This window comes from Callospermophilus lateralis, chromosome 6 (assembly GCF_048772815.1).
Source record: "Callospermophilus lateralis isolate mCalLat2 chromosome 6, mCalLat2.hap1, whole genome shotgun sequence".
In the NCBI taxonomy this organism is placed as follows: Eukaryota; Metazoa; Chordata; class Mammalia; order Rodentia; family Sciuridae; genus Callospermophilus; species Callospermophilus lateralis.
Window position 1 is genome coordinate 38556543 of NC_135310.1, and position 144179 is coordinate 38700721.

General features: G+C 34.6%; 3 protein-coding genes and 1 pseudogene across 9 annotated transcripts in view; 2 read left to right on the top strand and 2 right to left on the bottom strand.

The window, feature by feature from the left end:
* Positions 1 to 6139, top strand: part of Kiaa0408 (KIAA0408 ortholog) — a 21120-nt gene extending 14981 nt beyond the window's left edge. Inside the window, exons 5-6 of the mRNA XM_076858273.2 lie at positions 1 to 256; positions 1048 to 6139. The exon at positions 1 to 256 is cut by the window's left edge and continues 1074 nt beyond it. Coding sequence (XP_076714388.2) covers positions 1 to 256; positions 1048 to 1221 — 430 coding nt within the window. The 3' untranslated portion in view covers positions 1222 to 6139. The remainder of the gene's footprint in view (positions 257 to 1047) is intronic.
* A 56481-nt stretch (positions 6140 to 62620) lies between these two features.
* Echdc1 (ethylmalonyl-CoA decarboxylase 1) lies at positions 62621 to 95897 on the top strand. Of its 4 annotated transcripts, none has more exons than XM_076858275.2 (6): positions 62621 to 62834; positions 69599 to 69820; positions 76133 to 76275; positions 80723 to 80775; positions 82234 to 82314; positions 94810 to 95897. In XM_076858275.2, the coding sequence occupies exons 2-6, from the start codon at positions 69601 to 69603 to the stop codon at positions 95216 to 95218; spliced, it is 906 nt and encodes a 301-aa protein (XP_076714390.1). In that variant the 5' UTR covers positions 62621 to 62834; positions 69599 to 69600; the 3' UTR covers positions 95219 to 95897. The 4 variants fall into 4 exon arrangements, with proteins under 4 accessions (XP_076714390.1, XP_076714391.1, XP_076714392.1 ...); XM_076858276.2 differs by having other exon boundaries at positions 62621 to 62732; XM_076858277.2 differs by lacking the exon at positions 62621 to 62834 and adding an exon at positions 62932 to 63242.
* On the bottom strand, positions 75519 to 76039 carry LOC143401673 (diphthamide biosynthesis protein 3-like; annotated as a pseudogene).
* A 668-nt stretch (positions 95898 to 96565) lies between the features above and the next one.
* Rnf146 (ring finger protein 146) lies at positions 96566 to 120043 on the bottom strand. Of its 4 annotated transcripts, XM_076859755.1 has the most exons (4): positions 119929 to 120031; positions 109444 to 109571; positions 107685 to 107794; positions 96566 to 98308 (listed from the first exon to the last, which is right to left on the bottom strand). In XM_076859755.1, coding segments are annotated over exons 3-4 (1065 nt in total). In that variant the 5' UTR covers positions 107687 to 107794; positions 109444 to 109571; positions 119929 to 120031; the 3' UTR covers positions 96566 to 97245. The 4 variants fall into 4 exon arrangements, with proteins under 4 accessions (XP_076715870.1, XP_076715868.1, XP_076715867.1 ...); XM_076859753.1 differs by lacking the exon at positions 109444 to 109571 and having other exon boundaries at positions 119959 to 120043; XM_076859752.1 differs by lacking the exon at positions 109444 to 109571 and having other exon boundaries at positions 119929 to 120036.
* Positions 120044 to 144179: the final 24136 nt, after the last annotated feature.

Sequence of the window (144179 nt, forward strand, 5' to 3'; positions counted from 1 at the left end):
GTCAGCTGACCCCAGGTCAAATTATGGTGTTGTGGAAAAGCTGCTGAAAAACTATGAGACATTAACAGGATCTTCACTGCAAAATTCTAAGTGTTTCCAGGATAATGGGACCAAATGTAATTCTGATGTCAGTGGTGGTGCTACATCAAGCCAGCATTTAGAAATGCTTCAAATGGAACAAGAGTTGCAGAGAAAGACATCTTTGTGTGGGGGACAGCAAGTGAAGCAAGGAATAGATTGGAAAAAGTTAACAGAGGTAAGAAAGCAAATTACACATTTTGGTAGAACAGCATCCACATTTAGCAGTTATAGTCTTCTAGCAGACTAGAAGTTCAGTTCATTTGCCCATTCATATAAATAGAATGTAGACACATGTTTGGCATCTTCTTGACTTCTTGACTCTTTGTGAATAAATGTAACTCAGCATAAATTTAAGATGTGGTCTTTAAGACCAGGGAATAGCACATTATCTTTTTTAAAAAAAAATACCAATATAATGAGTGAATTTAAGAACATCAGGAATATCAAATATTTGTTGTTTGTCTCTTGAAAATTTTTGCAGAATGTACATTTTTGATTTATAGAATTTTGAGGTTTACTTTAAGTATGTGGAAAATATCTTTGAATAATTTTAACTTTTCAGTTATTAACTATGATTGATTCAGTCATTCTCAGCATTTGATTTGTGTTCTTATAGGATTTATCATATGAATGTGAGTCTGCACAAAACATCACTTAAAACAGTGCCTTGAAAAGTTCTTTTATGTGTGGAACTAAAAGTCAGTGTATGGAACTAGTTGTAAAAAGACATCAACTGCCTCATGATTCATCAGTGTGAGGAGACCTAAAAGATTATCAAGTACCATAGTTCATATTAAAATTGGAATTTTGATTAAAATACTCCATGCCACAAATATTAGACAAATGCCTTCTTCAGTTTTCAGTAACTTTCTTTGTTTGTAAGTTTGCTATTACATTAATCCCATAGTAGAAATCCATAATGTTGTTGGTTGTGTAATGAGATAAATGCCTTCATTTGTGTCACAGGAATCCATGGCAGTGAAAGTCTTAAATGGAAAAGGATTTTCCCGACCTGCCAGACCAGCAAATCGCCGTCTCCCATCCCGATGGGCATCCAGATCTCCATCAGCACCACCTGCCTTGCGAAGAACTGCTCAGAGCTATACCATTTCTCTGAGATCTGAGGCACCGATGGTCTAAGTCTCTAGTCTGGATTGCTAGATTACAAAACTTCTAGTCCCAGTTGCCAAACTGAACATTCTGAGTGTTTACAGCCAATCCTGTTCTCTTCTGTATCGTTCAAGATCACTGGGACAAGCAATTTCAATCTTAACTTTCCATCAGTCTTCAGTGTTTTTAATCTATGGAATAATTATCTCCTCATATTTTGATTTCTTAGGTCAGAATTTTTTAATGCCATCTTCATTAATTTTCCAATATGGTTAAGTTGAAACAATGTACAATATTGTATATTCTAACTTTCTTGCAAGTGCAGAAAGCAAGGTTTTGTGCATGGCCCTGTGTTTGTAGGTGCATGTGTCGTAATAGGAAGCATTCTAGTATGTATTTAGATAAGAAAAACGTATGTGCTCGTGTTGACTTTGAAATTATAACATGTATACCTATGTATTCTTCGTGTTTATTTAAAAGTTTTGAAAATATACAGTACTATTTTGTATACCTTTTAATAGGTATCGCCTAAGGATTTGAGGTTCATACATTAATCAACCACTCCTTTGGCCCACAACTACATTGAAAAATAAGAATTATACACATATCTAGCATTGGTAGTTTTCTAAATACAGCTCATAAATGGCTTCTTAACCCATATTAGGATAAATTAATAGTATTAACTTTCTTGATTATTATTTTAAATAAAAATGTCACACATTTAACAGATAAACCTTCTAAAGCAAACATAAAATGCTCATAAATGCTTTTATACATTGCTTGGTAGTCTTGTATGGCTTTAACTGTATACTTGATTCTCAGAGCCAGTGTAATAAGACTGCCTCATGAATGACAGGACTAAATAATGAATTTATTTTGTCAACCTCAGTAATATTCCTTAAATGGGATGCAAAAAGAAATTAAATCATGTTGAATTTTACCTTTTCTTGAAATTGAAGTAAGCTTTTAGTTCAGCTGCTTTATCTGGATTCATACACATTTAGAGGTAAGTTTTTTTTTCCCTAATCTTTTCCCTAAAACTAATAGATAAAAGACTAATTCACTTTTTTTAAAAAAAAAAAAAAGTAAGACCAGGAATAATTTCATTGAGAGCTGAATTGTAATATATTTCTTAGAATGTACTACCAAAAAAAAAAAAAAAGCCTTAAACTAAACTTTGGCCTCCATAGGAGTAAAAGGAACAGAAATGTGTATTTTGGCTACAATTTCCATACAGTGAACACATAAAATCTGTGTTGAGAACTCACAGAAATAGGTATATTGAAGTGCTTGGAATTCTACATGGAAGATTTTAGAAGCGGTTTTTGTTATTAGTTAGATATTAATTTTATTTAAGCTTTTTGTTGCCAAAAAATGTTAAGATAGTCTTATGACCAATGTATTCAGAGTCTTATTCTTATGATATTCTAACCATTTAGAGGAATTTACTTTATTATACCATGCCCTGAGGTAAAGTAAATAATTTGTAAGTCACAATTGCCTTAAAAGGCTCAAGACTGTACCATGGTGATGGCTAGATTCATGTGTTATGAGTAAATAGCTGAATTAAACTTCTAGAATGTGAGCTGGATCCTATGGTAAGTAAGGGCTACAGATTCATTCTCCTAATTCTTGTTTCCTTCAGAAAATATCTTTCCCCACAGGAAATATATAAAAGAAAATGAACCTATATACCAAGTGATATCACTTTAATTATATGCTTTTCCACAAGAGGGGAGGAAAACACTGGAAAATTGCTACCCTGGGCCATGAAATGTTGCTGTTGACAATGGTGCCCAAGTACTGTGTACATATCTGTTCCTCTCCATCCCTATACCCCAGACAGTCTGGCATGATCTGTGGTCCTACCTTTACCTGCAAATCAGAATAGTGAAGATCTCTTTTAAAAATGAAATCCCTGATCTCTGCCCCCACCCCCATTATTAAAGTGAAATTTCTAGGAGTGGAGAGTGGGAGTCTTTAATAAAACAAAGCAATGCAAAATATTTGATAACCAGGCAGATTTGGAAGCAGTGACTTTTGATGATAACTGAATAGATGTCATCATTGGGTAGTCACCTTGGGTAGTCACTTTTCTTCTCTGGAACTTAACTTTGCTGTCTGTAAGTTAAAAGTTATATTGCCAGTCTTCACAATTTTAAGCCTCTTTTTCTATTATCATTTGAATGAACCAGTGGGACCATTTTAATGTCTTTTTAGGTTGACTAAAATCATAGAATATTAGAGCTAAAAAAATAGCTAGTGTCTAGTCCAATGCCAGAAATTGTAAAACTGAAGAAACTAAAACATTGAGTACTCTTTTGTTTTCTTTTAAAATATTTTATAGTTTTTTATGGAAAAGTCTGTCAGGAAATGAAAATCATCCTTGAAAAATATTTTTTGATGTATTGTGATTTTTAACTGGTGATTTTTCTACTTTGGGTGGGCATTTTCTTCCCCAATACATATCATTCATTATGTCATCATTGCTGGATTTAAAGAAATTATAAACATTCACAAAAATATTTGATTAGGAACATATTTATAGATGTTTTCCTAATAGACTTTTGAGAGGAAAAATTTTATGTCACAGGCGATTACTGATGTTACTAGCTGATCTCAGAAAGGAATTAGAATAATGCAGAAAAGGGTGCTTGAGTGTGTGTGTGTGTGTGTGTGTGTGCGCGCGCGCGCGTGCGTGTGTGTGTTTTATGTGTGTTGAGTAAAGCTTTTGTGTTTATGTGGTGTGTGTGTTTGTGTGAATTTCTGTGTATGTGTATGGTATGTTCATATTCCAGCCACTCATCTAACTTTTTTGTGTTACTTTAGGTCCCAAAGCCAAAAATAAGAATATAATAATGCTTTGTGTAATTCACTATTTCAAAATTTATCCATAACTTTATTTGTTTTTATATGAAAACAGTGAACATGATATTTCATTTTGCTAATATTGCCCTAAAAGAGGATATACTTTTACCTAGGTGATTTAACTAGGCTGCAAATCATCCTGAGAAAATATCTGTATCTAAAAAAGAGTACCTACCTTCCCAAAAATGATTCTTAAAATTATTTTTAAGCACATTTGCTGATAAACAATCACTTGCTGTTGAAATTTCCTCCAGCCACTGGAAGCTATGAAACAAGTTTGGAAACAGCCACTGTGGCATTTATATATACTGAGAATATTTGTATGTTCTTTCTTTTCTATAATGAACTAGTAAATCTAAAAGTCTTATAAAATCTAAACTCACACGTATACACAGTTCAATCTAGCTTCTCCTAGAATATTGCTAGATAGTAGAATTTAAGCCAATCTGCCTGACTTCCTGCTGCCAGCCCCATACAATGCCATACAGTTCCTCCTACACTGACATTACCCTGTGCCCTCTTAGCTGCTAATTAAGTTCGGTAAACATTTTCTTTGAAATGAATATTCATTTACATGATGAAATAAGGTAAATTATTTTTCAGCAGATTCAAATTTCTAGCATAGCACCATTTTGCTTCAAAAAATATACTCCTTCTAAAAAACGAACATTACATTGTCAAAAAAATTAAAAAGAAAATGGGTGGTCCTTCAGGCAAGTGCCAATGATGACTGCACTCTATTGTTTTTACTCCACAAATTTTTCTTATCACAGGAAACAATCTTTGTCTCAGTGGAAATAAAATCACAAGACTTAATATCAGATTCATATGCCAATGGTCCTTATGAATCTTAGAGGTCAGATTGACAAATATTGAGGGGAAAAAATTCCTATGTAGCCATGGAGAAGTCTAGCAATTAGGGAAGAGTCCAGATTTAGAAGTCACTCAGAACAATCTCTTGAGAGGTGAGAAACCTGAGACTTGAGAATTCTGTGTGACTGCCAGGCTTACAGGGATGAAATCTGAATCTTTGCTTGAATGTTTGTGTCCTCTTTCTGTGTACAAATGTTCTATATGCAGCTCTGACTTAAAGTTTGCAAAGCACATCTGTATTCATGATTTGCTTGCTACTTAGAACAAACTTACAGGAAGGCTTTATGATTTCTAATTACAAAAGAAAAAATTAAATCATTAAGATAATAATTAGAATAAATAATGTGTCACGATGATGGTTTCAAAAACAGGTGGCTCTTCAGACTCCTGGCTTAAGCTCTTCTCCAAAAAAGGACAAGAAAAAGAAAAGAGGGAACAGTATTTTGTTTTGTTATGGTTTATGCATGATTATTTTCCTCTCATTGAGCATTTCTCTTGATTCTGCCTTTCAATGTTGTTATTCAAAAATCGTTACTCTTAATTTATATGGTTTTAACAAATTCAAGAAGTTGTGAAAAAGGCTCACTTTGGAAAAACATTTTCTACTTTTGATGGCTGCTGTTTTTGTATCAATTTTGTATGTAGGACATGATGTTTAAGGTAAAACCAATAATTAGCTAAGCAATCTTTAACTAGCATCAACTGAATCCTGACCTTCTCAGTCTTCAAAAGAATCACAGAAAAGTTTCAACGCTGTATAACGTATATGTACTCAAGAATAAATGAGAGCATTTCACTTGAAGCATTGTCTTAGTCCATTTGTGCTAATTAACAAATTGCCTGAAAACTGGACAATTTATAGAGAACAGAAATATACTTTTTTCAGTTCTGGAGGCTGGGAAGTTCAAGATCAAGGTGCTAGCAGGTTTGGTATCTAGTGAGAATTGTTCTTTATATCCAAGATGGTGCCTTATTGCTGTGCCCTTACATGATGGAAGGGGCAAGTGCTATGTTTTTACATGGCAAAGAAGACTAGCAATTCATGAGGGAGGAGCTTTCATGATCTTATCACTTCCTAAAGGCCCCACCTCTTCCTACTATTGAATTGGACATTAAATTCCAACATGACTTTTGGAGAGATACATTCAAACCATAGCAATTATTTCCAATTTAAATGACATATTTAATTGTGCTCCACCACCAGTTTCTTTTTAAATTTATTTTCTAATTAAACTATTTTCTCATGCCAATGTTATAAGAATTATTAAACAAATTTAATCCAGCCAGTTGGAATCTGCAGATTTATTTTTCCTACCTAGTTCTGATCAATTTCAAAATAGTACCAAATTATCTAGCCTGAATCATAATATTTTTGTTTTAATCATTGCTCAAAATTTTGTTTAAGATTGAAGGGTTGTCTAATTTGGCATCTGGAGTGAAATAGCATATTTGTAATGAAAGCCAAAGAAGCATCCACAGTATTTTTAGAAGGAAGTTATGGGTAGGTGTGCAATAATCTGTTAGTCTCTACCTGTTAACATTTAGGAGACAAATCATTAGAAATGAAGATTTCCTTAGGAGATCACTGGCCAATGGAAGAGCTGAGACCTGGTATATTATCTTATCTAAAAGAAGTTGGCAAAGTAGCCCAGGAAGCTGGAGCAAAAGGAATTTATGAGGTATCATTCTCAGTAAAAGTAAGCACTAAGCTTCCCTGACATAAACAGGGCCTGGGAAAGGCACCACATCAAGGACTCCCAAGTGGACAGTGTTCAGGAGTCAAGCGGTCATCCTTAAGGAGATTTCTTCTTAAAGCAACTCTGGACACTGACTCTAGGGACTTGAGTAGAAATGAAGTGTCCTGGAAAGGAAATCGGCAAAAGGAAAAGCTGAGATCATAAACTTGCCTCTAGACAGTGAGGACCCATTTGTAGGCAACCCATTTGAAGTCACCACTAAGCTGAAGCATTAGGTGGTCAGTGCAGCTTAAGCTCTCCTCTGGGACATTTTCAGGAGCTAGAACTAACAGAAGGCCATCAGAGGACCAACCTCACTATGAGGGGCTTAAAAAGATGAGAAGGTGATGAGGTGGGGACTGCTCCCCTCCTTTCTCTCTGTGCTTCTTATTTTTTTTTTGACACTGTCCCCAAAACCTAAAATTTGGCCTGATAGTATGATAAATATAATAAATTACCCATTACTTCATGTGCCAGATAAGGGCAAAATTAGATACCTTGGAAATCAAATTGTCTCCAATTAAAATTAAAAAATAGGCACATAATTAAAAAGCAATACTATCTCTAGAACTTAAAAAGTTACACAAAATTATGCATACACACACATATATATGCAAAGAGAGAGTAAGTGATCATAAAGAATACCCTATTGCTTCTGTGCAAATATATTTTCCTGAAAAAGAAATGAAATGATTATAAGAAGGTGACTGGAGATGTGGCTTACTGATAGAGCACTTGCCCAGCATGTGTGAGGTCCTGGATTCAGTCTGCATCACCAGAAAAAAAATAATAATAATAAGGTGAAACTTAATTACTCTGAGCCCTCCTCTTTTTTTTTTTTTTTAAGAGAGAGAATTTTTTTAATATTTATTTTTCAGTTTTCGGTGGACACAACATCTTTATTTTATTTTATTTGGGGCTGAGGATTGAACCCAGTGCCCCACTCATGCCAGGGGAGCGCACTACCACTTGAGCCACATCCCCAGCCCTGAGCCCTCCTCTTCTGAATGGAAAAGAGATGAGCTGCATGGAGCCCAGGGAAAGAGATCTTAAGAACAAGAATATCCTGTGTTAGCCCACTGCTGTCTAATGGAAAGGACCCAAACCAAAACAGAAACTTCCTGGCAACAGTCTCCCCCAGACAGATGTGCTCCACCCGGGTATCTCTGAAGGTCACCCAATTGTATCAGCTCATTTATTCCACTTACCCAAACAGTCTTCTGATCTCCTTAACTAACTTGCTATTAGAAAAGTTAGCATCTTTAGCAGTGTTTCTTGACCGTTTCCACCAAGTCTTTTCTAATGTGTAGAAAAGAAATAACCATCTAATTGTCTCCAACAATCTCTTAAGATACGGACATTGCAAAATGCTTAGTATTTGAGGGGTTTTAACTTGAACATAAACACACAGGGATTTTTGTCTCTTTTGTTCACTAATGCAAAACACTTAAGAAAGTGCCAGCCAATAGATTAAATAAATTAATGAGATTTTGAAGGGTTTTAATCACTTGCTACTAGGAAAAAAATAAAATAAAAAGGTTTTCCTCCCTGCGTCCTTATTTAATCACAGCTGGGCTGAATTTACTTATTTCATAAAATTGGACTGACCTGAGTTTACACTGTATGGCAATTTATTATGTCACCGTATTTTGAGAACCTAAACCCAGGGAAATGTGCATGCAAATTGAAATGCTTTTATCTTTGGTTTGCAAAATTTATAAGCATAATCACTAAGTCTTGATGAACAGAACATTACCAAAGAGATGGTACAAGTGTTTTAGATGACTGCTGGGAGAAATTTTGTTAAACATCTTTTAACTGAAAGATCAAAGGACTTGTGTCATATAAACTATTGTAAGGCTGTCTCTTTCATTGTCTTACAGTAAAAAATAGTTGACAGGCCTTTTGAAGGAAGAAAAATAATTAATAGATTATAATGGCTTTTATCACTCTTAGAAAGTTCCTTGTCAATAAAGTGAACGCGTCTCAACTCACACTTTTAATTCTGCTCCAATTTTAGGACACCCATTGAAAGTTTTTATATTTACACTTTCATACAAAGAGGTTTCCCTTCAAATGTCTTTGTTAAGTAAACCAACTTTAAGAACCACTGTTTATCATCAGGCAAAGCAATAATTCTTTTAGCCCATGGTTTAGCCATTGTCCTACATTTTTACTTCTCCATTGAAAAAATAATAATAATTTCAAACCAGGCATGGTGGTGCACACCTATGATTCCAGCTAACCAAGAAGCTGAGGCAGGAGGATCACAAGTTCCAGATGGGCCTAGGCACCTTGGTGAGACCCTGTCTTGGAGTACAAAATAGAAAAGACCTGGGAATGTAGTGCAATGGTAGAGGACCCCTGAATTTAATCCCTAGTACCCTTATCCCCCAAAAGAGTAATTTCAATAATTGAAAATTAATCAATATTAATTTTATTATTTAATATTAATTTTATTAATATAATACATTTTTCTCTGTCTAAATCAGTATCCATTTATGTCAAACAACAAATTTCCAAGCTTATTTCTCATTCCTTTAAATATTAATTTAAAAAGATAAGTGTCATGTTTTAGATAATAGGTGTCCCCTAAAAGCTCATGTGTGAGACAATGCAAATAAGTTTAAGATGAAATAATTGGGTTATAAGAGGTTTAGCCTGATCAGTGCATTAATCCCCTGGTTGGGATTAACTTGGCGGGTAACTGTAGACAGGTAGGGTGTTGTTGGAGAAGGTGGGTCTATGAGTGCATGACTTTGGGGTTTCTATTTTTTTCCTTGTTGAGCAGAGTTCTGTGCTTTTTGGTGCAGTGTGCTGAGCTGCCTTCCTCCACCACACTCTTCCACCATGATATCCTTTTGCCTCACTTAGATCCCCAATGAATGGAGTTGGCCTTCAATGGACTGACACATCTAAAACTGTGAGTCCCCATATAAACTTTTCCTCCTCTAAAATTGTTTTTGTCAAATCTCTTGGTCACAGCAGTGAAAACACTTACTAAAACACTAAGAATTAAATATTTTTAATCAAATTTAAAATAAAAAACAACATTTTTTTGCAGCCAATTAATACACAAATTGAAATCAAGAGACACATTCTTTTAGGGGGTCACACTATTGATGGTGACTCCAGGTCTGCTGATACATTCAGGACACAATGTTTACATCATAGATTTGCTTCTATGTATGCATTAAGACAAATCTTATATCTTATTGAAATTATTTTCACTTAGTTCTTTTTCTATAAATTATCAAATAAAATTAATAAACAAATATCAATATCTAATTGAATTGCTAACTTACTTATGTCCATGATTTCTAATTTAAAATAAGATTAACATTCATCTCTTGGGCGATCATAGGATAACCTTCTTGCACGTTAGAACTATTTGAGCATTATTCAGCAAGTAGAAATTTTTTAGCTTGCCACTTTTTTTAAGTTCCCCACAGATTTTGCTGTAATCTACTGCAGGTTTTTTCTAAAAAGGCTTTAAGTTAATCATTAAGCAATGCTGCCTTTTGAATTATGCTTTTTACTCCTAGCCAATATTTTTTTTCCTTTAGTCATGTAACTTTTCCTGGCTATTCAAACAATTGTTTCTAATGTCACTAACAAAAACAATAATGGTTTATGCAGTTATTCTCAGGTTTTATCTACTGAAAGATACAAAAGACTAGACCTTTGGTGATTAACACAATCTTAAAACTATTTTAAATATACCTCTAAGTTTATCTACTATTTTTAGATGGCATCCACCTAAAAAGTAGTAAAGAGAATGTTCTATGATATTTCTTACCATTAATTTTCCAGGAAAAGCCTCATCTCTCCAGACTTTACATAATTCTGGTTCTACTAACAATTTTTAATCATCTTTCCTATTTTACCCATATCTAGGTTATGATCCAGACTTCCTATTATGTGTGAAGTCCCATTATGTGTTTCTGGTTGGAAATACAATTTTAGGATTATTATACTTTAAATGTAGAAATAAAAACAAATAATCACACACACAATGTATATTTTTGAGAATTTCTTATTGACCATTAAAAGAAATCACATGCTTGTAAAAAAAATTATATAATGGCAAGAGTAAATGTTAAATTAATTTCATTTTGGAATAAATGACTTTCAGTAGCAGCAAAATAATTTCTCAAAAGGTTACCGCAGTCTGGCTGGGCACAAAATAACTGAGCCACCACAAAGCCTTGTAGATTCAAACAGCAACTCTTTATTCCTGAACTCTCACCGACACTCTACAGATTCAAACAGCAACTTTTTATTCCTGAACTCTCACTGATACTTTACTCACACTTCCCGTGAACACCCTGCCTCCACTCGGCTCTGCGCACCAATTCTCTCAGAACCCCTCAAGAACTCAAGGGGAACTCCAAAGGAGCGGGCCCCTGAGGCAGCAGGATCCACCCTAATCCTGGAGCCGCCCTATTCCCAGCAGGATCCACCCTAAACCCAGAGCCACCCTAATCCCTCAGCAGGGTCACCTTTCAATCCAAAATGCCATGCATCATTCCTACTTAGCTATGGCTCTCAGCATCTCCCCGCCTTCTGTTTAATTAAACAACAAGCAATGTGGCTTAGGGACCGTGCCTGTTAGTTTGTCCAATTCAACATATGGTTCTTACCCGTCATCAGATGAGCTGACCTCTAGGCATCAGCCTCCTGTCTTAGGTTGGTACCACTGCAATTGGATCATACCCATCACTGACTACCGGTCCAGCATGCAGCCATACTTGTGGATAGGCCTATGTACCAGTGTGTGGGGGGGTGAGGTTCTTTGCCTCACCTCTGTTGGCCCCAAATTTGGCCTTGGTGCCAGTGGGGGGGTGAGGTTCTTTGCCTCACCTCTGTTGGCCCCCAAATTTTAGACCATCACTAGCATAAAGGAGGAGGATACAGAAATGCCACGACACCAAGCCAATTGACAGCTCCTTTGGAAAAATTGTACCACTGGTGACACCAACAGCAAAGATACCCCAGCATTACCACAACTCGCTGCACCAACAGATAGTTCACAATGCATACAAGTGATACATAGCCCAGGCAAGTTCTGCAAGCAGTTCAAAGCAGAGGAATCTATCAATATGTCCATTTCCTCACAAAGTAAATCGACTCCTTGATTGAGCATTACTTGTTGAGTTATTATTCATTGATGCATCAGTTTATACAGTTTACTGTGATAGCTATCAAAGAAGCTGTAGTTTGGTTTTATCTTTATCTTCACCGGCACTGGGATGAAGATAGGAATTCTGACAATGATGCTAAAAAGAAATTATGTAACATTCCAACAGGTACTAAGAAAACAATTTTCTGAACAATTGACATTATCCTGAACAGAATTATTAAATATAATGAAAAGGAAAGGTGAAAGTAGACAAACAGATCTGTTAACCTCATTATTTGTTCACATATTAAAACAATTCTCAACAGCTGTTTATCCAATTTAAATTAAACCATTAAAATCACGTGAATAAAAAAAAATTCGGATCCATTTTTTCATGAGCGCCTCTCATATATGATATATGGACATACGCACACACAGACATACAACACAAAACACAAGAGTGCACACAAACATACAACACATAAGACAATAGTAAAGGCCTTGTAGCTTTACACAGGTGAAATCTCCATTGCAATGTTTAAAAACTCCACAGTCAAAAAATAAAACTGATCAGAAAAACATTAACCTAGGTTTATATGAGCTCAAAAAATAAAATAGAACTTTATGATGTGGGAAAAGGCAATAATAAAATAGATATTGAAAAAATCATCCTGGTTAATCAGTCACAGATGTAAGAATAGCCAAGCTGGAGCTCTGAATATAAGCTGTTATGGATTTGAGTCAAATCATCTTCTTTTTGGTCTGTAGAAATTGCTTTGGTTAGTCTCTCTGGAATCCAAATCGGCTGCTGTTCTCCCAGTGGAAACACACAAACAGAACCCTGACTTCAGACAATCACTGGGTCAGGACCTTTCCATTGTCCTGTTAAAATATCCTTCCAAAGTACCTTAGGTTTATGTACATTTTTTGGATACATATGTCTTTCCGCAGCACTAAGTCCTGATGAATCCAAATTTTAAAAGTTTAGAGTAAAAAGCGTTATTTTAAGTTTATCTTTGGGGGATATATACCCCTTTCCAATTCCCTCTTTTTGTTTTAATAAATACATTTTAATAGTTTAATGAGCTCTTTCAACTATGCCTTGTCCCTGTGGATTGTATGGGATTCCTGTTAAGTAAAACATTAACTGATTTTTTCTTCAGGGATGATGTTCCAAAATATCCTATATATATCATTTGGAAACTTAAAGATCCTTTTAAATTCAAGTCTTCCAAAAGCATTTTGCCTTAGTTTTTAGAATTACTTTAGTCCTTTTAATTTTTTGATGTGGTTTTAAACCAATTTCCTTCTAGTTTAACATTTTCTAAATTGGCTCTTGTCTATAAATTTAAACACCCTCATCTGAGACTTCTAATTTCTGCACCACCAGAAATTAAAGTTGATGGGCTTTTTGAAAAAATTACTAATAATCTCCTTTTATTTTATCCAATATTTGACTGTAAACTTCTCTCTTGTACCTTTTTCTATCTTGAATGTCTGTATCTAATAGTTGTCTTAGCTTTTGTATTTTTTATCTAAAATACCTTTATTTGACATTTTTAACCATTTTTTATCTTGTTTCTATCTTCTAGTTTTCTTCTAAGGTTTGTACATTCACCCTTAGTTGCTTTTTTTTTCTCCTAGTTTTTTTTTTTTTTTTGCTTCCTATTTTGTGGGTTTAAAATTTTTGTCTTTCTACATCTTTTATATCTTCCTACATCTTCTTTATCTTTTTTTTACCTTTCTGTACTTCTGTCTTTAAAGTTTTCCACTTCAAATTTTTAATCTTCTTTATCCAAATTGCTTTTATCCTATTATCTTTCCATTTTCATGGGCTTTTTTTAAGTAATGTTTTTAAGATTAACTAGGCTTCGAATGACGCAATCTTTCCTCTGCCACAAAGGCATCTTAACCACCTTTAATTTAACCTTTTAAAGCCTTTTGCAACTTACTTAATGTTTTTAAGATTAACTAGGCTTCGAATGATGCAATCTTTCCTCCGCCATGAAGGCATCTTAACCACCTTTAATTTAACCTTTTAAAGCCTTTTGCAACTTACTTAATGTTTTTAAGATTAACTAGGCTTCGAATGACCCAATCTTTCCTCCACCATGAAGGCATCTTAACCACCTTTAATTTAACCTTTTAAAGCCTTTCGCAACTTAATGTTTTTAAGATTAACTAGGCTTCAAATGACCCAATCTTTCCTCCACCATGAAGGCATCTTAACCACCTTTAATTTAACCTTTTAAAGCCTTTCGCAACTTACTTATGCATTTTACAACTTTTTACTTTATCACACAAAGATTATCTCATCTAAAAACACTTCTTTTTTCTTCAGCTTTCATACTAAAACATATTTCCACATCTTTAATCTTTTTATATTTCTTTTTTAGCTGTTAACCCTTTTTATAAATTCACATTCTGAAACAACTCTTATAAAATTTCTGAATTTAGACAAATTACTCCACTTTAATAAGATGAAATACTTTCATGTTTTTTATGGTACTATAATACTATAATTGAAACCCAACTGAAACTTCTTATACTCTTTGTATAAAAATTACACCTGATAGAATCTTAACTCTTAGTAACCTTGTTTTAGCAAAGACACAGACACAAAGCAATATTAAACTTTTGTTTCCATTTACCAATTTATGAAAACACACATAATGTTTAAATATATTACCTTATGGAACTTAATAAGTAAAGAGTACTTGATTTTATATTTGGTTGATGTTCAACATCATTTTTTATATTTGGTTGATGTTTTAACACTTTAGCTTTGTAAATTAATCAGATATCTGTAAAAACCAAGATCTTAGACAAGTGTAGTAAACAGAACTAGCCATCTCTTTTGTGTTGAAGAAAAATCCTTCTACAGGATACCCTGGTCCCATTGTGATATATTTAACAACTCCTCTTTAAAAAGCCATGGGCTACATTTTTCTACTGTATCAACATATGCCCTAACTGTTCTTGGTATTACTGGGGTGCCTCCTTCCTCTAACAATTTCTCTTTCTCGGGGGCGAACAACTTCAAACCCCTTGAGCCAACCATTTTCCCCAGTTTGCCTGAGAAAGTTCTAGGGACAGGCAACTTGAAATAAAAACAAAACAAATCAAAACAAGAACATATTGTTTTTTGAAATGGTCACCCATTTTTTGTTGTTGTTGTTGTTCCTTCAGGGGCAAGCAATTTCACTTACCCCCAAGCTTCAGGCGTTCCCCGTATGCGCCACCAAATGCCACAGTCTGGCTGGGCACAAAATAACCGAGCCGCCACAAAGCCTTGTAGATTCAAACAGCAACTCTTTATTCCTGAATTCTCACCGACACTCTACAGATTCAAACAGCAACTCTTTATTCCTGAACTCTCACCGATACTCTACTCACACTTCCCGTGAACACCCTGCCTCCACTCAGCTCCATGCACCAATTCTCTCAGAACCCCTCAAGAACTCAAGGGGAACTCCAAAGGAGCGGGTGCCTGAGGCAGCAGGATACACCCTAATCCCAGCAGGATCCGCCCTAATCCTGGAGCCGCCCTATTCCCAGCAGGATCCGCCCTAAACCTGGAGCCGCCCTATTCCCAGCAGGATCCACCCTAAACCCAGAGCCACCCTAATCCCTCAGCAGGGTCACCTTTCAACCCAAAATGCCATGCATCATTCCTATTTGGCTATGGCTCTCAGCAAAAGGTTGCCTATGTAAGTCTCTTAAAACCCATGAAGATGTCACAATTTTGAGCTCTTCTATTTTGGCATCCAGTACCATGACAAGCTCCAGCACATGTTTTTCTTTCCCCAGAGACAAGCCCAGATCAACTGGGTTGCTCTGAAATGTTAGCACCCTTTAAGAAGTATCAAATTTTCCAAGCAGTAATTACGTGTAAAAATGTCATGCTTTCTGGGCTTACATAACAGCAACAGAATATTCACAAACACAGAAAATTGAATTTTTAAATTTTCAATTGAGTTAGCATAAACCAAACAAGTTTAAAACTTTTTAAAATTATTAAATAGAAAAATAGATTCATAGGAGATTGGAAAAATAGAAGAGGACTACAATCTTTCATACTTCTTCTTCTGATGTCTTCTTACATTGCAAACTCCTTCTTACATTACAAACTCCAAACCAGGAAATTAAATTGGTATATTACTGTTTTCCATGTACAAATCAGCAATCAAAATAGAGATTCGATGTTCTGCATCTATGTAGTTTTGTCATTTTAAAAGTGTTGTATGAATGGAACAAAACATTATGCAGTATTTTGAAATTAATCATTTTCAGTAAGCACAATACCCTTAGGTTCATCCAGTTAGTTGCATACATAAATAGTTCATTACTTTTATTGTATTGGATTTAATCTAGGGGCACTTAACAAATGAGATATATTCCCATCTGGGTCTCACTGAGTTGCTGAGGATGGCCTTGAATTTGTGACCTCTGAGATTACAATCTACTTTTATAGATTTTGTTCACCTATATACCCATTTAAAGACATCTGAGTCATTTTCTGTTTGCACTACATCAACTGTTCTGCACATCCTTAAATATGTTTTAATTTAATTTAATGTTTTAATTTCTCTGGAATAAATGTCCAAAAGTATAATTGCTAGGTCATATGATAAGAGTATGTTTAGTTTTGTAAATTCTGATAGACTATTTTCCAGAGTGTCTGTACCATTTTTCATTCCCAACAGCAATGTATTACAAATTGGCTTCTTTGGGGGCTGCGGTGTGGCTCATCAGCAGAGTGCTCACCTAGCACATGCGAGGCCTGAGTTTGATCCTCAGCACAAATAAATAAATAAAGGTATTGTGTCCAACTACAACTAAAAAATAAATATTTTTTTTAAAAATTAGCTTCTCTACGTTCCCACCATTTTTTTATTTTCATATTTTTAATTTTAGATCTTCTATTAGGTGCATCATAATATCTCACTTTAGTTTTAATTTGAATTTTTTGCTTCATAACTAATGATGTTAAATATCTTGGATTCTGTTTTTTTTTTAATTTAAGTCTCATGTTTGATAAAGTGTTTTTTACACTTTTGCTCATTTTCTAATTGGATTTTTTAATGTTGAATTTTGAGAGTTCCTTATATATTCTTGAAATGTGGCTTGCAATCATTTTTATCCCACTTGTTAGCTTATCTTTCAAACATCTTACAATGTTCTTTTGCAAAATAAAATTTTTAATTTTGATAAAGACCAATTTCTTAGTTGTTTTATTTGTTTTGTTTTGTTTTATTTTGGTTTTTGTGGTTCATGTTTCTAGTCCAAGGACCTTTTGCCTTGCCCTAGGTCCCCAAAACTTTCTTCTATATTAGTTGATAAATGCTTTATAGTTTTATATTGTACACTTAAGTCTATGGTCCATTTTGGATTAATTGAGGAGGGTTAATGAGGATTTAATCTAGGAGCACTTTACAACTGAGATATATCCCCAGCCCTTTTCATTTCTTATTTTAAGACAGGGTCTATCTAAGTTGCTCAGGAACTCACTGATTTGCTGAGGATGGCCTTGAATTTGTCATCCTCTGAGACTACAACAATGTGCCACTGCTCTGCTCCCAGCCTAATCGTTCTTTTGTTTGTTTGCTTGTTTGTTTTTTGAAGCTGTGAGATCTAGAGTAAGGTTTGTTTATTTGTTTATTTTTTGCCTATTTTCATTTCTATTTTTCCCATTTCTTATCCTCTAGTGGGTTGCCTAGATATATTTTAGAATTCTACTGAGTTTTTCTAGGGTGCTTTTAAGCATATCTTTTTATATTTTTTAATGCTTTCTCTAATTATTACAATGTCCATATGATGCATATCACAGTGTATCAATATCAGCATTAACATCTCACCATATTAAGTATTTATAAAACTTAGATTTCTTTTGATCATTTTACTCATCTCACTTTTAAATATAAATGTTAAATATTTCTGGGTGTTTTAGGCACCATATCAGATAATATTTTAGTTTCAAATTCAAATAGTTTTAAAACTAAGCAAAAGAATTAGTCTGCTACTCCATTTTTAACTCTGTTTTTGTGTACTCCCCCTTTTAATTCTTTCTCAAGATCATAGCTTCCTATTAGTATTTCCTTTCTTTAGAGATGTAGTGCTGGGGATTAAACCCAGGGCCTTGTGCATTCAAGACAAGTGCTCTACACACTGAGCTACATCCCCAGACCCTCTTTGGCCATTCTTAAAAGTAGTTCTGGAAAAAATTCTCTTATTTTGCCTTCCTCTGAAAGCCTTTGTTTCTCCTTCCTCCCCAAGCACATTTTCACTAATCTGGACATTTAAATAGTGTCACTTCCTTGTGGTGTCCATGGTCTCAAGTTAAAAAAAAAAAAAAAAGAAAGAAAAGAAAAGAAGGAAAGAAAAAGAAAAAAAGGAAAATTCACTTTAATCATTTCCTTTTATAGGTAATGGAGCGTGTCACTACAGCATCTTCCAAGACTTTTTGCTTTCTCTTTAACTCTCTCTGTTTCAATTATGATGTATATTGGCACTGAATTCTTTGTGTTTATCTTGTTTTGAGTTTCCCTCAGCTTTTTGAATCAGTTATCTATGCCTTACACCATTTAATTTTTATATTGCTAATTTGTGTCTTCTCTCCTTTTTATATTTGTCAATCTTGCTAGGTGTTTATCATACTTACTGGTCATTTTAATAAAGATCAAACTTGCTTCTACCAGGTTTCTGCTTTCAATGCTATTGGTATCTGCTCTGATCTTTCTTATATTCTTTCTTCTGTTTGTTTTGGCTCCATTTTTCTAATTTATTTTTTCCTGTTTCTTTAGGCAGGAATTTAAATTATTGATATGAGAATTGCCTCCTTTTCTAAGGTGAAGTATTTCATGTTTAAAACTTCTTCTTAGCACTGCATTATCTGCATTTCACAAAATTTGGTATCTTGAATTTTCATTTTGGTTTAGCTCTCTTTAAAAGATTTTCTCTGAGACATCCATTACTCAGAAGTGAGATATTTGATTTCCAAAGGTTTGAAGATTTTCCTGTTATATTGTTTTCTAGTTTGATTCCATTATATTCAGAGAGCATAATCATCCTATAGGGTTTCAATTGCTTTAAATTTGTTGGAGTTTGTCTTTTGACTCAGGATATTGACTTTTTCTGGATTAACTGACCTCGTTAAAATACCCAGTACAGTGTTGAACAGGCATGACAAGAGTCATCCCCTAAATTTAGGGGGAAGAATTCAGTCTTTCCCCATTAAGTGTGATGTTATCTCCAAGTTTTTCATGAACCTCCTTTATCAGTTTGAAAATAGTTTTCATTTATTCCTAGTTAGTTGAGTATTTTTATCATGAAACAGGATTGGGTTTTGCCAAATGCTTTTTCTGCATCCATTCAGATACTCATCCAGACTTCCTATGATAAATCCCACTTAAGCATGTTTTACTCATGTGTTTTACTCAGCTTTTTAGTTGCTGTTACTAGGAGACCTGACAAGAGCAATTTGGAGGAGGTAAAATTTATTTGGGGGCTCATGGTTTCAGAGATGTCTCAGTCCATAGACAGCCAGCTCTATTCCTTGGGGCTCTAGATGAGGCTGACCTCATGGCGGAGGGAAGCAGCACACATGATTATAGGTAGCAGAAAGAGACTCCATTCACCAGATATAAAATACATATGCCAAAGGCATGCCCCAGTGCCCACCTCCTCCAGCCAAATCCTCCTGGCCTTCAGTTTCCACTGAATTAATCTCATCAGGGGATAATTTCATCATTCAGGTTAACACTCTCATAACTCAATCATGTTTCCTCTAAACCTTCTTGCATTGTACTACACATGAGCTTTTAATACCATGCTATTATCCAAACCATAATAGCATGGTACGTAATCTTTTTTATATGTTTCTAGCTTCCATCTGACAGCATTTTGTTGAGAATTTCGGGACTTGTATTTCTTTCTTGTGCTGTCTTTGTTCAGTATGAAGGTAATATTGGTCTTATAGAGTGAGATGTGAAGCACTCCACCCTCTTAATTTTTGAAGAGCTTGTGAAGATTGGTATTAACTTTTCTTCAAATCTTTGGTAGAAATCCCTAATAAAATCATCACCCAAAGATGTTTTAAGTTAAAAAAAATTATCTTTGAAAACAAATCTTTAGTAAAATTTATATTCCAAAAGCTGTGTTGAATTAATAATTTGGCACACCACTTTGGTTTCCATTTCAGAAGCATGAATACAATTTATCATTCTTTTGTGAAAACATAGGCCTTGTTTTCTAGGGGCATAATTTGGAGGTTCCTCTTTTTTGTGGTGTCAAGGACATACATTCTATTTGTAGTGCAGGATTTCTAGTAAAATCTTATGGGTACTTTTTCGAGAGAACAGTCCAGTCAGAACAACAGAAACAACACTAGAAATTTAAGTAGGAAATAACAGGAAATAACAGGTGACAAAGGTGCTGGAATATCTACAACAAAATGGTGATGGGGTTTGGGGAGCAAGAAGGAATCATAGAGCTTAGAAAATGAGAGCTTCGAAACTGCTAGGATTCCTGACTTGGAGAACACACCTGACGCTTCACCTGATGCTTCACCGTTTGCTGATTCTGGAACACTGAATAAGGATCATTCTGCATAGAAGAGTTCTGCTGCATCTGGACTGTAGAGTCCAGACTTACCTTTTCTTCAGCAACACAACTACCACTGGGTATGAGTGAGGAGCCAGAAGCTTCTCTTTATCTTTCTGATCTTTGGCTAGAAAAAACAGCATAGGAAATATAATTTGTAGTCTTCCAGCCCTGGCCACACACAGCAAATATACAGAAGCAAATGAGGAGAAACCCAAAATGTTTCTGTGAAACTTATTCTAAAATTAAACATTTGATTAAAAATACCTTAAACAATAGGACAAGTGACAATGATGTTCTCTGCTGGGTGATTTGTTATTTATTCCAGTGTTTTAGATAAAAATAAAATTATCTCCTATATATAGCAGAATCATTTACTTATAGTTTTTAGTTAAGTCAACAAAGATGATTTATAGCTTAACTTGGCAGAGGGCACTATACAGAAATGCGAAACTGCCAGAGAAGACAATAAAGAGCCTTTTCACGTACTCAGAATATGAATCTGTCTCTGCGTTAGAGAAGAGCAAAGAATAAGATTTTTATTATAAAAGTCCTCAATTTATTCCAAAGGTGAGTGTGGGGATACTTTTATTAACCACTGAGGATTACTCTTTAAACTATATTTCACATCTGTGCCTTAAGCAAACTCACCTAACTCAGATCATCCTAAAATAATTTACAAAAATCTGTAAATGTATTTATTCACCTAATATTTCTTTTTTAACTCTATAATTTACACTATAAAATACCCATGGCTTATTAAACAAAGTTTCCATAATTATTTCAAACTCTAGTCCATTTTAAAAAGAAGAAATATATTAGGAGCAAAACCTAATGGAAATCTTTTAAAATATTTCTTTTCCTTCAAACTTCTCTGTCTGGAGCCAGGTGCAGTGGCACACACCTGTAATCCCAGTGATTCAGGAGGATGAGGCAGGAGGATTGAAAATTTGAGGCCAGTCTTGGCAACTTAGCCAGGACCTCAACAACTTAGTGGGACCCTGTCTCAAAATAAAAAAAATAAATAAAAAGGGCTGGGATGTAGCTCAGTGTTTCAGCTTCTGTGTTCAATCCCCAGTACAAAAAAAAAAAAAAAAAAGTTCTACTGTCTGAAACCTTATAAAGAGCAAAGGGAGATTTTCAGAATGACTTACAAGTGATTGCAATGCAATGAGGTGATTTGATTCTCTGGATTCAATCTGGAATCTGGGTACAAGGTCCCTTTTGGTGTCATAAATACACAATGAAAAGACATATCTGATCCAATGACACCATCAACTTCCCCAAATTCAGAGAGTATGTCTCATACATAGACACACATATGCCAAAAATAACCGGTGGCACTGTAGTGGGTATCCTGGAGAACATTGGCAGTGAAAACAGCAAGGCACACACCATTGACCAGTGTTCTCTCACAGAGATGTGCCAGGGCAAGGAGGAGACGACTTATCATGTAAAAAGAGGACCTCACCTCATACTGCCACTCTACATATGTATCAATACTGAAAGATAGAGAAAGAGAGTGGAGAATGGCTACTTGATTTTGACAATGCAACAAGGAAAACTTCCTTTGATGGTGCCAGAGGACTTGAAAAACCTAGCCTTCCCATCAATGGATGAATGGGTAAAGAAAATGTGGTATATATACACAACACAATATTACTCAGCTATAAAGAAGAATGAAATTATGGTATTTGCTGGTAAATGGATGGAACTGGAGACTATTGTGCTAAGTGAAAAAAGCCAATCCCCCCAAAACAATGGCCAAATGCTGTCTGTGATATGCAGATGCTAACACACAGTAAGGGAGGTAATAGGGAAAAATAGAAGTTCATTGGATTAGACAAAGGGTAATGAAGGGAAGGGAGAGGCGATGGGAATAGGAAAGACAGTAGAATGAACTGGATATAATTTTCCTCTCTTGTGTATGAATACAGGGCCAGTGTAACTCCACATCACGATCAAGGAGATACTAATTAGAATAAGTTATACTCCATGTATGTATAACATGTCAAAATACATTCTACTGTCATGTATATCTAAAAAGAACAAATAAAACAAACAAACAAACCCTAGCTTTGTTTGTGGACAAGGGGGACCCCCAGAGCTGTATCAGCTTGTTCTTTTGTTAAACTGACTAAAGATCAGTGTAGAACTAAGCTACCAAAAGGGGGAGGAAATGAGCTACCAATACCAGCCAGCTCAGGCACAGTCTTTCTTTACATTTCTCAACTGTAACTGCCAAGGGAGGATTATAAAGGAATTATAAAGGAAGAAGAGAATTATAAAGGAATTACTAGCAATAGACACTTATTCTTTTGACAGTAGGAGAAAATGTTGTATATTTCGGAATGCCAAAAAGTGATGGGATCACTTTAATATAGCAAAATATTTTTGTATTTTTCCTCAAAATATTTTTAGAAACTTAAATGGGAAAAGAGAAAATACATTTCAAAATATATTTAAAAACATGATTTATTTTCTTTACCCTTTTAAATGATGTTTATCCATCAGTGTCCTAATTGAAAAATGAACTTAATTTTCTCCAAAAGAATAAAGAAGTATTTTTTGTCTTATAAATGAATTTATTTCTATTCACTTAAACTATACACACATTATTTGCTAGTTTTATTACATTTAACCTATTGACTTATTTTTCATAACATACTGTAGATGTTGAGTTATCCATCCTACTCAGGATTAACAAATTACCGTACTTGAGGAAAACTGTTCTGATAAACATGTTTACAATGACCACACATCTAATATTATACTAGATTTAATAAATATAAATACAAGATGCTCAGTAAAAGCTGAATTTCATCTCTCTACCTACTTACCTACTTACCTATCTGCTTATCTTTTTGTTAATAATTAATTAATAACTACTTTATTGATTTATTATCAATAAACCATTACTCTAAGCCATAGACAATTTCTATCCCAGATTCTTTTGACTTGGGCACAGTCTGTTCAGTTTTCTCCTCAGAGCTGATTCAGAGTAGGATTGTCATGGGGAAAACATATACTAAAAATAAATGAGGAAGAGGAGGAAAAAAAATCATTTTTTATCTGAAACCAAGTTCTAATTTGGCATCTAGGGTACATGGTTTGGATATGAGGTGTCTCCCAAAAGCTCACATGTGCGACAGTCCAAGAAGGTTCAGAGGAGAAATGATTATGTTGTAAGAGTCTTTTTTTTTTTTTTTTTTTGAGAGAGAGAGAGAGGAGAGAGAGAGAATTTTTTAATATTTATTTTTCAGTTTTTTGGTGGACACAAGATCTTTATTTTACTTTTATATGGTGCTGAGGATCGAACCCAGCGCCCCGCACATACCAGGCGAGCGCATTACCACTTGAGCCACATCCCCATCCCTGTTGTAAGAGTCTTAACCCAATCAGTGATTTACTCTGGATAGGGATTAACTGAGTGACAACTGAAGTGGTAGGGGTACCTGGAGGAGGTAGGAATTGGAGCATGGCTTTGGGTGTATATTTGTATCTAGAGAGTGGAGTCTCTCTCTCTGTTTTCTGATCACCATGACATGAGTTGCTCCCTCTGCCATCCTTTCCTGCCATGATATTCAGCCTCACTCCAAACCCTGAGGAATGGAGCCAGCCCTTCTATAGATTAAGACCTCTGAAATCTGAGACCTCAAATAAACCCTTCCTCCCTCCTCTACAGTTATTCTGATCAGATTCTTTTAGTCACAGCAGTGAAAAAACTGACTAAAACATCACTACATCCCCAGCCCTTTTTAATTTTTAATTTTGGAACAGGATCTTGCTAACTCATCTAGGGCCTCACTAAATTGCTGAGGCTGGCCTTAAACTTGAGAACCTCCATCCTCAGCCTTCCAAGTCTCTGGGATTAGAGGTATGAGGCTTTCTTATTTTATCCGGCAATCCTGCATACATCCAGTTGTGCTTATGATAGACAGTCCTGGCTAGTGCATGACTTCTCAGCATTTGTTAATCTAACCTTTCACTCTCAGAATGTCCTAGATTGAATGTTAGATTATATGGTCTATTTGTGCATGCCCAATATAGAACACAGCTGAAGGCGATCAAAGGAACGATGGAGGATAAAGGAAATAAATAACTACAGGAATATTTTTAAATCAGAAAACAAAGCAGAGGAAAGGCTAACCAAAACAAATTAGAAAATAGTTGCTTTGAAAATCAGAGAAAATGTTAAGTTGACTTCTACAGGAGACTAGTGGAGGTTCTCATTGCAGCAAGATGGTGCTGATACACTTCTCATGCTTAAAATTCTTTATTGTGTGCCATGCAGAAAAAAATGGAACAGACAGCATCCAATAAAAAGAATTTGGAGTAGAAGGGAGAATATTGCTTTGAATAAGCTAAACCAATCAAATGATTATTAACTGATTATAAACAAAAAAATAAAGAAATCATCAATTAGGAAAACAGACACTAATGTAAAAAATAAAGTGTATTTTCTATTTAAACATAATAAAGCCCCTTATATAATTTTGAAAATATTGAATTATAATTAAAAACAAACTCTCCTTCCAACTGAAATATTCTGTCCAAAAAAGTAGTAGAGAGATAGTGATTTTTATTATTGAATAAACATTGAATCAGAATGTGATGCATATCACAGATCATTCACTTAATGATTGCCATTGAATCAGAATGTGATGAATATCACAGATCATTCATTTAATATTGCAGACAAAGTTCTCTCACCCGCCCTCAGGAGAGCCAAGCAGATACAATGCATTATTTATATTTTCAAAATAAACAATCCTTTTTCAGGAAAACCGGTAGGAAACTACTATTGGATACATAGTTCATCCTAACTTTAAGCAGGTATTTTTTTTTATTAGTTGCTCAAGACAATACAATGATCTTGACATATCATACATTTGATTTAAATAGGGTATGAATTCTCATTTTTCCACGTGTACAGATTGCAGGATCACATTGGTTATACATCCATGTGTATACTGTGTATGCTGTATGTGTATACATACAGCAATCCTAGTGTCAATTGTATTCTGCTGCCCTCCCTATCCTCCACTCCCCTCCCCCTCCCCTCCCATCACTATTCTCTACCCATTCTACTGTGACACTTATCTTTCTCTCTCTCTTTTTTTCTTCCCTTCACACCATCTTATATGTATTTTGTGAACCCATGAGGGTCTCCTTCTGTCTTCCGTGCAATTCCCCTTCTCCCTCCCTCCTCTTTTCCTTGTTTCCTGGTAATCTTCTTCTCATGCTCTTTCTTCCTACTCTGTTTTGAGTCACCTCCTTTATATCAGAGAAGACATTCGGCATTTGTTTTTTTAGGGATTGGCTAGCTTCGCTTAGCATAATTTGCTCTAGTGCCATCCATTTCCCTGAAAATGCCATGATTTTGTTATTTTTTAATGCTGAGTAATAACCATTGTGTATAAATGCCACATTTTTTTAATCCATTCATCTGTTGAAAGGCATCTGGGTTGGTTCCACAGTCTAGCTATTGTGAATTGTGCTGCTATGAACATTGATGTAGCTGTGTCCCTGTAGTATGCTCTTTTTAGGTCTTTTGGGTATAGTCAGAGAAGGGGAATAGCTGGGTCAAATGGTGGTTCCATTCCCAGCTTTCCAAGGAATCTCCATATTGCCCTCCAAATTGGCTGCACCAGTTTGCAGTCCCACCAGCAATGTACAAGTGTACCTTTTTCCCCACATCCTCACCAGCACTTGGTATTGTATGACTTCATAATGGCTGCCTTTCTTACTGGAGTGAGATGATATTTTAGAGTGGTTTTAATTTGCATTTCTCTGATAGCTAGAGATGGTGAGCATTTTTTTGTGTGTGTACTTGTTGATTGATTGTATATCCTCCTCTGTGAAGTGTCTGTTTAGATCTTTGGTCCATTTGTTGTTTGGGTTATTTGTTTTTTTGTTGTTTAACTTTTTGAGTTCTTTGTATACTCTGGAGATTAGTGCTCTATCTGAAGTGTGAGGGGTAAAAATTTGTTCCCAGGATGTAGGCTCCCTATTTACCTCACTTATTATTTCTCTTGCTGAGAAAAAAAAACATTTTAGTTTGAATATGTCCCATTTGTTGATTCTTGATTTGAACTCTTGTGCTATAGGTGTCCTATTAAAGAATTTGGAGCCCGACCCCATGAGATGGAGATCAGGGCCAACTTTTTCTTCTATTAGATGCAGAGTCTCTGATTTGATTCCTAGCTCCTTGATCCATTTTGAGTTAACTTTTGTGCATGGTGAGAGAAAGGGATTCAATTTCATTTTGTTGCATATAGATTTCCAATTTTCCCAGCACCATTTGTTGAAGATGCTATCCTTTCTCCATTGCATGCTTTTAGCACCTTTGTCTAATATAAGGTAGTTGTAATTCTGTGGACTGGTCTCTGTGTCCTCTATTCTGTACCATTGGTCTACCTGCCTGTTTTGGTACCAGTACCATGCTGTTTTTGTTACTATTGCTCTACAGTATAGTTTGAAATCTGGTATCACTATACCACCTGTTTCACTCTTCCTGCTTAGAATTGCTTTAGCTATTCTGGGTCTTTTATTTCTCCAGATGAATTTCATGATTGTTAAGCAGGTAATTGAGTAACCATCTGTGTTGGCAAATTATCCTTGCCCAGAGTGAAAACACACTCCTCCTATTGTTATGACAGAAGGTAGTTTTGTAACTTTGAGCCAAGTGTCTATTGAAGGTGAGCTCCTAACCTCACACAGAGCTGAAGATCTCTACTAAACTTCCTTGATATTCACATTTGACAGCCATGCATCGCAGGTTCCTGAGAGACCCTCAGGGTTGAGAAAAGGCCTATTTAGATTTATACATGTTTCAAAGAGAGGAGAATATATTTAGAATTATAAACTTTCTAAAGGAAGCATCCTGAGACAAAAGAGAAGAGGAAATTCTTCCCTTACTTTCAATAGGAATAATTTTCTTATTTTAAAATTTTATTTGTGCTTACAAAAATCTACAGAAAAGTTGAGAGAACTTGATGCAACTGACACTTAAATATAGTCCCATTAGTATTTTGGTATATTACATATTGGGGAATTTTTGTTTCTTTCTTTTTTTAATAGATTTTACAACATAACATGACTTTATATATTTGATATTTTTCTCTTAACATTATAAACATCATTTTTAGTGGCATTATTTTAATCGTGGCCTTCTATTTTGCTTTATAAAATAGATACCTTAGTAAATAACGTATTTACTATTTTCTCTTTGGCAAGTTTATGAGGACTAGTATTTCTGAATGAGTAATGTAAAGCTTTTGATAAATGTTGTTGGATTACTAAAACCTTATTTTTGTAAATAACACAAAATGTTTTATCCAATAACTCCTTTTTCATTAAGGAATTTTATAGTTCCTATGATTTTTAAAGTGACTTTAAAAATTCCTTATTTTTATTCCAATGACAAACATTAAAACATTGGAAACCATTGAGAAGCATAAAAAAGAATATTCCCATTGTTTTCCCCCTTTATAAGAAGAGTCCATCCTTATTTGCCCTCACTGAAAGAACAAATGAACTATCATTAATAACACCATATCCCCTATCAAAGAAGAGAAGAAATACTGGGTAAATCTCAAGTTACCTTCAACTATTCTTTATAGCCTTAACAAACACCTGTAAAATTTTCTACTCATTAGAGAAACAGAATGTTCAACTTCGTGTGAATATCTGAAAAAATGGATTTTTAAATAATCCAGCTGGTTGTATTACATGTTTTCCTTCCCTTCTCCAAGCTGTTAGGTTTGTCCTTGATATTTACTAAACTCTAGACTTCATTGACTCAAGTATTCTCTGATGTCCTGTGACTGATGGATTAAAAAAAAAAAAGTCCCTAAAACAAAGCACCTTTTCTCTTTTCCCACACCATCCCCAGCTTTTCAGTTTTTATACCTATTTAAAGTTCCATTTAAAGCCATTCTGGCTTGATATGGTCATTCTGTGGTCAGAGACTCAAAGCTGGATCCTAACTTTTAAAGCTAATAGTGCATAACAGTCAGCATTTGATCTAGTGCAGTACTGGCTTTCCAGAATAAAGATAAAAAGGAAAATTATCTAATTTTTTTCTAAATATCAGAACATCACTCCTCTTAGTTAAAATGATTCTGTTTTAAAGAATCTCAATTGTTATTTGCAATTGACAACAATAACAAAAAAATATCAGGCACCCTCTTCTCGAATTACTAATGAATGAATTCAGTCTCAAATATGAGATAATCTGGAAACATTTCATCACTGCATAGAATCTAATTCATCAAATGAAAAATACTTTTGTTCATATTGAATAGAAAGGACACTTGGCCAGGAGATAAATATTTTGAGGAGACAAAATATAAGAATGATACACCATTTTCAAATATTTCAGGATATAGATGGAGAAATAAGTACTTACACATAAAGTGGTAATTAATCTGTATAATAAATGGTTGTATGGTTTGTATCTGGAATATCCTCCAAAAGCTTATGTGTGGAAGACCTGGCCCCCAATGCAGGAATATCCATAGGTGAGGCTTTTGGGAAGTGATTATGTCACCACAGTTCTATCCTCATAAGTGGATTAATCCATTCAATATATTAATCATTTGAGTTGACTCCTGGAAGAAAGTGGACGTTTGTGATAGGTAAGGCATGATTGAGAGAAGTCAGTTACTCACTGTGCAACCTTGAGGACTATAACTTGTTCCTGGTCCCTTCCTTCCCTCCAACCCTCTCTGCTTCTGGCTGCCATGAGCTTTCCTCTGCCATGCTCTTCAGTCCTGATTTTTCTGCCTCAGAGTCCAGCTGACCATGAAGAAAAACCTCTGTAACCAGCAGTTAAAATAAATCCTTCCTTCTCTAAGTTGTTCTTGTCAGATATTTTGATGACAGCGATGAAAAGCTGATCAATATTCATGTTATTGGACAGATATTATAATCATACACCTAGCATTCCTGCAACCTTTTTTTTTTTTTTACAAAGTGTAACATCCCAATTCAGTAAATGTGGCATTATTACCACCAGTCAATGGATGAAGAAATTGATTAGGTTAATGCTATAACCCAATCGTTTTTCCTCCAAACCTTTTTGCATGGTTTCACATGTGAGATTTTGGGGGACACTACATCTAAACCATAACATTCTGCTCCCTGCTCCCAAAAGCTCACACTCAACTGACAATGCAAAATATATTTATTTCATTCCCAAGAGTCCCCATAGTCTCAACAGTTATGAGATTGAGCAAAGTTCAAGTTCAAAGTCTTCTCTGAAGCTCAATGTGATCTCACATTGTGAGCTCCTGTAAATTTAAAAGCAATTTACCAGTACCCGGTACATAATGATAAAAAGTAAACATTTCCATTTGCAAAATTAGGAGCATAGAAAGAAGGGATAGGACCTAAGCAAGACCAAAATCCAGCTGGGCAAACAAGTCCTATAGCTCTACATCCAGCATCTGAGGCACAAGGCATTGTGATGTTCTCTTCAAAGGGCTTGTCTAGCTCTGCTCCCTGTGGCCTTTTTGGTTGCAGCCCAAATGGCCTTTCTGTTGACTTGTCTCTGCTATTTCCTAGAAGTATGTCCCATGTTACTGGCATTTCTTAATTGTGGGGATCTCCTTTGCAGCTTTGGCTTCTTCCTCACTTCTCCACACTTTGCCTTCTCAGGGGGTGCCCACAGGGACTCCAACGTTGCTGCACTTTGCCTGGCCTCCCAGGCCTTCCTTTGAAATCTTGGTGGAAGCCTCCATGACCCCCTAATTCCAGCATCCTGCATTTCTGCAGAACCAGCAGCACATGGTTGACACCAAGGTCTGCTGCCATCTCAAGCAGCTACCAGGCCTCCAAGCCTCCAGGGACCCTAGCTTCAGCGGGCTTCTGAATGTATGAGTAGTTGAGCATGTTGAAAAAAACTTCCTAGACCCCCTTGTGCAAGAATGCCCCACTGGTTTCTTCTCAAAAGAATTTTCACTTTTGCTCCCTTGAGCTTGAGATGGGTGTGTTCTTGCCAGCTTCAGAGCTGCCCTCAAGCCATCTTTCTTACTGTCTCTAGGCAAAGCATTTCTTTAGAGGGGGTAATGTCTTTTTATTATTAGTAGTAGTAGTTGTTCAAAACATTACAAAGCTCTTGACATATCATATTTCATACATTTGATTCAAGTGGGTTATGAACTCCCATTTTTACCCCGTATACAGATTGCAGAAATCACATCGGTTACACTTCCACTTTTTACATACTGCCATACTAGTGTCTATTGTATTCTGCTGCCCTTCCTATCCTCTACTATTTCCCCTCCCCTCCCATCTTCTCTCTCTACCCCATCTACTGTAATTCATTTCTCTCTCTTGTTTTTTTTTCTTTTCCCCTTTCCCCTCACTTCCTCTTATATATAATTTTGTATAACAATAAGGGTCTCCTTCCTTTACCATTCAATTTCCCTTCTCTCTCCCTTTCCCTGCCCCCTCTCGTCCCTGTTTAATGGTGATCTTCTTCTCATGGGGTTAATGTCTCTAAAAACTGCAGCTTCCTTAGCTCTAGTTTACTCCTGCCTTTCAAGTCGACGTTTTCCAAATCTTTCTGCTCTGCTTTCTGCTCCTGATTATCATGATAAATTTGGCTAAAAGCTGCCAGCAATATCCCTGCCACCGCTTGAATGCTCTGTTGTCTAGAAATTTTCTCCGATAAATTAAGAAGTCCATTGCTTTTAAAATCAACCTTACAGAGAGTCTCAGGATATGGGCAAAATGCAGGCAACTTCTCAGCCAGAACACAACATGAATGGCCCCTAGTCCCACTACTGATAGTGTCCTCCTTCTCCTCTAAACCCTTTTGAGGCCTGTCTTCACTATCCATGGTCTTTTTGGCATTCTGGTCTTCTGAGCTCTTACCAGAATCAGCCATTAAGCTCCACTTACAACCATCCAAAGAATTCCAGCTTCCATTACTAAGAATCTCAAAATTCCTCCAACAAATTTCAGAAAGCTCCAAAAGCTTCTGAACCACATTTTTAGGTTAGTCACAACAAAACTCCCACTTCTGGTACCAATTTCTGTTTTAGTCAGCTTTTTTGCTGCTGTGACTAAAGGACCCAACCAGATCAATTGTAGAAGAGGAAAAGCTTATTTGGGAGCTCTCAGTTTCAGAGGTCTCAATCCATAAAAACAGACTCCATTCCTCCGGGATCAGGTGAGGCTGAACATCATGGTGGGAGAGTGTGGCACAGGAAAGCTGTGCACATGATGATCAGAAAGCAGAGAGAGACTCCACTCTCCAGATAAAAATATATACCCCATAGCCATGCCCCCAATGAACCACTTTCTCCAGCCACATCCCACCTGATTCCAGTTACCATTCAACTAATCACATTTTGGATTAACCCACTAATCAGGTGAAAGCTTTCACCTGAGTTCAAACTCTACTACTAAGAAAGAAAGAAAAAAGAACTTGTACCCTTTTCTGAATACTCTATCCATTACTTTCATTACAATATAAAGAAAAAAAGAATGAATAAGGTTAACTAACACTCTGAAAACATTTTATGATCATTTGTTCTCTAAACCTTCTTGCTTTGTCTCAGTGTGAGATTTTGTGGGGCATCACATATAAACAATAATATTTTAAGCGATATTAACTTTCAACTACCTTTTATTTAGCAATACTCAGAAATTCAAAGAACCATTTTTTGGATAAGAAGCTTAAGTCATTATCAGTTCTGATAAAATGTCTCTGTAATTAAGGGCTTTTAACATTTTCTAAGGAATAGTCTTGCCTCTCAGAAACTTTGAGATGTCTAAGAAATTGAGGAGAAGCATGGCCCAGAAGAAGGAAATGGCACAACAGTAACACCTGGCTTGTTGGGGTTGGGCTCTAAGACCCACATCTTCCAGATAAGAGTTGAAATCATGATCTTTCTTCTTACTAAGGCAATATGATAAAGGCCTACTCCATTTGTATTCTTTTTTCAAAAGAATTGAACCAGATGCAATGGCAAATACCTATACTCCAAGTGACTTGGGAGACTGAAGTAGGAAGATTTCAAGTTCAAGGCCAGCCTAATAACTTAGTAAGACCCTGTCTCAAAATAAAAAATAAAAAGGGCTGGGGATGTATCTCAGTGGTAAAGTTCCTCTGAGTTCAAACTCTACTACTAAGAAAAAAAGAAAGAAAGAAAAAAGAACTTGTACCATTTTCCGAATACTCTATCCATTACTTTTATTACAATATAAAGAAAAGAAAGAATGAATAAGGTTAATTAATACTCTGAAAACATTTTCAATGCTTAAATAATTGGAGGGAAATACTGAAGCAACATAATAGAAAGATGCCCTTAAAACCGGTTATAGAGGAAAAACTATATATGCTTTAAATCATTTCTGAAGTTAAAATGTGAGTGACCATAAAACAATTTGAAACATCACAAATTAACTACATATAGATAGTCTACAATTTGTGATGGTTTTATTTATGATTTTTGATGTTCTGATGATGCAAAACCATACTCATTCATGAATGTACTTTTCATTTCTAGTACAAAATTCAATAAATTATATGAAGTATTTTTGCTTCATTGTAAAACATTTCAGTTTAGATTAATTCACCTAACTGTAGGCTAATGTGAGTGTTCTGAGTATGTTTAAGGAGGCTAAACTAAACTAAGCATTTTGGGTTCATGATAGTTTTAATTTACAATGGGTTTATTGGCATATAACCTCATTATAAGTCAAAGGGCACCTGTACATATGAGATATCAACAGAGTAGAAATTACATACTAGACAAAATGAATAATAATATTTATGATCACAGATTATGTCATAGCCAGCAGATGGAGATTTAGCAAGATCCTAGGCTTTGCTATATTCCATTCTATAGCCTAGAAGAAACAGATCATCTCTCCTCAGTCTGAATAAAATTCTGGTGATACTGCAAGCCCTTGGGAAAAGAAAATGTAGCATTTAACAGAGAAACCAAAAATAGTCAGGAGTATGAATTTCCTCTAGATTCAATGAAAATAATAAGTTTAATGTTTTTTTTAACAAACCAAAATATTCAAAAAGAGTGATGTGCCCAATCCTCAGGGGGAAAAATACTTCATTTTATTTTAAAAATATTTATTGAGATCTTTCATTGTGCCAGGCACTGTTCTATATCTTACTAGATACAACGTTGAGCATAACAGATCAAATTTCTTCTTTCAGATGCTATATTCTAGTGGAAGAAGAGATATTGAAAACAAATACATAGAACACGGCATGGTGACTCATACCAGTAATCCCAGCAACTCAAAGGCTGAGGTTAGAGGATCTCAAGTTCAAGGTAGCCTGTGCTACATAGAAAGACTCTGTTTCAAATAAATCAATGAAGATAGATAGATAGATAGATAGATAGATAGATAGATAGATAGATAGATAGATATAGAGAGGACTGGTTAAAGTTGGGCTGGGGTATAGCTTAGTGGCAGAGTGCAAGCTTAGTTATGCACAAGGAAAAAAGTACATACATAAAAGGTTAAGGATGTCAGAAAATGAATGGAAACAGGATAGGGTATGCTGGCATGGGATTTAATTTAAATAGAGTAACCTATGAGGCCTCATTGAAAACAGTATTTAAACAAAGATCAGAAGAGGGTGAGGGAGTGGCCTTTATAGAAATCTACATAAAAGTGTTATAGGCAGAAGGAATAATAAGTGCAAATGTCTGGAGGCAGCAGCAAGTGTAGTGTGTTTGAGGCACTGTGCAGATACCAGTGTGGCTAGAGGAGTTGAGTAAAAGAGAGACTCTGCAGATACTAGAGGGCTTTCACTCTGAACAAAATAGAAGGTTATTGCAGGGTTTAAAGCAAAGGAATGGCATGATATTACACATTTTAAAGGGATCTTATATATTTTAAAGGGATCTTTCTGACTGCTGTGTTGAGCATTAAAAACAAAAATCTAAATTTATAAATCTTCATCCTCACACGAACGTGTGACTGAAAAGTGGTGGTAAAATTTGGAAATGACCTATCCATCCTTTGTCACCTTGGCAACTTCTGACCAGTGGTACATAGAGAGGCCAGCTGGTTGGGATTTGGTGCTTCCGTTCCATACTGGAGAAGGATAGGAAGGGGTGGGCAGCAAAAGCTTATCATTGACAGGTGCAGGTTGAACTATTTATCTCTCCACCTACTGCTACTAAGGTAAAAATAAGCTTCCTCTGAAAAGCAAATAAATAGCATTTTCAGTAATAAAAAATAAGGAAGTTTCTCCCTTTCAATTACTTTCTCTAACTACTGTAGCACATAATCATCAAAATAAAATGCAAAATTCCAAACCTGACATCTGAGGCTGCCTCAGCACAGCCTTGTTCTTTCCCAAATTCTTTATGTTTGCTGTAAACAGATCAAGGATTTCAGCCAAACTGAACTGTTATTTTCTATTGTATGCTTATGCTATTTGCTCCATCTAAAAGGCTTCCCTAACTCCCATTTCTCTATGTCCAAATTATACAAAACTAGCACTAACATGAAGGTGAAAGAACATGAATTTAGAAACAGAGGCCCTGAGCTACTCTTTGTTAAACTTTGATCATGTCATTAAAACTTTCTCATTCTGTTTCCTTGTGTACTATTAACTATTTTGTGGAGTTTGTGGTACATTCAAATTGATAATATATGAGAAAGTGCTTATAGAGACCAATCATACAAATTTATTTAGTCAATAAGTATCTATTTCACTGAAAGGAAAAAGGTTGAGGTGAACTGTGGAGGAAATATTCAGGAAAAATATGTGGGGCTTGGGTCAAGTGCACCAAAAGAGACTCATAGTCCTGTATGTCAAATACCTTCATAGCAACAAAATTATAAATAGATGTAATACTATAGTTTGTATATAAATGAAAGTCTGCAAATTTGACTGAATTCAATGACTATTACATATATTTGGGTGTTCAATTAATAACTGATATTATGAATAATAAAATAAAGGTAAAAACAATGAGTTATCATTACGTAAAATTTATTTTCCATTCCTTCATTTTTCATGTCTTTTATGATATGCCAGGGTGAGTATAAAAGTATACACAGATTTTTGAAGATTCACTACCAAAAATGTCAAAGGAATATTAAGATTAACAACTTTTATATTGATTACTTACTGATATGGTAATATTTGGGTTATACTAGATTAATTTAAAATATACTATTAAAGTTTTAAATGTATATAGTACATATTGACTTTCACATATTTTAGATGAAGCTAGGCAGTGAGACATATAAAGCAAATTTGAAAAGTCACCTCTCCTCATTCTACTTTTGAGGCAGAGAATGTGATCGAACAACAAAAGGAACAATTGTGTCAGAACAGTTGAAGATCATTATTGGCTATGGTGTGCCTTGATTTTTCCCTAGCTATGGAGAGTCACTGTGAGATTTATTGTTAGTTTGTGCAGGGTAAAAAATGGGGAGTATTACAAATTCAAATTGGTTCTATGAACAAGAAGAGTATGTAAATCCTGGAACATGACATGATCTCTAGGACCCAGAAAAATCCCATCAGAAAAGTCTCACTTTCCTCACAGAACTTTGAAATATTGAAATGAATTTCTAAACTAGTCAAAGGAGGTAAAAGTCAACATTCAAGCCACCTTCCATAAAATTGTATTTCATGTTTTATATACGTCAATGAGTATATTTGTAAAATCAGGGGCATCAGAGTTTCCAGAAACAATTGAAAACAAGTTGTAAATGACCATAGTCTATCAGGTAGACTTTATATCTTTAAGTATGACATAAGCATGAATTATCATCTGGCTAGTTCAAATGAAGTAGCAAAATCAGAAAAGATTAGTTTAGAACTTCTTAAGTCCACCTCTTTTTAATCTGTATTATTAATGTGCAGAAGAAACCTGGGGCTGTGTGGGCACAGGGTCAGTGGTGGGGTTGGTCCCCTGTACAGGTGAAATGTGGGGTCTATATGGGTCTTTACCTCCCTGGAGCAGCTGGGGACCTGGGTGAGTCAGGGTCAGAGCCTGGTGCTCTGCTCAGCCTTGGAGCACAGCAAGGAATCCCCCGAGTGCAGAGAAGGAAAAACAGGAACATAAGGGGGAATGAAGAAAACTATTTTTCAGTATACTTCCTCTCCCCTTTCTCCCCTTCCACAGTCTGCCTGTCTGTCTGTCTCTCTGAGACACACACACACACACACACACACACACACACACAGAGTACTATTTCATCCACAAGGATAAGCAGATGAAGACCCCCATTGTCCATAAAAAAGTGGTAACGCAACAGTTGAAAGGAAATCACAAACCCTCAGACTGGCTGACTAGGAAGACTGAAAGCAGAGGCAGAGATAGTCAAGGACAGTTCACAGGCCAACTCAGAGGCCATGAAGCCAAGTAGCCAAAGATTAAGGGACACACACACTCACAAAGGAATTTTTTAAGAACTTGTTTGAGCTGGTGGGGGCGGGCAATGAATAATATAATTGTTCTTCTAACAGGGAGGATACAGGATCCTTTTCCTGAGCTATTAACTTTCATGTGTAGCTGCAGGGAGAGAAAACATTGAGAGAAAAATGATCCCTCAGGAGTTTTAAGAATCTCATCCCGACTGAGTTTAAATGTAACAAAGCTTTAATATTGGTCTCAGGGTTCAAATAGATGCTATTTAGAAAAAGCAGGGCAACCCACCTTCCCAAAATAGTTTACCTCCTCAAATTCGTGTTATATTGTCTGTAACAGAGTAACCTGTTTATTACTCCTCTTTCTTTGGGGCAAATATGCAGAAATATGTTGGTATTTGCCTCTTCTTATAAAAATAATTAATAGGATTAAACATTTCTAAAAGGCAATAGTTGCATGAACTAATAACCTTTCAATATGGAAAATGTTTATTTTGGTTTTGTTTTTTAACTCTAGTCCAAAAGAGCAATTTGGAAATTTGTGCTAAAAGAATTTACAAGATCATGTTTGGCAAGAATTACTTGATCATCTGGCTCTGAGAGAAGAGCGGTATGAGATTCAGAGTACAGATCATTCTGTACATCACCAGAAGGAAGCCAGGTTCAGAGGCACTGCCAAATGTTTTCCTGTCATTTCAATTACACTGAATCATACAAATTGCAACTGAGTCCTTGTTAACAGGTCCTAATTCATAATAATCTCTTATTTGAAAGTTCTATTGCAGATCACCTAATTCTGATTTTTTCAATCCACAAAGTGATTAAACATACACACAAGTATGTGCTTTTTATGAAGAAAATATTCTAGTTGTTTTTTTTTTTTTCCAGCGGCACATCAAGTGATAAGGAACATATTAGAATGCCAGAATGTTCTTTGAAGGGAAAAAACAACTAAATATTTTAAATGGTTTAAAAAAAACTGATAGAATGAGATGGTTAATTCCAAGGTTGGGGAAAGAAGGTAACAAGGTGAGTCTGGAATCATTTGTTGTACAAGAAATTAAGTTAGTACTCACAGAAAGAAAGGGAAAAAAAGTGGGAGTATGAATAGTTGACACAGGAAGTAGCCTGAAGTGTCTCCAGTTTTAGCAATCTGAGAAAACCTAATTATTCCAATTATAAAGGTACAATTATTTGGATGTTGAATGGCCCCCAAAGGTCAATGCTTTTAATACAAAGTGGCAATACTGTGAGATGGTTGAACCTTTAGGAGGTAGGGCCTTGTGGGAGGTCATTAGGTGGTTGAGAGCATGTTTTCAAAGCTGATTGAGGGCCCCTGGTCTTTTCTTCTTCCTCACTCTTTGCTTTCTGGTTCATGATGTAAGCAGTTTATTCTATCACATGCTCCCTGAAATTGTCCTTTGGCACCATTACCACAGGCTCAAAGCAATTTTTAATTATCTAGTATTTCCTTATAGGTAGATTCAGATAATGCCATTCTGACCAGATTGCTACAAAAGTGAATCTGTCTTTTTCAGGGTATGATATCTTTAGGCACATGGTATATACCTGAACCTCCTTGGTGATGTCAATTTTGATCACCAATAATGTCTAGTTTCTCTACTATGTACATACTAATTTCTCCCTAATAACTAATCAGAAAGTTATGAAGAGGCACTTTGAATCCATGTGAACATGAATTCTCTATCAGTTTTATTTATAAACCTGTCTTCATATTTAGCATCTATTGATTATCCTTGCTCAAATCAATGTGGTATTGGTTATAGAGGCAAAATTACTGTTTTACAACTCCATCATCTTTGCACTTTTATCAGTTATCATTCTGTTCTAAGGAAGCGCCTATTCCTCTTTATCTATCTCTATTCGGACTTATGGATTCCAGTTTTATTCAATAGTATTCCTGTCCTCATGTATTGGTTAGTTTCGAGTTACTGTAATGAAATATGTGAGGCAGTTATCTTACAATGAGAAAAGGTTTATTTTGGATCACAGATCAGGATGTTCCAATTGCTTTGTGGTAACTTCTATTGGAGTTGAGGTAGTAATCTGAAGAGATAAGTGTGAAGAATTTTGAGCCACTTGAAATCTACAGACTATTCACACATATGAACATACTGCTATTTTTTGGATAAAAATGATCTCGGCCCAAAGAGGAGTTCTTAGGTCAAACTTCGGGGCATCTCAAATCAATGGCAGAAAGAAGGCTGTAGACACTTGCTTTACTGGGTGAAACTTCCCAACAAAGTCCTCCAGAAATATCTTCTCAAAGACAACTGCCTCTTGTGTACCAATTCACCATGAGCTGGCTTTAGATATAATGATAATCCTTTACTTTCATAGTGCAGACCACCTTTCTGTGTCTTATTGTTCTTTGCCACTACCCTAAGTTATGAACCTAGGAACTGTCTGGCCTTGTTCTATATAGAACCCTAAAACTCACCTTTATGCAGGTGTTAGACTATCCTAGGTTGACACTGTCTGATCTGAAAAATGTATTTCAGTTTGATCAATGGGAAAATCCATATCTTTACCAAAACCTGTCCTTTGTCTTCTTTTATAAAATAAAATAAGGAGGAAGAACTTTGATGACCTAGAAGTTTCCTTGTTACACTGATAACCCATGTTTTCTGGTAAGTTGCCAGCTAAAATTACTAAGCTGTACCATGAATACAGGCTTCTGAGGTGATGATGGTGACTTAATAACTCAAGGTGACTTTGGTAGAGGGTAAACTGAGAGAAGTCACACGGTTCTAGTGAGCCACCTAGCTTTAGTGGCAAGCATATCCATGTGGCATGCTTTACTAAGATGTCCTTGAGTCAAAGTGATAGGTAGAACAGAAGTATCCTAAATAGCTATGTTGTCTCCTAGTCTCAGTTTCTTGCAGATATAAAAATAGAAGAATAGTGTGTAGTAGGTCCTTTATAAGCCATAAACTAGAAATACCAAAACATGAGCTTCCTCTGGGGAGAAGGGGTAGGAGTTTGTCATCTGAAGGAGGCAGCAAGATAATTGATATGCCCACTATTTATAGCCAGGCAGTGATATCATGCAGGTAATTTGAGCTATGAAGGAGTGTTTTCATTTATGGATAAGTCCTGGATTATATCTAAATGATATCAAGCATCCAAATAAGAAAATAAACTTTGTGTGATAAGTGAATTGAAAATGCCTATATGATTTCTGTTCATCAGCAATATAGCTTCATATCCAACTGGGTGTTACACATCCATGCAGATCACTATTGATAGTGCACAGATGTGGCCTCAGGATTTGTCAGAGGTAAAGCACAATTATGAGCTTTGGGAGGCAGGGAGGTAAATGGGTTTTCTGTGAGCTGGGCTACATTGTCCTTATCCTAACTGCTGAAAAGTTTCCACCTCATTTACTAGCACGAAGTAACTGCAATATAGTGCACACTTGTCCTGCCGATTAGTCTGTATATGAGGGGTTCTGAGACTTCATATTATTAGATATGGAAATAACTATAGCATTGCAAAAATTTGTGATGCTCTCTATCTCACTGTATAGTTAGTCCTCTGTTCCTTTACTTAGTCACGTTACAAGTTTCCAGAGATTTTGTAGCCTGATAAAGTATATGTTCTAATTCAAAGACAATTTCTGGCTTATCTCTGTCCTCATTTCATAAAATCTGTCTGTGATATTGAAAGTCTAAAAGAAGAATTGTTATATATATATATATATATATATATATATATATATATATATATATATATATATATATATATTCCTTCACTCTTTCTTAAGTATTTTCTATTTTTGGTACCAGAGATTGAACTCAGGGGAACTTAACCACTGAGCCACATCCCCAGTGCTTTTGGTATTTTACTTAGAGACAGGGTCTCACTGAGTTGCTTAGGGCATCACTAAGTTGTTGAGGCTGGCTTTAAACTCATGATCCTCCTGTCTCAGCCTCCAGAGCCACTGGAATTACAGTTGTGTACCACTGTGCCTGGCCTTTACTATTTTCTTAAAAGTTACATACTCAAGCATCCCTCTCCATTTTGAATCATTTATACTATGGATGACTTTAGAATATAAATACTAGTTTATTAATTTTCATCTTCTAGTTAATTGGTGACCCGGATGATTAATTTTAAATTAGTTATTTTAGGAAAGAAAATAAAACCAAAATTAGACTGGAATCTTTTAAGAAATGCATATGGTAGGAAAAGCATGATTTTCAAAGCCAGGGATCTCTGTGTTGATCATTTTGCTGCTTATTAGTTCTGTGCAAAGGAAATAAAGACTCTCCTTCTGTGAATTTATTTCCTCATCTTTTAAATAGTAAAATACTTTAAATTTGAAAATATAGTTTTTAATATTTAACGTGATTTCATGTGAAGTCCCTAACTCAGTACAGAATTGGCATCATTAAATATTAGCCCCCCATCTACTTCTTATCTTCCTTCTTAGTAGTCTTTTTCTTGTCTTTAGTCTTTTTTTCCTTTCTTTTTAAACTTTGTCCTAATTAGTTATACATAACAGTAGAATGCATTTTGACACATTGTACACAAATGGAGCACAACTTCTCATTCCTCTGGCTGTACATGGTGCAGGTTCACACCAGTCATGTAATCATACATGTATTTAGGGTAATAATGTCCATCTCATTCCAACATCTTTTCCATCCTCACATTCCCTCCCCTTCCCTCAATCCCCTCTGCTAATCCAAAGTTCTTCCATTCTTCCCTACTCCACACCCCCGCCCCCATTATCAGAGAAAACATTTGGCCTTTGGTTTTTCACGTTTGACTTTTTTCACTTAGCATGATGTTCTCCAGCTCCATCCATTTACCTGCAAATGCCATCATTTCATTCTTCTTTAAGGCTAATATTCCACTGTGTATATATACCACATTTTCTTTATCCATTCATCTGTTGAACGGCATCTAGGTTGGTTCCATAGTTTGGCTAATGTGAATTGAGCTGCTATAAACATTGATGCCACTGCCTCAGTGTAGTATGCTGATTTTAAGTCCTTTGAGTATAATTTGTTAAATCTTTCTTCTGTTTTTTCTGATATCCACATCAAATAGAATAATAATTCCTTATAGCTTTTACCCATTATTTTTTCTGTTCTAAAGAATCATAAAGAAGCTTGTTTGGAGCGAGGTGCCAAGCAGTTAAGCCCAGGGAACAGTGGGTCACTATTCTATCAAGAACCTGATCTGTATTCATTCAAAAATGAAACTGGCACAGGCTTCTCATGCTTGTACAATCCTGAGTGTATCTGTACAAGAAGAAGAAAGTCACTTAGAATCTCTCTTCTGGGAAAATTCTCAGAGGCTTTCCCTGAAAACTTGTGCATAGTTTTGCATTCTTATTTTGGTTTCTGGCCAGAGTTCAGTAAAGCCAGTTTCTTATTACTTAATTGCCTTATTAAGTGAGAATCTCTTTAAAAAGACATTCATTTGGTTTTCCTTACAATGAGTTCTTTAACAAGTTTACTCTGAATCCAGCTTTGACTTGGAGAAGACAGAATACAAAGGATTTGTTATTTTTCTCCAAAATGCTATACTCAGCTCTATGGTCAGTATTGAACATTTGAACAGTATATGGTGTTAACAATAGGAAAAGAGATGATTACTTCTCCTGCTGTTACCACAATTCTTCATGCAAGTTAGAGTGGAAGACAGGCAGAGGCCAGGTTGATGTGGGAATTCATCAAATTCAGAAAGCAAGATCTCCCTCTCTAATTTCACAATTATTAAATTCCAAAACTTTCTGGCTGCCTCCTTAGAAGAGGAAGAATGCTGATTGAACCTCTAACTAAACTCTCTTTAAAATAAAGTTACATACAGTTTTACAGTTAAATACAGTTTTCATGAACATAAAAAATAAGATTATTATGAATGCAAAACTATGCACATGTGAGTTAAAAATTTATATGATCATTTCATAGTTTTTGTTAAATAAATAACATGTATCCAAAGGGACAAGGCATGCTACTCAGAGTAATTATATGTGTTTAATATAATAAAGATGAAAATGTTGCCTGCCTTCAAGAGATGTATCTTGAGATGTTTTTGAAAATGTGAGCATTATATGCAAGATAATATAAGTAAAAAAATAGAGGACCAATACAATACTAATGTTTCAGTCAGCTTTTTTTTTCTTCTGCTGTGTCCAAAAGACCTGACAAGAACAATTTCAGAGGAGGAAAATTTTATTTTGGCTCATAGTTTTGGAGGTTTCAGTTTGTAGACAGTTGACTCCATAGCTCTGGGCCCAAGATGAGGCTGAACATCATGGCAGAAGAGTGTGGTTGAGGAAAGTAGCCCAGGAAATTGCCACCAAGACGTGGAGAGAACACTCCACACATCAGGGACAAAATGTAAACCCTAAAGTCAGGCCCACAGTGACCCACCTCCTTCAGCCACACCATACCTGCCTACAGTTACCAGCCAGCACTGATTATGTTAAGGCTCTCAAAATCCAATCATTTCACCTCTGAACTTTGTTGCATTGTCTCACACATGAGATTTTGGGGGACGCCTCGTGTATAAACCATAACTAAGTTATATAAACCAGTTATATATAGAGAGACTAGATTAGAGAGGACCATGTTAATGATACTATACATAACTAGCAGGAAATGGGAAGTCCTTGGAACCTAATAAAATGTCACAGTGTAACTTCAACACCATAGCCTAGACTATTTCAATGAGAAATAATCAGTTCTATATAAAATCCTCAAGGTTTCTATTATTATTATATATAATGTATATAATCTAATTTGAAAAATGGAGTTTATATATGCCTGTACTATATATACAAAAGATTTTATGAGTATGGGTTTTCTGACTTCTGTCTTAAAAAGGTATGGCTCATAATATAGGGTTTTAAAAAATTAAAGGGAAATATTCAATCATGTTGATTTACTTCAGATGGGAAATGTCCATATAATATCAAAACTAGGAGAAGTAGATTTTTAAGGCAAGGTAAAATTTTGTTTGAAAACACGGAATTTAAGTTTTAGGGGCATTAATAAACATATTAGTAAACTCTTGGAGCTAAGTCAAGAAGTCCAACCTACAAATAAAAAATGAAGGAGATTAATGTGTCAATAAATAATCCATAAATGTTAAAGATAAGGTAATAGAAACTATCTAAGAAAGTAATGATGTTTTTCCTCAAAAAATTATAAGTAGGAAGCAAGGCCCTGAAAAATTTAAGGAGACCTATCTTAAAATTTAAAGATTTTTAAAAAAGATTGGGGATGTGGCTTATTGAGTTTAATCCTGGTACCAAAAAGTAACAGTAGAAGTATCATTTTATATAGTAACCTCACTGATAGGGGATATCTCTGATATCCATGGGTTGAAGAAACATCTACACTCCCACATCTGCTGCAGCACTGTTCACAGTAGACAAGATCTGGAATCAAGTGTCTATCAATAGATGAGTGGATGAAGGAAACATGGTATACATACACAAGAGGATACTATTCTGCTTTTGACAATAAAAAAAATTCGGTCATTTTTAAAAACATGGATGAAACAGGAGGATATTATGCTAAGTGAAAATAAATCAGGACAGAAAGACAAAATACTGCATGACCTTATTTATAGGAAGAATCTAAAAAAGTTGATCTCACAAAAACAAAGCATGGAATGGTGGTTATCAGGGTTTTTCTACAAAATAATTCTAGGAAGCAATGCATATGTTAATTAGCTCAATTTAGACATTGTAGTGTGTACATATTTCAGAACATTGTGTTGTATATGATAAATACATACAACTTTTATTTGACAATTTAAAAATATTTTTTAAAAACTTCCCTGCTGGGCTGGGATCGTGGCCCAGTGGTAGAGGGCTTGCCTAGCATGTGTGAGGAACTGGGTTTGATTCTCAGCACCACATATAAATAAATAAAATAAAGAGGGCCAGTGACAACTAAAAAAATAGTTAAGAAAAAAAAATGATGCTGGTGTTTTTAAAAAGACCAATGGAGCATTTGAAACACTAACTTTTAAGTACAAAGAAGAGACAAAAATGGAACCTAGTTTCTATTAAAAAAAAAATTGGCACCAGGGATTGAACCAGAGATACTATACCACTGAGCCACATCCCTAGTCCTTATTTATTTATTTTTGAGACAGGGTCTCACTAAATTGCTGAGGGCTTTGCTTACTTGCTGAGGCTGGCCTTGAACATGTAATCTTCCTACCTCAGCGTCCAGAATTGCTGGGGATTACAGGCATTAACTTCTGGCTAGGGAGCAAGGAGTTTCAAGGAAGTAGTCATAAAGATCTATGCCGATTGTCTTGTGGGGAAACAGGTTAGCCTGGGAGTTGAATGAACCGAGTTCTTTAAATTACAGAGGCAATTTAGACTAACATATTCACAGTATCCAGCTACTGATTCCTGGAACTGTCTCGCTCCTTATTTTCTTGCATCCTGACTTTTCTTTTGACTTTGTGAGGTATGTCTACATTCTTCCAAAAATTCTCTGATTTTACTTAGACTTGTCAGAATTTGTTCTCATTGCTCTCAACCAAAAGAACTTAATATATATTCCTACAATTGATATAACTTGACATTAAAGAAGATACATTCCTAGGACATCACATAGCAGAAATAGCATTCTCAGTTTTTCAGTCATATGTGAAGCTGTGATTATGTACTGCTCCTCCAGAGCATCTGTTTCACTGTTAGATTTCTCACTCCACTATAAACTTCATGAGTAAACTTCCAGAAGAAAGAGAACATTACTATCTGCACACAAATAAATTCTATGCAAGGAACAAGGAACATAGTGATAAGAGTTTAGTCATTGAATGAACATATGCTTATTAACTACTATGTATCTGAAACTGCTAAGTATTTAAGAATACAAAGACAAATTAGAGATTTCTACTTAGCACAGAGCCTGGAAATGAGTAGGTGTGCCAATATTGTTAAATGAATTTAATGACCTAGACACCTTACCATACTTATCATGGTACATTTTGCAAAATAGTATAAGCTCATTTGGTATTGCCACAATATAACTACTAATATTATTTTCTTCTTATTTTAGGGTTTTCATTTATATTGCCTTATAAGTTTCTTTTTAATTTTGAATCTAATTTAACTTCTTTGTTTCAAAGGATTAAGTTCATTCTGGAGATTCAAACATGAAAAATGAAGAAAATAAAGTGCAGAATATCCAAAACAATAACAACAACAAAAGAACAACCAAAAAACAAGCAAACAAACAAATGAAAAACAAAACAACAAAAAAATGTAACTTGGAAGGAACAACAGGAGCTGGTCCACTAAGTTGTTTCTGATCCTTTACTCTGTGAAAAGAAGGAAGAACATGCTCCACTAAGTCAATGGAAAATCAGTCCTCTGTTGGGAGGCATCCATTGTGGCTAATGCAGTTGCAAAGCATTAGAATCTGCAATTTTACAGCCCTAGGAAAGAGTGAGGAACAATGTGGGTCTGTATTAAAACAGCTATGGAACAGCTGGATACTACCTCAAATTATTGTCTTTCAAGATATAATGTGGGAACATTTGATCTAAAGAAAAGGGTTCTTACCACGGGGTACTGGTAAGTGTTTTACAACTGGTTTTCTGGGAAGGAAAAAGAAAAAAGAAAAAAAAAAAAAGCCAACACCCCCACCCCTAGCAAAAAAATATCTGGTTGTAGCATTTGCTAGTTTTCATGGTGCACATTAATTTCTACTGTAGCTTATTTCCAGCAAGTAATGTTATGTCAGCCAGATCATAGGATGCCTGAAAATTTATCAGTTGACTCTCAGAAGCTGGCATAAGTGAACTCTTGCACTACACTGATACTTCTCCATGGAGACTACTTGTCACATTTCTCAGTCCATTATAGATGCACACTATATTAATGAGTTGTCTTGTGACAGGAATGGAGGAAAAAAAGATCAACTTTGCCCTGTGTTAAGAATGTAAAAGACATAACATTTTTAAAAAGTAAATTTAATGTTAGAGTTATGTGGGTTACAGGAAAGAACAAACATTTTCATGTAAATCTATCTAAGAAGAGCAAGGAACATGGTGATAAGAGTTTAGTCATTGAATGAACATATGCTTATTAACTGCTATGTACCAGAAAACTGCTAAGTATTTAAGAATAAAAGACAAATTAGAGATTTCTACTAAGGGCTTCACATTCTAGTAGAAAAGATAAGGACATTAAAGATCACAATCTATTTTACGCACAACTGTGGAGTAGATATTGGAAACAGTGATGGTACATAAAAAGCATAAAATCTACAATGCTCAGCATTTCTCCCAATACTGCCAGTCATAGAACCTCTTAATATTTCTCTAGTCTCATTTCTACTGTACAATGTGATCCGTGTTTCAATCCAACTGAGCATCTTGAAGCTCCTCTAAAATATTTGGGCTTTGTACAAAAGCTCATTACTTATCTCTGTTGCTGATCTAATAATGAAGATAAGGTTTTGAGAAAAAGGAAAAGTTTTATTGATTTGCTAGCAAAGAAGAAATACAACAGACTTCTATTCCAGAGCCTGTGATTTTCCCTGCCAAAAGGAGCACAGGGCTTTGTTAAGAGGAATACAAGAACTGAAATCCAAACATTAGATATATTTAATTAGTGTCCTTAAAGTGTCTTTGAGAGAGCCATTGCTCCAGTTCCCAGGTGTGGGGCTTCTTTATTTTTATGAGCAGTCATACTCTTCTGGGCAGTGAAGGATATGATAGCTTAGCCTGGAATGAGAGGGGGAAAAAGTGCTAATCTTGTTTTCCCCAATGCTGGAGAGAGAAAAGAGGAAGAAGAAGAAAAAGAAAAAAAGAAAATCGTGTCACTTTTAAAATAAGACATCTATGGTCAAGCAGCAAGGCTTAGCCTCAAAGCATTAAGTGGATAAGTTGAGATATTATTCCTTTTTGTTTGGTTTTCATTGTTATTTGAGAAGTCTACTGCAGTTCTATCATTGTTGATATTCCTTTGCAGTTTGGATGAAAAGAACAAAAGTGGTCTGAAAATCATTGTCTCCACAGGGATACTAAAGTAAGTCTGACCATGAGCAGAACTGGTTGTAAATATTGACTGGTGGAATTTACCAGCTAAGAAATACATGCAGCATTTTCAATGTACTTATTTCAGAGCTAGGAATATTTTTAGCATGGTGTATCTGTTCCATCTAGATTGGTCATTGTAAAAAAAAAAAAAAAACAAACCTTCAATTTATGTGCCTCAATTGCACCAAAAAATGAAAAGTTCTGTTGCTTTCCTGTGCTGACTTAGCCCATACTTTGCTCTTAAGACTAGATACATGCTAATTAATGAAGCAAAGGGATTTGGGAACAGGGTCTGACAGTTTAGGGCCTCCTAGGTATTAATTTCAATTATACCTTAGTGTTTGTGTAACTGAAAAGTTGAGTGTTTTTGATCATTTGTAGCTGTCTGTCCTTTTTCTTCAAGTAGTTTAGGAGGTTTTATTAGTGCCAGTATTAAGCAGTTCCACAAAGATTAATCTATGTATGGTTTTATTTCTATAAACTTCATTACATTTTTTATGTATTTTGCTTCCTGGAACTGTGGATTCATGTTTTTTATTAAAACATGAATCATTTTTAGTCATTATCTATCTCATCAAATGTTCCGAACTCCCCCAGTCTCTCAATTCTGTCTTCTCTGGGTCTTTAGTTAGATGTAATTAGATACTGATAAAAATTACATGATAAATAATCTTTGTTAAAAGACCATATAAAACAATAATATAAATGTTTAATTAAGGAGACAAGAGAATAAAACATTAACAAAACAGTTGCCAATTGCAAATAGAGATGATCAGAGTTGAATATTATATTTATTATAAATGTCAAAGGAGAAGCTAAGGGATTGAATTTATAATTTTCAAGTTCAAGTAGAAGTAAATTACAGATGTAAAACAATAGATATATTGACACATTTAATTAACAATATATTAAAAAATATTACACCATGATTAAATTGAATTAACAGCAGGCAATGATATATAAATACTTTAACATTTGAAAGTTTATTAGTAGAATTTACTAAATTCATATATTTAGAGAAAAAAATGACCTGGTCTTCAAGGTTAATGAAGAAAATGAATTTAATAATATGCAGCATTTATTGTGACAGGAATTCATAAAATAAGGAATAGAAAAAAGTTCTCTAATGATAAACAAATTCCTCATAAAGTTAAAGAAAGTTACCACGCCCACTTTTGAAATGTGAAGACAATTCACACTATTATAAACTAAAGAATGTTTACTGTTATCAAATATTAAATATCATAAAGGAAGCCATGGGAGTGCAATAAGGCAAGTTAAAGGAACAAAACTAACCAAATAGTCATTATTTTGAAATTATGTGTTTGAATAAAAGAAGAGAGTCTATACAAAAGTGTTTAAATAATAAAAAAAAAATAGTAAATAAATGTAAGAGCAATATATAAAAGAACAATTTAAAAAGATAGTTTTAAAGATAGCATCTAAAAAAAGACCAAGAAATATAAATTACTGATGACTAAGTCTAATAAAATGAGTGTAAACCTTAGTTAAGAGAGAAAAAAAACTTTATTAAAATATATTAAAAAAATAGATCAACTTCATGCAGAAGATACTCTCATAAAGAAAAGATATATATTATCATGTCTTAAGTTATAAATTTAATTTGAATTCCTTGCAAAAATCCTGCCCTAGTTTGTTATGCAACTTGATAAACTGGTTTTAAAATAAATAAGAATAAATATACACCAGTAATTGCCAACAACAGTCAAGATGATTTTGAAAAAGAATAAGGCAGAACAATTTTATCCAATTATGTAGCAATGCTTATTACAATGCAATAACAATTGAGGCAATATTGTATTGACTAAAACTAAAGAAAATACCAAAGGAACAGAATAGTATGCCTAGAAAAAGTACCATGCATAAACAGAAACTTTACATATGACAAATGCCATTGTTAATCAATAGTGAAAAGATGAATAATTTCATAAGTGATGCTAAATAATTGGTTAAGCATGCAAAAGTAAAAGCATGCTCATATTTCACACCATATATGAATGTTATTGTTAGATTAAAGTCCTAAGTATGATAAGCAAAATATAAGACTTAGGAAACCATAAGATACTCCTTTATGACTCTATGTGTAGAAAAGAATATATACAATTTTAACTTGTTTAAGAAGTTAAAATATAAACCACATATACGAGAAGTCCGTCTTCTGATTAAAACCCTGTGTGTGTGCTTTCCAGACCTTATGAAGGACTTCTGGGGAAAGCTGTTCTACATGGACAAGAGGAAATGGAAGGTATTTTCTTTATTAAAATAAAGCAGAGCACACTTTCCTCCATCTTCTCAAGAGTTGTGTAAAACAACTGTTTATTCCATAATTTGAAGCCAGTCAAGGATGCTTCAATAAAACCAAGCCTACTACCCAGGCCAGAGACAGATCAAGTCATAAGATTCACAAAATGGAAATTAACATTTGCTAAGGTCAGGAGTACCTTTCAAAAAAAAATGTTGTCTAAATATTTCAGATAAAAAGTTTAGAAAAGTTTCCTTTTGATCTGGCTAAAATATACACTATAGTCCTTTTTTTTTTTTCCCCTTTTCTACCTCCAGGAACTGCTACATAAAACTGCCAGCATTATTAATGCATCATCTTACTCTATTATTCCTTGACTTTACTAAATATGGCAAGAACTTAAAAACAGGTCCTTAAAAGAAGCAGATGTTATTGCTGTTGAGTTATGGACAGTTAAGCCCTTCCCTTTTCTACTTCTTAAGATTTGCAGGCCTTCATAGAATTGTGTGTAAAAGAAAAAAATCCTTAAAACTAGCATTGCTGAACGCTCAAAAGGAAAGAAAGAAAGAGTAAGAAAGAGCTACAAAATGAAAGTGTACATTCTCAAAATCTTAGAAAATATTTTATCCTCAAAATAAGCCCCCAGAATATATGTTGATGGTAAGCTGAAATTTTCGGTATTTAACTATTTCTTTTTTCCTAAGTCATTTTGCAGTCACGGTATAACAACATTTTTAAGTTATTTGGAGTTTCTCTCACATCATTCTTTTCCTTATTCAAAAGACAAAAATAAGCAAAAAATGACAACTATAGATAGATTTAGAAATTCTATATTTTTCCCCTTCATATAGAGAATAGTTTAGTCTGTGGACCCAGATACTGTTTGTGCCTACACTTGCCCCAGAAGTTTGTGGGCTGAATTTACATTGGATTGTTTCACCTGCCCTCAGGCAAGTTGGGAAAGGTTGTCCCATTGTTTTCTCACAACAGCCATTATTAACTCCTTTCTTTAATTTATTCCTTTTTTCTTTCTTCTTTCCTTTCTTCCTTTCCTTTCCCTTCCTCTCTCCCTCCCTCCCTTCCAGTAAATATTTCACCTAGCCTTTGTGCATTCTTTTAAATAACTTTTTTTCTCCTGTCAATTATTCATTCAACACTGACTTTTTAAAAAGTATGTAAAAAAGAGATGAAAAGGGCAGAACAGTGCTATTTAGAGACTTACATACTGCTCTGATGAATAATTATCTAAAATATTTAAAATCAAAGTAAGTAAGTTGAGAGAATAGTTCAGTGGTAGACATGTACTTACTAGTTCTAGGCCCTGGATTCAATCCCATAACCAACATAAACACACACACACACACACACACACACACACACACACACACAAAGAAAGAAAAAAGAAAGAAAGGGAAAAAATAAGCTTAAATACATGTTAAATTAGAATGAAAAGTATTTTTTCTTTAGGAAGTCACAAGTGGAAACAAAAAGTATGAGAAATTGCACCATAACATACAGAGAACTTGGAAGATTTTACTATTAAGAGCCTATAACCAAAATTTGAAATAATTGTTGAAATACAGGCTTTAGTAATTGATTACTTAAGGATAATTATGAAACAATTAAGTAGCTAAGAGCTACAATTGAAAATTTAAAATGTTACTTCTTAACAACTTTAGGTAAAAAATTGAACTTGTTTCCATATTTAAGCAAATCTTTTTGTTTTTTTAAATTTTTTTCTAATTAGTTATATATGATAGTAGAATGTACATTATACATAAATAGAGTATAATTTCTCATTCTCTGGTTGTATATGATGCAGAATCACATCAGCGATGTATGAGTGTACCTTTTCCCTACATCCTTGCCAACATTTATTGTTGCTTGTATTCTTGATAACTGCCGTTGACTGGAGTGAGATGAAATCTTAGAGTAGTTTTGATTTACATTTCTCTAATTGCTAGAGATATTGAACATTTTTTAATATATTTGTTGATCAATTGTATTTTTTCTTCTGTGAAGTGTCTGTTCAGTTCCTTAGCCCAAGTGGATCAAAGACTTAGGTGCTAAAACAGAGACCCTGTGCCTAATAGAAGAAAACAGTAGGACCACATCTTCACCATGTAAGCTTAGGACCTGACTTCCTTAACAAGACTCCTAAAGTGCAAGAAGTAAAATCAAGTATCAACAAATGGAATGGATTCAAATTTAAAAAGCTTCTTTTCAGCAAAGGAAACAATCAATAATGTGAAGAGAGAGCCTGGAGAATGGTAGAAAATATTTACCACATTCACCTCAGGGCATTAATCTCTAGGATACATAAAGAACTCAAAAACTTAAAACCAAAAACCAAAAACCAAAACAAAAAAACAAAAAACAAAAACAAAAACAAAAAACCCTAATCAATAAACGGGCTAAGGAACTGAAACAAATTCTTTATCAAAACGAATTGTTCAACTATGTGACTAGTCAACTTTCAACTAAATTGAGTAAGTGGTAGTCTGAATTTATGAATGGGAGCCTAGTATAAGATTTAAAAATATATCATTCAGAAGATAGGCTTGGTGGCACATGCCTCTAAGACCAACAATGGGAGGCTGAGGCAAGATGACCTCAAGTTTGAGGCCAGCCTCAGCAACTTAGTAAGACCCTCAGAACCTTCATGAAACCCTGTTTCAAAATAAAAAGTAAGAAGGACTGCACATGTAGATAAGTACTAAAGTGGCCTTAGGTTCAATGCTGAGCAGCCCCCTAAAAGAGTTATTTAGATAAACAAATCTTTGAATAATGATTAAAACTAAAGAATTTATTTGATTGAAATTATTTTGTGTGTATCATACAAACTAAAACTGAGTGCTATAGTTTAAATCCCTCTCCAGAAGTTCATGTGTCAGAAATAATCCACAATGAGACAATGTTGAGAGATGGAACTACCATGAGATGATAGAGCAAAAAATTCCAGATGCAGAGCCCTTCAAATTGGATTCCCTAGCTTCTAGAACCATGATCCAAATAAACTTATTTTCTTTACAAATAACCCAGTCTGCAGTATTCTATACTAGCAGTGCAAAAAAATACTATAATAATAACTGTAAATATATATATATATATATATATATATATATATATATATATATATATATATAAAATATATAAACAAATAACTATAAAGATACTATAAAAACACTAAATAAAATAGATGGTATCTCTGTGTTGAGTACCAAAATAATTTTTACATGTGATATGCTATTCTGAAAAATACATCATCCTTTCCAAATCTTTAATGTAACAGGTTCCAGTTATAAACATTCTACATCATTTTTATTTTAGAACTTAAATATTAAAGTCAGAATTTTCTTTTTCCTTTTATTATCTGCCATTACATTTAAATGACTTATCAGAAACTATGACTTTATAATTTTTCAATCTCCATATTTCTCTTTTGTTTCAATCTGATAGCTCTGTATTGTTCACTGTGAACATTAAATATCAAGGCTCTAGCTTTATCTAATACTTCTTTCCTGTTTCTCTTTCTTTATTAAGTGCCACTATTCTTTATATTTACATGATAATTTCTTAACTCCTTCTATATTATTTTACATTTTTTATACAAGTCCCTATATTATTTTATATTATATATTAGTCCCTTTTTGGCTTATATAAGCTATCTGGCCTAATTCCAAGTTCATATATATCAGTGCTATCCTTTTTTTTTAACACCTTTGAATCCTGAGACTCTTCTTCTTCTTCTAAAAAAAAAAGCACATTATGTTCTTTAATAAGGTAAATGACATATTAAAGACTCAATTTTCTTTTTGTGGTGCTGAGAATTGAACCCAGGGCCTGTGCCTGCAAAGCAAGCACTCTACCAACTGAGCTACATTCCCAGCCCCTGAATCCTGAGACTCTTTAACCTCTACAAACGTTAAAATCAGGCTACAAATTTCAATAACTCTCATACTCACAATCTTCATTGCTTTTTCTCAGATTGTCCAATATTATTGTACATCCCAAGATGGCGCTGAAAGGGTCATATAGAATTCCTGTGATTTGAACTTCAATTTTAATAACCTTTTAATTTGTTTCTTGTTGAGTCAAAATCACACTCCCTGAAGAGATCTTAATACTTATTATTTTCTCCTCTCCATTCCCTCAGTCCCACTGTGTCATCTTTTAGACCCAGCAGAAGCTTTTTAACTTCTATGGCCTTTTTGCAATTCACTGAGGATGTTCATTGCTGGATGTCTATGAAGAATACGTATCAACCTTTCCGTCTTCTCCATACTCTAATATATAAGGGTAATCAGAATTTTGGGCAAGGAGGAAGGGAAGAACAAGATACAGCCTGGTTTATTTGAAAGCCTCCAAGGTGAAGCAGGCATTGTTAATGTACTGTCCAGAACCAACCATAATCTGCATACATGGTGGTATGTTTTTTGACAACTAGTTACTTTATCTTTGTCAGAGAACTTCCCTCAGACCTTACTGGACAGCATAGCAAGCAGATGTGATAGTCCATTGAGACAGACCTTAACCAATAATTCATTGGTGTTGTGATAGATATGTAGAACTTAGCTTTCATCATTTACTGAATGAAATTCTTTTACTCATGTTTTGCACAACTTTCCAGAGCTGCCCCATGGAATTAGACTTCATTTGCCCATTATGGTAGCTTACTGAGTGACACGTTTCCTTCACTTTTCCATTTCACCTTGGTTGTATTCTTAGCAATTTGCAATAAACTGCTTGTGCACATGAATCACTGGGCTAAGGGGCTAGAGTCTGGGTCTGGGAAGAAAGGCAATAGTGACATTTGGAAATTGTAATATATAATTTCCTCATACACTATTTGGAATCACTGCTCTAGCAATAAGATTGAAGCCAGCTATATTAGTTGATCTACCTTTTCTGATTTTCATCTCTAAGCAAGTATTCTTGTATCTTTTTCTTCATCAAAATCACACAGCGATCTCTTCAGTTAACTTTCCCACATTTCATTCCTTGGAGAAAAAAGTTGTATTTCTCTATCAAGATCTTTCATTTTTTGATCTACTTGCAATACTAGAGAAATTCAAAGACTGTTATGGTTTGGATCATATGCTGAAGGCTGGAACCCCAGTTGATGGCACTATTGGGAGGCACTGGAAAGTTTAGGAGGTGGAGCCTGGTATAAAGAGGGTAAGTGGTGATAATTTATATTCAATAATATATTTTGTCCTTAGGCCCTGGCATTTTCTCTCTCTTTCTCGGTCCCCCTCCCTCTCTTCCTTCTGGCAGTCGCAAGGTAAGAAACTTTCTTTGGCCATGACCTTCTGCCATGATGTTTCTGCTTCTCCACAAGTCTAAAGGCAAGGACATCAATTGATCATGAACTGAAATCTCTGAAACTACGTACAAAATAAACCTATCCTCCTTTAAGTCGATTTTATCAGGCAGTTTGTCACAGTGATGGAAAGCTGATTAACACACTGCCTTTGCTGAATTATGCTAAACATTTACAGAGCATTTAATACCAATACTTTGAACTCTTAACAGAAACTGAAGAGGGAATACTTCATGCTACTGACTTGAAATGTCACTTATTTTATATGTGTAGTTTTTATATAGATTCTCTCTTTGTTTCATTGTTATCTTTGTCGCTATGCCATTATCAGTTTAAATTACTGTAGGTTAAAAAGTATGTTTTGATATTTGATAGTGTAATGCTCTATGCCACCTGGAAACTTAAAGTCTAAAATAGTGAAGAACAAAACACAAAGAATCAAAAATATATTTACGAAAGCAGAGCCCCTGATATGCCCAGTCCACACAAAAGCTGGAACTAGATACAAGAAAGATGGCTCTGGTGGTTAATTTCAGGAGGTATATCAAAGGTGGGGATAAGGTTTCAAGGGTGGAATCTTGCTTCATGATGTCTTGCAGTTAGCAGGTTAATTGGGATCTTGGCAGGTCACACCCATCTCAGGTGCTGTGTGGGATCCAAGGAAGAGCTGAGGGGGAAGTTCACCTGCATCAGATAATCTATCCCTGTGGGTATGCCATGGGAAGTTTCCAATCCCAGATCTACCCCCTACAATGTACATACAACACATTCCACACACAGCTCATGGATGGCTTATGACAGAACAGCAGTTCCCTGTTTCCTCTATGTCCTAATTCTTGGCAATCACTGTAAGTATTATATTCTTCTATAAGTTTGATTGTTATAGATACTAAAATGTATGACATCATATAGTGTTTGTCCATTGATCTAACTTATTTCACTTTGTGTAACGTCCTTCAGCTTCATCCATATTCATTACATTATTGTTCACAACAGCCTTAGTCACATCACCAGATGTCAAATCTGCCATTGTCTTAATATTAGAATTCCCAGACTCAAAAACTGTGAGAAATGTTTGTTGGTGAGGCTACCATCTATGGTATTTTTGTAAAAGAAGCCTTAAACAACTAAAAACAATAAAATGTCAACAAATTAGACAATGTAAATGAATGGACGAAATCTTAAGAGGAAGCCATCCATCAAAACTTACTCAAGAAGAGATAATTACAGGTAAAAAGACTGAATTACTAATTCACAATTATCCACAAAGAAATGCAAAATCCCAGATGCCTGTACTGATAAATTTTCCCAAAAGTTTAAAAAGGAATTCATACCAATTCTACAAAAATTTGCTCAAAATATAGGAGAGGAAGCAACACTTTTGTGAGACCAGTATTACTTCATAACAAAACCAAAGATATCATAAGAAAAGAAAACCACAGACGGATATCTCTTATAAATATATATGAAAGTTTCTCTTAAAATACAATTAAATTCAGCAACCTATAAAACAGTAAATATCATTTTTGGATGGATGGTGGAATAGAAGAAAGCTGTATTTTAAGTCACAATTGGCTCCAGACCAAAGCAGCAGGTGTACAACTTCTCAATGAGGGTAAGTGAAAGAGGGATTTCACTAAAATTCAATATTGGAGACTAAAAAGTGGTTTAGGGGCTCAGGAATTTGGGTACAGTAAACAAAGAAGAAAGAATACATTGGAGCCTATCTGGCTGCCACATTAGCGGCATAGGCACAGCTTCATCACAGACAGGGAGATTGGCGGGGGGGGGAACAGATTTGGTACAGAAAAGTCTGAGTTAAACAATGCTGCCTAATGTTAGCTGATCCAGAAGCTGCACTATGTGTTGATGCTTGAAAAACAGGCACTGTATCTCAATAGGTTGAAGAAAGCTGACCGAGGTAGGACCATCTTGGGTCAACTGCAGGACCCAGGAGAGCAGGGAAAAAAATACTGTCACAGTATCCTCACAGGTGTCTATCATGTGACCTAGGCTGAACATGGTAGAAAGTGAATGAAACAAGTGTGGAGGAGACTGTACCCAAGGAGATTCAAGTCAGAAGGACAAGGAGGGTCTCAAGTTGTTTCTGCTTTGTTTCTGATAACTCAAATGACCAGATGAAGTGGGCCAGGAGTCTGAAAAGGTGAGGGTGAATACACTCAGAGATTAAGCTTGGAAAGGCTGTGCTCCTTGGCAGCAATGAGTGTAGGATCAACACCCCTACCCCAAACTGGATTTCATGGGAGACCCAGACCTGCATCAGAGATCAGATACTGTCAAGCCCTATAATCTCTCCTAAGCAGACAACACTCAACAAAGCCCCTGAGGTTTGATTAGACCTCAATCCCTTCTGCTGAAACTCCTCTCTGTGAACTTTACAGAGCCCTGTACCCTGAAAGTACACCAAACTGATCTGAGTGGACAAAACACCAATGAACAGTACTTCCTAACCACATTCCCCTCATACTGGTAAGAAGGGAAGCTGATGGAAAATCCTGAAAACCTCATTGCATTGTGTCATGAACATTAAGAAATAAAATACATGAAGAGCAAAGGTGAATTACAAAAGAAAGATGAGTGAAACTCCCACTACAACGTATTATCCAATGTTCAAGTATATAAATAATTGCAGGCATTATTTGTTCAGAGTACAGAAACACCTGAGGTATAATAACTATTCCTAATTGTCTTTCAATATTTGACTTAAGCACCACTTGCTCAGAAATCAAATATCTGGAATTGGGGCCAGGAATCTGCATGTTTATCCAATTGAACCATATGTCTGCCAATGATTGAGAACCTCAGTGTTTGTCAAGAAGGTTGCTAGGAATTCATAAATACAACAAAAGTACTAGGCCTTTCCTCAACCTAAAACATCAACTCCCAACACTATGTAGACATACTTTTGTCTTCAAAGCATTTAATACCACCTGACACTGCACTATATGTTTACTTACTTAGATCTTCATTGTCTATCTCCCCCAATAGAAAATCTGTGTTGTGGAGCATAACTTGGTTACTTTCCTAAAATATGAAAAGATAAATAGAAATTAGGATGCAGAAATAGAAAGCTCACTTAGCACTAGAGTTATTACTAAGACACTAAGATGAAAGAATGAAAGTTATTAGTGAAAAAAAGAAACTGAAGAGACTTTTCCTCAGAGAGGGAGAAAAATGCAGACTGAATATTCAGGATAGCCCATGGTGTAATCATTGAAAAGAAATCCATGGCTAAACAAAATTGCATGGCAATGGATGTTACAAGGATAATATAAAAGTCCTACAAACATATAGATAAGTTTAAAATACGGATTTCATATAAAAGAATAAATATCAGGTTAGCAACAGGTTTTTCTTCTAGCAAAAGAAATGAGTATGGTCTATAGAGAAAAGGGAAAGGGTGACACAAGAATTGATCACTATCCAAGGTGAAGATCATGTGGAGAAAATAATGACTGTTTCAGATATGCATGGGCTCAGAAAATAGGTAATAGATCTATATATTTCTTGGGAAATAGTAAAAATTAAAAGAATAAAACAAATAAAAAAACATTTTAAGTATCTTTGTAACCAAGTATGAGGTGAAGAAAAATGAAAGTTTGAAGTAAGCATAAGTTTAAAACAACTCGTGCGTTTAAACATAGATTGCCTGAATTCTTTTTAAATATGATCTAAAACATGAAATGCAACTTTGAAAAGTATTGACAGAAAAGGCACATAATATACCAAATAAAATTTTTAATGTCAAGTCTCAAACACCAGATTATATAACAAAACTTGACAAATGAAATAGGAAGATGAAATAATAGTGAAAATACTAAATTCCTTATTTTTTCAAAGAAAGGACTAAATAAAATACTTCAACTATGTTTAAGCAGTCAAGAGATTCTTGGAAAATGTTAATAATTGTAGTAGAATTAAAGTCAGAATATATAATTTACAAAGCACTGAGAGAGATAAAAAGTGTATGAGATTACTCATACAGAAAGCTACAATTCGGGAAAATAAATACACATGCACGCATTCACAAAGGAAACACAAAGAAGCATACATAACAGGTATGCATACATACAAGCCATAAACTGGTATATACAAATAAATTTTTCTTCAGCTCAAGTCAGTTTTTATTTTGATGCCCCAGTTCTGATGAAGAGTGGGCAATTAAAATTTTGGAGGTTAAAGTTTGCTTCTCTTTATCCTAGTGTTGTAGCAACACTCTGAGAGGTTTGTATAATTGTGCAAGGACAGACAATCTAGTCCTTGAGAAAGAAATAAAAAGATTATTGCTGAATTTCACAAACCCCAGATAAATGGCCTCTTTAAGACTTGTGGTTTTCTGACTCTACACTATCATATAAATCTCTATATTCTAAAATGTGGTTTTCATCCCTATTCCAGTGTCATGACACATTCTATTCCTCCCACTAGAAATATTTCCTTTACTTACCTATGACAACTGTGGAACTCTGGGGACATGACAAGTTCATCTAAACCCCTGCACTAATAGGACTGACCAAATTTCAGTATGGCTTCTAAAAACACAAAGCCACAAGACTAGTATTGATAGTCAGGAACTACCACAGGGACAAAAGGCAGACACACTCCAGGGCCTTAACTCATGAACCATTAAAAGTACCATATGCTGTGTTATGGTTTGGATGTGAGGTGTCCCCCAAAAGCTCATGCATGTGTGAGACACTGCAAGAAGGTTCAGAGGAGAAATGATTGGGTTGTAAGAGTTTTAACCCAATTGGAGATTTAACTCCCTGATAGGGATTAACTGGTGGTAACTGAAGTGGTAGGGTATGGCTGGAGGCAGTGGGAATTGGGGCATGGTATATATTTGTAGCTGGTGAGTGGAGTTTCTCTCTTTCTGCTTTTTGATCACCATGATATAAGCTACTTCTCTCTGCTACACTCTTCCACCATGACAGTCTTCCACCATAATGTTCAGCCTCACCTTGAGCACCAAGGAATGGACTCCACTGTCTATGGATTGAGATCTCTGAAACCGTGAGTTCTTTTTTCTTTTTTTTTTAAAGAGAGAGAGAGAAGAGAGATAGGGAGAGAATTTTTTAATATTTATTTTTCAGTTTTTGGTGGACACACATCTTTATTTTTATGTGGTGCTGAGGATCGAACCCAGCGCCCCGTGCATGCAAGGCAAGCCTGTTACTGCTTGAGCCACATCCCCAGCCCAACCGTGAGTTCTTAAATAAACTTTTTCTCCTCTACAGTTGTTCTGGTTGGGTCTATTAGGTGCAGCAAGAAAAACACTGATTAAAACAGTTTGTAATCCCAGAAATTCAGGAGGTCGAGGTAGAAGGATCACAAGTCCAAGGCTAGCTGCAGCAAATTAGTGAGACTGTCTCAAAAATAAAATAAAATAAAAAATTAATAAATAAAACAAATAAATAAATCTTATAAAAACTAGACAGTCCAAAACTCCCAACAATAACAGGAACTAGAGAGGCTGCCAAGAAGCACTAACTTCACTCAGGCTGCAGATGCTGGATGGATAATGAAAAGTAAGTAACAGCTTGGCACCTGTCTTTATTGTACATTTGCCTCCTTTATTACCTTAAAACTTAAATCAGGTTCTTGCTCAACTCTGCACACTGGCATGTAAACTATCAAGGAGTGTTCATCTAAAACTGGTTATATAAGATTTATTGACCTAAAGTTACCTATCCTGTACCCTTCAAGACTGAGGACACCATAATAAGAATAACTAAGGTATTTTCAAGATTTGCAGGGACATTCTACTACCAGCTCTTACAATGTCCTATTCCAGACACCCCGAGAAAGGTGCCTTGGAGTCTCCAGTTATTCTCCTACATTTGCAGTTACTCAGAACTTCTGGAACAACACCTGGCAAACGGAATAGTCCATAATGAAACTGCCTCACTTAAGCAGGACCAAATCACCTCATAGAAACCAAACTGCCAACCATTCAGGATCACAGGTCTAATAAACATCATGCAAAACAAATGCAGATCTCCTCCTTAAGTAATAGCCCTTCAGTGGAGCCAAATGGGAAAGCCAGAACTGAGATAATGATCAGCCAGATTCCAATCCATCCCAGCAATCTGATAAAAAGGCTTGTCCTTTATTCTGGCAGCATAGTCTTTCTTTTAGTATTGTCTCTCTTCTCCTTGAAGTTAACCCACGATAATCCTGTTACAACTTTGCCTGTTCAGAGGTCATTCTTATTGTCTCTGGCTCAGAGGGTCCCATCTCTGGCATATTTATGAGGGAACCACCCATAAAATGCCTGCCTGAGAAAGGTCAACTGTTTTTCAGCCAACAAAATAATATGCTCTCCATACCCTTTTCTTACGGCAGCTTTCAGAGAGAACTTGCCATTATAAATGTTTAACTTCTGCAACTCAGAAGTACTTTATCAAGGAATTCAGAGCCAAACTTTGCAAAAGCAGTCATCAAGAAGGATAAGGCCTCTCAGTCAAAGGTTAAAAAGCCTAAGGTAACTTACCAGCTAACAAACACTGTTGGCCTAATCACATTTCCCCTAGCCAATTCTGTAATTTTTCACTTTTTTGCACCCACACTTCCACTCACTCCAATTCTTTTTAAAACACCGAATTGCCTCTGCATAAGGGAAATTGAGCTCAGTTCTCTCCCTTACTGTTAGTAGTCACTGGGCAAAACGTTTTTTATCACTTTAACTAATATCCAGATGCTATCTTTGTCATCAACCACCTAAAAACTAATTTCAGTCCCACTTCTTTGACAAAATGATTCCAAAACAGATGCAAAATGGTTTTCCCTTTCATCTGTCTTCCAAAGCATTTGCTGTCTATGCCAGCTAAAAGGGTGTTGGCACAGAATTTTACGCTTACCGAGCTTTATAAAAGCCATGTCATTATTCAGGGCATACACTGTACTTGATTTTTTAAAAAACGATAAAATATCCATTTATCCCTCAATAACTCTGATATGTTACATAGGGTGTCTTTCGGTACCTCTCCCCACCCCTTTCGCGATTCCCTTAAACTGGTTTTCTTCTCTTCATCTGAAGCCACGTTTACAGCAGAACGTTGGAAACTGGCTGGCTGTGGCAGCTTCCCTTTCCTGGAATAAACCCAGGATGGCAGAATCGATCGTTCGAAGCCAGCCCAACAGGAGTCCACCGTACTACGCTTTCTCGCGACACCGGGAAGAGCGCAAAACTGCGACGTCGTCCCGAGAAAGGGACTTCTGGAGGGAGCGGGGGCGGAACTTCCGGGGTCGCGGCCACCCGCCGGGGTCTGAATAAGAATGCCACGGACCGAAAGGGGACTTGGGTGAGCGAAAGGAATCGCGGGGGAACAGAGTTTGGGCACCGGAGAGCGGAAGAGGCTCTAGCGGAAGAGGCTCTAGCAGAAGCAGGAAAAAGACTCCGAAAGGTAGCGCGGAAGAGAGCTGAAGGGGGTCGTGGGGAAGCGGAAGGAGAATTTCCCCTCCCTTTCGGGCTCTGTATTCGTAGGAGCTGGCGGTAACCTTAGCGGTCACTGGAAGACAATCCCAGAATGTGGCTGTGGAGTGGATGCTAGCGCGTAGCCCAGCGAATCTCACACGGAGAGCAGAGGGGCTCCGCTGCCGGGTCCTTGCCAGGCGGCCGTGCAGGCCCACTGCCCCCTGCTGGGCGTGGGAAAGCAGTGGCTTGCGCCGCCCACTGACCTTCCGAGTGTTGGAGGCGCCGGAAAACTTTCCAGGGGAAGGGGGGGCTTTTAACATTTTCAAGAGGACAAGAAGGCCTAATTTCAAAGCACTTATTTGATTTCTAAAGACTTCCAAGGCCTTGGGTTAATTAGGTAATGGTCTCTGGGAACTCCGTACTTGTTTGTCTCTTTCTGTTGTATTCAGTCTGGCTTAACTGCCTTTATTCTAGAATTTTTATGTATGTGCCGCAATAATTAAAAGGCAATACACACGTAGAAGGGCCACAAATGTAGATTGAACCCACAGGTAAATTATGATTGAAAAGACTGATGAGGACTGAGAGAATATCCAAATCAGCACTCCCACATTCCCCATCAAGGAGTTCAATGTATACCAGCCATTGTTCTAGGTGCTCCCCGTTTGTAGAGATAAATGGACATGGACAGGGATAGCAGAAGACTCCTTTTGAAGACCTTGTGCTCTCTTGAGATAAGCTGGAGGGTTATTAATATTTATATCTTCTGACGGAGGGAGGGAGGGACATGGTGATACAACATCTGATCTTTTCTTGACAACTTATTGGATGAAAGACAAGTACATAATAATTGGTTGGGGCACAGACAGAGAGTGATCAGCATTCCAGTAAAGAAAATTAGCCTTGCAAGAGGCATGGAATTGAAACAAGGTGAGTTATGAGAATAGTGAATTGGACAGATGGACTGTTCGTTGTGGCCAGTTTCTTAGCCCTATGTATGAAATTCAATCTTAAGAATATTATTGGTAATTACTATTTGCCAGGCATTTTTCTAGACATGGCAATTGCCCTCATGCAGCTAAATGTAGTGGAACAATTTGATTAAGGAAGTAGGGAAGTCACGGAATGAAGGTTTTGATAAGGAAAGTAGAGGTGAGTGTTGTCTCGGGTGTTAGAGGAGATGACTTGGAGTTACTCTAAGGAAGGAAAATGTGTCACAGAGATCAAGGATACCAAAGTTTGGAATGATGAAAATCCTGAAGGATTTGAGGAACTGAAACTTTTTTATTGTGGTTGTGTGAAGGAGAGGGTTTGGGTGGCTTGTAATGAAACTTGAAAGGTAAGTTTATATGATAATATCCTAACATCAAATTGAAACCTTGACAAACAGGTAGTATATTGACAGTCTAATCTCCCATACTTCCGTTTTTTTTTCTTGTTCACTCCTTGCCTTAGGTTGTTTTCTTAAGTATGATCTGTGTTAGTTTTCTGTTAATGATTCTAACATAATGGTGAAATAGGTAAGTACTTTTAATAAAAAAACTAGTGTATTCCCTTTGGGGGTGGGGCGTGACAGGGGACTATTTGTAGAACTTGAAAACAAATTGGAGAGCAAAACCTTTGATCCCCCCCCCCCAGGGGTCAGGGGTTGGGGGGGGTGTCAGAAGGTCTTCTCTCTTACCCCTTTCTAGAGGCTTGGCAGTAAGACTGAATTGGCCTTCTGATGGGGCAGCAAGTGATCCTACAAGACAGATTTTAAACTTTTTACACTGAAGAAAGTTTATAACATTGTAAATGCCTCAGTACCTTTTTGTTGCCTTGTGATTTAAGGAGTAAACCAAGTATAGATTATTAAACTACTTGCTTACACAGAACTTGAATCTTAAATTGTATTTACTTATATTTTCAGATACTATAATAGTTGACTAGTGACTAACACCTTGTTATCTCCTCAGCATTGACCTGCTGTGTACTTTACACTCTGAATTTAGAATTGGGATTGAAGTATACAAAATAGGCTCTAAGCAAATTTTTAGATTTGGCTGCCTAAACTTTGAGTCAGCTAATTTGGTAGGTTTAAACAGTGTCATTGAGTTTTTTTCTGGTACTATTCTTGTACAGACAAGGAAGGGAATCTTAGAGGAGAGAAAAAAAAAAAGAAGAAGGTACGGTAGTGTAAGGAGTACAGAATGAGGAGAGAAAGAAAAAAATATGGAATTAATAGAGAAAATGTTACATGTGTTAATATAAGGTTTCCTGTAAGAAGTCAGCATTTCAAAGATCACAGATATTTAATGAGGCAAGGTATTACTGTTATTTACATATAACATATTACGTAAGTATTTAAATGTTTAATGATTTAAAGATAAGGGGATGAGGATCTGATGATATTTCATACTAATTGCACTAGTGTTCTTGGCTGCTGGAGGGAGGGACAATGTAGCAGACAAATCCCTTACAAATGAGAGCAGAAAACATATTGCTTGCTGATTCTGTTATCCTACAATAATAATTTAAAATGCTAATGATTTTGTAAGCCTTTACTCCTTGGTATTTTTTAGTTTTTACTCTTTATAGAGCATTATAAAAAATACAGGCAAATTTATTTCTTTAATGTTGTATAATCCATATCAAGTTTCTCTAGCATTTTTATATGAAGTCATGATTAGTGTGGAGAGGATCAGGACTTCTGCCCCAAATTAATTTTATTCATTGAGTTGCCTCTATATTTGATTGTCCCTGGGGATAAAACATGCAGAGAGCACACACAGTTCATACAAAAGCAAATTCCTTGAAATATGTTTGACTCTGAGTATATACACTTGTGTGCTGTGTGAGCTGAGCTATTTACTGATCTTGAGAACATATTTTCTCTAGACCTAGAAGGAGCCCTAAGGAACCCTGAGCCCTACTCTATGTTGCTTTCTTAGGAAGGGACATTTCCTAGACTGAAAGCAACCCAGGTTCCTTTTCCACAAGGGTCTGGGGGTTCTGCAGGGGTTGTTCTGGAGGTGACATGTAGAGACCAACTAGTAAAGACATAATGGGAGAACAGATCACAGTGAATCCAAAACAGGAGTATCAGTGGAAGCAGTTTCCTTTGTTGACTCTTATAGAATGCTGAAAACTATTATGTGTCTCTGAAAGGGGGAGTAAGAATAAGGATACTGGTTTCTCATTTAAGTATGCTAACAATAATTATTAGGTATTTACCTTAGTATCTACTAGGTATACTGCCTGTCATTCTAAGAAAATTACAAAGGATGTATCAGGATGGCCCATACTATCCAACAGCTTTGTGAGATATCTAGGCAAATAGTTAAAGAAGGAAGAATATACTAATAGACCCTTCCTTATAAAGTATATAGAATGGACATTATAGATATGCAGAGTACCTTTAGATTATCTCTTAATAAGCTAATTTCTTTAAAGTGGCCATGTTTTGATTGATGATTCAATAGAGATCATATTGTGTGCAAACTTTTTATAAACTTGATTAAAACCAGACAAGGAGCTCTTGCCCTCCTTTTCTGAAAGGAAACAGAGATTCTTAGCTGATTGTAAGAGTGGTGGCCAGCTGACCAGAGGCTAGTGAAGAAGAGAATTTGGTCAAATATAATGCCCTACACACTTTGAACTTGCATTTATTAGAAACCCAACAATAAATTATTTTTTCTATTTTGTAATTCTTTTTGAATTGCATTATGTGTCTTTTAGTTCCACAAATATTGAATTTAAAATTATATGTTAAGAGTTATGAATAAGGCATAGTCTCTCTTTAAAAATTTAATTTAATGGAGTCAGGAACTCACCTTCAAAATATTACCATTGCCATGGACAGTGGTGCAAACCTGTAATCCCAGCTACTTGGGAGACTGAAGCAGGAGGATTGTAAGTTCAAGGCCAGCCTTGGCAATTTATCGGAAACCCTGTCTCCAAATTAAAAAAATAAAAAGGAGACCTGGGATGTAGTTCAGTGGTAAAGCACCACTGGGTTAAATCCCCAGTAAAACACACACATCCCTCTCCCCCCCCCCCCCCCCACACACAGAGCTATCATTTGTGTCAGTTCTAAAACTCTGTTTTTTTGATTGGCCATTTGTAAGAGACACACTAAGTCCTTTAATAAGGACTTTTGCTTACTTGCCAGACCTGACAAAGATTTCACACTGTATTATCAGTGGCTCCAATGTAACATTTGTGTTCCTTACCAGTTTTCTATTATGAAATGAAATAGAGTACTTAAGAAACTGTCTTCGAAATTGACAATTTAAAAGTTTGGGAAACATTATCTGTATATTCTTTAGGGTTTGTTAAAAAGTTTACTGAGAAGTATATGTAGCATACACAGAATGTAAAATATATAAGAAGAATGTAAAATATATAAGAAGAATGTAAAATATATAAGAAGAATGTAAAGAACAATGACAAAGTAATTACCATTGTATCCATTATTTAGGTTAGGAAATAGAACACATCCACACTCTGAAACCTAATTTTAAGCACCTGTTAGGTGACTCAAACACTTGTTTTTCTTCATTCTTTACATTTAGGTTATTTTATTTATGACTAAATGTAATATAATCTGAAATTCATAATCATAGATTTTAAAAATTTTGTAAGTATTTAATAATCAATGCATAATAAGATAGCCTGTGTATAAAATATGTTTAGAATGCTCAGAAGACTTGATTATAGGTAGCTGTGAAGTGATTTGAAGGAGTATTTCAGGTTTTACAGATTATTTGATAAATTGATATTTGCTTTTTAAAATGGAAGGGCGGGGGTGGGGAGAGAAAGACAATAGCAAGTGCTAGCAAGATTGTGGAGGAAATTTAACATTCACTACTTATGGGAATATACATTGGTACAATCATTTCAGAAAATGCAGACAGTATTTTCTAAAGTTGAGCAAATGAAAACAGTACATGCATTATGATTGGTGGTATACCAGTCAGTTGGCTGTGTGTGTGTGTGTGTGTGTGTGTGTGTGTGTGTGTGTGTATGTGTGTGTTTATGAGAGAGAAGAGAGAGAAAAGAGCGAGCTCATGCACATGTGCGCACGCATGCTAGTGCTTGTTAATAGTTGGAACTACCAATGGTCTAAAAAGTTAACTTTGAAAATTCTTCAATACTTAACAATCAGGATAAGATGAACTGTAGCATACCAACCCAATAATTCTATCCTTAGATATTTATCCATCAGAAATGTATATATGGTGGCCAATAGATATATACCAAAGTTGTGTACAGCAACTCTTTGTAATGCTAAAAACTGGAAACACCTCAAAAGACTGTTAACATAGAATAGGTAAGTTGTGGTACATTCATGTAATAGAATGCAGGAATGATGATGATTTGACTATTTAGTCTCTAATTGTACATAATATTAGCAATGGATTCAGAAATAGAAAGTTGAAACCAGACACAAAAGAATATATGCTTTTCAATTCATGTAAAGTTAAAAAGTATGCAAACTAACCTTGGGTTAGTTTGTCATCCTTATTTGAGGCATTCTGAGTGCAAGGTGGCACAAAGGACCTCTTGAGGTTCAAGTTATCTTCTATTTCTTGATTTGAGTGCTATTAACTAGGATATTTTCAACTAGTGAAAAATTATTGAGCTGTGTCTTATGTTTTGTATACTTTTCTGAATATATGTTTTATATTAACAAAAATGTTTTTGATTTTCATTAGGCAAAAAAAAGTTGATTTACATAGGGCAAAAAAAAGCCTAGGGGAAAAGATGAGATTATTGAGGATATATGTATAAAATAAGAAGAAAAGAGAATAGAACCATGGAGAACACAAAATCCACATACACATTCCTGTCCTTCCCCATTTTTCTTATGATCCTTTCCAGCTTTTTGTATGAAAGCATGGCAAAGGGAAGGATAATGCTAAGAATAAAATTTCTATTAGGGTGCAATTGCTCTCGTAGCATTCTGTTTCCAAGGGGAAAACAGAATAGCTGATTGGAAGAGTGGTGGCCAGCTGACCATAGGCCAGTGATATTTGGACTGAATTAGAAAAAAGTTAAGGGTTGGAAAATAAAAAACTACTGTGATGAGAAAGACTACCTGGAGACAGGACATTTAATTAAATAGAGAAGAGCAACATTTTTTCTAAGCCTTAGTTTTATTAGGTCCCAGTAAATGCATTGTAATTATGTCATTCTCCTTGATACGACTGAAATGATATGTTTTGTGAATTATTTGATTCGAGAAGGAGGGAAAGAAAAAATAAGTACTTAAGAGAACTTTTCTTTCTTTCCTTTTTATTTTTTTGTTTATTTTTCATTTTTAAGAGGTGGGGTCTCCCTATGTTCCTAAGACTGGTCTCAAACTTCTGGGTTCAAGCAATCTTCCTGCCTCAGTCTCCTGAGTAGTTGGGACTAAAGGTGCATGATGCTGTGCCCAGCTGAAAGAATACTGTTTTGTTTTGTTTTTTGATACCAGGGTTTGAACTCAAGGGCACTTGACCACTGAGCCACATCCCCAGTCCTATTTTGTATTTAGAGACAAGGCCTCACTTAGTTTTGCTGAGGCTGGCTTTGAATTCACGATCCTCCTGCCTCAGCTTCCCGAGCTGCTGGGATTACAGGCATGTGCCACTGCTTCTGTCCTGAAAAAGTACTTTTAAAAGCAGGAATATATTCTCAATTCAATAGAAAGCCTGTGGCTGATTAACACATAATAGTAGAAAATAGAGTCTGTTAATCTGGACAGCTGTATACTTACCTCTGTTTTTTCAGAAATGGCAAAAAGTCTTTTGAATGCAACATCTCTGTCTGCAAGGACAAAACTACTACATCAAGTGGGAGTATCACTTTATAATACTTCTCATGGCTTCTATGAAGACGAAGTAAAAAAGACATTGCAGCAGTTTCCTGGTGGATCCATTGACCTTCAGAAGGAAGATAATGGCATTGGCATTCTTACTCTGAACAATCCCAGTAAAATGAATGCTTTCTCAGGTATCATCTTTTCTAAAATAAAGAATGACACTCAATCTTACATGCTATCACATATTTTGTCTTTGGTGACTGAATCTTCAAAATCTTGGTGCTCTTTGTAGAATGCATGCAACCAAATGAAACTCTGTTACATGAACCAGGATCGTTTTTACTAATGTTAAAATGGTACCTTAATGTTTTAAAAAGAATTGTGAATACAGATATTGATAAAAAGGACACTGTTAAATCAGTCTATTTTTTCCATAATTTATTAACTATATAAAAACTTTGTTTTCAGCTAATGCCACTGAGAAACAAGGAAGAGAAAGTTTCAAAGACTTACTGAAACTGAATAGAAAAACCCATAAATGAAAAAAAAATATTTTGCTTACATTTTTTTTAATGAATTGAGATAAGACTGTCATTGTTAACTTCCCTCTGTTGCCTACAAAGTGTTCATTTTAGAAAAAAGGCACTCCTTTTAAAAAATTTCTTTTAAAATTTTAATTGTCATATATATGTAGTACAGTGTGATAATTTGATACATATATTTAATATATAATGTTAAAATTAGAATAATTATCATTTTCTTGTTGAGATCTTCAAACTCCTATTAAAATTATTTTGAGATACAAAATGTTATTTCTTATAAATACATAATTTTATTTGTTATAAATGTATTATTCACATATATTAAACTATATATAATAAAATAGTTTTATATATGTTGCATATAATGATTATTAACACATATAATAAATTATTGTTCTGTAGCATTTACCAAACTAGTGAGTATTAGAACTCATTTCTCCAATTGAAACACTGCACTGGCCTATCTGTTGACTCTTGCCTAACTCTTAGATTCTGATGAATAACTTTTACCTATTAGTCAAAATTCTGAGCATATAATAATTTTATATTTAAGAGACATGGAGAACAGAACGTGGTAATTTTTACTAAAGCTCAAATTTGAATCACGCTACCACCATGTTATATAAGAGGTATCCAATAGCGTTCTTGACCACACATTATGTTTAAAGGTGATTTTGTGATCTACTTGTCAGTTATGCACTGCATGGGGCAGAATAAATTCTATTCTTTAGTAGCACTTGAATATTGGACTCAAAAATATCTCAGTAATTTTATGTGTCTATATATAATTATCATTATAACTGCAGATATAATTGAGTAAGTTGTAAACTTTGTAAATACCAGTAGTGAGTCTTTATAACTCACAACTTTTCTCTCTGCTTATCAGAATTAAGAGGTATTTTTCTTTTCTTGTCTTTTCTTTCGTTTTTTTTTTTTTTTTTTTTTTGCTACTGGGGATTGAATCCAGGAGTGCTTAACCACTAAACCACATCCCCAGCCCTTTTTTGTATTTTATTTAGAGACAAGGTCTCACTGAGTTATTTAGGGCCTCACTAAGTTGTTGAGGCTGACTTTGAACTCGAAATAAAATATAATACAAAACCCAAATGTGATCTGCATGTGTAATTTTAAATAGTAGTCATCATTTTAAAAAAGTCAAAAGAGAGACAGATAAAATTGATTTTAAAAATAATACCTTTAATTTAACTCAGCATATCTAAAATATTATTTCAACAAGTAACTGATACACGAATGAGAAATTTTCTTACTAAGTCTTCAAAAGGTGGTGTTAAACTCACTGTAATTCTCAGTTTAGCCTCATTTCAAGTTCTCAATAGTTACATGTGCTTCATCATTACTTTATTAGATGCTGTAGTTCCATACTTTCAGTTAGCTTTAAGGAATAAAATTCAAATTTGATATTAGCCCAGGAAAAATAAAATTAGAAAGTCAAGAATGCTCTAGAGGATTAAATTATATTAATGATTTTAATTTGCTACTGAATAGTTACAAATAATCTTTTGTTCTATAGGAAACACTAATTTAATGCATAATGTATCAATTTAGTAAAAATAGAGCTGCTTTGATTTGAGTAATGATGTTTAATTAGGTTTAGTGGGGAAAGGATGAGTGAAAATCATTCATCCAGATACTTTATTTCACCAAGTCAAAAAAATGAATTTAAGATTAACTATTGTATAGATATTGTTAGATTCAAGGCCAACATAATTATTTGTAGACACTTAAATATCTTAGATAATTTGAGATCCATATTTGCCTATATAGGTTTATTCTTACCTTAAACATGTAGGTCTTTTACTTCCCCTGCTAAACTGGAAATCATTTGAGAACAAGAGCTCTACTTCTAGAGCACCTAGGACTTTCTTGGGAAGAGTTACAGTTCTAAATGTGCCATAATTAGTGATTAGAGAGGATAGCTACATTACTCAATTTTCTAAGTCCAAACATTGACTTAACATTTGTTGTAGCACCACCTTGCTACTGGTTACTTCAAAAAATGGTAAAGAAAATAATAGCTCTGACTGTAGGGATTTTATATTACAAAATTAAATGTATGTAATTTAATATGAGCTATAAAAAATTTTCTGGAAACTTGTACAGATTCTTTGGCGTTTTAACCCTTGGTTGTGATCTTTACATGGCTTCTACTTTGCAGTTTTCTAGGCAAAGGAAAATAAAATTAATCATGTTGAAAACATTACAGACTTTATAAACTTAGAACATTACCAAAGATAAGCACATTTAAAAGTCACTGATTAAATCTTTAAAGTTTCTTTTTCTATTTTAAATTTATTATAAGGATGCTTGAATAGAATTTTGAAATATCTAATCAATAATTCATAGATTTCATGGTTGGAAGGCCTGTGAAGAGTATCTGTGGTTTACCTTAGGTTTGTAAAAGCACAGTTCATCAATCATGGAATAAGATATTTACTTCCTGAACTTTCCTCAACTGGCATCCTGTTATACTCCTACTGGTATGAACAGAGTAGGAATTTCACTTTTTTCCAGTATACCATATATTTGGATTGTCACAAGATCTCATAGTCATATGTTATAATGTTTGTTAAGATTGTCAGTTGGGACACTTATGCATTTGCTGTGAAGTTATCTCTATATTTTTATGTTTACCCTAAGAAGAAGGTTTTCCTCATCTCAAATTGTACATTCCAGTTCCTACTCCTGGGACATGTATGATAAATTTAACTTTCCTACTTAAATATACATTTGTATGAATTCTTTTGGTACCAGGGATTGAGCCCAGGGCCCCTTAATCACTGAGCCACATACCCAGCCCTTTTTATATTTTATTTTGAGACAAGGTCTTGCTAGTTACTTAGGGCCTTGGTAAGTTGCTGAGGCTAGCTTTGAACTCACGATCCTCCTGCCTCAGTCCCCAGCCACAGGGATTACAGGTATGCTCCATCACTCCTAGCTATTTGTATGAATTCTTGAGGTAGAGATAGATAAACTAAAAAATTTTTATCTTTAAAGCAGAGACTCATAGGTCCTCTTATGTACTCTGTTGTACTAGTACAAATAGGCATTTGATAGACATTCAGTAAATATTTGTAAAATACATGAACTAAAAGTCTTGCTTGACATTTTTTTTAATTATCAAGATTTTATTTAGCATGACAATACAGTTTATACTGGTAATAAATTAATATGTAAGTTATAAAAAATGTTTGATGCTATCTAAGAAAAATGTTTCTTAATATATGAAGGATATGCAAAATCCTTTAAATAGATGACTTAATTTTCAAATCCAGAAGTGTGGTAATATTGTTGATGAAAATTGGAAATTCTATTCCCGGTAATTCATGATTCAGACAGTGTTGAGTTTATAACGGTTTCACTTGCCCTATTCGTTCTGGCAACATCCCACAACTGGGAACTGGTAGCTAGAAACTGACCCTATTTCCTATATCTGTACAATGAGGGATCCACTGGCCTGGCCTCAGACTCCAGAGCTAATCAGACAGAGATTGGGTTAAATTGGGTTAGATTGGCGTAAATCACAGAGGTGTTCCATAAATGTCTGTGGGAGTAAATAAGGCACAGGCAACACTCAGAACTCCAGTCATACCTGAAAACCTTGATTTTACTTTCTGCTTACTATAGGATTCATTCCTTGTATGTTATATTATAGTTCTAAAACTTAAGCAACTCAGTTGATTTAAAACAAAATCATTAGGTCTGGGGATATAGCTCAGTTGGTAGCGTGTTTGCCTTGCACGCACAAGTCCCTGTGGGTTCAATCCCCAGCACCACGAAAGAAAACAAAAAACAAACAAAACAACATTCCTATTATTGCAACATTATCAGCAGTCACTGACTGTTGTATTTCTTGTTGTATTTCTTTTCTCCTGGGATGTTTGAACTTGGGCAACTTTTCATCAACAGCAGAGAGAGTGTTTATGTTAACACCGTCTACAGTGAGCTTGAAGATAGTTCATTTCTCTTTGCAGGTTACTGCCCACCAGAATCAACCTGTACCCTACTCTGTTCATCTGAGCAGTCACTTTGCTTTTTAAAGTAGTGTGGATCATTTCTAGGCTGACAGTGTTCCTAACAGCAGTGAGATTTCATCATGTCATGAATATGCCATATAATGTACCAAGTACAGCTAGCATATAATTTTTGATTTATTATGTTTCAGCCTAATGGTTGCATATAGCCATGCTGCTGCCAGGTTTAAAAAAGGAAAAGTTCACTTGTTTTAATTTAAACTTCAAAGGAGTATAGTTTATTTATCAATCAGTATAGATCATTCATACTCTAGCAGGCTTTGTAATTGCAGGAGCCATACCCAAAATAACTTGTCAGATATCAGTACATTTTCATACACACAGCAAAGTTGTGTTTGTAATGGAAATTTTCCAATTTTCTTTTGATTATAATTTCTTTCTACTCTCAGCACTCTAGCAAAGGAAGACTAATAGTCTATCTTCATATATTTCTCCTTCTCCCTGGCAACATTTCTCTGGTAGGAGTGCATGTTTGGTTTGGTTGCATGCTATAGAGGCTTATTAGATGTGTCCACATGGATATATTTATTCAGAACAGGCCTTCCATTTTCAAGTTCATTCTCTATTGTAGATACTTTGCTTTTTAGGAGTAGGGACACAATACTGTGATAGGCTAAAAGCACTGGCACCAGCCATATAGACTTGGCATTAACCCCTCTCTGAAATGCAATTTCATTGGTTTTATCAGAAAATAATCAAAAATCTAGACACAAAAATATTTTCTTTGATCTGGTAAAATAATTAAAGCATTCATTTACTAAGTTGGCTTGTTTGCTTCTTTCAGTTTTTTTAATCTAGTTATGATTTTTAAAGAACATAAGGAATCTCTACTTCTTTGACCATTTCACTTTAGATTTTTCTTCCTTATTCACTTACCTGTAGCAATGGAGAAAATATAGTCAATCTTTTCTCTTTAATACCACAATAGAACTCTGTCCATGAAGTGTAACAGAAATGACATGCTGAACAGCACCTGAACATTCTAATATTGGAGACTGTCTTGGTGATGGAACCAGAAGGGCAGTATTGAGGAAATAGTGGATTTTTATTTAAGTTAATATAATAAAGCTGATGTCAAATTTCAAAGAAAGCTAATTTTAACCATCTTAGTAACTAATTAAAAATATAATCTCTTTTTAATAAATCCTAATGACTGAGGTAGATGATGCTGTTATATCAGATACTGAATTAGGTTTAAGGTATAAAAATGATAACTAAGGGAAAGAAAGCACTGATTTAAAATTATCTTCCTTTAAATTCAGGTGGATAATTAAGAATGTTTCCAATTCAATGTTCTAAACATGAAATCCAGGTATGACATGTCTTGGGCTCACTTTTGTATCTGAAGATAAACTGAGCAGTTGGTGAAAGGACCCATGGGCTAACAGAATGACAAACCACGAAACAGCTGTCCCCATGAAAAAATCAGTTACTCTTTGTTTGATATTTCCATCTGGGCTCATTCTCAACTGTTCAGGATGTGGATTCCTAAAGCATTTAAGTAATTTTTTGTTAGTTGAAGGTGCTGGGGCTGTTTCTCCACACATAAATTGATCTTTGTCATGAATCACTTTCTTATGAGAGACCACCTAGGACATATGGCCACATCTTCCCCATTCTCCAAATATTCCTTGGTGATGGAAAAGTTATCCCCACACAGGCAGGTGTAGAAATACATTTCAGAGTTCTCATCATATTTTAAGTCCTTGATCTCCACCTCATGTGAAACACTGCCCCATAGTTGTTGGGGCTAGCAAAAGGCTAGTGCCCCAGTGGTCCAACACCGCCTCTGTTGGTCTAACTTCTTGAATGCCATCTGGGTTTGCTTGATACACTTTTATTTCTGAATTATTTATGTTTTTGTAATCTCTGACATGTGTTGTGATTTTTCCTCTTCCCTCTCTGGCAGGTGTTATGATGCTACAACTTTTGGAGAAAGTGATTGAATTGGAAAATTGGACAGAAGGGAAAGGCCTCATTGTCCGTGGGGCAAAAAATACTTTCTCTTCAGGATCTGATCTGAATGCTGTGAAAGCTCTAGGAACTCCGCAGGCAAGTGTTATGTGAATTATGCATTAGGTTGTACATGTCGACCAGATGTTTAAGATATTTATATTTTACTTATGTGGTTATTAGAATGACTTGTACTCTTAAATAGTTTTCTTAGAAACTAAGATCTGAGTATTGGGAATCTCTTTTTCAAGGCCATTGATATGGCATATTCCTGGGTTAATTGAACCTTTCATATGGCAGAAGAAGAAAGCTCTGAATTTAGAATCTTGGGTTTAGGTTCAGATCTGGCCCATAACTGAGAAAATTAAGAAGGTTGGCCTTTTATTCCTCAGCTCCATGGAAGTAGTAAAATCTACCTCACAGATTTTTGGAGGCTTGGGATGTCTACCAAAATACTGCTTGGTAATCTAGAAGACTATCATAAGATTTTAAATTAGTGATATAAATTGGTAACACTGAGATGATAGGTTAAATTCAAGATCATCACCTTCTTTCTAGAAGTCAGGTGAAATAACTACTCCCTTTTGTAGCCATTTGTTTTGCTTCTTAAAGGTTAAGGTACAATAATATGAAGGACTGAAAAAAAGGAAGGCCAGGAAGATTAGTAATGACCAAAGGTTATAATTAAAATCATCAAGACTTTTGAGTTTTTTAAGTGTAAGCTCCCTAGCATCTCTGATGAGGAGTTTGACAAGGTATACATAGGCACCCAGCAAACTGACACATAGTAAACTTCAACCAGTATTAACGATTTTAAAAGTATGCTTGTGAATTACCTGAGTAGGAATCCTAATCCTTTTCCATTTTCAGTCCTCAAAGGAACTGGTTTTTCTTGAATTCACCCACATTCCATAGGTCAAAAAGAAAAAGAGAAAAGAAAGGGAAGGGAAGGGAAAAAAATGAAGTGAAAGGAAGGGGGAAATGAAAGTAGGGAAAAAAGTAAGTAGTATTTGTTATCCATTTAATAATAGTGGGTTATGTGTAGGTATTTAAGTTTTAATGATATTTCACAAGTCTCATACCAGTGTATGTAGTATATTATTCCTATTTGCATAAATATGTAAGAGAAAATCTCTTCTGATAAACCAGAGCAGTGATTTTGATGGAATTAGATTTGAATGCTGGTTTTAACATTTTCTGGCCAAGCAATTGGGCAAAACACTTAATCAGAATTTCTAAGTCTATTTTCCTAATACAATTTTTAATTTTTTAGTTGTAGATGGACACAGTACCTTTATTTTATTTATTTATTTTTATGTGGTGCTGAAGTTTGAACCCAGTGTCTCACGTGTACTAGGCAAGAGCTCTACCACTGAGCCACAACCCCAGCCCTTATTTTCCTAATCTTTAAATGAGGATTATAATACATATTTTATAGAGCTATTGTAAAGATTCAGGATAATATATAATAAAGTGGCTACTAGCCCTGTGTTTGAAAAAGTTGGCTGTTATTTTTATTTCAAAGAGTTTGAGATAGTAATAAACCTTATTATCCTTGAGATGATGTGGAATTATAGCACCACTTCTAGACTTAAATTTGTAATGTGTTGGAATGGTGAGAGCTTTAACCTGGAAATTTGAAGGGATGGATTGTTTCCCAAGCTTTACCAGTAATTAACTGGGTGACCTTCAATGTATGAAAATAATTCATCTGATTTTATATATATATATAAAACTTTTACATATGTGTATAAACACACATCATTGTCATCTCTAGAATGGTTGTATTACTATGTACCTTAGTTCACAAAAGATACTATCAAGATAGAATGAAATAATAGATTATTGTGGGCCTGATATAAGTTATGTAGGAAAACATCTCTAAAAAGATGAATTCTAATTCTACTTTCTTATTTTCTGTAGTCAGAAAGTTGTTTCTGTCTCTTTAGATCATGTAGCTAGGACTTTTTTCCCATGTGTGTAAAAGACAGAAGTAGAAGTATGTGCATGTTGTGTGTGTGAGGAGGGGTGGGAGGGGTGTATAAATTATTGGTATGATGTGAGTCATGTTGTAACAACATTTATTGAGAGAATTTTTGTCCAGACTTAGGTAAGTTTGCTCTTTGTAGTATACACATTTTCCAAGTAATATGCTATCATCAGTGTCTGCAATAAATTTGTTGATTGATAGCTGAGAACTAGAGGTGTCCATTGCTTCTTGCTATATGCATCTTCCAAGTTTCTTCAAGAAAATAAGGAATTGCAAATCTGCTTTACAATGAGTATGCTTAAATTCCAGATTAGAATTGACCTATTTCGTTTAAAGCATTTTTCAGTATAAATGAATTCTTTATTGTATTTCTATGAAGTTTCCCTAGTCATAGTATAAGAAATATATAGCATAAAAATAATATTAAGAAACATAGTATATATGTATAGAGGGTATTTTATCACATTTATTCTACAATTAACAAGAACTAGAAATGATATATGTAAAGTTTCTGACAACCATTTTACATGTAGACTATATTCTTAAGTACTTGAGAAATAGCTATAAATACATGTAAAACTGAAATTTAAAATAGCTTTGGGGCTTACGAGGCTCATGCATGTATATGAGTTGCAGCTATCTGTTAAATACATTGTACTCTTACAGTTGAGTTATTTGAAGACTTTTTAACATGACTTAACTGCAAACTGTTTTCTCTCAATGGGGCACTTTATCCAACATACTGACTCTTTGTTGTTATAGATGCATCATTAGCATCTGCTTATTTGGTGAATTTGCCTTTTCTGAGAATGATGGGGTGATTGGAATATTTGGTAATTTTAGTAAATTGTAGTACATTCCCTTGTAATTATAATAAAATGCTTTAAATTGATTATTAAGTGAATTTTTTGAAAAGGGTAATCATTTAATATTTTTGTCACTGTAATTTTTCAATCTTAAAAATGTTTACTAATGAAAATTATCAAATAAAAACAAGAGACTAATAGAATGAAATCGTCATGTGCCCATAGCATCACTAATAGCTATTAACATTTATTGTATTTGCATATTTTTACTATACTTTTTTTCTCCTTTCAAGTGTAACTGATCCCTTAAAAAGTTGGTTTCATTTTGGTAGCCTTTGTTTAATGAACAGGAGAAAAGTTCCAACTGTCCCTGTTAGGCAATTAAAATTCTTACTATCAAATGTATAGACCAAGTAATGGAATAACATGATGAAAGGATTAGCCCTGACAAGTTTGGGAGGGAGAAAAGAATAAAATGGCAACAAATAATGCATATTTTAATCCAATTATAAGATTTGAAATTGATCGCCACAGATGTTGCATAAACTGTAAGGAGTTTTCTTTAGAGAGAGGAAGTAATCAGACTCCATCTATAAGCTTCATGGTGTAGAGACTCCGCTCTTTATGTAATCTTCTACAGAGTGTGTAGGTACATTTCTACCTTTCCAATCACTATTTGAATCAAATAAAACAAGATTTTTTTTCTTCCTCATTCCTTATGGAAGAGGAAAATGAAGTTCATAGTTACGATTCGCTTAAGTTCATGTTGTTATTAACGGGTAGCACTAGGATTCACACTCAGCTCTTTAATTCCCACTTGGTTTTGCCATGCTGAGTTTGAGATGTTGGCAGAATGCGAAAGTATCTACCAGGTTTTAACATTTAGCTTAAAAACAGTAGTTGAAGTCTTTGGAAGTGGATGAATCTTCCAAGGAAGAAAGTATAAATAAAAATAAGAAAGAATCGTGGATTAGATTTTTGAGAACATGTGCATTTAGGGTATTAGCTGAATAAAAAGAGTTAGGAATGAAACCTAGAAAAGAATAATCAAAGAAATAGGAAGAGAATTGGGAGTATAAAATTTTGCCATTAAACTATGAGAAAGAATAAAGAAACTGGTCAGAAAAAGGTACTACCTGTTATGGAGAAAGAGAAGACAACAGAGAAAGAGAAGTCATTTAATTTGATGAAGAGACTATTAGAAAGTTTGAGGGAAGTCATTTGGGAGCAGGTTGAAGGCCAGATCATACTGTGTTGACCAAAGTATGTGAGGTGAAAAAGAATATATAATACATTTGGACTACTTTTAAGACATTTGCAATTTGTGGAGATACCGGTATAAAAGCCTTAGGCATACAGAAAATATATTACAAATTTTTGCTTCTTCCCTTCCTCCTTTTATGTGTTTATATTCATAGGGTTAATAGGTGGGTGTATCTTATGCTTCTTCCCCCAGATTACCCAGAGTGGAATGCTTCACTTTTCTAGGTGTGTGATCTGACTCTCATACCTGCTTCTTGTTCATCATAATCTCATGCAAAGCTGAGCTCAAGAACCTTTAGGACATCAAGAGTAAAATACTGCATTATTTGAATTTCAGACAGCATCAAAGGGTTTTAAATAGAAATTTTATTTTTTTAAGTTAGATATATTTTTGTCTTCATTGTTTACTAAAAGCTGAATTTTAAAAATATTTCTTAGGTAATACATGTGTGTTATACCTTTGTTTTATGCTTATTTTTATTTAAAGGATGGAGTGGCCTTATCCATGTTCATGCAAAACACCTTAACAAGATTTATGAGGTAATGTATCTTTCTTTTAAATTTATGATTTCTAAAAGATCAAAAATCTCTCTTTACTATTCCATTATTTATACCAGTTAAAAAATAATAACTAATTTTCAAATTGTGTATATTTTAGTGATGAACTGTTTCCTTGTGTGTGGAGAACAGTCATTTAGTTGCTAATGAAATGTACACAAGTACTGAAGAAAAGAATTTAGACCTAGCCCCTTTCCCTAAGGAGCTTATATCACTAGGTATATTAAGGAATAGACATGGGGGAGTCAAATACTGATATTAGAGCAAAATATAGACAGTGATCTATTAAAAACAGATAAAGATTATCACATATTTAAGTTAGTAGAATATGGAGTGGAGTGAATCCAGAGGAGAGAAAAAGAATTAAAGATTGGAGAAGATTATAGCTTTCTGAGAGATGGATTTACTTTGCATCTAGATGAAGAAGAAAAGGGGGGACAATTCTTTTATGCATTTGGACATACAAACTGACATATTTGGGCTAATTAACTTTCTACTTTCACATTCTGATTATAGACAATTTAAAAATTATAAAAACTAAGGAAATTTATATTTAAGCATACTTATTCATTGGTATTCATCACTATTTTTGTTACTCATTATATCTGATAGAGTGATTAAATTATAATATTACTATTCTAAAATACTTTTTTTCATTATCTTAACTCCTGAATTCATTTCTTTCCCCTAGTATGCCTGACTTTTTCTCAAATTCATGTGAAAAGTTATTCTTTTTTAGACAATCTTTTCTACTTGGGAGCAGTATGAATCAAGGAGCATTCAGTTATTTTACATCTGCAGCTTCACTTTTTGTTTAGAACCTATAAAAAAATTCCATACTTTTAAAACATTTTAGACTTACCATGTAGTAGTCACACTTTCTTACAAATAGAAAAGGTAAAAGATTTATTTTGTAACACAAAATAATGTCTCCACATAGGATTAATCTCTGGATCATTTCAAGCACTAATGAGAAGATTTTTGAGGAACCTTCAGTATACAGTTTTGGACCCCTATCTTTTAGATCACAGTTTCCACCATGGCTGCAGCCTTAATTTTCCTACCCTTAAGTAATTTTAGTAAAAATGGACTAAGATGATATTACATTAAATTATTCACAGTTGCCAGCTTCTGAGAAGTCCCAGGGGCTTTAAATTATACAAAAGCATCCATATTTGGAATAAAGGTATAATATGCTGACCTTTCAAAAGTATATTATAAGGGAGCTATTTTGATAAACTTACATCATATTTAGCATGAATTTTTGTGTTTTTAGTGTTATGTTGTTTTTTTCTCAAGGTGCATAGATTCAAGGTTCTACTGTCCTTTGATGTGTTTGCTATAAACACAGTGCGGTAATTTTGTTTCAGCTATATTTTAAAATTTTTAAAAATATTAAAAAATAGAAATATTAACATCCATTTGTTTTTCAATACACAGACTTCCTTTAATTAGTGTTGCACTAATTCAAGGTCGGGCATTGGGTGGAGGAGCAGAATTTACTACAGCTTGTGATTTCAGGTAGGATAAACATTGCATTATTTCTCCTTTAAACATAATTAGCATATTTATTTTCTGCCTTCATTTCTATATTTAGTTGTTCTTAAACAAGATAATAAATTAGTGAATATTATCTTTTTTGTCAGTCAGGATAGTAGATAGTTTTATTTTAGATTAATTACTATTTTATGCCTTGAAAAAATTAAAGCACAATGATTTTGACTAAATCAAATTCATATTAGCAAAACCTCTAGGAAGATAAGTCAGAGAAATGTAAAACTTAAAATCCAAAGCATTACACATGAAAAGTAAACAGCTGGAAAAGAAAATAGAGGAAAAACCTGTTCTAACTATCCTCTTACCAATAAAAAGAGGTTTTCTGAGATCCCTTATATGTCTTTAATCTATGTGATTTATAGCAGCACTGTAAGGCTTTGGGGAAGATTAGGGAATAAAGTTAGAGAAAATTCTTTGGGATGATAGCTCTTCAATCTCTAGAATTATTCTCAGTATTGGATAGCTATACTACTTAGGAATGACCTTTTATAAAATCTAATGCTTTACATTTGTTTGAAACTGCCTTCTTAACACCATTCCCAAGACCTTTAAGCACAGCTGTAAGGAAACATTAGTACAATAATCTCTACAGACTCACACACTATGCCTCTTTATGTAAAGAGTAAAGGGAAGAATATAAAAGGGTGATTGGATAAAATGGTGAAATAAAATGGTACAATAATAAAGAGCCTGAGCATCTGAGTCCAGTAGATTTAGGTCATTCTCAGTTTGCGACTTTTATCTGACTTTGAGCAAGTTACTATTTTACCTTTTTAGGTCTGTTTCTTTATCTGTAAAATGGAATATCTCCCTTAAATAGATAAGTATAAATGATATTATGATTATACAGATTTTAGCATAATTTTAACCTAAAGGACATATTAGTGTACACAAATGTTATTTCTTAGAATCTTAAAATTATCTTATACTAATCTCTTTTACAAAACTGCCAGTACTTTTAAATTCATTGTCCTTTCATTTGGGTTTTTCTATTCATTGTACACTTGTCCTAGCTAACAGAAGTGCACAATAAGTGGAGATTTGTAGTCAAATTTTGACTTGCTTTCAGACACTAAGGAAAAAACAATTCTTCTCTGGCATGTAGTACCATAGATATTTCAGTATATTGTCATATAAACATTTTAACAATTTTTAAAATTAACCTAATTGTGGTATAAATTTAAAAATTTATTGATTTTAATTATGTAAGGTTAAATTTGGATGAATGTGTACATCTATGTAACTATCTTCATAATTGAGATGTAGAACATTTTTATTATCCCCATATGTTTGCATATTCCCTTTCCCATGATGGATGAGAGCAGCTGTGACACCTCTTTGTAATTTTAATTTGAATTTCCCTAACGACTTGATGGTGTTGAGCGTCTCGCTTTCTGTTTATTAGTCAGTTGATATATCTTCTTTTTTGGTCTTCAAAATCTTTGCCCCCTTTTATAATTTGAATAATAGCAGTTATTTATATATACTTGATAAAATTATATGTCAGATAAAATATTTTTTTAATTTGTTCTAATTAGTTATATATGACAGCAGAATGCATTTCAATTCATTGTACACAAAGGAGAACAGTTTTTCATTCTCTGGTTGTACACAATGTAGAGTCACACCATTATGTGCATTTATACATGTACTTAGGGGTAATGATGTCCAATTTTATTCCACCATCTTTCCTGTCCCCATGCCCTCTCCCCTTCCCATCCTCTCCTTTGCCCAATCAAAGTTTCTCCATTATTTCCACTGGCGCCCCCCCACCCCGAATTATGGATCAGCATCTATCTACCAGAGAGAACATTTGACCTTTGGTTTTTTGGGATTGGCTTACTTTGCAATATATTTTTAATATATAAATATTGTGAATATTTGCTCCTAGCCTGTGGTTTGCTTTTTTATTAGTAGCAAATTTTGAGAGCAGAGAATTTTATTTTTTAAAATGTTTCTAGGTTCTCTGTTTAAAATAATTAGTCTTGTGAAAAACTTGCAAAAATCATACATATAATTCCTATATACCTTTCACTCCATTGGGGATCTAATCAGGGGCTCTTTACCACTGAGTTACATCTCCAGTCCTTTTAATTTTTTTATTTTGAGACAGATTCTCACTAAGTTGCTGAGGTTGGCCTTTAACTTGTGATCCTCTGACTCAGTTCCCTAAGTAGCTGGGATTACAGGCATGCATTACCACACCTGGTATTCTAATATCCTTTTACTGGTCCATGATCTAATCAAGAATATATTTTATCTGATTTAGATATTGTTACCCCAGCTTTCTTTCGATTAACATTTGCCTGTTCTTTCATTTTAATTGATCTGTATTGTTTAAACTAGAGTCTAAGAGACAACATACATTAGGTGTCTTCCTTTATTTTTTTTTTCTTCAGAGTGATGACAGTCTTTGAATTGTTCAGTAGAGTAACATTATGGAGTATTTATATTTGTAGACAGTGTTATTGATATGATTGGGTTTAAATCTACTATATCAAAACTTATTTTTTATTTGTCCCATCTGTTTTTATCTTCTTACTCTTTTCCTGCCACATTCTAGATTATTTTTATCATTTTATTTTCCCTCTACTATTGACTACATGCCATATATGAAGATTTGTTTATGATTTCTTAACAGTGTTAACTTTGGGATTTTAAACTTGTCACAGTTCAGCTTCACATGATATTATATTAATTGCATAAGATATAAGAACATTACAATATACTTATAGTTCTCTTTTTCTGTCCTTTATGTATTGGTGATATACATTTGCTTTCTTTTTAATTTTTATTGTTGGTTGTTCAAAACATTACAAACCCACTTGAATCAAATGTGTGAAATATGATATGTCAAGAACTATACATTTGCTTTCATTTAACTCCACAATCACCATATTTTTGCTTTAAACATTTATCACTTAAATCAATAAATATAATGAGAGTCAAATGTCCTTTTATTTATTTGTATTTTTCTAGAAGGAATATTTGGGTTTAAGCATATTTTGATTTGTGACTAATTCATGATGATGACTTGCCTAAAGAAACTCTTCTAGTATTACATATGTTTTCTTTTATGTTGTTTGAATAGTTTTGGAACTCATTTGTTTCTAAAATAGCTAGACCTAAATAAATACCTGGATGGTGTTTCTACATTGATTTTCTAGTTTTCTGAGAATAAAATGAAAGCTAGGGAAATGGGAGAGCTAGGAATTCTATCTTAGGAAACTTCACATAAAATGTTTATGTTTTCCATGGACCCTTGGGTTAGAAACCCTGTTTTTAAATAGGTATTTCTACGTATGTAATATTTTGTCATTATGTTTGTTATATTATTGATGGTTCTTCTGTCTACTAATTTAGTCTGATAAGGCCTTCTAGTATTTTAGTTTTGTGTATGTAAAACATGAAAGTTGAGTTTCATGACGTGTTACAAAGTAAGAACCTTATGTAACCATGATTTAGGTTAAGAACTGGAGCGTTGCCAACACTTTTGGAGTCCTCCACCTGCCCCTTAGTCACAATCCTTTCATTTTCACTAGGGTTAACCTCAAATATGGTAATTCCTTTATTGCTTTCTTTTATGGTTTTATAAAATAAATATTCCATAACAAATATTTCATTTTTTTCTATTTTAGCTTCATAGAAATAGTTTCATAGTTTAATAGAAATAGTATGAAAAAGATTTAACTAACACATGTAAAGTTTTTTTTTTAAATTTATCACTCAAGTTTTAGTTTGTTAGTTCAAACATGTCACTTTATACTCACAGAGATTTATAAATAGTTTCAGTGTATGAGACAATTTACCAAGATCCTAGGTTCTTTGAAAATTACTAATTCCTAATTTAACAGATTCTAGTGCACAACGAAAAATGGTCATTTTGTTTGACAGTGCCCTCTGCTGTCATCAGTGCAGATTGCATTAGGATTCAGCTACTTTTTATTCTATGAGCAGTCATTGACATTATGAATGATGTGAGACTAAATGGGAAATTGGTCTATATGTGAAAGGATAGAATGCTTTCCTCATTTTATCTGAAATGCAGGTACTTATGAAATATACAATTTAAATATATAATTACATAGAGTATATATTTTTTTAAACTGTATGTATGTGTTACTGCACTTCAAAATTCTCTACATAAAAGTAAATGCAAATTAAGACTTTGTAGATGTCCTTTGGAGAAAGTGAAAATTATTTAGAATCTACTGTTTATCTTCAAGCATTTATTAGACTTTGGCATCATCCTTCATATTCATTCCCTACCTGTATTCATAGTTAGGGTTTAAGACAAAAGGCAAAATAGCAGGTGAAATAATCCAAGAATATTTAATCCCTTGATACTTATAAATTGCCATATTATGTTAACCTCTAACTGAAGGAAATATAACATGTCTCAGAGTCTCATTAAATATTTAATTTTGTTGTATGTGAGACTATTGCCCCCTGGTTACATTAAGTAATATATCAGGTATATTCACAGAGCAGAATACAGTTTCCAATAAAAACATGGTCATCTGTAGACTAACTTCTCTGGAAGTGGTGTCTTCATTCATTAAACATTTTTTAGCATGTACATATGCCAGGCACTGCCATTCACAAAACATTTACGTTTTAGGTTTTTGTTCCGTTTTTCTAGTTGAATGTTTCTGTTATTTTTTAAAAAAAAAACAATGGTCCACAACCAATTACAATAGTCCCTTCCATAGAGTTTTTCTTTTCGTGGTTTCACCTACCTGTGATCAACCACAGTATGAAAATATTAAATGGAAAATTCCAGGAGTAACAATTTACAGGTATTATGTTACACATTGTTGTGTAGTCTGATGAAATCTCATGCCATCCTGCTCATATCTACCAGGGATGTGAATTATGCCTTTGTCCAATGTATTCACACTATATATACTACCTGCCCATTGGTGAGTTGCATATATGTAGCTTTAGTAGTGGTCTAACATTCTCAGATCAACTGTTATAGTATCCCAGTGTTTGTATTCAAGTAATCTTTTTTTTTTTTTTAACTCTATAATGGCTCCAAAGCACAAGAATAGTTATGTTGGAATTTTATTATACTATATTATTGAAATTTCATGTTCTGTTTCATTAGTCATCTTTCTTAATCATTTCACTATGCTTAATTATACATTAACCTTATAATAGGTATGTATGTATAGGAAATAACAGTATATGTAGGCTTTGGCATTGTCTTTGGTTTCAGGCATCCATCAGGAGTTTGGGGACCTAACCTCAGTGGGTAAAGGGGGATCACTATAGAAATTAAAATGATTAAACTGATCCTTCACTCTGTATGTTTGAAAAGGATTGTTCCCTTAGACTTTTTTAAAACCACATACCAAGAATAATAGTAGTTCTTAAAAGAGGCTAATAAAGCAGATTGCTTACTGAATGATGTACATTACTAGGAAGTGATAAATCAGTACAACTCCTCTAGCTGATATTTTCCCCTGTTTTATCAGTACTTTATTAATTATCTTCTATGACAAGTTGCTTTAATTATATTCATAGTTAAATCCTAAGAAAATCTGTGTCAAAAGAACACCAACATTTTTATTTCATAGCATTCAACATGATAAGTTCTTTTAAAAAGTATATCTATTGGCCCTCTTTAGCTTGTTTAACTTTCTTACTCTGGAGAATTGCCTAGAATTTATTCAACTTATATTTCTGCACTTTTCCATTTCCAATGCATAATACTTCAGCAGATGGAAATATACTTAATATGAATTTACACAAGAAATGAGCCCAGATGTCATACTAGCATTGTCCCATCCTCTCAAGAAATCCCCTTTAAGCACCAGCTGATAATAGATTTAATAAATACACATGTCAGAAACACTCAGGTCTACTTGGCATTAGTAAGTAGACCTTCATAGTAAATTATATTTTGTTGAGTCATTATTTCACACAAAATATTCCAAAAGACAATGGCTTTTTAAAAGCATTTTAAAAACCAAAAGGCTATCTTCTGCATCAAAAATTGGCATTTCTCAACTGAAAAATTAAAACAAGATGACTTGAAAGTAGAAGACTGGTAAGAAGAATAAAGGCACAAGTTGTGTTTAAAAAAAAAAAAAAAAAAGAAGAAGAGGAAGGAGAAAAAGGCATTCCTGCTGGGCCCAAGGGCACATGCCTGTAAGACCAGTTACTTGGGAGGCTGAGACAGAAGGATTGCAAGTTCAAGGGCAGCCTGGACAACTTAGCCAGACCCTGTTTCAAAATAACAAAAGGATCAGGGATGTAGCTCAGTAGTAAAGTACCCATGCAATCAATCCCTGTTTACCCTTTCCCCCAAAAAGCATTTCTCGTTGCCCAGAACCTAGTTGCTCATCATTATACTTCCATTATGACAGATTTCCCTGAGTGCCAGGGATACAGAATATTTTTCCTGTATTTGTTGGCTATTATATTTCTTATGAGAAATGCCTGTTTACTTCTTTTGCCCATTTATTGATTGGGTTATTTGTTTTTCTGAAGTTAAGTTTTTTGAGTTCTTTATATTTTCTGGATATGAGCAGTTGGAGCAGTTGGCAAAGATTTTCTTCCATTCTGTAGGCTCCGCATTTAGTTTTTTTCCTTTCCTTCTTGTTTCCTTCTTGTTGAGAATTCAATATTCTCTCTCTTGAATATATAAAGTTTGTAGTAAAAAAGCTGTGTAGTTTGGTATTATTAATGGTATCTCATAAAAAAATTCTAGAAATGATTGCCCAATCAAAGGTTAAATGAATAGTAACAAATTAATGAATGTTGTTAGTTATTACAATTTCTCTTTCATAGGAAATAGACCAGCCTTGCATTCCCTTTAGCGTATTTCATTAGCCTTGACAACAGAGCCTACTGTTAAACCTTTGAATTTTTGCCAATGGGATGGATGAGGAATAAAATTTCAGCAGTTTTATATGCATTTTTCTAAGTGCAGTTGATCTTATTTTCATGTGTCTAAAAACCATTTTTTAAGTCTTTGTGAATTACCTACTCATATTTTGCTTATTTCTATGTAGAATATTTGATCTTTTACCCTTAATTTTTATGTTTTGCAACCTTTAGTGATATTTGTCATCTGTGATACATAAATATTTGCCTACCTTGCCATAAGTCTTCTGAGTCTGCTTATTGTTTTTGCAATGCAAGCCTTTTTTTTTTAACGTAGTCATGTCCATCAATCTTTTTTTTTATTGCATCTGAATTTTATGCGGTAAAAAACCTTGCCTCTTTCCCAAGTTATAGAGAATTCACTTATGTTTTATTCTAGTATTTGAGTAATTTTATGGCTTATCTATAACCTATTTTTAGCTTATTTTTATGAATGATGTAAATAAGGGACTTATTTTATCTGTTTTTTGCCAAATGTCTGTTTTTCTGCAACACTATTTTGAAAGGACTTCTGTGTTTTAGTGATTTCAGAGACACCTTATCATGTGCTAGATTTCCACTTGTAATTGTATCTATTGACAGATTTTGTTTTGTTCCAATTCCAATTTTTCTGTATTGTTTTTAATGCCGTGATAACTATGCGTAAGTTCTTATCCACCTGAAGATTATTTCCTGAAAATAAATCCTATTAGTACAAGTATTTAAAGACTAAGAGAATATTCAGCACTTTTGATATGTATTGCCAACTTGTCCTCTAGGAAAGATCCTACCAACTTTTACTAACACCAGCATTAGATCAGTGTTTATTTGAGCAGATCCTTTCTTACAATGAATATAATCCTTTTAAATTTCCCTTCTTTCAGCCTATACCATTGTGTTAATGAAGGGAGCCTCATGAGGCCAGTCATCTGAGGGTTGGGAATAAAAAAGTTGAGATTTTAGGGGAAATCTTTAGTTTCTTTCCTTCTGTTTTCTATAATTTGTCTCATGATGGGTGACAAATAGAAAGTAAAAGGGAAGAAGGTGCCAGGAAAGTATGTGTGCAAACAAATAAGTATTTATGTTCAAACATGATTTTAAAGTATTGCTTGTTGTCAGAGATGCTAATTATGTGGTTTTCTATACCATATTTTCTCCAAATCAGCAGTTTGCCTTGTTGTCTTTGACTCTTAATATGCAATGTAAAAGAATTAGCAGTTTCTAGCTTTAGACCATTTAAATCAGTGATTAAAACCTTTAAATTTATGACATCCCATTGCTAGTTAATTTTATAGTGTCAATGCTTTATTTAAAAACTTTCAAGTATTTATTTGGTTACTTATGTTATTTCATTTTGTGTCCTTTTACTTTGTTATAATTTATGAGGTATGGTATGCAGCCAGTCTAGTAACCAAGCCAAGCAGTCTGGCTACATAGTCTATGCACTTCACAGCATAGTTGAATAATGTCCCAATTCAATATGCATTTCTGTCCTCATCACCAAGTTCACTGTGCCTTTCATCAACACCAAACATTTTTATAAACTATTTTTCTTGTATAACTTTTACTAAAAACTTCCTATTTTAGTAAAATTTGACAAATTCTTTTTGAAATTGTTTTTTCTTGACTACATTTGGTAACCCTAAAATGTAGAATTAATTTATTAGAAAGTAGTAAGTAGCACACTGAATGGTTTTCCAGGTATCGACTTTGACCTTCTATCACCAGCCAAACGTTAATAGTCTTTCTCTAGTTATACACAGTTTCTCATATAACACGCTTCTATCTAGACAGTAACAAGAAACATCCACATTTGATTAACTTCATCTCTTCTCTCCCAGGATGTCAGAGGAAATTTTAAACATTGCCAGGAAGCTTACATAATGAACAGCCTAAAGACACTTATATTTCCTTTCCTTATACAAATAAGGGGCTTTAATATGATCTTATAATTGAGTCTGTAGTAAGTCTATAGAATTATAAGAGCTGTCTTCTATCGTTTACATGAATTGATAGATTATCTCTTGCAATAAATTATATTATAGGTAAAACTACATGAAACCCTAGGATTAGTCTATACTCTTGTAAGATGAATGAACAGTTTCTGTTTTTACTTGTATCTTGCTGATGATATCATGTTTTCTTAAATTAGGTTTTCTACATTTAAAATGTTATAGATTATAATATTTAGGTCAATTCCCTGAAGTTCTTAAAAGAGCGTACTATAGAGATACTGCTACATCGATGTTCATAGCAGCACAATTCACAGTAGCTAGATTGTGGAACCAACCTAGATGCCCTTCAATAGATGAATGGATAAAAAAAAATGTGGCATTTATACACAATGGAGTATTACTCAGCACTAAAAAATGACAAAATCATGGCATTTGAGGGAAATGGATGGCATTAGAGCAGATTATGCTAAGTGAAGCTAGCCAATCCCTAAAAAACAAATGCCAAATGTCTTCTTTGATATAAGGAGAGCAACTAAGAACAGAGCAGGGAGGAAGAGCATGAGAAAAAGATTAACATTAAACAGGGACGAGAGGTGGGAGGGAAAGGAAGAGAGAAGGGAAATTGCATGGAAATGGAAAGAGACCCTCATTGTTATACAAAATTACATATAAGAGGAAGTGAGGGGAAAGGAAAAAAAAAACAAGGGAGAGAAATGAACTACAGTAGATGGGATAGAGAGAGAAGATGGGAGGGGAGGGGAGGGGAGGGGAGGGGAGGGGGATAGTAGAGGATAGGAAAGGCAGCAGAGTACAACAGACACTAGTATGGCACTATGTAAAAAAGTGGATGTGTAACCTATGTGATTCTGCAATCTGTATACGTGGTAAAAATGGGAGTTCATAACCCACTTGAATCAAATGTATGAAATATGATGTCAAGAGCTTTGTAATATTTTGAACCAATAATAATAATAAAAAAGTGCTATGAAAGGTTACCCTCTCTCTAAATGTTCTGTATTTCTCTCCTTGTTAAACAACTATGTTCTGTCACCAGTGATTTATCATACTTATTTACTGTGTATCAATACAAAGGCACGCCCTAAAGAATAGATGTCAGTTTGATCACAACAAATAATTTTACAAAGATTACCTCAGGATTTGTTACAATCACGAAATAGTATTTAAAAAGGCATTTTATCTTGTAAAATAGAACAAAGGAGAAAGAACATGGTATGAAGATCATAATGAAGAATCTTCTTTAGAAGCAAAGAATTTTTAAAATGTGTTTAAGTTAGTAATAAGTTTTGTTGTATAAACCATATTCATTATACCAACACCTAGGACATTAACCAGTTTTTCCCCCAGCACTGAGGATGGAACCCATAGTGCTAGGCAAGCACTCTATTACTGAGCTACCCTGCATAGCACAATAACCAATATTTATGTTCACCTAAGGTTCCTAACACAGTCCTTTACTCCATTGTAGGCATAGTTCTGAACCAACATCAGTGTGAATTCCACAATTTAATTGGAACAGTGACATAATTCATTCTGTGAAAAGCTTCATAGGACTGGGCTAAATATTAACAATATTCCTATCTGCAAGGCTGTCAGACATTATTATTTCTATGATTTGAGTCCTTAAATTTTTGACAGTTTGTGATGTCAGTACTCCTCTTAACAATTTATGGCTACATTAAGATTCTTAACGAGACCTGTTATTTCTTGTGCCCCATTTAAAAATGATTTATCAAAACTATTTTCTTTTTCTTTTTAATATTGTTTTAGTTGTAGGTGGACACAATATCTTTATTCATTTATTTACTTTCATGTGGTGCTGAAGATCAAACCCAGTGCCTCACACATGTAATGCAAGTGCTCTACCAGCCCCAAAACTATTTTCATAGATCTCTCTCTTCTGGAGTATTTCCCCTATAAAGTGTCAAAAACCTCAAGATTGTTGTTCTTTGTGCTAAGAGAACTAAATCACCTGGTATTTGAACATTTAACATTTTGGAAAGCAAGATTTAAGGTCTTCTTTTTGTAATACGTAGTTTGAAAGCAATCATTTTTCTTAAAAAGTTAAAATTTTGATATGACATTTAGTCAGAATGACATTTTAACATAGTGAAAGCATGCAATCAAAAACTCATTTGGTATTTTCCTAACTATATAGGTTTACTAAGTCTCTTAATATTATTAAATGTTCCTAGGCAAACATGAAGCCTTTTGCTATGACCACCATTTTTTTAAACTAACTCCTTTTGTTGTTCCTTTTTTTGCTTATTAATCAATGGTCATACTCATAAATTCCACAATTTGGGGAAAAAGAACCCCTGCTATAGGAAATCACTGCTATCAGTCTAACCCAGGTGACTACTGATGTTTTTACTGGTATCCCTGTGCCACAAAGTTAAAATTTTTGAGTACATACAACACATACTTTCCAGGTTTAAGTCCTAGCTTTGCAATAGCAGAGCTATTTAACTTTTGTTCCCTGGATTTCTTCATCTATAATGAGGATATTTCCATACCTCATATGGTTGTTCTGAGGATTAACATAAGCTTCCTTAAACAACTGGTATGTGATATTAAATGCTAATTTTAGTCTATACAGCAACCAGAACAACCCTTACAAAATGTGAGATGCTAATTTGTCAAAATCCCTTTAAGAAATTTCACAATTAAAGAATGAAGTCTGGGGCTGCAGTTATGGCTCAGCAGTAGAGCACTTGCCTAGCATGTGCAAGGCCTTGGGTTTGATCCTTAACACCATGTAAAAATAAATAAAATAAGGGTATTGTGTCCAACTATAACTAAAAAATATTTTAAAAAAAGAATGAAGTCTGAGCTCATTATGGAGGATTGTAAGTCTGCTCCTCTAATTTTGTTCCGTGTTACTCTTTGCTTCCTCTATTCCAGTTACACTGGCCCCATCCTCAGAGATACAGAGCAGTCCTAGTTGAAGACTTTTGCATTTGGAATTGCTGCTTCTTGGACACTTTTTCAGATTTTTGCACTTCTCTAAATATTGAGAACATATGTATTCTCATTCATTAATTCCTTGCCCCACTTTGTTTTCTTTATAGCACTTATCACTACAGATTGTGTGGTGTCTCTCTCTGCAAGCACAGAATTTTGTTATAGTCTTCAAGCATCTAAACACTACCTGACATTGGCAGTGCTCAGTAAATAATTGCCAGATATTGGGCTATCAGACAAAATTTATTATTTTTTTCCTGAGGACTTTGAAAACCCTAACTTACTATGTATTTTTTTTTTTTGTGTGTGTGTGTGTGTATGTTTGTGTATGTGTATGTGGATACAAACATACCGATGCCCATACTTTCACCTGTTCCAGGTTTTTTCATTAGGACTCTACTCACTTTAGAAAAAAAATGGGCTTTTAGAAATAAACATAAATTTGCAAAGTTAAGAATAAGCAAGCACATGTTAAAACAAGTAAACATATTAAAAATTTTAGATGGAATAACCTCATCTTTCTAATATTCAGTTTTTAATAATATGTATCTACCTAAAAGAACAGTGATTTCATGTCACATTATGAAGAGGTTATACTTGATTATAGTACATATATGTAGTTATATTTTATCCTTTTTTGCTTTTGCAGGTTAATGACTCCAGAAAGTGAGATCAGATTTGTCCACAAAGAGATGGGCATAATTCCAAGCTGGGGAGGGGCCAGCCGGCTGGTTGAAATCATCGGCAGCAGACAAGCTCTCAAAGTGTTAAGTGGGGCCCTCAAACTGAATTCAGAAAAAGCTTTAAACATAGGAATGGTGGAAGAGGTCTTGCAGTCTTCAGATGAAACTAAATCTCTAGAAGAAGCACAAGAGTGGCTAATGCAATTTGTCAATGGGCCACCAGAAGTCATTAGAGCTTTGAAAAAATCTGTTTGTTCAGGCAGAGAGCTGTATTTAGAGGAGGCATTACAGAATGAGAGAGATCTTTTAGGAACAGTGTGGGGGGGACCTGCAAATTTAGAGGCTATTGCTAGGAAAGGAAAATTTAATAAATAGATTTAAAAAATGTGTATGTACTACAAATAAATCTTCAATGATTAATATATATGAAAGTTAAATGATACTAAATATGATAGAATTACTTTGAAGTCTGCTACTAAAATTCAGATTTACTTTTCTTTTTTGGGCCAACATTTGGCTTAACATATACATAATTTTTTGCTTAAAATTATTTGTCAATTCCTAAATTCTCATAATAGTTTTTAATCTATAACTGAAGATCAGCTTGCAAAAGGAAAAGCTTCTACACAAAACCTACTTCTGGAGCTGTTTTTCATAAATGTTTTGTTCTGTCTTACCTAGAAATAACTTAATGAACTCTGTTATTCAAGAAAAAAGTGGGCAGGGATCAAGAGAATATGAAAATAAGAAAAGGTATAATTAATCATTTCTGCTCTAAGCAGCTCAAGTAAAATTAGTGAGAAATGACCCTTTGTTTTAAAAAAGATCTACTAATCAGTGAGGAGACATGATATGGAAGGAACATCAGCTACCTAAATTATTCATTCTTTTGTTTCCTGGAATTTCTGTTTTAAAGGTGAGATGTAAAGATTAATGAAGCATCCTATAACAAATCTGCATTTTTATACTAGTTTTTCTGGAAAACAACTTTTCTTCTTTTGTAACTAGCTATTTTTAAAAAGTAAATTCAATAAAAATGCACAGCTCAAACTTTTATGATCCCAGTAATTTACTTCTTTAAAAATGTGTTTCAAAGAGCTAAGTCCCAATTCTAACCTTTCACAAGAAGAAAACTTCAAATTAGTGAGTTTTTAATTCTTGCTTTTATTTGTTATTATATTTAATTCCATTTGAGTCATAGTAAAACTACCTTGCATATCCTAAATCAACATGATCCTGCTTTTTGAGTTCCAAAAATATAGTCAGGCAGACTGATGTTTTGAGGACATTCTAGATTACATGCTAACCTAATACTTCCTCTCTTGCCAAGATAAAAGTGGATTTTCTGATCTACAATATTGTATATAAAGTGAATTTGTGTCTACTAATGCTGTTTTTACGCAAGTCTGCCATGTAATTCAGATATAAGAACACTAAGTGTAAGACTTTCTTACTAAGTAAGTGCAAGACTGCTACAGAAAATATAAAACATTGGCTATTTAAGAACTCTTAAAATTGTTTAACAGGCTGTAGGTTTATTTCCATACCTACAGACTGCCTTACCGATTCTGTTTAAATATTCTCTAGGAAGAAATCAAACTTCAGAGCAGATGACTATTTAAGTGAAATACAATCAGTTCAAACCACTACCTTGTTAGTAACTTTTGGCCACAAATATCAAAACTCTTTCCATCTATTTTCCACACTCAAACCAGAGACAAATTATTTTCAATAAACTCTAGTATTTATTAAATTATAAATTTTTTAATCAAAAAGAAAAATGCAGATCAAGAAAAACCTCAAACTACAAGGACTAGACAGCAAAGCCTCTGGGAACGCCATGAAGTGTGTTACAAAGATTCTGAAACATAAGTTATTAACTGTTTTCTTCACAATCCATTTTAATAACTTTACTATATAATAGTTGTTATTCTTCTATTTTTAAATCCCAAATTCACATCTATTTCCATATTAAGCTTCCTGCTCATAATGATAACCAAACATCTCACAGGTGCCGAATTTTAGTAATGGTTTTATGCCAATCCATGCAGAAAAATAAGGTAATGCAAGAGTTGGATGAGGACTATTAATGCACAGATAATATACACACACTGGCCAAAAGAACTAAAGAAACTTAAAAAAAAAAAAAAACTTAAAAGTAAACAAACATCAAGAAAATGGGAAACTAAACAGCTCTCAACTATTAACACCCAAGTTCCTTACATTAAATAAATTTCTCAACAGAGACATGTTAGACGTTTTAATTTCAGATCTATCCTTCCCTCACCCCTTCCCACCCCAACTCCCCAAATGCACTACTAGGGATGAGTATAATGTTACGTGGGCAGAAATTTACAGATAACCATTTCAACCTTGAGCATGGAGCTGAAGATTTTTTAAATTTAAACTTCAGTTACTGTGCACTGTCCATCAGGCCTTCTAGATCTGACACTGACACTCACTGTTCCAGCCCCTGCTACTGATCGATCAGTTCCTGATCGATCAGCTACTGTCTGGTTTACATTAGGAACCAAAAGTCTCTGTTGGGTCAAGGAGTGCTGTGCAACAACTGCGGATACATCTTCACTATCACTACTGGCATCTGATTCGGTTTCTTCAATGGAGGTGTCAGGTACCCTGCTTGAAGAAGGTGATTCATGATCTTCTTCTCCTTCCCCCCTATGACTCCTTTCAGCTATGCTGTCTCCACTGAGTTGTAAATGAGCAAAAGAGTCTTCCAGAGAAGTACCTGCATCAGGGGATGGTGTTGCAGGACTGGTTAACTGGCCATCTACTGATGTTAGGGGCCTTGCAGAAGACACTGGAGGCTGAACAGAAGCTCCACTCTGTGCTGATATGCTGTCCGCTCCATCGGCAGAACTCTCTCTCGCTAGGTTTACGGTATTAGTGTCACAGTCCAGCCTAAGTCCAGCTACTCCCTTCTTTGGTATATCTATTATATCTCGTTTAATCTTCCTGCGACGTCCATGTTCATTTCTCCTATACTGAACCATATTTTCAAGATCAGCAACATACAGAAACCCAGCAATTAACATTTCAGTGTTCTTTTTACCTTTAGAAAAAGCATCTTCCAGCTCTCTACTAGTACGCTCATCATACTGCCACCACCCATTTCTTCCTTCATAATACCATGCATATTCACCATTTCCTCTACTTGCTGCCTTAAGTTCTTCTGGTGACAACAAAGTTGGCTTGTCAAGGAAATCCTCAGGAATTTCTTGTCGACAAAGGGCACATCGCTTTCCAAGCCACGAAGCTCCCTTTACACACAGATAGCAGAAAACATGCTTACAAGGCAGACTGACTGGGTGAACACATGTTTGCAGACAAATGGCACATTCAGGAACAGTTAGAGAAGGTGCAGTATTAGAACAGGACTCATTCGCTTTCCTGTTCGTAGGAAGCATGTTTATTGAGTGATCAATCTCACCACAGCCAGCCATCCTAAGAAAATGAAAAAAATACAATATTAAAATCATGTAAATTCTTCCAATATCTAAATTCAACAATTCAGAAAACACTTCATAAGTATCTATTACATGCATTACATGCAAGCCACATAGAACCAAATAGATTGATAAAACCAGATACAAACATTTAAAAATGTACAATTTTTAAATTCTTGACTGACTACAATCAGACTAAAAACCACAACACAGCCAAAAATTAATTCAGATGACAATATTGAACCCTTTCCAGGATGATTACTAGCAATTTTACAAATTATGCCATACATTAATATATGTTACTTCACAAAGAGGCCATATAAAATTAAGACTAAAGCTGAAATCCTAGAAATTCCCTACCTCTGCTATATATGTAAAAACACATGTTTAACCACTCATTTGTCATGCCTAGCCATTTATTTTCTGTGAAACACTCTTCTAATGGTTTCCTTGTTGGCTTTTTCTATTTTTTCTAAACCTTATGTTCTTCTCACTATATTATTTTGAAATGATCTTATCTATACTCATGGCATCAATTACTACTTATATATAAATGATACAAATTAATTCAAATTGGACCTCTCCATTTGGTGTGAACCTATATTGTCTATTTTAGATCTAGTATATCTGGAAGGTACAAAGCTGAAATCATGATCTGTTTCTTTCTTACTCCCTAAAATAGCCTTTATGGTGACACCACTATTTGCTTATCCAAGCCAAAAATCCAACTCAGAAACTCTCCTCCTACATGTTTCCATCCAAATAAACCATCATTATATCAATTTTATCTCTCAAATTTTATCTCCTATATTTACCTAATATCCATCTCTACATTCCCTAGCTATCAAGCAAACATTTGCTTATTAAATAATTGCATATGCCTTTTAATTTGTCCAGGCACAACAGCTGCTTATAAATTGTTTTTTAGGATAATAACCAGAATCTCTAAATCCATCATGCCCTGTATGGTCTGGCCCCCCCAACTCCATAGGAGCCTCATCAAACTTCTCCTTGACCAGGCTTCTAACCAAACTGGCTACTCCCTGTAATAATGAGCTTTCCCAATAGGGAACACTCCTTCTCATCTCCTGCTTTCCACACCCCTTTTGATAGGCAAAGTAGTATCCATCTTTCACCTCTCTTTAGAAAACCTCTGTGACTAAGTCAAATAATCCTGTTAACTTCTTGCTACCACAAACTCCTCATTCTTTATCAGAATTGCAATATAACATTTACTCTTGTGAAAATGAATGTTTTCAAACCAGATATTTGGGTTTCATTTTAAATAATTTTAACCTAAATTATCGGACCTAAAACTTTTTTTAAACATGTACTTAGATACACCTTGACAATATGTAAAAATTCTGTCAGTGTACGTATTGAAGCAGCACAATGAAGAACTGTATAATGAAAAGTTTCAGCCAGCCAATGAAAGGAGGATAACTAATTGAGAACTTACATAGTGAAACCAATGCTGGACAAGAAATCTGAAAACCTGGTGAGTCTTACTCTCCCTTATTAATTATGTGCTCTTAGTCTTTCAGGTAAAATTTTAGTCTAATTTCCTCACCTAAAAAAAAAAATCAGAGTTTACAAAGCTCTGGTAAGAATGGCCCTCCAAATACTTAATAATCACTAAAGCTCCATAAAAGTTAGAACCATATAAAACCATGGGAGAAAATGATACCACTAACAAAACTGCCCTGAAACTGAGGGAAAGAGAAATAAAAGGCAAGATTTGTCAAACTGGAAACACTGAACTTAAACACTGACATAAAAATTTGAACTTCTACCTTATTTTATTTGTTCAGATAAACAACATCCACTACACAGTCCATATATAATGCTGAGGACTGATGGATCTAAAGATGAACAAGATATTCATCTTATTTTTGTTTGTTAAATAAGGACACAAACATGCATGTAGATAATCACATTATTCAATAAACAAGATGTGTTAAGATACAAAGCAATGAGAGACAATGGTCATTAGGTGGGTGGCCCTGGATAATGGAAGAGATTTCAGGCAGAGACATATGCAAACCACTCAATCATGTAAGCAGTGGAATAGCAGGAGATAGAACTGTAAAGGTTATCAGAAGCCAAATAAGAAATATCTGATGGCTTTTATTCCACAGTAATAGGAAACCAAGATATATTTAAAAGGGGAAAAAAAAAAAAAAAAAAAAACAACCAAAAAACAGGGGAGCAGACTAATGACTGAGAAATGGAAGTAAAGATTTCAGAGATTAGAAACCATGAAATATTTAAAATGAGTAAAAATTTCTCTGCACCAGTTAATTCTGCCATTTTAAAGAAGAATATTTAGAATATAATCACCATAAGGACCTTTGCTTTTTGCCCAAGATCAAGAACTCAAAAATAAGTTCAGTGGTGCTGGGTGTGATGGTACACACCTGTAATCCCAGCAGCTTGGGAGGCTGAGGCAGGAAGATCTAGAGTTGAAAGTCACCTCAGCAAAAGCAACATGCTAAGCAACTCAGTGAGACATTGTCTCTAATAAAATACAGAATTGGGCTAGGGATGTGGCTCAGTGGTCAAGTGCTCCTGAGCTCAATCCCCAGTACCCCCCACCAAATGAGTCCAATGATTATAAAAAGGGGATCGTCAATAAAAATGTTTAATCAAAAATTGAAAAACAGTATTCTTTGGCTTTAATCACACCACATTCAATCTTGTAATGATCCCATTTCTTACTGCTTTTTCTGTGTTCTTGGTTCTTTAAGAAATTACTAATAATGTAAATTTTTAAAAAAGATTTATCTAGATAAATCTTTTTAAAAATCTAGATTAAAAAAATTATCTAGATGAACATTTATCTAGATAAAGGCACAACAGAGTCTCCATGGAAGAATTAATAAAAGAAATGCTCAATTTCTAAGTTCTTTTTCAAACCAACTCTAGGTTTATAGAATCCAGCAAAGTACAACTTTCCCTAACCCATAGAAAGTTCTAAATCAAGCAAATATGACTTCCGAATATGTATTAGGCACTGTAGGAACTTTAAAATATTTTTCCTTGTCTTCAAAGATCTTAAAACAACTTAAAGTACAAGTAAAGCACATGCTTCTTAATGGCCCAATTAATACCCCCATCTATCCCACCCTTCCTATCCCAAAAGAGATGGCAGTGCCCTCCACATTTCATCTCAGAAACTCTCATTCATTGCAATTTAAGTGAAATAAATTAATTTCAATGAAATCCTTGAAAGTCTTTTTAAGAATTTCCCTATGTGCCCAAATTTCCAATTAAGAAAAAGAAACCAAGAAAGAAATCCATTTACAAGTAATCTTTTATAAATAAGTAAAAAGCCTGGGATTTGTGATTAAGACAAAATAATAAAATGGGCTATTGCTCATCATTAGTTTGAAAAAATAGCAATATCTTACAAATAAATGTCTATATCCTAAACTATCTAGACCACCTGTAAATAAAGGACAAGTTTAAAATTTTATAAATTTAAATGGAATACAAGCCTGATGAAATGCAAACAAGATATCCAACATGTCACTGGGACCAATGCCATACTTTCAAATACATAATTCCAAACGTATTATATTTGATCTAAGTAAAATTGACTTGAAACATCAGTTTTCCAACACATGCAAGTGGTTTATATATAGAAAAGAAAGTTTCCACTGATTGCTAGGTGGCATGCTTGTAATCCCAGCAACTCAAAAGGCTGAGGAAGGAGGATTACAAGTTCAAAGCCAGCCCAGCAACTTAGAGAGACTCTATCTCAAAATAAAAAATGGGGGTGTAGCTCACTGGTAATGTGTCCCTGGGTTCAATCCCCAGTACTATTTTTAAAATTTTTAATTAAAAACATTACTTTCCACTCTGCTTAATGTTATCAATATTACCCTTACATGTATAGGTAAAATTAACTAACTTTAAAATGTAAAAAGGAATTATGACCACCCTAGGCAAGGCATGAACTATAAAAGCAATATATTTGGAAAGGTAAAACAACAACTCTGTGCAGATATTTTGTTTCCCTCATCACAATGAAGTTTACTTCATTGGAAAATTTTATCAGAAAACTAACAAGGAACACTGGAGAGCTAAAAGCGCATTATTTCATAGGAAACACTCTCAATTATCAATATGCAATAGCAAATTTTAAATTCTGATTCACTTTAGTCCACAAAGTATACTGCTGTCGATCACCAAATAAGAAACTGGGAGAAAGATTTGTTAATACTTCTTATATAATTCTGGATGAGGAGTAAACAATAGATAAAGAAAAGATATTTAACAATGTAAAGATCAAGCAACCTCAAACCACTAGCCTGCATATAAGACATACTTCAAGGCTGTTTTTATAACTATTTTAATAAATCCTACTGTCTCTATTTCACAAAGTTTCAATAATCTTAAAATAGGTGACAGCTCAAATGTATGCAGAGGTTCATACCAATATGTAAATAAGAAATGTTTCCTTATCCCTCTTTGTATAGAGTAAAGATTTGGTAAAGAATTAATGCTAATAAAAAAGAAGTATTCCTGTCTAATAAATGTTGTATGAAACCTACAAATCATTTTGCAAAAAATGAATTTATTCTAGGTTACTAAATTAAGAAAAATTCAACAAGGAAATTTGTAGTTAATTCAACTCTGCTAAGGAGCATCAATTAGCACCTATTTTCAAAGACTTTCTTACTAAAAATTCTTCAGTGCTATTTTAACCTTCAAGGATTAACCCCATTCTTATTCCCATAGATAAGCCGTGGTAAATACTTCTGCAAGATGGTAAGTATCTATCAACCCTACTAAGTCTTCTCTCAAAAAAGATAGACCATAAAGCGATAGTAGTGGAACTGATGGAAATCTTCAAGGACTCAGATTTTGTTGAAACTTCTTAAAGATCTTTAATTAGAAAGAAAGGTAAAATTATGATAAACACAAAAAGTCCTTAGCATATAAATAAGAACATTTTAGCAAGCAATAAAAATACCAATCAGGTGTTCACAGATGTTTACTTTTACTATGTTCAAATATAAACATAGGACTATCACTTATTTATTATGTAATATGTGCCAGGCACTGTTTGAAGCACTTTATATTTAATGCTTACATTATCCTATAAAATAGGTCAATTATTTTCCTTATTTAACATATAAGGGAATTAAGAAAGTTCAAGCGAATGTGTCCAAAGACACTGACTCACCATTATTAAGTTATTGATACAGCTTCAAATCCAGGAGATCTGACTCAATATCTATTATCTTAATGCTACAGATTGCCTCCAAAATAACTATGGCCATCCAAATACAAGAACCACCCAAAATAATTTTAGAAAAGATAAAATTTCAAGAAGTTAACAAGAAAATTTGCTAACTAATAAAGGAATGAAAATTCCTGTCACTTGCCCAAAGAGCACTTGTGACTTTCAGTATTTCTCTTTATTCCCTTTCAGTTTTGAACTAAGGAAGAAAATATTTCATCATCTATTATGCCTATGGCACTAGGAAAGAGATACATCACCATATTTCCTATCAAAATGCAAGGGAAGAAAAATTCATTAACACATGCCTTGCTTATTAGTTTTATGACAGGCACAACAGATACCAGAAGGAAATGGTTACATGTAGGAGGGCACAGGCATATATTAAATGAATGAAATGTACTTTCCAAGAAGTGGTGCAGCAAAATCTTGTCTTTATGGTATCTTAATAGGTTTAGACATTTATTCTAAATGCAATGGTTCTTAAACATTTTTGGGCTAGTTTTATCAGGAGTTTGATGAAATCTTACATCAAATTTCAAGGGGTTAAAAGATCTCTATAAAGCTGATCCACACATGAATCCCTATAGCAGCCAGGGGAATTCACTGAAAGATTTTACTTTAGAAAATAACAAGTTCATTTTTCAAAATTTTAGACAGCAGTTTGGAGAAAAGTTTGGTAGTGGGGGAGGGCAAAAGGCAACTGGAATTTATATACATCCAGGTAGAAATCCAATATAAGATAATGAAAGGGAGGGTGCCGACATAAGGTTCCAACAGTAGAATATAAGAAATGCTAAAGAACAGAAAAGATGAAGAGTGGCACTATTCTCCAGGATTCAGAATTTGAGGAGACTTTTGTCTCAGACACAAGGACTTTAAGATATTTATAAGGTTTCCAGGAGGAGATAAGTAGATGATAGCAATATTTACGAGATTGGTATTCTAATCTAGAAAGAAATCAAACTGCCAAAAAATCTGATGAGTCACCAACACATACCCAATTCTTGGAGCCATAAAAATCAATAAATCCCCAAATTAAACCCCCAAAGAGAGCAGGAAAAGAGGCCAAAGAACCTTGGGTTACTCTAAAAATTTATAAATGAGGTATGACAGCCTGCAAGAAAGATGGGGAACAAAGAGAGAACATCACCACAAAAGCCAACAGTGGAGACATTTGCAAAAAAAAAGAAGTGTCAAACAAAGAGAAAACTATAAAAGTTACTGTGGTCAAATTTCAATTGATTGAACTGCATGTTGCAAAAGTTGTGAACTCCACATCCTGATTTGCTATTTTGATTTTCCAAAGACCATCAAGCCTGCTATTGATAACTTTTTAATTTAGCAAATACATCTTTCTTTCCCTAGTCCCCCAGACTATTATAAAACTTTTCCAATGCCTAGTTTAAGAGATACTCTGACTCCAATGTCACTGAGAAATTACATAAGCCAAAGATAAATCTTCAAAATCTACCTGCATCTTTACTCTGCTTTATCATCATTCCTCCTGAGAACATGGTACTGCTGGTTGTTTTCAAAACTAACCTTCAATTTCTAGTGTTAATGCCATGCCTTAACTCCTCCAAGATTCTAATATTTCAAAATCAATTAACATGATAAATCTAATGAGCTCTTTTAATGCAATCTATTCAATACTATTGCACTAAATAATATTAACCATCTATTCTGTTTCTTAAACTTCATACTTTTCATTTCCATAATAACATTCTCAATATCTTCTTTCATTTCTTTTTATCTTCTCTGGCATCCTTTAAATACCATTACTTCTCACAAGTGGGTAGTACTATAATCTATACCTAGACAACCTACAAAATATTTCACATTAATATATAGACCTATACGACTCTCAACATCTAATATCCAGAAATCTTCAATCTAAATTCCATATTTCTAATTCTGTATTCAAAAGGTTTTCCTCAACATTCTCATGGTACTTGAAATATGACTGAAAACAACATTATCTGTTCCCCTTAATCTGTATCCTCTTTGTTCTCTACCTTCAAGGATTAACACCTGGAGCCACTCCTGGTGCTACCTTATTCCTTGGCCACTTCTCTCTCTCTTTTTTTAATACAACAGAACATTCTTTAAATACGTCCCCTTTATTCCCAAAGACTGTGACCCTAATTCTAGACTCCTGGACACACTCTTGTAAAAAATAGCAACCTTCCAACTGATTTCAGTCTTTTCTCCCTCAAGTCAATCATGTTTAATTAATCCTCATTCAATTTTCAATAGTTTATTTACATAAATACATATTTACATATATATTATACATATATATGTGTGTGTGTGTGTGTGTGTGTGTGTGTATATATATATATATATATAAAATTAAATTCAAAATCCTAAGTATTACCTTTCAAGAACATTGATGTGGGTTTTACACTGAAACAGACTTAGATAAAATCTAAGCTTTACCAAGTATTTTTAATATGGTTACCTAGCATTTTCCAAATTTACATAAAGACAAAAATTACTGAACCCAAATGTTTTAGTTAGCATCTCGGAATCTGTACTTTAATAAAGTGCCCCAAGGAGATTATTCTCTCTCAGTACACACTGACTCAGGCAAGTGACATAATCTATTTTTTCATCAGCAGGTGAGACAACCAGTATAATATACAGTGATAAAACTCAAAAACTCAAATAAAACACACAGTAAGCCCCTTGTAAAATAGTAGGTACTAAATAAACATTTAATTTCTTTTACTTGCACTTTGAAATCTCTTTCTCCTACCCTACTTTTCGAAACAGGATTGTTCCCCAACCTACCTAAAATGCCCTGATATTAGGCTGCTATATCCCTCCTCATTCCTTTGGCTTGAAAATATTTTCTAACTTTCTCTGATTGATAAATTATAGTCATTTTTTAAGGTCAAACTAAAAGTTCTTCTGTCCACTTTAAACCACTCAGATGGGACTAATTTCTTACCCTTAATTCTAATAACATTTTACTGTTATCTCAATATGACATTTAATTGCATACACATATACACACACACACACACATATACACACATACATTTGTCTCATATACTAGAACATAGCGAGTTCCTTGATGATCAATAGTTAGACTATCTAACCAAGAAGACTAAACAAAAAAATAGAGGCTGGGGATGTAGCTCAGAGGAAAAGCATTTGCCAAACATATACAAAGCCTCATCTTGTTCAATCCTAACATAGGGGGAAAAAAATGATAGAATAGATTAACTTAATTAAATAAAAGATACATGTGTCCTAGTTTTTTTTTTAAAAAAAGGGTTACTGGTATCATTTTTCTTTTACCCAATTCTCAACACTAAGAATGATATGGTCATACTTTCAAAGGAAGTACAGAATCAGATATACTAACTGGGAGAATATGGAATAATGTCTACAAGGGTTACACTGGTTCAGCAATTTAAACACTATAATCACAAAGCTTCAAAAGCCAGTGAAATGTCGTAATATTTTTATGACATCAAGTTAAATAATGTTCATATAAATTTGAAAGAAAAAACTATTATGTTCATTTTGGGAAATGTTATTGATGAAACACTGTGGGAAATGTTTCATCAATAACAATCAAGTTCAATATGAGCAAGTTCAGGGTAATCTAGCACTTTAAAGCATATTAAACAAAAACTAAATGACAGGAAAATAAAATTGTATATCAGAGTGAATTGATATGAATAAAAAGCAACAGTACTAGTTAAAAACTCAGCTATGCTCTGAAGAAATGCCTTAAATTTAGTGAAACAAGTTTTTAGTAATTACTGTTTTTATAACCCAGACAGTTTCTTGTTTATAAAACCAGATACTGTCTAACTGCGTCATTTATTAAATTGTTAAAAGAAAGGTAGACCCTAGAGGCCCTGGAGATCTTGCCAGTTTTCTGGCCTTTAAAAAGCAAATTCCTGTTTTCAGTTTTACTTCTTACAGAGATTCCCCCCCCCTCATAGGATAATTTAATGCAAATAAAATTGCTAACTTAATAAAGCATCTATAAGTCAATACAAAATGCTCATTTGATATAATTAAAACTAAATATAACAGACATTTGATTGACAGTCTTTTATACCAAGCCATTGCAAGTTTTGAAAAACCATGATGCTATACTTACATTTCTATTACAGATTCCACAGATGCCTGCCACAAAAATAAAACATCATCTTCATCAGCAGTCAGCCAGATTGTAGTATATTCTCTTCCACTGCTGGTTCATTCTTTGTGCTACAAAAGAAAAAAAAATTCACTATCAATTTTTCTATAGACTAATCAAGATCAACAGAATTAGTTAATTATGTATGACCCTTTCACAAGTCTATGGCAAATCTTATCTTTAAAGTGAAAAAACAAAAATCAAAAACCAATCATGTGAGCTGGAATGTAGCTCAGTGGTAGAATGCTTCACTAGCATGTGTGAGTTTGATCCCCAGTACCAGAAAATAAATCAATAAAATGGGTATTAAAAAAAACAAAACACCAAGGATGCCTGCTTTTTCACCACTGCTCACTGGATGTTCTAGCAGAGTAATTAGAATGGAAAAAGAAATTAAGGACATAAAAATTGTCAAGAAAGCCGGGCACGGTGGCACATGCCTATAATCCCAGCGGCTCAGGAGGCTGAGACAAGAATGAGTTAAAGTCTACCTCAGCAGTGCTAAGCAACTCAGTGAGATCCTGTCTCTAAATAAAATACAAAAAAATAGGGCAGGGGATGTGGCTCAGTGGTCAAGTGGCCCTGAGTTGAATCCCCGGTACCCACCCCCACACAAAATGTCCAGAAATAAGTTTTTTAAAGTGTCTAAGTAAAATTGTCTCTATTTTCTATAAATAGACAAAAGATTCCCAAAGAATCCCCAAGAAAGTTAATTATCAAGTCTGGCAAAGTTGTGATTACAAGTTTCTCTCTCTCTCTCTCTCTCTCTCTCTCTCTCTCACACACACACACACACACACACACACACACACACGAGTTTTGTTTCTATATCAATAACAGTCAACAATCAAAAAAAAAAAAAAATCCATGAAGTGATTCCAGTTAATAGCATCCAAAAAAATAAAATAGCTAGGAATCAACCAAGGAGGTAAAAGACCTGTACATTGAAAATTATATTATTGAAAGAAACAAGAAGAGCTAAATAGGTGGAAAGAAAACCAGCTTTCATATATTTAAAGACTTAATATGTTAAGACAACAAATACTGCCCAAAGTGATCTACAGATTTGACACTAAGAGGACCAATGTTATCGAAGTGATCTACAGATTAAATGTAATTCCTGTCAAAATCCCAGCAACATTTTTGCAGAAATGGAATGCCAATCCTCACATTCATACAGAATTGTAAGGAGCCCCAAATAGCCAAAACAATCTTCAAAAAGAATAAAAAAGTTGAACAATTCCCACTTCCCAATGTTAAGACAGAGGTCCAACCATCAAAACAGTACAGTGCTGGCATAAGGACAAAGACATAAATGGAATAGAATTGAGAATCCAGAAATAAACTTATATGTCCACTGGCAATTAATTTTTCAAAAAGGGTATAAAATCCATTCAATGTGGAAAGATTATTCTCTTCAACAAATGTTGGGATGACTGAATTTCCAAGTGCAAAAGGATCAAGTTAGACACTTACTTTACAGGATATGCAAAAATTAACTCAAAGTAGATCAATGATCTAAATATCAGAAGTAAAACCATAAAACTTCTAAATGGGCAAATTTTCACAACCTTGGAATTGGTAATAAAGTCCTAGATATAACACAAAAAGCATAAGTAGCAAGAAAAACAAACAGATTGGATTTTATCAAAATTAAATCTTTTGTGCGTCAAAAGACATTGTCAAGAAAGTAAAAAGAGCCAGAGAGGCGGGTACACACCTGTAATCCCAGCAGCTACAAATTGATTCAAAGCCAGCCTTAGCAACTTGGTGAAACCATGTCTCAAAAAAAATAACCAAAAACAAAAAAAACTGCTGGGGATGTGGTAATACCCCTGAATTCAATCCCTGGTACAAAAAAAAAAAAAAAAAAAAAGAGAGAAAAGAAAGAAAGAAAGAAAGAGAGAGAGAGAGAGAGAGAGAGAAAGAAAATTAAATTGGGTATCTATTATGAATAACAATTTGATGGCTCCTCAAAAAGTTAAACATAATTACTATATTCCCCAACAACCATGCCCCTAGTTATACATCAAAATAATTGAAAACAGGACTTAAATGGGTATTCATATACTAATCTTCATCACAGAATTATCAGTGAAAAATCAAAGATGATTCAAAGTACTCTTCAACATATGAATGAATAAATAACACATGGTATGTAATCATATATTACTCAGCAATAAAAAAGAGCAAATGAAGTTCATCCAACACAGGTGAATGTTGAAAACATTATGCTAAATAATCCAGACATAAAGAGGAAAACATTAGATTTAATTCAATTTAAACAAATGTTATAGGTATACAGAAATTAAGAAGAGGGAAAGGAATTATTGTCCAATAGGTATACATTTTCTGTCAGAAATGATGAACACTTTATAGAAATATATAGCAGTGATGGTTACACAGCATTGTAAATAAAATTAACTACACTGGATTATACAATTAAAATAGCTAAATCATAGAATAATTTTACTTGTATTATACCTCACTAAAAAATTTTCAAGTAAAACAAGACCTGTATGGACAAAGAAGCAACAAAAAAGCCAAGCCGCCCATCATATAACATTGAATGTATTCGGCAGTCATAACCTTCCTTCAAGGGAAGTGTACAAAGGCAGTTGTGATCACATTAACTAGGACTTCCTGCTATTTGCATGCCCAAGTTCACAACCTTTAATGGAAGCTCTCTCAAGATTCCTCCTGTTCAGAAAATCCAGAGGTACCATATAGAACACCACTTCAATCATTAATTTTTTTCTCACTTTGTATTTCCTGCTTACACTTCACTTTGCCAAGAGGCACACCATACTACACAGAACTTCAAATGAAGCAGACATGGTTAACTAAAGAGATGAAAAACCTCACAATAAGCACAAGGTAGGTCAGGCTTTGATCTTGTCTTTTGGTTCCATGTGCCTCTTATATTGTGGTCATCTATCTCCCCAAGGTATTTAGTGATACTAAAGATAAATATTTGTAATATATGTGGTCTCTAAAATGCAAGACAGCTTATTCTACCAGAATAATAGAACAAACAAATTTCAAAACCAGTAAACTTTCATGGGCTGGGGTTGTGGCTCAGTGGTAGAGCACTTGTTTAGCATGTGTGAGGCACTACATAAAAATAAATAAAATAAATGTATTGTGTTCATCTACAACTAAAAAAATGTAAAAAAAAAAAAAAACAGTAAACTTTCAAAAGTAATTGACTAAATAAATTTTTAAGTAATATGGCTTTTTATTTGCTGACTTTAGATGACACAAGCTCCATTATATGACTTTCCTTGCAACCCTCACTTTTCCTGAAAGTGCCTACAAATTCCATGGCATAACAGAAGAGTATTCACATCCCTCTTGCAGCCTACTCAAAAGAGAAACTACCCATTTTCACACAACCCATCTGCTTCCTATCTACAAGTCAGGAGGAAACATTCTACTGTTCTAACATCTTATTCTTTGAAGTCTCTCCCATTGGCTATAATATACACAATACCCTACTGTTACTCTCTCTCTACCTTCACTACTGATCTTTCTCTTTACCCTAATTCTGACATCACTATGAGCCTATTACACATACTTGAGAATGAACCATTCAACATCTATCTCAGAGGTTTCTAACACTTGCCCCAACATATTAATTAGAATTATGTTTGCTATAAATGTGCATTCTCCTTCTCTACACCCAGAGATTCTAGGCCAGTGGTACTGATGCAGGTAGTCTAAAGAACACAAAACTGTTCTCAATTTTCAATTTCTGAAATCCTAAATGCAATTAACTTCACTTCTTCTCAGTAACAAAAGTATCACCACCATGTTTGGAACTAGCTGACACCTAAAACTGCTGCCTCTCAGATCACAAGCACTGGTTCTTTCAGTTTATTTACTCATTCCCACACCTGCTAATTTTGGAGACCTCCAGCTTCTTGACCAAATCCTTTTCTTTATCCAGTTCCTGATCTCATTTCCTTTCCTGCCCAAATTGGAACACAGTTTCTTAACCCCTAAGTCCCTCACAGCCTTGTCTCTCATCTATACACTCCACATATCCTCATCTTTGCATAAATCTTACAATGAAGTAACATCTCAACTTCTATGCCTTTATCACCTAATTGTTGATGGAGGGTGGGGGAACCCACTTACCTCCACTCTCCCTTTCAACCAACCACACCAGAGTGTGCCAATTTTTATTTCTAACACCTCTGAAATCTATTCTGTAACCTCCTATCCATTACTAACACCTTAGTTTAGACCCATTTCTCACCTGGAATACTCTTCACAGAAACTGGCTTGCTTCTATTATCACCCTCAAATTCATTCAGTGATAAAGGACAAAACAGACCAAATTCCTTCCATACATGAAGCCCAATATTGCCTCCCTGGTCTATAAAACAAAGGCAAAGCTCCTATAACAAAGGCCTTAGTGATCTGAACCCTAAACAAACAACTCTACTCTTTTAACTCTGATAACCACCATCATAGATTAGTACTCCAATTATGCCAACTTACTCATCCTCCAACCCTCCACTTATCATTTCCTTCTACCTGATATAACATATTCTTTTACAGTTTCATTTATGCCTATTTGTTTTTCAATATATTGCTCAGGAATAATTATCCCTACCCTTTCTTTTAATTCCCTCCAGAAAATCAAATGTTCCCTCTTCTCTATTTTCTGTTTTTCTTAAAATATTTTCCATTATTTTTCAGTGGTGTATTATAGTTGTATACAAAGGTGGGATTGTTAACATATTTTGGTATGTTCTTCTATTACTGAAATTATCACATGCACTGAGAGTATTCGTTTTCAAAGTCTGATTCCTCTATTAACCCATTAAGTCCCAAGTTTTCAATTCAGTGACTATGTCAACAAAATTGACATAGTCAATTATTGAAATAGATTGGAAATCATAATCTAGAACTTATATAGCCTTTATTATCTTAATAACAACAATACAGATTGTTCTATAAATAGGACACTGGGACAATATAATTTTCTCAAACATTCATAAAAATGTTTCCTGCAACACATTTTTTGCAGTACAAAAATACAGGTCATACCTCGTTAACAAATAACGACAAGCAGAAACATGTTAAGAATTTGTCAGGCAGCAGTGCAGTACACAACACATTACTATACAGTATACATTGTCCCAGAGTCCTATTTATAGAACAGATACTTAATGAAAATTGATAAAAAATTTGAGATACTGTGCATCCCTTGAAATAAAATGACAACTAGTTCTAGAAATGAAATGACAACTAGCTCTAGGTTAGTTCTGGAAAATGTTTTCATGAACGCATTTCTTACATTTGTATCAGTTATATAGGTAACATTTGGTTCAGTTTAACATTTAGTAAAAGTAACTTCCACAGTAAAGTTTATACCAATTTACAATGAAGTTAAAAATATTTTTGAATGCACTTATCATTCATCTGTTACTTTTATCAACAGAACTTTAAAAACAATATATATATCAAAGTTAACAGAAGTAGTATATGTGTTGCTCAATTTAAGCTTTTTTATAGGTGTTCCACATCTGGAATGATAGGACAAAAAGAGCTGAAAAATAAGCCTCATGAAGACAGGACCATTTTTACATCTTTAAGTGGATAGTAAACTGCCAATCATCTTTTATTTGAATTGGTAGCTATTACATAAATGAAAAATTACCTTTCAAAAATAACCAAATTTGCTTACTCACATAACAAAATATTTGAGTTCTGTGAACAAGACACCAAGCTCAAAACTACAAAAGATGTTAAGATAACTAATTTTTTTAAGAACTTAAAAATTTAAGAGAGGGATGTAAACTGTAACTACATTTACAAATACAGATTCAAGTCAACATTATATCTTTTGGAAGATATACCTAACTATTACTTCCTGGCAGTGAATTCTCCAGAATGCACATAAAAATCCAGCAATAAGCCAAAATAGGATTCTGGACAGCCAAAACACCTTCATAAAGCTCTTTCCCTAGGGATAAAGGTAAGGATGACCATACAGGATGGCTTAGCATTTGTCCAGTATAGTCCTTTGTTTCAAGTATCCTGGAAAATAAATTATATAAACATCCTATTCTTCACCATAGGGTATCTGGATCATCATTCAAAAGTAGATTTACACTTTACTCCCATTCTAAGATCAAAAATTACTGCTAAAGACTGTTGTTGATCATTAGAATTAGTTGGTCATTAGTGGTGCTTCCCTATTCTGCAAGTTTTTAAAAACACCTTAATCAATCATTTTAATCTCTTATTCTAGGAACATTTGATTGAATGTTAAACTCCAATCTGGCAGATTTAATTGCCCCATTTCTTTAAAAAATCTTATTAGACCACTGTTTATACTTTAATAATTTGATTATTCTTTTTATTCTTATTGATTCTTGCTTAGTCTTATCTTATTCATAAATGTTAACTATGAAACTGATGCTTAAAGGAACATAGGTTAACTGAAGCAAAGTAGCTTTAAAGTAATATACAGAAATTTCCTAAATATTTTCTATTTGGGTACCTAAATAAGTTCTGACCTTTTTTAATAGATCTATTTCACATAGCTGGGGAAAAAAAAAAAAAAAAAAAAAGCTGTAGCCACACTGAAGTAAAAGCTTTTCTACATGTACATTAAAACAAAAGTGATTTTTAAAATGTCTAGTTTATATAAGGCGATAGAGTTCTATCATTCTGATTTCCCTACTTGTAGACTAATAATTGAATCCAAGCAATTCACCTTATCAACAAAATAATACATTCTCTGAAAAAGTCCTTTAAAAACAAACAGAAACAAAGACCTATTCACACATTATATGACAGCAAAACATCTACTATAAACACAGACACTTTTCCACACTCTAATCCTTCCCATTCAATGGAACACTCTCACCCTCATTATACCCCTCTAGTTTAATTAGATTTTGTAAACAACATCTATCATAGATGGTAATCTCCATTCCAGTATGACCTTTCCTTATATTAACTAATACCCTTTTCTAGAAAACACAATAAAAATATTTATTTAGTCTAATATTTCCTTTTTGTTCTTTTTTTTTAAAATTCTGGCCTCATGTAATAGTCATGACTCTCAGAAATGTCTTCCACCAATTTTTAAAATCTTGATGATTCTTTTTATTCCTTTAAAGATTTTGTATGAGGGATGGAACCCAGGGACTCTTCACCACTGAGCCACATCTCCAGCCCTTTTAATATTGGAGACAGGGTCTCACTAAGTTGCTTAGGGCCTAGCTAAATTGCTGAGGCTGGCTTTGAACTCACAATCCTCCTGTCTCAGCCTCCTGAGCAGCTGGGATTATAAGCATGTGCCACTATACCTGGTTCCTTCTCTTTTATTCTTTAACAATAAAATAAACTCAAATACTATCTTTCTATGTTCTTGGTGCATTTTTAAAAGTATTTCACTTCTAAGTATGCATTATCTTTCAAAAATAATTTATAAGTCAATGTAAGTAAGTTGGTCCTTCAAATTTGAGATTTAGTAATACTATCACATCAATAGATATCACTCCAGCTAAAAAAGCAGACAAAACTTTATAAATGTAAAACAGGACTCCTGTGGTATCCCTAAAAGAGTACATATAGTACATATAATATTTTTAAATATTGCAAGTTATGATGACATTTTAAATTTCTATCTCAGGGATAATTTCAAAGTAGAGGCTAGATGGATAATAAAAGTTGGGGGAAGGAAAATAAACTAAAATGTTAGTAGCAATCAGATCCTAACTATGCAAACTGTGGTTCCCAACCAGCAATATGAGCATGACCTGGGGGGTTGTTACAAATGAAAATCTGAAGCCCTACCCCAGACCCATAGAATCAGATCTCTCTCGGTGATTTAAAGGCTTCTATAGTCTCATTATATCACTGCATCCTCCAAACAACCTGTAAAAAAATGACTAATACCCATTTCACAAATGAGCAACCCCAAATTCAGAAGGCTAATAACTGACCCAAAGTCACAGAGGTATTAATACTTGATAGGATTCAAACTCAAACACACTGATGTATTTTTAAAAATCCTTTCTACAATGTACTCTCTCTCAAGGAAAAAACTAGAATAGTTTTTTGCCTAAAATTTTTTGCAAATACATATGTGATTTCAAGTATAACACAAAGAAATAGGTAATATTAACTTTTATTTTATTCAAATCAATGTATCTACAATGTTACCTTTTCAATATGTATTCATTGTAAAGAAATTATTAATGAGATATTTTACATTCATGTGTGTATACTCTGAAATTCAAAGTGTACTCTACATTTACAGCACAATTCAGACTGGACACATATCAAGTAATCAATAGCTCCAGGTGGTCAGTAGCTACCATATTGGGCAGTGCAGATCTATATTTTTTTCCTTAGCAACTTTTTTGTAAACACAAACCTGGCAAGTTATTACAGTAATCAATAAAAAGAAAACAATGAGCTCCATGTTAATTCCATGCATATTCTATTCTGAGCAGTTAACATGTTTAGGTGGGCCCAATTCTGCCAAGCTGACCATCAACTACAACCTCTGCAGAATATAATTTTAAAAGCCCTGAGATAGGGCTTCACAAAATAAAGCATATATGTAACACTCAGAACTGTCATGTGAAAAAGTCCCAAATCTTCCATAATATCTGAAAACAACAATTTTTTTTTTTTTTTTAAAAAGAGGGGAGAGTGATGCTTCCATTTATTCAAACCCAGGAAGAGAGAATGTTGTAATTTTAACCACAGGCCCAGAAATAATTAAATAAAAAATAAATAATTCAAATATTCATAATTCTGTTGCAATGAATGACTTGTAAATTATACAGACTCAATGTGATGATCTATTAAAAAAGTAACAAAAGCATTAGATTATAATTGTGGAGAAAAAAAGGGGTGACAGATTAATTTATAACTATATAAAGAGGTTTAGAGATTATCAGTGATTATTTTTTACATAACCAGTTAAAATAAGTACAACTGAAAATGAAGTAATATTGCATAGTTTAAAATCTGTGACTACTGAATTTATTCATTCTCCTGTTATTTGAATAGTTATTTCTTATGAAAATATCTAGAATTAAAAGTCCAATTTTCAAGTCTGTCACAAATTTTTTAAAAAGCCATTTTCTTTTCCCCAGATAGTAAATTCAAATAAATAATTTTTTAAAATATATATATACATAATGTTTATCAAATGATGTGTGTACAATATTATATAATATGTACACACATTCTCATACAGGAGAAAAAGGAATGAAGAGTAGAGATTAGGTGATTTAGTAGATAAATCTTAATATTTTCTTAAGAGTTCCAAATTAAGAAATGTAACTAAATACCATAATATATCTATTTTTGGCCTTCATCACCCCAGTTGAAGACCAGCTTACAAAAAAACACAGGTCACACTTGGAAGACCATATCCATTTCAGCTGAATAGGGTCCAATACTTTATTTTAAATAATTCTTTCCCAATTATATATCTTTTCCCTTTAAAAACAATCTATTTACTGCGTTCACAATCTTAATACTTAAGCATTAAACCTTTACAATTCTTCTCTCCAAGGTGGGGCTTGCATTTTATTTCAATATGGTATATACATGTGAATAAATATTGTCTTTTAATTATATCAAATATAGGAGGTTCATGGCCAGCACCATTTTATAAAAAAGTCTCTAATTAAATTTGTGATCTTGGTCAAGTCATAACTGCCATGTCTTTGTTACTTCTCCCTACACTATAATTCTGTAATTCTAAGTGCATTAATAGGCATTTAACAAGGGCTGGGGATGTGGCTCAAGCTGTGGTACACTCGCCTGGCATGAGTGCGGCCCAGGTTCGATCCTCAGCACCACATACAAACAAAGATGTTGTATCTGACAAAAAGCTAAAAAAAATAAATAAATATTAAAATTCTCTCTCTCTCTTTAAAAAAAAAAAAAAAAAGGGCATTTAACAATAAGCTCTGTTTTAATTAACCTGAAAGACAATATGGCCAAACACTAAATAGAATACAGAAATAGGCACAGGTGGTTGTTGCCCAACGTTAATAGGTTAGTTTTTGTACTCACAAACATTGTTCCTAATTCAGCCTGTTATTTCCCAAATTCAGATTCCTTAATCAAAGGAAACCAGGCAAGAGAAAAGTCTCAGCACCTTTCATTACTAACACCAGAGGAAAAAAACAAATATTCAAATATCCCAATAACCCCTTTGTTAGAAGTTTCATGCAAATACAGAAAATGATATTAAACAGAAAATTGTGAAATTATTTAATCCTATCATTTTCATCTTTTAATTTAAGAAATCATCTTGAATTTTTTCAAAACAAGTCTGCTCCTTTCTTCTGACAATTCAAGTCAGTGAAAACTGAAACACTTTACTAGGTTTCTCCTAAAAGGAAAAAAAAAAAGTCATTTCCTTTTTAATCCCTCTTGTCTAATGACCAACTATTTGGAGAAAGTTTTCCTGATGATAATAATTCTACCACTTTCTTAATGGCCAGCAAAAAAAGAGAAACTTTCAAATGTTTAAGTACCAGTCTTTTCCTTCTGTCCACAACTTCCACTGGCCCATTTGACATGTAAATTCTAAATCCAAGTGCTCCAATTAAAATACCCAAGGCAAAACAAACACATCCAAAATCTATTTTTAGAATGGCATTCACTCTTTAGTTTTCTCTTTAAAATGAGATTTACTTGACCTATTTTCCTGTGTTTTTACAGCACCCAGACATTGAACAAACAATGTGCTAGTCAAAAAAACCCAGCAAAGCTAACATCACAAATCCTATTATTTGTATGGGTCATTTTCTTCGTGTCCTAATATGCCCCGTCTTTTTGAAGTCTAAATACAGTCATTTACTAAAATGTTGTAGGTCTTCCAAATTTTGTAATTACATACTGCTTTCAATGTCCAAGTTATATGTTCACATCTCCGCTTGAAAAGCGCACACACACACACACAGTCTGTGTATGTCTGGGGAGGGTGCCCTGGCACCTGAAATGTCAATCATTCAAAGAACAAAGCCTTTCCTATCATATCTTAGCTTTCTTCTTCCCCTCAGTTCTACATTATTTAAGTATTTTTAGAATGTAACTTAAAATGTTCAAAACTTGGAAGTACGGGCTCACTAAAATGGCACTTAGGAAAAAAAAAATATATACCAGAAAGACTCACAAGAAAAAAAATCGTGTTGCCAGAATATATGGTAAAGTTACAGTCGTACAGAGTTTACCTGTGAAGAGAGCTGTTCCATCTCCACACTAAAAAACAATGTTACACCGTTTCTTTAGAAGTCTTCAGAAAATAAACTAGCGACAACAATGGAAGACCATACTCTTTCAAATGGGATGGAGAGTAGGAAGAGAACTCCGCACCCGGTAACCAGAACAAAGCATCAACCTCGGCTTTAAAGACATACAGAGGCTGGAGAAGCTCAATGGGTACTCTGGACACATCTCCTGATTATTCCAATGCTTTAGTAATCGTCAAAACAACTGATAAAATGCAATGCTGGGTTTCAAATGGGCAAGGTGGAGGGATTGCTCTCTCAGTGTTAGGCAAGCCCCAGAGGCTGAGTAGAGAAAGGAGGGAGAAGAGAAAGCAGCAGCCAAAGACTCCAAGAAAGACAAAATCCAGAGACCGTGCGTCCTGACTTCGATCTGACCCAGGGCCCAAAGTGTTTGACCACACACGGAACAGGGTGCAGGCTATCCCCCAAACCATCGTCGCCCCTAAACCTTGAGGCCAGATGGTGCCCGGGTAGAGGCCTGACACTATCGCGGAAGGGGAGAAGAGGGACCCGCGGCCACCCAAGGCAGCGACACGGACCGGGCGGAAGAGGCTGCGCAGTAATGGCCGCTGCTCCGCCTCTCGCACCCTGGCTGCGACCAGCTCCGGCCGTCGCCCAGGGCAGGGGCTGCGGCGCCCGCCGGCAACGCAGTGGCCGTCACAGTCTTCTTGCCTGCGACAGCAGCCAAAGCGGGGGCGACGGAAGGGCTGAGCTGTCCCCTCCCGCCTCCGCGCGGACCGTCGGGACCGCGCCGGCCCAAGGGCGTCCATATACGTACCGGCCCCTGACCCCGCCGCCGCCCCTCTGAGGCCCCGAGCGCAGGGCCGACCCGAAGTGCGTCGCGGCAGAAGGTGACACCGCGGGCTATGCCACCTCTCCCCGAGTTAGGATCCTCCAGTGACTGGCTTTCACCTTACCCCCTGCCAGGGCTTCGCCCCGACTCCCACCTCTCTGGCCACAGCCGAGGCCACCTCGCAGTCTTTTCTCTTCGGCCTCGGAGCCCGCAGCGGACGGGGACGCGCGCGGCCGTCACGTGACCGCCCGGCGCTCGCGGGGGCGGGGCCGCGCGGGGAGGGAGCCGCGCTTCGCACCCGCGCGCGCGCGCGCGCGCATCTGCCCAGCCTCTGTCCCCACGCTCCTCCGAGGTGCGCGTAGCCGTGTGCACCACCTTTCCGGCCACTGCGTAGCCGTCACAGTGCAGCAATTTCGCTTACTGGATCCTTCTAACTGGTCCCTATTTTACTTTCCTTGTTCATCTTGGCGGCTGGAGGCTCGGGAAGAATGCGGAGCCACTTGCGAGAGATTTGGGGTGGAGCAAGTAAAACCCTCGTACAACCAGGAAGTGCTGCTGCCCCGCTTTGTGACCCTAAAGAAGCCCTTGCGCGCCTACCCGAGTTTCGGTTTGAAGAGCCTCTAGCAAAAGTACAGTTCCTTTGAAGAAAAACGTAAAAACAAGGCAGGAGGGGGAGCCCACTGAGACGTTCCAATTTATTCACCTTCTGAATGGTTGAGCGATGAAATAGGGGAGGACTTTTTCCTGACAAAGTAGGGCATGAGAAGCTGGAGGAAGAAATTAATCAGCGTAAGAATCTAAAATTGAAGAAATGGATTATTTCCATGGCAAGAGTGTGATTTTGTTTTGTGTTTTTACGGTGCTGGGAAGGAATGTGGTGTTGTCAAAACTCTTAACAGTATTCTGCATTCCGTTTTAGCATGTACAATCAGCAATTTATCCTTATTTTTAGTTAAATGAAGAGAATGAAAGCATGTCTTTTATTATTTACAAGAGTATGTATTTCAACATTGTGTAACAACAGTATCTTCTGTCTTACATTGATGTTGCTTTTTTATTTCATTAACTCATTCAGGATTGGGAAATTAAAGGTTCTTTATATGTACAGAAATATGTACATTTTCTTTTATTTCACTGAAGTCAATGTATTTCAGGATCCATATTCATATATGTAAAAGCCTCTTCAAAAGTGCCGTTTGTTAGGAAAGTGGCACAGGACTGAATCACAGAAGCAAGTTTATTGTCAGGAAATCTGACAAAGAGAACAACAGCAGCAGATTTCCTGTAAGCCAAACTTATAAGTCAGAGTCTGGGTTAGGCATTAGGGTTGGGATTAGCCCTTGCTATTACAGGTGGAAAGCAAACTTCAAAACCTCAGGGAACACAAAGGGGAGGGGGCAGGAGGAGCAGGCACGTTGTCTGATACATAGTCAGAAAGTAGGCTAGTGTCTGTGAGCGCTGTGTTCAGGGTACAGGTGGAGGTGTCAGCCTCTGTGTGAGTGTGTGGGCTCTTGCAGGAAGGGAAAAAGGGAGAGGGAGCAGGGTGAGGTGTCTGGGCAGAATGGAGTCAGTTTAACTTAACTTTCTAAATTAACCCATAGTTATGTTAACAGGCTAACGCCATTTACTTCAATGATGTTTTCTGTCAATACTATTTTGCTTATAACCTCTATAAATGTAGAAATATTGAAGTGTATGTCCTCCAGACTTAAGATTAGTTTTCTCTCTTATCCATTTAACCACCTAGTTTTACCCCTCCTCCTACACAACCCATGAAGAGATAATAGCAAAATTGTGGTATGTATTGAAGTTTCTAGCTTAAAGAAATAATCCTAACTACCAATGTGCATTGTCACATGTGTGCTCAGTAGTAAAGCACTTCTGGGTTCTTCTCCAGTACCAAAACAAATAACCAAAACAAGAACAGATAAATAAGTTACATTCTGTCTTTCAAAAGATGTAAGATAGGGATTAATCAACAGAGTCTAAAGTACCCTTCCAGACTTCAGCTCTCTTTATTTCAGTAAATGGTTCCATCTTTCCTTCTCCAAACCCATTTTTAGTCTCTCCCTCTCTCTTTGTTCCCATATTTATTTTGTAAATAATCTATTGGCTGTTCCTTCAAAATACATTCAGGATCTGACTAATGAACACCTCTACTACAATCTACATTATCTCTCATTGGACTATTACAGTACCCTAGGAACTGTCAATTCTCAACACAAAGGTCAAACCCATTAACAAGGAAGTGATGTCATACCCTTCCTCTGTTCAAAGTCTCCCTTGGTTTCCCAACACAAAGCAAAAACAAAAGTCTTCCAATAGCTTTCTATCCTCCCCTCATTACATCTCTGACCTCACTCAGCCTTGTGTTCCTACAGGACTGTATGCAAGCTCTCAACCCCATATTCTTTGCTGTTGCTGTTTCCTCTGCTTTGAACACTTACTCATAATGGCTTGCTCCCTCTAATTTGTGTTCAAATGTCCTCTTTTCAGCCAGTCCTCTACTCCCCATCCTACTTTAAATCCTAACATTTCAAAATTTCTTATTACCACCATTATGTTTTTTTCTCTAATACTTACACAATGTAATACATGGTTTGTTTGGCTTATTCATCTTTATTATGCTTCTCTAAAACATAAGATTTAGGGGTGCAGGAATTTGTGTTATATTCTGGATCCAGATTGCTAGGAATAGTGCCTGCTACAATCTTTGAAAATTTGTTGAATGAATGAATATGTGCATACACATGAGATTGTATGTGTATCATATACACACATTAACATACTGATATATAAAGGGATAAAAAGTGAACTTCTTTTTATTTGTCAGCAATTGCATATAAAGAGAAGAATTGAATGCATAGAATACAATACATCTCACTTCCACCAGCCACCTATAAGAGTGGTAAGTTTCTGTCTTTGCATGATACAAGGCAAAGATATACTCAACATTGTTAAGAGTGTTTTTAGAGTCATTGGTTTTCTCTATTGTTAAAGGCCCAAACTTTCAAAGTATTTACTTAAATAAGTAGAGCCTAAAAGATTTAAGATATCTCTGTAATAATGTTCTTGTTACTAACATTTTATTTTGCTTCACTGAAACAAAGATAAAAGAGTTGGCAGCAGATTGCTGGGAATTGTCCATTATTTATAACTTACTATTTCCTACTAGCTCATGAAATACTTTCATGAATAGCACACACCTCCTCCAGGAACCACTCTTTCCCATTATGTTCTCCCAATACCCAAATAATCTGATATTATTTATTTTATTTAAAGATCAAAGTATTCTCTTTTTTATTTGCTTAATATCTAAAGAAATTCAGGAAAGCGTGCATGAGAAAAATCATATAATGTCGCAGTGGAGCATATGTTGATTTAGCTAGTATCAGGCAGTTGTTTTCAAAGTGTTGTCTAGTGACCCTGGGTATCCTTGTGACCCTTGCAAAGGATCTGCAAGGGGGAAATTATTTTCATAATACGGGTTGGATCTGGAATGTCCCTGAAAAAACTCATTGTTGAAAGCATGATCTCCAGTACAGTAAGGTTCAGAGTTGGGACTTTTAGGCAACAATTAGGGCTCTGACTTCATCAGTGGATTAATTCATTTGCTGTGTTAATCCATTAATAGCTGGTTGGACTATTAGGTGGTAACTGTGGGCCTGTGTGGCATGGCTGGAGGAAGCAGGTCACTGGGGGCATAGCCTTGGATTATATCTATCCCTGGACCCTTCCCCCCTCTCTCTTTTCTTTCCAGCTGCTTTGAGCAAAGCAGCCTTCCTGTGTCATGTGCTTCTTCCATGATGTTTTGCCTCATCACAGAGTGAAAAAAATGGAACCTCCGGCCATGGATTGCACCTCTGAAACTGTAAGCCCAAAATAAACCTTTTCCATTCTAAGTTGTTTTTATCTGGTATTTTGGTTATAGCAACAAAAAGCTGACTAACGCACATAAAAACACTAAGTCTCTGGCTGTTCTGTTCAGTTGTACTCTGTCTCCAGAGGCTGTATGATGTGTGGTATAGCAAAGTTTGAATATAGATCTAGATGTGAGAATTTGTATCTATTAAATCAGACATTAAAGAGACTTGCACAACATAAAATAATGTCATTCTACTCATTTAATTATCTTTGTTTTGGAAAACACAGCCATTGTTTATTAAATGACTTATGTATGCAACTACATTAACACTTAATGAGTCTATTCTTTTTAAATGAATCAACAAATATTTTAAACAGTTCTCAGTTTAAATTTATAATTTAGTAAATGTAGATTAACATACAAATAAAGGTTTTGGGGGTCTTCTATAATTTTTAAAAGTTTAAATATATCCTGAAGCCAGGCATATGCCTATAATCCCAGTAGCTCAGAGGCAGGAAGATTGAGAGTTCAAAGTAAGCCTTAGCAAATTAGCAAGACCCTAAGCAACTCAGTGAGACACTGTCTACAAATAAAATACAAAAAAAGTGTTGGGGATGTGGCTAATGACTAAGTGCCCTGGGTTCAATCCCCAGTACCAAAAAAAAAAGATATCCAGAGACAAAGAGTCTGTCAATTCTACATTGGTCTGGAGGCTATTTTATATACCAACTATCTGCTAGTCCCCCCCCCCACCAACATGCCAGCAATCATCTGATTGCTATGGACATCACTTTCTCATATGTTTGGAAACAGAACAAACAAAATTCTGGAATGTACCAGTCATTATAGGTAGCAGATGAATAGAAGTAAAACCAAGAGTTTTGTAAACCAAACTTTAATTGAAGCTTTTGCTTTCAAAGCTGATATAGAGCTTGTTCTCTTGTCCTATCATTTGATGCTGCTATTCTTACAGTAATCGAATGATACTTTTTTAAGGCAAAACTACTTTGTCAACAATAGGATACAAGCCAGTTTTGCTAGTGTTTTTCTTTTACCTAATGTGATTATCCATGCTCTTTCTATGCATAGTTGTCAATTTCCTCCTCCAGCACCAGAAGTTAAATTTCAATCATAACAATGTATGCCCAGCAAAGAGCCCAACATAAACACAGTCCCTGAGTCAAATCTTATAGTTTGACTATGAGGTCAAGCATGCCTTTCCTAACCCTAATTTTATGTATATATGACATCTGTATTGATTTTTGAAGTCTTTTTTTTTTTTTGCTATTATGTTATGACTAACGTCTGCGCTTATTGCATTAGATAACATGATCTCTCCCTGAGGGTAGTATTGAAAGTAAGAGTCAATGCTCTATATTATTTTTTTTAACAACAGAAAAAAAGTTTCTTTTAAAGCTGATTTATTATTTTAATACGAGTCTCTTAAACAAGATATTCTATCACATAAAGGAAATAGCTTAGAGTCATGAAAGTGGCAACTATGTTTTGCAAAGTCACATTTTAAATAAACGGTTAGGATTTAGGAGTCAATTTTTAATGGTTTTATAATCATAAGCTTTTAAGATTTACATATAAAATTATATGCATATCAAAATATCAATTTAATACATTTATAACCTAAGAACTTGAAACATCTTTACAAAAGTCTATCAGTAAGGATACTGTTTTGGAAACTGAAACCACCTTGAACATTTCAAAGAAAAGGAATTAAAGTCAGTGAATTGGTGGCAAAAAAAAAAAAAAAAGTCAGAAACTTAGCCAAAAAAGAAAGATGGGAATATCCTGAAAAAGTCACTAGCTCTTCTAAGGCTGGCAGAATAAAGGATTTGGTGGTATTCTTGGGAAGGTTGCTAGAGTTTTTTCTTTTCTTTTTTCTAAACTGCTGTAATAGGAAGCCAGGATCCCATATGCTCACAGAGGCTGCAGGAGCTCAGGAACTCATAGCCACAGTCACCTACCCTTACCATGCCAGAGCTAGAAACAAAACAAAAATCTATCTTTTCCCTTCTGCCTTCTTTTTGTATTAGTGTGCCTCTCATTGCCAGATCCAAACATGAAATCAGCTGTCAAAAGATTTTTTCTTTCTTTTTTTTAATTTCTTACATACATGACAATAGTGGACTGCATTACAATCATAATTATCCATTCACAACACCATTTTTTTGTAACTCTGTATATAAAGTATGTCCACTCCAAATTATGCCATGATAAATTGTGGTATAAAGGTGTATTAAGAATTGTAATGCAAAAAGATTTTTTAAAATAACCTTTTCTAGCTCCCTTAGATAAAGCAGACTAATGATGTGCCAGCATGAGGTTGGGCATCAAGTACATAGTTTACGAAGGTTGAAAGTTGATGAATGATATTGTTCCAGATGATATTCTGAAATATGGGAAGAATTACAACAGTTGATTGACTACTTAGAATGAACAAATGTTATTTTTTCACAATAATAGTTCAGGTCCATAATATCTTTATGTTCATCATCTTACTGCAAAAGACAACTGAAACTCAGAAAGGTTACCAGTGCTTGCAAATAGCCCAGAATAGATTCAAGATAAGCAGAGGAGCCTGGCTGAAGAGGAGAATGGACATGAGTTCATAAAGAGTCATAAAGACATGAAGAGTCTTGGGGTCAGAAGTACCATGAACTAACACAGAAATGCTTGTTATCGTCTCTAAACCTCAATTTTCCTTTATGTATCTACAAATCAGGAGCTCTCCTGGATCCCAAGATTTCATTCTTTACTGGGACTTACACCATTGACTTTTCTGATTCTTAGACATGCAGATTTGGATTGGAATTGTATCACCAACTAACTTGTGGGACTTCTCAGCCTCCATACTCACGTGAGCCAATCCCTTATAATAAATCTCTATGTATCTATGTATATCCTATTGGCTCTGTTTATCTGGATAACACTAATTAATATATCCAATAATTCATTAATAAGCCAGTAAGTGTGTACCAACCTCTGAGCTAATGACTGAAAGTGTGGACCTTTGATATAAGACAGTGTTATCACATGCAATTCTGTGACTTTTGTCACACAGACCCTGTCCTCCTTTCAATGCATCAGGTTCAGGTGTCACACAGGAAAATTACTCATTCATGTTGCACTGTAGCCAACTTGAAGTTGAGACTGATACATGGAGGAAAACAGGACTAAGAGAATGGATTGGGTTTAATGAACCACAACTAAAGTTGACTTTTGTACTTCTCAAGTATGTGAGCTCATACAGCATAGTTTGCATTTGAAATATCTGGTATAGTTTGCATTTGAAATATCTCTCAAAGGCCCATGCATTAAAGACTTGATCCTTAGTTTGACACTATCGGAAGATGGTAGAAATCATTAAGAAGTCGAATCCAATGGGAGGTTTTAGGTGGTTGAGAGCATGCCCTTGAAGGAAATTGTGGGATACTGGTCTCTTTCCCTTTCCCTTTTGTTACCAAAGGTAAAGTGAATAGGTTTCTCTACTACATAATTCCATCAAGATGTGCCACCATAGCACAAAGAAGCAGGGCAAATTGGTCATGGACTAGTAACCCCCCAAACTGTTAGCCAAAACATATATTTTCTCTTCATAAATTAATTCTCAGGTATTTGTTATAGCAATGAAAAGCGGACTAACACACTCTCTTAAGTAAGTTTGAGTTAGCTTTTCATGCTATATATTTCCTAGATGGGGTTGTATACAATCCCATATGTTTGTTTAGCACATTTCTAGCTTTTCTGCTTTCTTGGTCCTATTAAAATGTTAGACATATAAAGCAAACGTGAAATAAAAAACTGTCTTAGGCAACTGGTACATCTCTCAATTTTTGATAGAGTAAGAAAGTAGAAAAAAGGAAATAAAGGAGAAATTGCCTGATAATTTTGGGTTAGATCAATATATATACAATACAATTTACATCCACAAGAGAAGAATGTGGATGCCTATGTAATAATTACCAAAACAAAAAACAAAAAAAGCCACAAGACAGGAAAGAAAAGAAAGGAGGAAAAGAAGAAAGGAGGAAAGGAAGAAAGAAGGGAAGGAAGGAAGGAAACATATATTTAGATTACAAAGAATACTGTTATAGTCAGCTTTGCATTGCTGTGACTAGAAAAACTAAGCACAGGAAAGTTATTTTTGCTCACAGTTTCAAAGGTTCAGTTCATGCTTGTCTGGTTCTATCATTTTGAGCCCAAATAAGCCAACACATCATGGTAGAAGGGCATGACAGAGGGATGCTGGGAAGTAGATAGAGAGGGAAGATGTGTGCTCCCAGTTATCCACTCCTCCAGCCATGTCCCAACTGCCTACAGTTACCATGCAGTCTATTCAAACTAGGATAGACCAATTGGAATACAGCTCTCATAATCTACTCATTTCATCTCTGACTATTACTGCATCAATACAAAAGATTTTGGGGGACACTTCATATCCAAACCATAACATTTGACCGCATTGTCCCCAAAAGCTTATGTTCATGTCATAAAGCAAAATGCATTTAATCCATCTCCAAAAATGCAAGAGTCTTAGCAGTTCCAGCATGCCCTAAAGTCAAAGTTCAAAGTGTTTTCTGATACTCATGGGAAAATCTTGATCATGGAGCCCTGTAAAAATCAAAAGCAAGCTGCATAGATCCAATATATCTGTAGCACAGAGTAAACATTCCCACTTCAAAAGGGAGGGATATGGACATAGAAAGAAAAGATGGGGGCCAAAGCAAAACCTAAATCCAGCTGGGAAAATATTTTTTATAAGTCCATTTCTGTGTATCTGGGGCACATGGTGGTAAGATGTGATTTCCAAAGGGTGTGGCCAGTCCTGCCCCTTTGGCCTCTCTTGTGCATGACTCCTTCTGCAGGAAGCAGCTTTTTTTCTTTTCTTCTTTTTTTTTTTTTTTGCAGATGGTCCACTTTGCTGGCATCTCTTAATTCCCGGTGTCTCCATTTCAGTTTGGCTTCACCTTCACAACTTCACACATCACCCTCTCAGAGACAATCTGCAGGGATTCTGACCCTGCTACACTTTGCCTAGCTTCCCATGCCCTCCTTTGAAATCCCAGTGGAAGCTTTCATGACCCTCTATCTTTAGCAACCTACTTTCCTGAAGAACCAGAACCACATTGGATGACACCAAAGTCTATCGTCAGCTTATACAGTACCTGGGCCCCCTGGGATCATGGCTACAGCAGCCTCTAGTGCAAGAGCAGTTGGGAACATTAAAACAACTTCCTAGGCCCCTTCCCATACTCTTCTTTGCAAGCCAGGGGCCCCTTGTATCTTTTCTCAAAGGAATTTTCCCTTCTACATACTTGAGCCTGCAAATTCCTGAGATGTCTTCAGTCATCTTCTGTGTTGTCTTTATGAAAAGTGCTTAGCATCTTTGGCTGTAATCTCTTTTAACAATCATGTCTTCTTTGACCCCAGTTTTAAATGCACTTATGAACTTTTATGGCCAAACTGAAGGTTTTAAAAGTTTTTCAGCTGTATTTTCTGCTACTGATTTTCATAGTAAACCCATCTAAAAGCTTCCAGTCATATCCATACCACAAACTGAATGCTGTGCTGCCTTGAAATTTCCTCTGCCGGATTAATTAGTCCATTACCTTTAACTTCAGCCTCACACAAAGCTGCAGATGTGGGCAAAATGTTGACAAGTTCTTTGCCAGAATGTAACATATGTTGGCCTGTAGTCTAATTCCCAATAGAGTCTTTTCCCTCTGTTATTTCATGAGCACAGTCAAAATTCCTATTGGTATTCTGTTCTGATCTCCCACCAGGATCACTCATTAAGCTCTTCTTACAAGGCTTCTTCAGCCGGCATCCCCAACTTTTCCAAACACACCCAGCAAACCAGCACCAAAGTTTTCTGAACCACAAGGTCAGGCTAGTCACATCAATGACATCACTTCTCAGTACAAATTTCACTACCAGTGTCAGTCAGCTTTGCATTTCTGTGACCCAAATGCTTGACAAGAACAACTTAGAGGAGGGAACATTTATTTTGGCTGATGGTTTCAGAGGTTCGGTCTATGCTTAGCTGGTTTCATCATTTTGGGTTCAAAGTGAGGCAACATGTCATGGAAGAATGGCATGGCAGAGGAAAGCTTTTCAGGACATGGAGACTGGGAAGAAATAGAGAGAGGAAAAATGCACACTTCCGGGGCCTGCCCCCAATAACCCACTTCCTCCCACCAGGTCCTACCTGCCTAGAATAAATTCATTAGCATTTTTTAATTGTGGACAAAATTTATCTCAGGAAAACATTTGTACTCTTATAAGTTTTAGTACTAAAAATAATGAAAGTATGAACTTAAAAAAGGAAACAGAAATAGAGGAATGTTATGTTTTAGACATGAAGTATTCCCAAAGATTGTATGTTGAAGTCTTTCCCCCATTGCATTAATATCCAGAAAGAAGGTTATTGGGAAGTGATTGGATCATGACCTCTTCAGTGGATTAATCCATTGATAGATTATTTGCCAATATTAGTGGGAGGTGGTAGAAAAAGTAGGAGGTGGACCTTAGTTGGAGAAAGTAGGTCAGTGGGGTAGTTCCCTGGAAAGGTATGTCTGTTCCTAGCCCCTTTATTTCTCTCTTACTTCCAGGCTGCCATGAGATAAGCAGCTCTACTCTGCCATGTCCTGCTACCAAAATGTTCTGCTTCAGTTCATGTCCTAAATAATGAAGCTGACCAACCATGTCCTGAAACCTCTGACAGCATGTGCTAAAATAATTTTTTCTCCTCTAAGTTGATTTTACCAGGAATTTTGTCACAGTGATGAAAATCTAACAAAAGGAATAATATACTAAATAAGAAAGTCAAAGTAGAATTGATAATCCAAACATATCATTTTGTTGTAAACATAAAAGCACAAAGCAACAGGTAAATCTTGGAAAAATTTCATTGATAAAATGATATAAAAAACAAGAATAAAAAGTAAAAACAACTATAGATATTAAATAAGTTAATATTACTAGGCAGCACCATACTGATAAATTTGAAAATCTCAATCACATTAGTACCTTAGAACATGCCAATCTTTATGCAACAAGAAAAACCATCCTGCATCCTTTCATTCTCTACAAGATCACACTCTTTTAGTGTCACTGGAGTATTTACCATTATCTGACATGTAAATTTTTTAAAATTTATTTTCTTTTTTCTCTTCTGAGAACATAAGTTCCTTGAGAATAGGGTTCTGTGTGTCTTTATTGCCCAATGCACATAGAAGAGATATGTATTGGGTATCAGAAAGAATCTTAGGAAAACAAAAGCTTAGAATCACAAAACATATATACAGTAATCATGGAATTAGCTTACTATTTCCAAGACATGACAATTTGCTTTTGAGCATTTTCAACTTTCAATAAATAAAAACTCTCCATATTATATAAACCCTTGATAGTCCAGAAAATGATGACCAGATACTCAATTATATAAATTTCAAAATTTATAAAAAGAATGAATTTAAATATTCTTAAAATCAGAAGAGGTTCAGGTGAAACATACTAGTATACCAGTGGATGGATACTGGTTTTGAAATAGATAAGTATACTTTGTCTCATAGTTACTAGAGTGCTTTAAAAAAACAGTGGTAGTTAAAATAATTATGTAGAATTTATTATTACAAAAATAATTAGGATTGGTTGAATATATCCATCAATGGGAAAGAGGTAGTATCCACACATGAAGTGTTTGATGGAGGCAGGATAAGATTATAACTAGAAAAGCAGTTTTCCAACAAATGATTTTTGGAGAAAAATTTCCAACCTGGAGGAAAAAAACAGATTACATCCATCTTTTCCACTGTAAACCAAAGACTACAAACTGGCCACCCTTGTAATATAACTGGGCCATACATGAATATTGTTTGTTGCTTGTTATTTTAAAAATCAGAAAAATGTATATCAAAATACAAACACTTAAAGAAAAACCTTGGATGAAAAAATAAATGAGAAGATGAAGCAACTCTGGATCCACATTCCCAGATGGTAGCATTTGGCATAAGCAGAGGAGCGGCAGCCCCCCTGGTGATCTGCAATTTGGCCCAGTTCTTCCCACTTCCTGTTTTATGCTAGTTCACTTTATGCATTTATATGCATGGTTCTACTCCTGTAGCCATTTGAGGCTGAAAACTCCAGGGAGGTCAAGAGTAAGAAAAGATGAAACCACAAAATAAGAATAAAATACAGGTAGATATTTAAGTGACTCTTGTGAACTGACTTAAGTCAATTTGATCTTGTACAGCTTTTAGGTGATTTATGTAAATTAATAGGTGCCTCCAAAGTTAAGAGGTAGGTGAAGACTATTTCCTATAATTTCTTTACCAGATTATAAAGGCCACACTTGTAAACACTGCAAGGCAAGCAGAACAATGTCATTACAAATGAAATATTGGCATTATACCTATAGAGGGCTCCCTGAATTTTTTAATATTGTTCTTAGATAAGAAGTATCTCTGAAATATTTCATCCAATGCATATATTTCAAATGCCAGTAATTTCATTAGTGAAAACCCAGTTCACAAGCCAAAGACTTTTTCTATCATTAAAATACAGATTAACAAAAGTTCTGGTGGTAATTCAGAGATAAATTATATAGATATGTAATAAAAAATAATGCAAACAGTGTAAATAATCTTTTTTGTTTTCTTTTTGTTAACTTTTTATGCAAGAGTGCCTAAACTGAGTCTCACTAAATGTGTAGGGTATATACATGGCTCAAGAAAACTTGTTATTTTCTTTCTTTTTTTTTTTTTTTAAAGAGAGAGTGGGAGAGAGAGAGAGAATTTTCCAATATTTATTTTTTAGTTCTTGGCGGACACAACATCCTTGTTTGTATGTGGTGCTGAGGATCGAACCTGGGCCGCTCTCATGCCAGGCGAGCGCGCTAGGGTGTGAACCACATCCCCAGCCCCAAAACTTGTTATTTTCATTACTGTAGCATTCTCATCTTGCTTCTATGCTATGCTGCAATTGCTGCTGATTCTCTTGAGAGTTACTCTGCTTGCCACAGAGACTCATCAAGATCAAGATATACCATCTTGGTTTTGGGCAAAGAAGATTCTTTAACTTGCAGTCCAAAAGAAGTTTTACTGTTTTTGTTTCTTAATATAGACCGCAGTTTTTGTTTGTTTGATCATACACCAACTACCTATCACTCACTTGCAGTACCTTTCTTGACATGGTAGAGATGCAATCACTATCATGGATACTTTGTGTTTCTTCACGATTGTTGCTGATCCTAAAACACAGGTTCTCAACAGCCTCTTCAGTCAGAGAGGCAGTTCTAAAATAACACCTTGGTGCCAGACCCAGTAGCACACACTTGTAATCCCAGCTACTCAGGAGATTTAGGCAGGAGGCCTAAATTGCCAGCCTGGGCAATTTATCCAGATCCTGTCTCTTGAAAAATTAAAATGGGCTGGGAGTGTAGCTCAGTGCTACATCGTCCCCTGGGTTCAATTGCCACCACCGCAGAAAAATAATTTAAAAAAAAACAAAAAAATATGAAGCCAGGTGCAGTGAGTGGCACCTGCCTGTAATCCCACCAGTGGAGACAGGAGGATTGCAAGTTCAAAGCTGGCCTAAAAACAGCAAGGTGCTAAGCAATTCAAAGAAACCCTGCCTCTAAATAAAATACAAAATAGGACTGAGGATGTGGCTCATTGGCCCACTTTGTTTCCTGCTTTACTATTAATCACTTCCAGAATGATTCATCTTTATATAATTATTTCTTTGGGGAAAAAAAAAAAAAACGGTCTTGCACCAAGGTTAAACTGGCAAATCATAACATTGCTCTACATTGGTACATTTCCCAAAATCTGTATTATTCAGTTGTGCAGCAGACATCTGTTGTCTATATCTGCCAAAAAATCCATTTCCCCTTCTTTTTGAAATGGTGCCCTGAAATCACATTGGGAAAGCTATTCCTTTTCTATGGATATGACCATGAAAATGTTAATCCAAGTGTCCCCATTTTCCTTGGCCAGGAGATAGAGATGTGACCCAAATCAGATTCGGGGTTCATGTGGATTGCAAAAAAAAAAAAAAAAAAGTGGAAAAAGCAGTTGGTGCTGATTAATCCCATCTGGCTTTAACTGTCCATTTGCTTCTATTATTCCAAAACACAGTTTGATTCCTGACTTTAAGACTGACTCAAAGGTGGTTTAAAGGTGTCCCTATTCTTCAATCCTACTTTCTTGTGTGTGTTGAGGTGGGTTGATTCCTGTGTCTTGCACTTAAGGAATCCTAACTAATGCACACTTTCTATCCATTTGAATTTTTCCACATATAAGTTTCCCCTCCAAACTCAGAAACTATAGCCCTAATTAGACAGACAAAAAGAGGTGAGGTTTCTGACCAACACCATCCATCTGGTTTATTTTTCTTATGAGATGTTGGATCTATTCACAGGATATGGTTAAGATCAGATCACACCTAGAATGTGGTTACTGATGTCAAATGACTGTCATCACTCATATTCCAAATACAAGTAGTTATTTCTTCTTAGCCAATCTCTAGCCATTTAATTTCTTTTTATTATTTTGCTGTACAGACTAGGACCTGCAGTACAAAGTTCAACAGAAGTGGTACTAGAATATATCTTAGTCTTTTTCCTAAAGAGAATGTATCTGTAATTTCATCAAAAAATATTATATTTTTTGAAGGTTTTTAGTAGATATCTTTGACAGGATGATGCTTTTCTATTTCTACTTGCTAAGAGTTTGTAATTATTATTATTATTATTATGAATGGGTATTAAAATATCAAAAATATTCTCTGTACTTATGGAGATTATATGTTTTCTTTTCCTAATTTCTTAATGTGGCAAATTGCAGTGATGGAGTTTCTAATATAAAAAGTAGAATTCCTAATATGAAAATATCTTTTGGTATAGACACTCCCAACTTAGTCATAAGATACTCACCATGGGATACTCCCAATTTAGTCATGGTACATTCACACACATGCACACACAAACACAGAAGCATGGGCAGATTCCATTTGCTAATATTTTGTCTAGAGGGTTTATAGCCTACGTGACATCCACCTATAATTTTCTTATAGTATTTTTGTATGATTCTAGAATAAAAGCTATATTGGTCTCAGAAAATGAGATCACTAGATGAAAATTTCTTATTTTTCTGCTTTTTAAAATAGTTTGTATGATTTAGGGTTCATACTTTACTTTAAACAGTAATTCCCAAGGATTCAGCATGAATCCTTGCTTATACATATTCATTAGCCTCACACCCAGAGTTTCTAATTTAGTATGTATGAAGCGAACTTGAGAATTCACACCTCTCACAAGTGCTTTTGTTCTGAGAACTAGAATTTTAAAACTACCTTAAAATTTGGGAAAATTGATTTCTAAAATCCACTGGACCGATTTGCTTGGTTTTATTAAGTAGTGGATGGATTTTAAACTATTCACTAATATTATGATGTAGCTCTTGTTAAGGTAACTTTGACATCCATTTTGGTGAGATTTCTCTAAGAAATGGTCATTTAGTCTAGGGTTTCATTTACATTGACAGTTATTCAGGACATTCTCTTATAATGCTTTAAATTTTTACCACATTGGGTCTTATTTTTCACTTCCAATATTATTTATCTGTGACATCTCTGGTGTGCTGCAGCTGACTTGATCTGGCTGCCCATAGCCAATTGTCTGTGTATATCTCCCAGTTTGCAGTCAGTGACATCATATTGATAGATTAGAATCAACTATGGTAAGAATATTTACACTATTCTAACCATAAACCTCTATAAATAGGGGAATACACCCACCCAGAGAGTTGGTCTACCAGTAAAACACCATTACTTTCCTTTCTCTTTCTCACACTCTCTCCTTTTCCTCCTTCTCTCTCTCTCTCTCTCTCTCTCTCTCTCTCTCTCTCTCTCTCTCTTTCTCTCTCTCTCTGTCTCCCATCTGATTTGCTACAGATTTTTCCATTTTATTCGTGTTTTTAAAATAATTTTCGTTTCTTTTATTGTCTTTTTATCCTTGTTTTTAATATAAATTTGTATTTTATCTTAGTTTTATGATTCTCTTTGTTCTATTTCAAGAATTTATCCACTTTTTTAAGTTCTTGGGTGGATATTTAGCTCATTAATTCTTCTTACTTGTTTTGCAATATATGCTTCTGAGACCCCATTTTCCTCTTAAATCTGCCTAATTGCATTCCACAAGTTTTTCTATAAGGGAGTTTAATTGTAATTCATGATTTAATATTTACCACTAATCACTGTCCATTAGGATTTCTTCTTTGATTCATGGTTTACCTAGGACTGTCCTCTTTTAAATGTTCACACATTCGGCAGTATGATCTTGATGTACTTGTTTGTTTTTAAGCTATTTTTGTTATTAATATTTTTATTTTATAGTAGAGTAGTTATAGAATGTGACATACATCTTATATGAATTTTTAGTATTTGTTAAGACTATTTGCGACCCAGAACCTGTTCGACTTTGGAAAATATTTCATTTGAGCTTGAAAAGAATGTGTATTCCCTAATTGTTCTGTAAATAACTATTTCTTTTCCTTTTTTTGTGCTCAAAACTCATAAACCTTTTTACCTAATTTTTTTTTTGTCAGAGAAATTTGTTAAAATGTCCCACTATTTAGATCCTTTGTTGCTCTTTGGTCTTTCTTTTTGCATTAGAATCTCAGCCCTGACTAAAATATATTGTCCAATACATCATGGACGAGGACATCGGTTTCACCTTCCATTCTGTAGTGTTTCTTTACAGCTGACTATGGTTCTTGGAGTTTTCTTGTCTATCCTTCAAGCTAAAATTCTTCTAATTTTTAAAATTCATCTAATTCATCATGACTTTTTAAAACATTTTTTGCAGAATTTTCTGTATGGTTTCAGGGAGAGAGAAACCGTCCATGCCAGCTCAGCTGGTCTTGTTCACCTGTGCTATTCTTGTGCTTTCCAATCCTACCTTTTATTTCTTTTTCGCTAAGATACAAATTATAACTTTATATTTGTTAATTTCTTTCATCTTGATCTTATTTTTTCAGTTGCTATTCTTTTTTCTTCATTTATTAGATTGGAACCTTTATTTTTTTATTTTTTTATTTTTTTTTTGCTTAATTTTACAAAAGCACTAAAGAATTTTAACTTCTCAATGGAGAGCTTTTTAAGGACAAGTAAGTTTTGAATACATTATCTTAGCTCCCATTTGTCATATTGTTCTATGTCTATTCTTTATCTGCTTTTTAAAAGTTCACTGAGATTTTGTTATGAAAAATAATGCAAATGTTTGTTTCATATAATAAGAATGCTTGAAAATGATGAGTAACTTTTTTAAGAAATAAATTTATTAGATTTTTCAGTTATAGACTATAATTTTTATGAATTCATCATCTGTAAATGAGAAGGACATAGTGACTTTATTTCCTTCTCTTATGTAGCATATTACATATATAGACATTAATATATAGTTTATGTAATTCAGCAGTTGGCCAATACTCAATATTGATTTAAAAGGTAAATGGATGGAGTTAGAGAAGATAATGCTAAGTGAAGTTAGCCAATCCCCAAAAAAACAAATGCTGAATGTTTTCTTTGATATAAGGAGGCTGATTCATAGTGGGGTAGGGAGAGGGAGCATGGGAAGAAGAACTCTAGATAGGGCAGAGGGGTTGGAGGGGAAGGGAGGGGCCATGGGGTTAGGTTATAAATGATGTGGAATGTGATGATCATTATTATCCAAAGTACATCTATGAAGACATGAATTGATATGAATATACTTTGTATACAATCAGAGATATGAAAAAATATGTTCTATATGTGTAACAAGAATTGTAATGCATTCCATTGTCATATATAAATTAAAAACAAAAGTGATTAGAGGGCTGGGTTTATAGCTCAGTGGTAGAGTGCTTGCCTAGCATGCATCAGGCATGGGGTTCAATCCCCAGCACCACATAAAATAAAAACCAAATAAACAAAATAAAGGTATATGTCCATCTACAATTAAATCTATTTTTTTAAAAAAAAGTGATTAGAATTATCCCTTAAATTGGACTGAGGCTGTGGCTCAGTGGTAGCGCACTTGCCTGGAATGTGTGAGGCACTGGGCTCGATCCTCAGCACCACATAAAAGTAAATAAAAAAAATAAAGGTCCATCGACAACTAAAAAATATTAAAAAAAAGAATTATCCCTTAAAAACAAATTTTAAATACTAACAATTAAATTGTTTTAAAAACTAAGCTAAACACATTCTAGTTTAATACCATTGAGTCTGTGTGACATGCTATTAGTGAAAAATAAGAAGCAAATTCTGTAGGGTTTTGAAATGTCAAAAAAGTATACTTTTATTAATAAAAAATTGTTTTCTAGTATAGATTATAAGATAGTTCATTTTTTTTAAGTTTTGATTTAATTACATAGTAAACATTAGAAAGGTACATGTAAGTTTTGAGCAGGATAATATTATGGTGAGGCAGGTGGTAAAGAATAATATGTCTGATATTGATAGGTAAGAGATCTGTAATGAGGTAAAAAATGGAACCATGAAGATCAGATACAAGGAGTTTATTTTAATCAAGCAATATATGATGACAAGAGATTTGAAGACAGAATTAAGAAAAAAATGAAAGAATATTGCAAAGAATAACAAATATGTCTGGTGAAAACTGACAGAAATTGAAGGTTTCAAAATAAATCTTTAAAAAGTTAAGTCCTTCATACATCTATAAAAATCTCAGAGTTCCCTAAGGGGAAATGGCTTTATTTCTATTCAAAAAATAAATGTTTAATAATAAGATTTATAAGAAAATAAATATTTGCTTAAAAATACATTTAAAATTTTAAATTAGAACTTTTTCTTTGATGAACTTGAATTAATTCAAGATGAACTAATTTGGACCAGATTTTACCCACATCTACTGCCTTAACTACAAAAGAGAACCATGAGAAAAAGAGTTTTCAGACATTTGACGGCAGACAGTACAGGACTATATTCCTTGAGAGAAGGGAAACGTGCAAGGCAAGCCCCATGATTTTTATCAGTTTATTGCTTGGAGGCAGTTTTCATGCTGGAGTACAAGGATAGGAACCCAGACAGAGAGTAGTGCAGTGGTCTTGCTAAATTGAGAGAAAAAAATCAGTTTGGTGAAAACTGAGAATTTGTTAGTGGGATTTGTTACGGAGACTTCAGAGGAGTCCCTTGCATTGTCAGCAGAGAACAAATTACACGCAGGAGACAGGACAACCACCTCAGAATCTCAGAAAGAACCACCATAAAGGAACAGGCAGAACAATGCCTGCAAATTTCACAGAATTTGTAATTGTTCATGTTCCTTGAAGCAAATGTGTAAAGATCATAAAATGCAAAGTGCATCAGGGAGATTTCTCAAAAGGATATCAGCAGTGAAATTACATAGGCACCAGAGTGAAGGATGCTTTGGATACACTTCTAATGACCCTCTATTTACTCCATTATAAAGTGGGACTTTTCTACCCTAAATAGTGCAGGATGACTAAACACTGGGTACCTTGTCCTGTACAGAGGAGAATGGCAGTAGTTTATTGATCACATGCACTTACCACCTAGAAGTGGATCCTTATGACAGGTAGGGCCACAGGAGGTTGCACTAGGGAGTAGAGTAAACCCAAAGATCTGTGAGAGGCAGGCTTTGTAGTAACAGGATGGTGGGTACACATTAGTTCCCGTAGTAGGATGTGATTGTATTATTTGTATAATTTTGTGAACTGACAGTGAAGTGAAACACATTAGGTTGAGGACCAGATCAGGTGCAATTGGTTCAGCTTATAAGGAAACCAGATAGCCTTTCCTGAGGAGTGGAAGGTGCATTTGATGAAAGCAAGGGAAGTCACTGCTAGGACTTTGGAGTTGGGTAAAGCTCAAAGATGCTAAGACAGAACTTGAAATTTTACTTTAAATATTATAGACAGATTGTAAAAAAGTTCAAAAAAGTCAACATGATCCAACTGATCACAAATAATATACCTATTACATAACTTACATATTACAAGTTACCTAAATAAAAAATTCAACAAAATTTTAAGAAATGTAAAAAAAGTAAAGCAATTGATTGTATAAAGTCCACAATATTCATTGTCAATTTAAATAAAAATATAAAATGTGCAGAAAAATATTATCCAAAACTATGAAAAATCTATTAATTGAAATTGATTCAGAAATATTAGTGACAATGAAAGTAGCAATAATGTGTAAATAGTTCTTACAAATATAACCCACATGTTGAAGAAGGTAGAGAAAACAGTAAATGATGAGAAAAATTAGATAGTATAAAAATGTCCCATATGAAGCTTGTAGAGATGGAAAATACAATAACTCGATGAAAAACACAGTGTATGGAATTAAAAACAGAGTGGGCACATTGTAAGAAAAGATGGGTGAATTTGAAGGCATGGCCAAAGAAACTATACACAAAGAAGCCCAGAGAGGAAAAAAACTTACCAAGAATCAAATTGTCTATTTGGACAATTATCTAGTAGTTTATTACAAATGTAATCAAAATTCCAGAGGAAAGTAGTGAAGGAAGGGATGTTACAAAATCTTTGCAGAAATAATATCTGTGGAGATATTATTATCAGCAAAATATTTCAAATTTGATAAAAACTATAAACCCAATGATATAGGAAGGTCAATAAAAATCATTAAGAAATACCAACTGACATTATAATCCAATTATAGAAAAAATCATAGAAAATCTTACCATCACAGAAGAAACTACATTACAAAGGAACATATTTAATAATAACACTAGATTTTCATTAAGCCAAAAAAAAAAATAGTGGACAAATAGCTTCAAAGTCCTGGGGGCAGGCATGACACATGATCAACCATTTGAAAAAAAAATGATTAAAATACAAAACCAAAATAAACTCTTTCCAGACTAATAAAGTTGGAAAAATTCTTTGCCAGCAAAAATGCATGAGAAGAAATCTTAAGAAAATTTCTTTGGGCATATGAAAAGTGGTATCAGCAGGAAATTTGGATTTAAACTAAGTAATAAAAAGTATCTGAAAGAGTAAATAGATGCTATATATCTTATTCTTAATTCATTTTTTAAAATTTCATTGAAAGATAAGGACTGCATAAAGCAAACATGATATCAAAATATTGTAATGTTAAAGTATTTGAACTGTATAATATATGGCAAATGATAGGATGGGGAAATAGATTTGTGATTTTATGATTCTTAGAAAATGAATGATGTTAAATTTTTATTTGAAGGTAAACTGTGATATTATTGATGCATATTGTAAACAACAACTAAACAATGAAATAAAAAGGAATAGGTAATGAGTCAATAGTAGGAATAAAATAAAATAAGAAATGATACTCATTCCAAAAGAATGCAGAAAAAAAATAAATAAATAGAATTTCAGGTGGGATGGTTAGAAAGCTAATAGCAAGATTGTAGATTTAATCCTGTATATATTGATGGCTATATTAAATGTGAAAGGTCTAAAACAAAAATTAAAAAGCAGAGATCATCAAATTGAAGTTTTTAAAAGCAGGTAGGCCCAAATTTAGACAACCTACAAGGCAAAAAATTTAAAAAGGAAGGAGGAGGTAAGTAAAAGTATGGGAAGAGATATACCGGGGGTAATAGGTACCGTACAAAGAATCATGAAAATACTAGTGAATGATTATCATTTCTGGCCAAAGTGAAGAAACAAGGATAAAATTTAACCATACACATGAAACAAATTAAAAGTGTATAAATGATATTTAACAGTATCTTTAAAAACTGTATGTAAGTTTTAAATAAGGAAAATGATTTCTGAGAGATGGAGAAAAAATGAAGTGACCCTATAATCCCCTTGGTTAATGCCTTGAGAGAGAATTACCATGATAAGTGGAAGGAATTGACAAATGACTTGAGAGACATTAATTATCAAAGTTCACTCAAGAATAGGTAATCTAGGACAGGGGTTTTGGCTTAGTGGTAGAGCACTCGCCTAGCACGTGTAAGGTGCTGGGTTCTATCTTCAGAACCACATAAAAATAAACAAATAAAATAAAAGTATTGTGTCCAACTACAACTAAAAAAATTTTTTTAAGGAATAGGTAATCTGAATATCCCTAGATTTGTTAAAGAAATTGAAATTGTAGTTTTAAGACTTCTCACAAAGTTTACTCCAGGTTTGTATTGCTTACCTAGAAGTGTTAACAAATGTGTAAAAGAAAAATAATATCAATTTCATACAAATTGCAAAATGTAATGTGTAAGGAATACTTCCCAATTTGCTTTTCGAAGCTATAATTAATCAGATGCCAAAAGCAAGCAAAGGTATTACAAGAAAAAAAAAACTTCAAAAAAAGAATAATCAATCAATATTATTGATATTTATTAATATAAATATCAATGTAAAAATTCTAAACACATTTTAGCAAAATAAGACCAGTTTATATTAAAATATAATTAGTCATAACCAAGTGGGTTTTATAATAGGGATATAGGACTGTTTTAGCATAAAATAAATCAATGCATTCATTATATTACAGGCTAAAAAGGAAAAATTGAACTGAAAACCTATCTCAGTGAAAAGCACAATCCTAAATCTATACCTGATAGAAAATTTGGGGGCAAGGAAAAAAATGCAAGAATATTCTCTTAACTTAATAAAAAGGCATCAATAAAAACCTATAGTTAACATAATACTTAGTGATAAAAGAATAAATGTTTTTCCTTTGTGGTCAGGATCAAGATATAGATGCCTGATCTTCTCAAATCTATCACTAGCAGGAAGGTTTCATCTTAAGAGTCTAGTATCTGTAGAGAAATTGCCCCCACATATGATGATGTGGGTATTTGCACTGCCTGCATGAGTGAGGGGATTAATAGAAGGATCATACACTGTATAGCTCTGTCTTCGCAGCCAAGCACTATAATCTTCCATGCTTCTTATTATTTTATAACTTTTGGTTAATTTGACAATTTGGAAAAGAGGGGGACTTGACAATTTGGAAAAAAAAAATTATGACACAATGACTGTTTTTTTTTTTTTTAAGTACTGTTAAGGTGAGAGGAACACTGGATTCGAAAGTTCTGGTTGGTAAGTCCCATTTGTTGATTCTAGTTATTAACTGTTGTGCTATGGGGGTCCTATTGAGGAATTTGGAGCCCGACCCCACAGTATGTAGATCATAGCCAACTTTTTCTTCTATCAGACGCCATGTCTCTGATTTGATATCAAGTTCCTTGATCCACTTTGAGTTAACTTTTGTGCATGGCGAGAGAAAGGGATTCAGTTTCATTTTGTTGCATATGGATTTCCAGTTTTCCCAACACCATTTGTTGAAGATGCTATCCTTCTTCCATTTCATGCTTTTAGCCCCTTTATCAAATATAAGATAGTTGTAGTTTTGTGGATTGGTTTCTGTGTCCTCTATTCTGTACCATTGGTCCACCTGCCTGTTTTGGTACCAGTACCAAGCTGTTTTTGTTACTATTGCTCTGTAGTATAGTTTGAAGTTTTTTCTCAGCAAAAGAAACAATAAGAGAGGTGAATAGGGAGCCTACGTCCTGGGAACAAATCTTTACTCCTCACACTTCAGACAGAGCCCTAATATCCAGAATATACAAAGAACTAAAAAAATTAGACAATGAGATAACGAATAACCCAATCAACAAATGGGCCAAGGACCTGAACAGAAATTTCTCAGAGGAGGACATACAATCAATCAACAAGTATATGAAAAAATGCTCACCATCTCTAGCAGTCAGAGAAATGCAAATCAAAACCACCCTAAGATACCATCTCACTCCAGTAAGATTGGCAGCCATTAGGAAGTCAAACAGCAACAAGTGCTGGCGAGGATGTGGAGAAAAGGGTACTCTTGTACATTGCTGGTGGGACTGCAAATTGGTGCGGCCAATTTGGAAAGCAGTATGGAGATTTCTTGGAAAGCTCGGAATGGAACCACCATTTGATCCAGCTATTCCACTACTCGGTCTATTCCCTAAAGACCTAAAAAGAGCACACTATAGGGACACTGCTACATCCATGTTCATAGCAGCACAATTCACAATAGCAAGACTGTGGAACCAACCTAGATGCCCTTCAATAGACGAATGGATAAAAAAAATGTGGCATTTATACACAATGGAGTATTACTCTGCATTAAGAAATGACAAAATCATAGAATTTGGAGGGAAATGGATGGCATTAGAGCAGATTATGCTAAGTGAAGCTAGCCAATCCCTTAAAAACAAATGCCAAATGTCTTCTTTGATATAAGGAGAGTTACTAAGAACAGAGTAGGGAAGAAGAGCATGAGAAGAAGATTAACATTAAACAGGGATGAGAGGTGGGAGGGAAAGGGAGAGAGAAGGGAAATTGCATGTAAATGGAAGGAGACCCTCAGGGGTATACAAAATTACATACAAGAGGAAGTGAGGGGAAAGGAGGGAAAATATAAGGGGGAGAAATGAATTACAGTAGAGGGGGTAGAGAGAGAAGAGGGGA

What these genes read in the sequence shown, in the direction of transcription:
- Echdc1 (XM_076858274.2), top strand. An exon ending in AAGCTCTAGGAACTCCGCAG is followed by an intron (nt 76,276 to 80,722) that starts GCAAGTGTTATG and finishes TTTTATTTAAAG; the next exon opens with GATGGAGTGGCCTTATCCAT. An exon ending in ACTACAGCTTGTGATTTCAG is followed by an intron (nt 82,315 to 94,809) that starts GTAGGATAAACA and finishes TTGCTTTTGCAG; the next exon opens with GTTAATGACTCCAGAAAGTG.